Source organism: Nycticebus coucang, chromosome 12 (genome assembly GCF_027406575.1).
Source record: "Nycticebus coucang isolate mNycCou1 chromosome 12, mNycCou1.pri, whole genome shotgun sequence".
Taxonomy (NCBI): Eukaryota; Metazoa; Chordata; class Mammalia; order Primates; family Lorisidae; genus Nycticebus; species Nycticebus coucang.
Genome location: NC_069791.1, coordinates 106,274,554 through 106,418,732, shown reverse-complemented (window position 1 = coordinate 106,418,732; position 144,179 = coordinate 106,274,554).

The following is a 144,179-nucleotide window of genomic DNA, read 5'->3' as shown; positions in this document are numbered from 1 at the left end:
AATGATCCCTCCAAGAGAGGAATGTGGGAGGGAGTGTCCATTCACTTTCAAAATGTATAGGGAAATTTGTGAGAGAAATCAGACCTTTTTGTTGCAGGAAACAGAACAAAAACTGAACTCAAACCATTCTAAAGGGAATGGAATTTATTGGCTCACTTGATTTTGAAAGGATACCGAGGGAATGTATACAACTGAAAGAATGATTACAGTAATGATGTCCCCAAGCAATGGACCTGGGTCTTGACACTAAAAAAAAAAAAAAAAAAAAAACCTCTCTCTATTTCTCTCTCTCTCTGTCCGCCTGCCCACTCCTCCTCCCTCCCTTACTAGCACTCCTTCTCTCTCTCTCCCCACCTCCATCAATTTCTCACCTCCCTTTTCTCTTCTTGACTTCATACCTTCCACTATAAATAGGTCTTTTCTACATAACAGGAAAAGGATAACTGTCCATCTTTACATCTTCCTTTATATTTCTAGCCAAAAGCAAGACTATCTTTCCCACAGCATCTATATATCAATTACTGGGAAGAAAGATAATTGGCTCTGCTTAGGTCACATGTTCACCTACTGAGCCAATTACTGATGCCTGAGAAATACAGTTCAATGATTGGCCACAGCTGCTCCATAGGCTAACCTCATTGACCAGATCTGTTATTAGAAGAAGGGAAATGCAAAAATTTGAGAACCAAAATAACTGCCTTAAATATGCTTATCTGTACTCACAAGCTCCAAGAATATCAGATTATGAAAGCAAAGGCATGGGCATTTGATGAGAGTTGTCATGGGTAGCCGTCATTCTTTAAAGTAAATTTGGATTTTATTTTTAAAAGTGAAAAGTAAAAGGAAATAGGGTGGTGCCTGTGGCTAAGTGGGTAGGGTGCAGCCCCCATATAGGAGGGTGGCAGGTTCAAACATGGGCATTGTGGTGGGTGCCTGTAGTCCCAGCTACTCAGGAGGCTGAGGCAAGAGAATCGCCTAAGCCCAGGAGTTGGAGGTTGCTGTGAGCTGTGATGCAATGGCACTCTGCCAAGGGCAATAAAATGAGACTCTATCTCTAAAAAAAAAAAAAGAAGAAGAAGAAGAAGGAAATATAACTAACTGATAAACATCAGGTGTCTACCTACCTTCTATTGATTCTAAACAGATATCCATAATTATGCCAGTTACCTGGAGATTTCACATGCCAGACGACAAATGTTTCTCTGCAATTACGTGATATTGCATTGCATAATTTTGACATTCAAGTTGCCGGGAAAGAGCACTTATCCATAAATATGAAACGATGTATGTGTATCATCCTGTTATAAGACAATCTGTAAATAGGGTATTTAAGAAAAATGCACAGTAATTACTAAGGGTTGCTATTTGGGGGCATACACATGTCACTTAACTGGATAATAAAATAGCTGAACATTAGTTTCTATTTAAATATCATTCATCTCCAGGTAGGAAAAAAATCTCTGCAGCTTTTAATTAAATCATAGAATATTTCAGCTTTACTGCATACTAGATGGAAGGTTCTCTTTTATAGTGGGATGAACTGAGGTTTACTTCTCTGGCACAGAACCTAGAAATAAGGGTTATAAAATTGTCAATAGAATTTTTCTTTCTTTTTTTTTTTTTTTGAGTTTGAGGGGCATTTTATTTTATTTTATTTTATTTTCCTTTTTTTTATTAAATCATAGCTGTGTACATCAATATGATCATGGGGCACCATACACTTGGTTCATCCCTTTAATATCTATCTTATATGCAACATGAAATAATTTCTGTAATAATTTCTGTGAACATAAAAATTTACTTATAGATGACTATACAGTGAGGATGGAAGAACAGAAAAAACAGAAACTAGTATCTGTTGAGTGCCTACTATGTGCTGGGTATTGTGCAAAGCACCTTCTGTGTGTTACCTCATTATAACCACCTACCTTTTATAGATAATGAAACCAAGGCTTAGAGGCTGACATTGCATGTCCGAGGTCACTCAGTTCATGAGTGGCAGAGTTGGAATTGGAAATAGAGCCAGACCCCAAGGTGCACATTCTGGCCACCATCACATGGGCTCAGAAGCTGGCAGCTAAATGGCATGAATGCCAACATTTCCTTCTAACTGTCAGGTTCCATGATGCCAATTTTTATAGCTCTACTCATCAATGACACAAAAATAGCATCTGGTGAATCAGGGCTTGGGGGAACCAAATTCTGCTGGATAGTTCTCTCATCTGTTGTATTTTGCCAGGCAAAACCTGTAGGAGATATCTCATTCGCTGTAGACATTACACCTTCCCTTGGGGATGCCCATCCAGTAGAGCTTAGCAAGTAGACCGGAGTATACACAGTACAAATTTTGTACTCTGGGTTCAAATACAAACTCCACTATTTCCCAGCTAAGGATATAGGCAAGCAATTTACTTCCTCTAAGTTCCAGGATCCCCACCTATAAAATGGGACTGAACATATTACCCATCTCGTGTTACTACTCACCTGAATTATATTTAAATGTACTAATACTTTGACTAGAGCACATAAATTCAATGTTTCTGCTTTCTTCATACTTAGTTCTAAGGGTTGAAATGGCTTCATTCATCCATTAAACAAGTATTTATAGAGTGCCAGCTACCTGCTAGATACTTTACTAATATACCAATAGCAATATACCATATAGAGGCAGTCTTGCCTTCAGGAAGTCTATAATCTTCAGGGAAAAATGTATTGGTTAGAAATATATTACAGTGTTTGACTGTAATCCAACACTGTCATAAGCCATAAGTACATTGTGCCTTACAAAATAAGAAATCCATAACAGTAGACAGATTTGGTTTAGCAACTCAGTAATAGCATGAGAGTTGAGGATCTGAGGTCTCACCTCATGGTCACAAGACAGCTGCCACAACTCCAAACAACACATTTCCATGTGGCAGCCTTTCAAAGGAAAGAATTTCTTTTTTAATAAGGGAGGAAAATATTTGCCAGAAACTCCTAGAAGACTTCTCCTTGGATGTCACTGGCCAAAATTGAGTCACATGCCTACTCCTAAACCAATTCTAGGCAAAATGAAATGGAATTTCCACAACTTGGACCAATTATGATGCATTCCCTGTGACTAGACACACTGGCTCTTCCCTTAGGGGAAAAAAAAAAAAACAGATGAGAGATGTTCGTTGGCCAAAAACCAACTATGCCTGCCACAATAGGCAGATGAAAACTATCAGATATAGTCAGAAACATGAGAGGCACCGTTGTGAGATGAGCCTGGGTTGGCTCTAAAGAAATTACCAGGAGATGCTGAGAAACAGCCTTGCTGGGGTGCCAAATACCCAGTGAGGAAAGGAGTTTAGAGCATGCATGTGTCATAAAAGCAGGGGAGTGACACAGGGGCTCTCAGAACAAACGTCTACAAGGGCCAGGTAGCCAATAAAAATGGGCAAAGCCATCTGGACAGCAGTCAAGACAAACAGAAGGGGGATGCCCTCTCTGTCCAAAGGGGGACAGCAGCTACTACAGAGGAGCCAAGAATTGCCAGTGGGAATTCTGACCCAGGGCTGCCGGGGCTTCTGGATTTTCAAAAGAAACCAGGAATCTACATTTCTAAAGTAATCTTCCAATTTGTAAGTGCTGAAAGCAAATTTGAAATAACGTTAATAAAATAGTAGCCAAAAAAAAATACCTACAGCCCATCTTCTGTGCATGGAGCTCCAGTTGGCAGCCTCTGGAGCAATCTTATCTAAGCCGGAAGCTCTCTCGCAGCAAAGCCAAGTAGGGGTGCCTTGGCTCCTCCCTCCTTGCAACTTACATACACCATCATGTTCTTGGCCTCTAACAAGGCTTCTGATGTGGTATGTTTCCACGCTTTCTAGCACCTTCCAGACCTAGATCTATCCCCTCCAGTCTCAGGTCATCCTTATCCTGGCATTCAAAAGAATCAAGAGAAAGGCTCCAGAGGCCAATCATGACTCACTCTTCATAAACACTGTGTGTTAATCATTCCCTTAGGAAATATTTAAGTGGTGCCTCCTGCGAATTAAGGACCGTCCCAAGAGCTAGAGATATGGTGGAACCAAGACAGACAGGAGGGGTTTCCTTCCCTGGGAGGGGTCTCTTTGGGGTCCCCATGGCTCCACTGTCTGCACCATCTTTTCCAGAGTGATACGGCACTCACCCCGAACACCCTAGCACCTTGCTCTGACCCTCTCCTTGCTAGCTCAACACCACCTCCTTCACCTGGTTTCCTAGAGGAGTTCTTACCTGGTGGACCACCCTTCTTTGCATCTCCTAACTGGAAAAAGGATACCAAGCCTCACTCCTGGTGACCCTGAGTCATGGGACCATCGTTGTTCTTAGAAGGTCCCCAGCAGGGCTCTGGGTGGGGTGTGCCCACCCTCTGTACTAGCACTACAGCAGCTCGCTGAGAGGTGTGACACCAGCCATCTGAGCACAATTCAGTGGAGTGCAGCTGCCAGTGTATTGGCAGTTTGCCAGGGGTTTCTCAAAGTCAGCAAAGACTGAACCCTGTGCATCCCAACCCTGACTACATTGGAATTCATGATCGGTGCCCCCACCCTTCCACACCTAAATCAGAACACCTGTAGGTGGGGCCTGGGCGTCAGCATTGAATGTAAGCTCCCCTGTTGGTTGAGAACCAGCTTGCAAACCCACAGGGCTGAACCTGTCATGAAGTCTGCACCTCACACGTGAAGAAAAAAGGCTGTGGACGGGGAGCTGCCCCTCACCAAGAGTAGCCATAGCATCTCAGCTCAGCCCTAGACTAGTCTGTACAAACAGTTAACCTCCCTAGACTCAGTTTTCCCATCTGTAAAATGGGAATAGTAACAAATAATACCTGTCTTGCATGCTTAAAAGAGACAATGAATGGAAAGGCCTTGACTCATGCTGAGAGCTATTATTAATTCACTGATTTTATTTTCTTACTCCCCCATAGGGATCACCTGCCCAGCAAGACCTGTCTTAACTCCCAAGTGGTGTGGGTGTGAGTTCCAAGTTCTGTGAGTTTGTGTGAATCTGCATATTTGTCTTTTATTTCTATCTCCCTTCCTGACCCTTGTCAACCAAAATATAATCAGGTCCTCTGTCACAGGGAAAGGCTCCAATAACTTGGAGGGTGCTTAGGATCTGATGTGGCTGCTGGGATCCATGGCAGTATTAGCAATGTCTTTTTCCCTCTGTTCGCAAAACTTTCTAGAATATGATTATGTTGTCTTTAAAGGGAAATGAAAAAAATGGCAGCTCAGTTATTTTTAGTCACAACTACTGTCTAGAGAGACTCTGAAAGGCTCTGTCACCTCCAAGCAGAACTGAGAGAAACAGCCCTCTCCTGGAGCAGCCGTGTAGCTGGCGCTGACAGTTCCTGCCACTCAGGTATCTACAAGTGTGTACGGGGCAAGCACGGCTAGGGGAGAATGCCATTACTCAGGGCCTGGTAAAAAGACTTTCCAAAAAGAAAAGCAATACTAGAAAATAAAAAAAGAGGAAAGGCAAAGTTAATGTACAAGCTTTCTGCACTTCCCACCGCCTCTAAATGTCACCTCTCTGAAGACTTAGTTTGGTGGAAAAAAATAGCATTTGAAGTTGCAGTGCTGGAATCCCTACAATCTAATGGCAGGAAGATACACATTCTGGAGGACTGAACAGGGTGGTGAGAGGCAAAGAGACATCAACCTCGGAGACAGACACACGTGGGTTCCTATCTCAGCTCCACCGTGGTCTAAGGCAACCGAATGACTTCCCCACACTTCGTTTTCCCTTCTGTAAAATGGAGTTAGTATTAAAGTATACTTACCTTGCTGGGTCAGATGAGATGATGAATGTAAAGGTCTTGCCTACTATGAGTTGATCATTACCGAGGGCTAGCTCTACTCAGCATTCTCCCAGAGGCTACAGCTTAGAGCCAGGAGCAACACACAGTCGGGGGAGGGGGTGTGAAGGATTTAGCAGGTATGTGTGACCAGAGGACACTTCCCTGAGAGGGTGAGGACCAGTCAGGAGGCCAGAGTGTCCAGAGCAGAGTGAGTGGGGAGGAGACAGCAAGAGGCAGGGCAGAGAGATACTAGGCAGGGGTCTTCTCAAGGCCGGTTGGACCCCTCTGAGGGCTTTGAGTGCTACTCTGAGCTGGGACCCTGGCAGAGGCTGAGCAGAGCAGCAGCAGGATCTGGTCACATGCTTGTCCTGTCCCTGCAGCAGCTTGTGGAGACAAGACTTGAGCCCAGAGTGGAAGCTGGGGAGGAGGACTGAGGCCGCCCCAGAGATCACCCAGATGGGGACTGCGGGGGCTTGACCCCAGAGGCAGCAGCCAGGTGGTAGGGGGTGGACACGTTCTGGGTACATGTTGAGGATAGAGCTGATAGACAAAATATGGGGTATAAAAAATAGAGAAGCCAAAGATGATGTCAAGCTTTGGGCCTGTCCAGGTTGTTCTTTAAAAATGTGTTGTAAGCCCGAGTTAGAGGTTGCTGTGGGCCGTGTGACGTCATGACACTCTACCCGAGGATGGTACAGTGAGACTCTCTCTACAAAAAAAAAAAAAAAAAAAAAAGTGTTATGCAGAAAGAGCGTAACTTCAAAATAAACAATAGTCCTTCCCAAAAGAAAGTCGGTGGCTTTATGCTGGCATCCACCCGTCTCTTCGTCTCTTCATATACGTATGTGTCTGTCTCCTTACTCATCCATCCACCCTTCTATCTACATAACAAAACTCTTATTTTTTTTTTTTTTAGTGTAATCACAAACTTCCTAAAAACCAACATTAACAAACTAGCTTTTAATAATCCAACCTTAGTCAGCAGAGCAGTCTCCCTCCTAACGTAACACAAAGCCTTTGCCTCAGCAATAATGTTCTGGGTGGAAGAGTTGGGTAACAGAGTTGGGTCTGTTCTCTGCTCTAAGGGCGACTTTCCCAAAGTGCCCTGCAGGGAAGTCAGAGTTCCCTATTATGGCAGTGGTGCCTTCAGCATCCCAATTAAATGGCTTTGACTAGAAGAAAGAGCAGCTGGGAAGGCAGCAGAGCCCCAACATGGCCAATATTCACCACCCAGTCCTTAGTCAAATCACTCAACCTCGTGCCTCAGTGCCCTCATGGGCAAAGAGGGACCAGTGATGGAGTCCTTCATCATGCTGGAAAGGTAGCCAGCCCCAAAGATGGCCCCAATCATCTCTTGTCTCTGGATCCAGCCCTATGTAACCTGCTCCCACGCTGATTAGGCTGACTTGTATAACAAAAGGCTAGTGCAGAAATGACTGACTTCTGGCATTAGGACAAAAAAGATGTTGCAGCTTCTGCTTTGCTGTCTCTTGGATCTCTGGGGGAAGTCAAACACCACGTCACGAGGACACCCAAGCAGGCCTTGGGAAGGTCCACATGGTGAGAAACATCCAGCCACCAGCAGGCACTACTTTGCCAGCCATGTGAGCAACGTACCTTGGAGGTGGCTCTTCCAGCCCCTGCCAACCACATGACTGCAACCTCACGCGAGACCCTGAGCCAAAACCACCCAACTGAGTCATTCCCAAATTCCAGACACACAAAAACCATGGGATAGTAAAGGTTTATTGATACTTGAAACTGCTAAGTTTGGGGGTAATTTGTTACACTGTGATAATTTTTGCTTGATTCAGAAGCCTCACCCTGATTCAGCCTCTGCCTCCTTCTCTGGCCTCATCTCCCATCCACTCGCCACTCCATTCCCAGACAGGATACCTACACTCTGCTTCACACCAACCAGACCCTCGTAAAGTCTCCAGATCACAGATAAGCGGCTCTCACAGGTGAGAACTTCTGTACCTTGCTAAATGCTATTCCCCCCTCTCTCTGCAACATCCTTCCGCAGGCTGTGCGGTATCTATCTATCTATTTCTCTCTCCCGCCCAGAGTCAGGAAGGATGTTGCAGAGAGAGGATGAATAGCATCTGGAAAGGTAAAGAGGTTCAGGCAGAACAGAGGACCAGGACAGAACTCCACCTGTCCCTTAACAACTGGATCAAATGACCTCCTCCCCATGAAGCCTCCCTCATGAAAATGTGCATCTCTGCGTACCCACAGCACTCCGAACACCTGTCGCTGAGTACTGGGATGAAGTGTGTACCGCAGCCCTCTGCACATGACACCATGTCTCATGCAGCTTAGCATTTCTCCTGGCACATAGTAGGCTCTCAGAAAATTTATGGAGATGGAAGATAGTCAGCTACCACTTGCCAAGCTCCTGCCGAGTCTTTCACCACCACCCATTATCTCCACTCCATCAACACCCTGAGGTAAGAACTCTGCAGACAAGGAAACTGGCCTAGAGAGGCTAGTGCTCTGCTCAGGAACTCAGAGCTGCCCAGTGTTGTACCAAGGACTGAAACCCAGAGAAAAACAGAATGAATTTTCCCAAAGCACTTTTAGGGCTTTTCCCTGATTCATGTCCCATCACCACCACACTGCAGGTAGCTGGCAATCAAATGAGAGAAATGTAGGCACAAAATGCTTGCAATAACAAATCCTCACAGATGCAGGGGGTGGCCACTGCCCTTGGCAATTCCAGCCTCCTACCTATGGATCCAGAAGCCAGGATCCAAATTCCCCTGTCCCTTTTGTTTCCAAAAGTCTTCAAGCCCCCGTCAGATTCTATGCCACTGCAGTGACTCGTTACAACAAGGCGCTCTGACATTTCAACAGCAGCCCCTTGGGGTTGAGCCCCCTGACCCCACAACACCTGCAGACAGGCGACAGTGCCAGAGGGCTGCATCCCGCCAGGTGAGCGCAGTTTGAATAACACTGTAATTTACTGTCCTGCTGCTGCAGCTGCATTTGGTAGTCACTGTGATCCTGTCTGTCCTCATAAATTCATCTGGTAATCATGTGGCTGTCATGTGCACTTACACTCCACCTTGGGTAGCGTTTCACCAGCAGAGCTGTGACATGGCTGGGCCACGAACCCGGCCAACTTTAGAAGGAGGTTCCTTTCTTCAGTTTTTTCCCATTTTTTTTTTCAAATGGCTCAGGCGCTACTTCTGCTGAGTAGCTAAACATTTGCCTCCCTGACCCCTAACCATTTTTATTTTCATCTTTGAACACGAGGTCTCAATGCCCACCCATTGGTCCACAGAGATTATACCTCTGGCACCTCCTTCTGTTAACAGCGCCATTTCATAATCTCACAGGACGTTTGGTGGTGATGGGAATGTCCATAGCTGTGCTGTGCACAGTGATGCCACACACGGTTACTGATCACTTCAAATACGGCTTCTGTGGCCGGGGAACTAACTCCTAAAATGCATTTCATTTTAATTAGTTTTAATTTAAATAGCCACACCCACCTGTCATGGTGGACAGCACAGCTGCAAAAACTAGAACTATATTAGGTCAGAGCTTCTCAAACTTAATGTTCATGCACATCACCCAGGGATCTTGTTAAAATGTAGATTTCAATTCAATGGGTAAGGTCTGGGGTGGAGCCTAAAAGCCTGTGTTTCTAACAAGCTCCCAAATGATACTGCTGGGCCTCAGGCCATAAATTGAGTAGCAAATTATCTGGGTAGTGATTACATCCGTGTTTGCGTAAATAAAAATGTATTAAGCTGTGCACCTAAAATTCACGTCCTTTCCTATTTTATATTGTACCTCAGCCTTTCTGAGGTCCCAGCAGGATCTTTTTAACCTAAGTTCAGTGGTTCTCAACACTGGTTGCACATAGCTTTGACAAAAATATTTTCCAAATATTTTTATTATAAGTTGACAAATCACAGCTGTGTATATTAATGTTTATGAGGTACAAAGTGAGTTATGATTTCTGAATACAATGTGGAATAATTAAATGAAGGTAATTAACATATCTATCATTTTAAATGTTTATCATTTTTTGTGGTGAGAACACTTGACATTTATTTTCTTATCAGTTTTGAAATGCACAATGCACTATTATTAACTATATTCACCACACCATGCAATAGATCTTTCTCTCTCTCTCTCACACACACAAACACACACACACACACACACACACACACGTATCAATTTATTCCTCCTTTCCAATTGAGGCTTTTACCAAAGGCTGGGGGGTGAGGGAGAAGAGGAGATAATATCCCAAACATTGCATGGGACATACTTATACTAAAAAATAGTTGTTTATCTGAAATTCAAATTTAACTGGGCTTGTCATTCCTGCTGCTATTAATTTTTCCTAAATTGAGCAACCTAACTTGCGCCCTAAAAAGTACCTGAGGAAATTTCTTTCTGTTACGATCAAGACCCAAGCCCCACCCCATCTCCTCGATTCTGACTGGTTTGAGCATGTTTTCTAAGCTCCTCAGGTGTTTACAGTTTGCACTGGGGCTGTGAAAGATTGGGCTGAGGCCGTGGACCTCAGACTTCAGCAAAACTCAATCTCTGCCGATGGGCTTTGTAACATGCAGATTGCAGGGCCCCACGCCCAGAGCCAGTAGGTCTTAGATGGAGCCTGAGAAATTGCATTTCTAACAAATTCCCAGGGGACAATGATGCCGATGGTCCAGGCACCATACTCTGAAAATCCATAGGCTACTTCACACCAGCAACCCACTCCCTAATACCTGATTAGTCAGCAGGTACAAAAGCAAGAGTCCAATAAAAACTGAACTGCTTGCACGGCACGGGTGTGAATCCCCCACGGGGCTCACTCTGCTTCAACCTCAGTGGTGGTGAGGAGTGATGGGAAGCAAAATTATTGTAGGGTCACATGGACCTGGTCCCACCACCTACTAACCACGGGACCTTGAGAAATGCACAGCCCCTCTCACAGTCTCATTTATACAGTGGGTAGCCTCTCCCTATTCACACTTCATGAGAAGGTGAAATGGAATAGGTCACAACATGAGGGAGTAGGCATCCGGTCTGTGCTGTCACTAGGAAGAAAACTCAACTCTTAGGCAGTTCCAGACAGAACTGAAGGGACCATCTACCCTCCTAAATCTATGGCTGAAAGATAACAAGCTTGGCTAGACCTGAATTTTAATCCAGCCCAAGGTGGTGCGACTCTGGCAGGTCTGGGAGACTTTTTCAAGTGCTGACGCCAGATGCCACACTCCGAATTCTGTGCCAATTGTTCTGAGGCAGGAAGTGGCCATCAGTGTCTTTGAAATTTCTCAGACATTTTTCATGGGCAGAAAAGGCTGAAACCATTGCTGCTGAGCCAGCTTTAATCCGGTCTTCAGGCAAATTGCGTGACCACCCTCTGTCCCAGTTTCGCAGTCCATTTCCACAGCATAGAAACAAACCTTCTTTCTTTTACCAGATGAGGGGAAAAAAGATGCTGAGCTGAGACATCAAAAGAAGAGGTGGAATCACCTGTTCAGACCCCTCATTTCACAGGCGATGAAGCTGAGACCAGGAGAGAATGAGAAACTGGCCCAAGGTCATTCGGCTGGATGGTTAACTCACTTCTCCACGACATGACCCAGCTGGGATTCAAAATCTATTTATTTTTATTGAACAAACACTTGGAGGCTTACTATGTTCCCGACCTTCTTCTAAATGCTCTACAAATACTACACCTGATCTTCATAATGCTTCTAAGAAGTAGATGGATGATATTTTTGGCTGTATTCCCACTTCACAGACTGACCAACTGAGGCCTGAGGAAGTTAAATAACTTGCCTGAAGTCAGGCAGTATCTGGGAAGCACTCTGGTAATTCAGTCCAGTAGAACACGGAAGTAGGGGGATATTTTATGACCCACATTTACTGGGATTCCTACCTTCACACTCTTACTGCCAAAGGACAGAGATTTTTAGAAGACAGGATTATTGTATCACTCTATCTTCGTCAATAAAACCAACTATAAGATAACTAAAAAGAATTCCCCTAACTCTTACAAGGAAAGGAATGCCTGCCTTCCCACCTCAAAGATTCTAAATGCCCTTTTAAGGAAACGAATTGTAAATACTTTTTTATTCCAAGAAGGCTTTGGCAGTGGAGGAAATGAGCATAGAACCCTGTTGAGTCCTGCTCTGATGTTCTTTCTTCCTCAGCCCAGGATTCTAGAAGTCTGAAGGTCTCCTGGGTGAGTCTTAACACACGCGCACACACACACACACACAGGTACTGTGGCTGTCTGCAGGGGACGGGAGACCTTGGTCAGAAGCTCTGCAGCTTTCCTGAGACCCTCACTTGCTGCTGGGAATTGAGAACCTTGATCCAAGGCACCATTATTCCACTTGGAACTCACCTTTGTATAATTCAAACCCACCTATGTCTCATCTGCACCAAAAGCTCCTCAGTTTCTCCCCGCTGCCTCACGAGGAAGCTGCTCTGCAAGACCCAATCACGTTCGTGACCTGCTCCAGCCGTATCTACTCGTACATAACCCCAGGCTCAAACGTGGCTGCTTCGCACCACTCTCTGCCGTTGCTCAGTCTGTTCCCTCTGCCTAAAACACTTTTCCACCCTTCTATGCCCACATTTTGATCCCTAATTATCCTTCAAAATCTAAATTCCAAATCCTTTCTTGATCTCCCCCACCAAATTTTTTTTTGCAGTTTTTTTGTTTGTTTGTTTTTTATGTTTGTTTGTTTGTTTGTTTGTTTATGGCTGGGGCTGGGTTTGAACCTACCACCTCCGGTATATAGGGCCGGCGCCCTACTCCTTTGAGCCACAGGCACCACCCATCCCCCACCACATTTTCCACTGCCCAGAGAGAGTTAATTCTTCACCATTCACATTGTGCCTGTTTTTTGCTGTTTGCATCAACACATACGGTAACTGTTGGAGCAGGCTTTGGGGTCAAGAAAGCCCTCACATTCAAACCCTGGCTCTTCTCCTTACTCGCCATATGGTCTTAAGTTGGTTTCTTTAAACTTCCTGGGCCCCATTTCCCCATCCATAAAATGGAAATAATAATAAAAACAAGAAGTTCTCTTAATATTAACCAGGAGAACTCGATGAGAAAGTGTTTCTGTTGATGATTTATTTAGCTACTTCATTACATTCCACTCATATTATTTCATAAAACGTGGCTGAAAACAGAAATGTCAAAGCACTAATGTTAACAGGAAAGGCTCAAACTCAGCTGAGATTGAAATTAGCAAGCATGCCACGTGTGGTGAGTCTCTAACTTCATTGAATTTAAGGCATTTAATTACACCTTCAGTGGTGAAGGGAAAAGACAAAATTAAAGTATGTATTGATGCTGCAAATATTGCTTCTGGGGGTGTCTAATGGGTGGATTGCAAAAACACTGTGCTAAGAGAAACCAGGCACAAAAACCACATGTAATCTGATTTCATTGCATGCAATGTGCAGAAAAGGGAAATCTATGGAGGCAGAGAGCAGATTAGTGGTTGCCTGAGGTTGGGGATAGGAATGGACACAAGATTTCTTTCTGAAAATTATTTAAAATGAGATTGTGGTTGGTGGCAGCTGTGGCTCAGTGGGTAGGGCGCCGGCCACATACACCAAGAGTGGCAGGTTCAAACCCGGCCCTGGCCAGTTAAAAAACAACAATGATAACTGCAACAACAACAAAAAAAAGGTAACTGGGCATTGTGGCAGGTGCCTGTAATCCCAGCTACTTGGGAGGCTGAGGCAAGAGAATCGCTTAAGCCCAAGAGTTTGAGGTTGCTGTGAGCTGTGATGCTACGGCACTCTACTGGGGGCAACAAATTAAGACTCTCTCTCAAAAATAAATAAATAAATAATAAGATTGTGGTGATGGTTGTGCAACTGTAAATAGTCATTGAATTATACATTTAAAATGGGTAAATTCTATGGTATGTGAATGATACCTAAATATAGCTTAAAGAAACCAAGGGAAACAAAAGCAAAAAGAAAAAACAGCAAGGAGTAACTAAACACCTCGCCGTATTTGTCATCCTACACACACACACACACACGAGTCTTATATCAGGTAAGTCTACTGTTTAATTTCCATGTAGCTGGTATGTGTAAGGGTTGTGTATTTACATTATCTTGAGTTATAAATTTCTAGAAAGCAAGAATCTGCTTTTTCAACTCTGTAGCCCCAGCCCACAACCAGCACTCAGTAAGTGTTGCTAAACTGAAGACAAATGAACCCTTTCAAACTATGGAGAACCGCTGGAGAGTCTGCAAACCAAGGAACAGAGTGTGAGGTGTGCCCAAACGTGGCTCTCATCCCACTGCAAATGGTCTGCTCTTTAAGAAAAAAAAAAAAGAAATCCTTACCCTGGGAAAAGATTTTATGAAGAAGAACCCATTGGCAATTGCAGCAACACCAAAAATAAATGAATGGGACCTGATCCAGCTAAAAGGGCACAGGTAACCTTCAGAATCAGAGGAGATATTTGCATGTTATGAATCTGACGAAGTCTAATGACCAGAATCTACAAAGAACCCAAACTAATCGAAAAGAGCCAACAACCCCATTCATTATTGGGCAAGAGACATGAACAGAACTTTCTCCCAAGAAGACAGATGAATGACTAATAAATGCCTGAAAAAATAATCATTACCCCTAATCATCCAAGAAATGCAAATCAAAACCATCTTGAGATATCACCTAACCCCAGTGAGAATAGTGCACATCACTATGTCCTAAAACTGGCATGGGTGCAGGGAGAAGGGAACACTTTTATACTATTGACAGGATTGCAAACTAGGAGAGCCTTTTTGGAAAGGCGTATAAAGAATCCTTCAAGAGCTAAAAATAGGCCTTCTATTTGATCCCACAATCCCATTACTAGGTATCTACCCAGGAGAAAGAAAAAAATCATTTTACCACAAGGACATTCGCACTCAAAAGCTCCTAGCAGCTCAATTCACAATTGACAAGAAATGGAAACATCCAGGGTGGCGCCTGTGGCTCAATCAGTAAGGCGCCTGCCCCATATACTGAGGGTGGCGGGTTCAAACCCGGTCCCAGCTGAAATGCAACCAAAAAATAGCTGGGCGTTGTGGCAGGCACCTGTAGTCCCAGCTACTCGGGAGGCTGAGGCAAGAGAATTGCTTAAGCCCAGGAGTTGGAGGTTGCTGTGAGCTGTGTGATGCCATGGCACTCTACCAAGGGCCATAAAGTGAAACTCTGTCTCTACAAAAAAAAAAAAAAAAAGAAAGAAAGAAAAGAAATGGAAACATCAAAGTGCCCCTTAGCCCATGAGTGGACTAATAAACCGTGATATATGTATACTGTGGAATACTATTCAGCCATAAAAAAGATGGCGACCTCACATCTTTTATATTTACCTGGAAGGATTTGGAGAACATCCTCCTAAGTCAAGGGTCACAAGAATAGGAAAGCAAGTATCCAGTGTACTCAATACGAACATGAAACTAGCAGATGAACAACTACACACCCACGGAAGAGAAAAACACATTTAAATTCAAGCATGGGGGAAGAGGGAGGTGTTGTGGTGTGGCCTCACCTAACGAGTACAAGGTAGGGGTCTGTGGCATGCCTCCTGGGTGAAGGGCTCAACTGCAACGTGGACTTTACCTAACACAAACAACATAACCAAATCGTATGTACCCTTATTTTGATCTGAAATTTAAACAGAAGAAAAAAAAGGAAAAAAGGCCAGTAATGAGTGGGTTTGATCTGGACTTTGCAGATTACTGGGCTTTTTATGTCCTGCCAAATGTGATCATCTAATGGACAAAGACATTTGCCTACAGGTTTTTTCATAAATGGTGGGTTTGCAAACACAGGCTTCTGCATCATTTTGTGACTACATCCTCTTTCTCCATGGTTCTTGTAACTGCGGTGGGTTTGGAGGAGCCTGTAAAATGCCAAGTTGTCTTACAAGAGCACACAAGCTCCTCCTTGCCAAGCCAGACATCCCAATCTTCTTTATAGCCCTAACAAGCCCATCCACAGCCACACGGTTCCCATTAAATGGTGACTGATGAGGAAAGGACCCGGCTTAATTTTCTACATGGTGCACGAGGAATTACAGTCAGAACATGCGGCAAAGTAGCACACTTGCATGCTAACGGGGGCTTCTGGGACTGACTCTGCAGGAGTTACTCTTAACAGAGTATTGTCTTTAAGAGGTTGACATGGCGAAGAACAGGTTGGTATCAAGGAAGAGTGCAGGATTTATACCGAGGATTTACAAACGTGAGCTCAGTGTGATAAAGAGCCCTTTAAACAGACAGACCTGCCCCAAAAGGAAGAGATACAGTTCAAGGACCAGGCCCCCAAGACGTGTGATTTCACCATGAATTACCACCTGTAATTTTACCCCTCACCAGCCAGGTGCTATGGGGCTGGTCAGTTCACACGCTGAGGCCCTGTCCCCTCCTCCTTAGAATACAGACCATGTTGTGGCTTGGATACCTCTTCATTCCTTTGTTCAAGGTGGGACCATGTGTTTACCAAAACAGATGCTCCTCTTGGAGGATCAGCAGGAGATTAAGAGCCCAGCGATTTATAAATGTCACAGCTCACTATGCCCAGCAGGGAAGAACTTGGGGCTGAAGCATTCATCTATGGACACCGTATAGGGTCCATCCTACACACCTGTGCAAGCGAGGACTTCAAGGGGTGGGTGACGGTAAGAACGTCTGGCTCAAAATTTGGTGATTAAGTAGCTTATTTGAAATAAACAATTACAATAAAAACTAACATTGACTATGCTGCTTGTACATGCTAAGTCCTGAGAACTTCTTAAGCATTATAGTGTTCACTGGACCAATATTTATGGAGGACTTGGCATGGAGATACAGCAGAAACCCAGCAGATACATACTGTTGCCTTCCTAGAGGTTACATTCTACTGGTATGTGTCAGAAAGGACAAGAAGAGGTGGAGGGAACACATAATAAACATAATGACTAACACTACTTTAACTATATAAAACATGTCAGATTGTTACCTTGACTGAAGAAAAATGTATTGTGAGAGGGCTTGGTAGAGAGAACGTGTGATTAAACAGGGTGGTCCAGAAAAGCCTCATCACACGCAGTTAAGCAAAGACCCTGGGTGTCTGCAAATATCTAGGGGAAGAAGGCTCCTGGCAGAGGAACCTTCATACATCACATTTTCACTAAGTTGCACAGCCATCACCACAATCAATTTTAGAACATTTTCATCACCTAAAAAGGAAACATCCCCCATTCGCAGTCATTTCCTTCCCTGTCCCTGGCAACCGCTAATCTGTTTTCCATCTTTTTGAAAGGCTTCTGTATTTGAAGGCTGACTCTGGCTGATCTGTACAGAAGAGATTACCAAGAGCTCAAGGTAAAAGCAAGGGGACAAGTTGCAAGGCTGTTGTCTTAAATAAATCAGGCAGTACTACTAAAAGCCTGTGAGACGGATACTATTTATTATTTTGTTTATTTACAGATGAGGAAACTGAGGCTCAAGTTCCCTGAAGTCTCACAGCTATGTAGAGGCAATGCAAGGACTTGGGACCCAGTGTGTCAACACCAGGCAACTCGCCCTTATTCCTCCTGCCTGGAAGGCTACAGAAGGTTGGATCTATACTCCCAGGGCCCCCTCCCTCCTGAAGGAATCATACTTTTTCACACACACGTGTGCGCGCACATACACACACACACACACACACTGTCACCTTGCTGTGCAATGCCCTGCATTAAAGTGGTGGAGCACATTTTCCTGCCTATTGAAGTTGGATTCTGCCTCCTGACTGGCTTTGGACAACGGAAGGTTAGACCCTTAAAATGTTCCTGTGGCTGGCTTGCCCTCTTACACTCCTGCTATCACCACAAGAGTAAAATTCTGGGTAGCCACTGGCCCCAGGAGAACAAGGTGACACTCAAGAGAAAACCTGGATCGGACATCTAGTTCGGAGGCAGACCCAGGGGAATCCAGACTAGATCTGCCAAACTCCAATCACGTGAATGAGAAAAAAACAGTTTGAGGTGTTAAGCCACCAAGGTTTTGGGCATAGTTGTTACATGTTGTTATTTCAATGGATACTGATGAATCTAAGAATAAGCCTCAAGTCTTTGCAGCTTTCTGAATGATAAGACAGCCTGCTAAGTACTGGTGTTTTGGTTTTCAGTGCTCTTTTGGGCCGCTATTCTTACAGAGCCTTCACAGAAAACCTATGAGCTGGATGCTGCTCCTCTGTGTAGAACAGGATGTAAGGCTCCGGGGCCAAAGTGCTTGGTTCCATCTGTACAGGTCGAATGAGTAATCCAGGGCTCTGACCAGAGACCTTCCAAAGACTGCTCTCTTTCAGTACCCCTCCCGTCCCCTGAAGTGTTCACTATCATTATGTCATAACTGGGTAGCAAACACACCAGAGGAACCCGGCAGAAAGGTCTGATGGCTCAGAACTTAAAACAGCTCCCGCTAAACTCCGTCACTAAGTGCCAGACTGACCCTCGGAGCTCCCACCGCTCCCCTCAGGGTTTTCACAGCCCGGCTGTCATCAAGCTGAATTTCAGTGTCTCAGCTTTCCCGGCAGTCTCTCCCAGTGCAGGGGGAGCTTTCCAAAAAACAAGGGTCAGTGCTCTTCACCTCCAATATCCAGTGCTTTTTATAGGATCTGACCCAGAGAAAGACTCAAGTAGGATTTTTCAATAGATTCAAAGGTAGCAATTGGTTTTTCAATATTCAATTCAACTTGATATGCATTTGATTAAGTACCAGCTGTAAATGGAGAAATTTATACCCTGAAGAGGTGTGCTAAGCATGCTATTTGATCCTGCAATTTTTATTCCACTGGTCTTACACCAGGGACATTTCACTCTACCCTGCATTAAAGAGTTCAGCCATCAATAAGGCTGTGTGTGTGCATGTGTACATGTGTGTTCATGTGTTTACATGTGTGTCTGCATGTGTGTTTGTTTATTTGTATGCTTGTGCACATGTGGGCTCTGTGCACATACACTTGTGCATATGTGTATATGTAGCTGCATGCAGGTACTTGTGTCTCTGAGGGGACATGTCCATATGTGCATCCTGTGGGTGTTTGTGTACGTGTGTGGCTGTGTGCATGTATGTGCATGCGCATATGTGTCTTCATATGTATACATGGGCATATGTGTGTTTCCACATGTGTGGCTATGTGTTGCATTCATGTGTGTGCATGTATGTGCATGCAGGCATGTGAATGTCTGCATGGGCACAGATGTGTTTGTTTATATTTGTAACTCAGTTGCTGGTGTGTGCACCTGTATATGTGTGTTTTTGTGTAAGTACATGTGTACATGTGTGTTAGTGTGCCTGCCCGTGAATGGCTGTGTATACACATGTGCACATGTGTGTGTGTGCATGTCCACACGTGTACATATATGCCTGCATGCGTGTGTTAGTGTGTCTGCCCGTGAATGTCTGTGTATACACATGTGCACGTGTGTGTGCATGTCTGCACGTGTGCATATATGCCTGTGTGCATGTATGTTAGTGTGTCTGCCTGTGCATGTCTGTGTATACACATGTGCACATGTGTGTGTGTGCATGTCCGCACGTGCGCATATATGCCTGTGTGCATGTATGTTAGTGTGTCTGCCCGGGCATGTCTGTGTATACACATGTGCACATGTGTGTGCATGTCCACACGTGTGCATATATGCCTGTGTGCGTGTGTTAGTATGTCTGCACGTGCATGTCTGTGTATACACATGTGCACATGCGTTTGTGTATGTGCATGTCCGCACGTGTGCATATATGCCTGTGTGCGTGTGTTAGTGTGTCTGCCTGCGCATGTCTGTGTATACACATGTGCACATGTGTATGTGTGCATGTCCACATGTGTGCATATATGCCTGTATGCATGTGTTAGTATGTCTACCCATGCATGTCTGTGTATACACATGTGCACATGTGTGTGTGCATGTCCGCACATGTGCATATATGCCTGTGTGCATGTGTTAGTGTGTCTACCCGTGCATGCTTGTGTATACACATGTGCACGTGTGTGTGTGCATGTCTGCACATGTGCATATATGCCTGTGTACGTGTGTTAGTGTGTCTGCACGTGCATGTCTGTGTATACACATGTGCACATGTGTTTGTGTGAGTGCATGTCTGCACGTGTGCATATATGCCTGTGTGCATGTGTTAGTGTGTCTGCCTGCGCATGTCTGTGTATACACATGTGCACATGTGTGTGTGCATGTCACATGTGTGCATATATGCCTGTGTGCGTGAGCCTTCTCCATCTTCTCTCTTTTCATCCACTTTCTCTTCTATTTCCACTTATCTCTGTCTCTTTAAGTTCTTCACAATTTTCTTATCAAATTGACCCAGACAAACCATTAGTCTTTGATTCAATCATTACCAGGCAGTTTTCTAGGTCTCAAGGATAAGGCAGCAAAAATAAATAAATGCAGACAGAAATCCTGCCTTTCAGAGCCTGCATTGTGGTGATCACTTCTACTATAAGTTACTGGTAAAAATCCTCAGCAACCAGTAAAACCAAGAGGGCTGAAATGACTAGAATGGATAATGGGCTGAAAATTAACAGTAAACATAATAAAAGTATTACTGACAAAATTTAGATCTGCAAAATTTGATCCAGGAGATTTATACCTGATAGAAACAATGGCCATGAAAGAATCAAATACACAAAACAAGCAAACTCCTCAAAATAGCAGAAGTTATAATCAGCAAGAAGTTGGGATAAGAAAAAGAGATTGATGAGTCAAGTGTTTGTTGTAAAGTCTAAAAGGAAAATAATTGATCCCATGAAAATAATTGTATGACAAATAAACATTTTAATGGAAAAATGGAAATGGTTTAGTTGAGCTGTATAGAAAATTAAACCCCAGATTAAAATGGCTTAATGCAATTTGCTCCACAAAACATGTTGTTACAGAAAATTAATGTCACAAGAATTCTCACATTGATGTTTGCATTAAAGATGTCCACGAGGTTGAAACAATGGGGTAAAAATGGAGGAGGGAACATAATATTCTTCATCTGTGTCACGTAATTCATAAACACAGCTCTAAGCTAGTCAGCGTGGATACAAGAGCGTGGCACCCTGGCAGCATCGAATGGGAGTGTGATTAGTGGCTGCTCACTTTGCTTCTCGGCCCTACACTCCTCAAACGTAATAATACATTCAAGTCATCCAAAAACTATGTTAAAATGCGGATTCTGCTGCAGCAGACTTGGGCTCTCAGAAGTTTCTGCAATTCTAACCAGCTCCAGGTGAATCAGATGCTGCTGTCTGCAGACCACACTTTGAGGCCTCCACGGACTCTCTGTGCTGGATGGCAGATATCCCTCACCCCTTCCAGCACTCTGATCAACTATCTGCCTTGTGTGGCCTCTCCCTGGAACAGTGGCTGATGTGGGCCTGCACACTTTCAAGGTCTGCAATGCAGCTGAGCCCAGGTACTAGGCCCTGATGAGTGAGCCTTAGTATGGTATTCGTTTGACTCCCATTTCCCAGTCGGAGAACTTTCAGGGATTTGTGAATCATACCCTCCTTATGATTTCCTGGGAAGAGAGCAGGACTTGACCCAAAGAAAGAAATCTCCATGAGTAGAAGCAATCTGGTGAGGTGGAACAGGTCTAGACTTTGAAAGCCGGAAGCTTGAATGCTGACTTCTTCACTTACTGGTCTCTGGCAAGTCAAGTATCCCCTTTGGGCCTCAGTTTTCTCATCTGTATGGAAGTATTAGAATGGAATGGGAAATTCTGTGTAGGACACACAGCACCTACAAGGTGTGATGTACAGTGCATTCTGGTTCCCACCTGCAGGAAAGATGACTTCAGACATGCGAAGGTGAGTTACTTAGAAGGCTGGAGTTTTCCAGGCATACACAAGCAGATGCCAATGACTGAATCCCAAGTCTAGCTGGGATAGATGTCCAAAGGTCAACACTGCAGAAAAATGGAGCACAAAAAGGCTTTTTAAAGTGGGACTCGCACAGGGCACGGTGGCTCATGCCTGTAATCCCAGCATTGTGGGAGGCCAAGGAAGGAGAATTGCTTGAGCTCAGGAGTTCGAGACCTGCCTGAGTGAGACTGAGACTCTGACTCCTAAAAAAAATGGAAAAACCCAGCCAGGCGCTATGGTGAGCACCTGTCATCCCAGCGGCTTCCAGAGGCTGAGGCAGCAGGATGCCCACAGCCCAAGTCTGAGGTTGCAGTGAGCTATGATGCCATAGCACTCTGCTCAGGGGCACAGGGTGGGACTCCGTTTCCACAACAAGAACAAAAAATCAAAGAAATAAAAATAAAAAATAAGCAAGGAAAAAAATAAATAAATACATAAATAAATAAAATGGGACTTGCTTCCTCTTTACAAGGACAAAATAGCACCAGCCTCAGCAGACATCAGCAGTCAACTCCTGTCTCCAGACCGGAACTGACTGGTCCAGGGGCCTTGGGCTTACTACCAAATCAACCTTGGAGTCTCTTTAAGAAAAGAAAAATAACAGAGCAAGTCAAGCACATTTTTCCTTTTCTCAGCTGCCAATGAATCTCAAACGAGTTTCAGAGTATTTAGAATTCACAAGGGTGGGAGCCTCTGAGCCCTTGGCCATGGTCCTGAATCTGCAATTTTAGAACATCAGTTCCTGGGGGCAGAGCCAAGCCGTAGGTGTAGAACAGAGTCAATGCTCACCTGTAACACCCTTGGTGAAGGGTCTTCCATCACCCACAGCACAAACTGGAATCCACTGGGCTCCAATGGGGACATGGGTTCTAGACAAGAGAGCCCAGTCAGGCAATGCCTTTGAATTTAGGCTGATCAGAGCTCCCACCCAACCCTGCCATTCCCTGAGTGTGACCTAGGCTGAATCATTTCACCTGTCTGAGCCTCTATTTCCACATCTGTAAAATGGAGATAAGAACACCTTCCTCCTGGACTGTTATGAGGATCGGATGAGTTAGTATGCATAAAATGCTTAGGATCTAGTCTAGAAAAGGGAATTGCCTTAGTTAGCTAGACAGAAAATAAATGCTAAGACAAGAGCTTTTGTCAGGCAAATTGCTTGGGGAAGTGATCCCAGGGGACAAGCATGAGGGACAAGGACTAGAGTGGTGATTTTCAACCCTTTTTATCTCACAGCACACTTGAATCATAGTTAAACTTCCGCGGCACACTTAAATGATGCTGATAAAAGAGTAAAAAAGAATATACTTACTGTGATTCAAACTTCTTTCAAAAATAAGTTAGTTAATGATCTTAAACTTTTTCACAGCACACCTGAGATCCTCTCACAGCACATCAGCATGCCTTGGCAAGCCGGTTCAAAATCACTGGACTGGAGAGATTAAAGATGGCGGCCAAGTAACAGCTTCCCTGCAACTGGGAACAGCGAGTCTGGAGAGACAAGACTCCAGGCATCTCTGGCCAGTGGGATCTGCCTATAATCATCCCTTTGAGGATACAGGGAGCCAGCAAGGGACTTCTGGACCCCAAGAGGAGGACAAAACAGTGGAAAACTGGCAAGTGGTTGCATGTGTTTGATCAACCTAATCACGCCGGCAACCATAAGTACAAGCAGCAGTGAGACTGCAAACCAGAAAGACCTTACCTGTGAACTGTTTCGGTGTTCTTCGACTTGGCACTCAGTTGAACTGCCTTGGGGAGAGCTTGAGCAGGAGTGTGGAGAACTTTGGGCATTGTCTGGGGCCCCAGACTGAGCCACTGAGCTGGGCGCAGGAGGCCATTGTGAAAGAACTGCCCCAGCAAGCTCCACTCTCAGGGTCTCAGAGCAAGGATTGGGCTGGTCAAAGTAACCTACTGACTGAGCAGCCTAAAGGCAAGGACTGAGCTGCCTTACAGCCTTAATCCTTAGGGGCAGAGTGAGACGGTTTTGGCACACTAGAGCCTTGGGCTGTTGCCCTGGGTAGAGTGCTGTGACGTCACAGCTTATAGCAACCTCAAACTCCTGGGCTTAGCACTGCCAGAAATCCATAAGAGTTGTGCAGTGACCCCCAACCAGTGACCAGCACCCACCTGGCCTCCGCATTCCCTGACCAGGAACTGTGGGAGCCACACAACCCTGCGTCCTCCCTCCTGTGTCCCCCCAGCTTCCACACTAGCCCATTCATCTGGACAGGGACTCTGGTAGCTGTGTGCCCTTTGGAGCCCTCCCTGACTCTATGCAGAGCTCTTCTCCAGGCCAGAGACTGTTGGAGCCTTGGGCTCTCTGTGCCAAAGTCACTGGGCACCTGGCACTCCCAGAACTGTGTGCACCACCCCCAGCCCTGTTGCTAGATCCAGGTGTGTCACAAACCGGAGCTGCTTCCACAACCAGAACTCCCTAGCTAGAGCAGCCCCAGAGGAACTACACAGTGTCACTCCCTACAAAGATCCAGCAACAATAGAGTGATCCTGCTGGGGTCTAATCTTGGAGAGACACCTCCTCAACTCTGAGGACAGCCAGAGGCAATTGTGAAAAACAATCATGAGGCGAAACCAACAGAAAAACTCTGGCAATATGAATAATCAGAATAGACCAACTCCCCCAAGGATCAACGGGGCAGAAACAGCACAAGACCCCATGCACAAACAAATAGAGGAGATGTCAGAAATTGAATTCAGGATCTGGGTAGCAAATAAGATTGAATTAGAATTCCAAAAGTTATCTCAAGAATTCAACGGATTCAAAGACCAAATGACCAAACATTTCGACACATTGAGACAAGAAGTTGCATTCCTCAAAAATCTGAGAAACACAGTAGAATCCCTCAGGAACAGAATGGAGCAAGCAGAAGAAAGGGTTTCTGACATTGAAGACAAAGCTTTTGAATGCTCCCAAACCCTCAAAGAAGAAGAGAAATGGAGAGCAAAAACAGACCACTCTCTCAGAGAGCTCTCGGATAATTTGAAGAAAACCAATATGCGTCTCATAGGGATCCCCGAAAGTGACAAAGTGGCTTCACAAGGCACAGAGTCTCTTCTCCATGAGATTATGAAGGAGAACTTTCCAGACATGCCAAGAGATTCCAAAATTCAGGAGATACCAGACAGTTTCAGAACTCCAGCATGACTCAACCCAAATAAGACATCCCCCAGACACATCATAATCAATTTCACTAAAGTTAATATGAAGGAGAAAATTCTGAAAGCTGCCAGACAAAAGAAAAGCATTACCTACAAGGGGAAGAATATCAGAATAACTGCAGATCTCTCTGCTGAAACCTTTCAAACTAGAAGAGGATGGTCATCGACTTTTAATTTCCTAAAACAAAATAACTTTCAACCCAGGATCCTGTACCCAGCTAAACTGAGCTTCATTTATGATGGAGAAATTAAATACTTCAACAACATTCACATGTTGAAGAAATTTGCTGCAACTAAACCAGCTCTCCAGGACATTCTTAGACCTATTCTCCATTAACACCAGCATAATTCTCCACCACAAAAGTAAACCCACCCAAAAAATTTTTGATCAAATTCCAACTTCCACAGTCGCAAAAGGATTAAAAATGTCCACCGGTCTCTCGAAAGACTTATCAATACTCTCAATTAATGTGAATGGTTTAAATTGTCCTCTAAAGAGGCATAGGTTGGCGGACTGGATAGAAAAACTCAAGCCAGATATCTGCTGCATCCAAAAATTGCATCTTACATTAAAAGACAGATATAGACGCAAGGTGAAGGGATGGTCATCTATATTCCAGGCAAATGGACAGCAGAAAAAAGCAGGCATTGCAATCCTGTTCGCAGATGCAATAGGCTTTAAACCAACCAAAATAATTAAGGATAAGGTTAGACACTTCATATTTGTTAACGGTAATACTCAATATGATGAGATCTCAATTATTAACATTTATGCACCCAACCACAACGCACCTCAATTTATAAGAGAAACTCTAACAGACATGAGCAACTTGATTTCCTCCACTTTCATAGTAGTTGGAGATTTTAACACCCCTTTAGCAGTCCTGGATAGATCCTCCAAAAAGAAGCTAAGCAAAGAAATTTTAGATTTAAACTCAACCATTCAACATCTGGACTTAACAGACATCTATAGAACATTTCATCCCAACAAAACTGAATACACATTCTTCTCATCAGCCTACAGAACATACTCCGAAATCAACCACATCCTAGGCCACAAATCTAACCTCAGCAAATTTAAAAAAATAGAAATTATTCCTTGCATCTTCTCAGACCATCATGGAATAAAAGTTGAACTAAATAACAACAGGAACCTGCATACCCATACAAAAACATGGAAGCTAAACAATCTTACGCTGAAGGATACATGGGTTATAGACGAGATTAAAAAAGAAATCACCATATTTTTTGAACAAAACAACAATCAAGACACGAATTACCAGAACCTCTGGGATACTGCAAAGGCAGTCATAAGAGGGAAATTTATAGCACTGCAAGCCTTCCTCAAGAAAACGGAAAGAGAGGAAGTCAATAACTTAACGGAACATCTCAAGCAACTGGAGAAAGAAGAACACTTCAACCCCAAACGCACCAGAAGAAAAGTAATAACCAAAATTAGAGCAGAATTAAATGAAATTGAAAACAAAAGAATTATACAACAGATCAATAAATCCAAAAGCTGGTTTTTTGAAAAGATCAATAAAATAGATAAACCTTTGGCCAACCTAACCAGGAAAAAAAGAGTAAAATCTTTAATTTCATCAATCAGAAATGGTAATGATGAAATAACAACAGACCCCTCAGAAATTCAAAAAATCCTTAATGAATACTACAAGAAACCCTACTCTCACAAATATGAAAATCTGAAAGAAATCGACCAATACCTGGAAGCATGCCACCTACCAAGACTTAGCCAGAATGAAGTGGAAATGTTGAACAGGCCTATATCAAGTTCTGAAATAGCATCAACTATACAAAATCTCTCTAAAAAGAAAAGCCCAGGACCTGATGGCTTTACGTCAGAATTCTACCAAACCTTTAAAGAAGAACTAGTACCTATAGTACTAAACCTCTTCCAAAATATACAAAAAGAAGGAATATTACCCAGCACATTCTATGAAGCAAACATCATCTTGATCCCCAAACCAGGGAAAGACACAACAAGAAAAGAAAATTATAGACCAATATCACTAATGAATATAGATTTTAAAATACTCAATAAGATCCTAACAAACAGAATCCAACAACACATCAAAAAAATTACACACCATGACCAAGTCGGATTTATCCCAGGGTCTCAAGGCTGGTTCAATATATGTAAATCTATAAATGTAATTCAACACATAAAAAAACTTAAAAATAAAGACCATATGATTCTTTCGATTGATGCAGAAAAAGTTTTGATAATATCCAGCATCCCTTCAAGATCAGAGCACTTAAGAAAATTGGTATAGAAGGGACATTTCTTAAACTAATAGAAGCCATCTACAGCAAACCCACAGCCAATATCGTATTGAATGGAGTTAAATTGAAATCATTTCCACTTAGATCAGGAACCAGGCAAGGTTGTCTCCATTGCTCTTTAACATTGTAATGGAAGTTTTAGCCATTGCAATTAGGGAAGAAAAGGCGATCAAGGGTATCCGCATAGGGTCAGAAGAGATCAAACTTTCACTCTTCACAGATATGATCGTATATCTGGAAAACACTAGGGATTCTACTACAAAACTTTTAGAAGTGATCAAGGAATATAGCAATGTCTCAGGCTACTAAATCAACACCCATAAATCTGTAGCTTTTATATATACCAACAATAACCAAGCCGAACAAACAGTCAAGGACTCCATTCTTTTCACAGTAGTGCCAAAGAAGATGAAATATTTGGGAGTATACCTAACAAAAGATGTGAAAGATCTCTACAAAGAGAACTATGAAACTCTAAGAAAAGAAATAGCTGAAGATGTTAACAGATGGAAAAACATACCATGCTCATGGCTGGGAAGAATCAACATTGTTAAAATGTCCATACTGCCCAAAGCAATATATAACTTTAATGCAATTCCTATTGAAGCTCCATTGTCATACTTTAAAGATCTTGAAAAAATAATAATTCATTTTATATGGAATCAGAAAAAACCTCGAATAGCCAAAACATTACTGAGCAATAAAAACAAAGCAGGAGGAATCACGCTACCAGACCTCAGACTGTACTATAAATCCATAGTGATCAAAACAGCATGGTACTGGCACAAAAGCAGAGAGGTAGATGTCTGGAACAGAATAGAGAACCAAGAGATGGATCCAGCTACTTACCATTATTTAATCTTTGACAAGCCAATTAAAAACATTCAGTGGGGAAAAGATTTCCTATTTAACAAATGGTGCTGGGTAAACTGGCTGGCAACCTGTAGAAGACTGAAACTGGACCCACACCTTTCACCATTAACTAAGATAGACTCTCACTGGATAAAATATTTAAACGTAAGACATGAAACTATAAAAATACTTGAAGAAAGTGCAGGGAAAACTCTTGAAGGAATCGGCCTGGGTGAACATTTTATGAGGAGGACTCCCCAGGCAATTGAAGCAGTATCAAAAATACACTACTGGGACCTGATCAAACTAAAAAGCTTCTGCCCAGCCAAGAACATAGTGAGGAAAGCAAGCAGACAGCCCTCAGAATGGGAGAAAATATTTGTAGGTTATACCTCCGATAAAGGTCTAATAACCAGAATCCACAGAGAACTCAAATGTATTAACAAGAAAAGAACACGTGACCCCATCTCAGGGTGGGCAAGGGACTAAAGAGAAACTTTTCTAAAGAAGACCAATGCAAAATCTACAAACACATGAAAAAAAGCTCATCATCCTTAATCATCAGAGAAATGCAAATCAAAACTACTCTGAGATATCACCTAACCCCAGTAAGAGTAGCCCACATAACAAAACCCCAAAACCAGAAATGTTGGCATGGATGTGTAGGAAAGGGCACACTTCTACACTGCTGGTGGGAATGCACACTAATATGTTCCTTCTGGAAGGATGTTTGGAGAATACTTAGAAACCTAAAAATAGATCTGCCATTCGATCCTATAATTCCTTTACTAGGTTTATACCCAGAAGACCAAAAGTCACAATATAACAAAGACATTTGTAGCAGAATGTTTATTGCAGCCCAATTCATAATTGCTAAGTCATGGAAGAAGCCCAAGTGCCCATCAACCCACGAATGGACTAGCAAATTGTGGTACATGTATACCATGGAATATTATGCAGCCTTAAAGAAAGATGGAGACTTTACCTCTTTCATGTTTACATGGATGGAGCTGGAACACATTTTTCTTAGCAAAGTATCTCAGGAATGGAAGAAAAAGTATCCAATGTACTCAGCCCTACTATGAAGCTAAATTATAGCTTTCACATGAAGACTATAACCCAACTATAGCACAGGAATATGGGGAAAGGGCCAAGGAAGGGGAAAGGAGGGGGGAGGTTTTGGTGGAGGGAGGGTAATGGGTGGGGCCACATCTATGGTGCATCTTAGAATGGGTACAGGCGATTGCACTAATGTACACAGCTATGATTTAACAATTAAAAAAAAACAAAATCACTGGACTAGGGGAACAGGGAAGGAGAGAAATTCATAAAGGGTATGTCCTCAGGCCAACCAGCACAATGACAAGAAGGGTTCAGTATGACCAGAATTTTCAGAGGAGCCATCTGTCCCAGACACTGAAGAAAGGGTTGCTGATACAGTCCTGTTTGGGGAAGAGAGCCTCAGTCTCCCTCACATTCAGACTACTGGAAGGATTCTAATGGGCATCCTACAAGACAGGTCAGAGAGGACCTGGGGCAGAAAGCCAGAGGAGATATATACCTAGTAGAGGAATTGCAGCATCAAATGGCAGGTCTACTTTTAGTTCCCTAAGTTCTCCAAACTTCTTTCCAGAAGGGACATGTTAGTTTGCATTCCCACCAGCAGTGCAGAAGTGTTCCCTTCTCTCCACATCCACACCAACATCTGTAGTTTGGGGATATTGTGATGTGGGCTAATCTTATTGGAGTTAGACGATATCTCAAAGTGGTTTTGATTTGCATTTCTCTGATGATTAAGGATGATGAGCATTTTTTCATGTGTCTGAAGGCCATGCGCTGATCTAATAAAAAAAATAAAAGAAAGAAAGACAGAGGAGAATTACTGTGAGGTTCCACACAGACAATGGCTGGAGAAGCAGGGGAGCCACAGAGATGGGACAGAGCATAGTAAGTATTTAATATGGAATTCAAAACGATTGGTGGACAACAAAGATGATGGTGACAATGACAATGATGAAAAGTGTGTCAAGGGGACCCCTTATCTCCCTGAATCCCTTTTGTTCAACTGATCACCTGGTGAGGTTAGAATTTGGGATTCTACCCAGAAGACTAAAAATCACATCATAACAAAGATATTTGTACCAGAATGTTTATTGCAGCCCAATTCATAATTGCTAAGTCATGGAAAAAGCCCAAGTGCCCATTGATCCACGAATGGATTAATAAATTGTGGTATATGTACACCATAGAATATTATGCAGCCTTAAAGAAAGACGGAGACTTTACCTCTTTCATGTTTACATGGATGGAGCTGGAACATATTCTTCTTAGTAAAGTATCTCAAGAAGGGAAGAAAAAGTATCCAATGTACTCAGCCCTACTATGAAACTAATGTATGGCTTTCACATGAAAGCTATAACCCAGTTATAACCTAAGAATAGGGGGACGGGGAAGAGGGAGGGAAGGGAGGGGAGGGAGGGAGGGTGATTGGTGGGATTACACCTGCAGTGCCCTTTACAAGGGTACATGTGAAACTTAGTAAATGTAGAATGTAAATGTCTTAACACAATAACTAAGAAAATGCCAGGAAGGCTATGTTAACCAGTGTGATGAAAATGTGTCAAACAGTCTATAAAACCAGTGTATGGTGCCCCATGATCGCATTAATGTACACAGCTATGATTTAATAAAAAAAAAAATGGAATTTGGGATTCTAAAGGCCTGTCCCACTTGCTGTGTGACTTAAAACAATTAAGTATCTGTGCCTCCCTGGCATTCTACTGAAGAATTGAAGTTGTTACGTGTCTCTCTCCGTCCTATCTTCCCATCCTTGGTCTCTGAAGGCCAGGACAGCTCCCTGTGCTGCTGGCAGCCAGTTAAACCTCCATCCATGGATACAATTTCCAGTTTCCAGCCCGTATAGCTTCCCTCACACCCTTGATGTCACTATCTACTCACCTCCAACAAAGATAACAAAGAACACAAACAAATTCACATGCCAATGTGCCAAGCACTTTATGTATTTAGTAAAACTCTATTGGTGTGTAGTAACAGACATATGTCTAATGCCCCCCCCCCCTTTAAATTCCTGTTGATCCTTCCACCAGCCTGGCCTGTGAGGGCTTTCTGTGTTCCCTGCTTCAGGAAAGAACGTTACAGTGGAAACTCAAGAAGGAAGAAGAGTCAGTTCTCTGCGAGTTCCAAGACAAGCTTTTGAAACTCGTGGCAGAAACAAGAGTTGGAGAGAATAGTTTTCTGAGTTTCTTTTTTTTTTTTTTTTTTTTTTTTGTAGAGACAGAGTCTCACTTTTATGGCCCTCAGTAGAGTGCCGTGGCATCACACAGCTCACAGCAACCTCCAACTCCTGGGCTTAAGCGATTCTCTTGCCTCAGCCTCCCGAGTAGCTGGGACTACAGGCGCCCGCCACAACGCCCGGCTATTTTTTGGTTGCAGTTCAGCAGGGGCCAGGTTTGAACCCGCCACCCTCGGTATATGGGGTCGGCGCCTTACTGACTGAGCCACAGGCGCCGCCCATTTTCTGAGTTTCAAAATCCTAGGTTTCAAGCATCAGAAGTTAGGGGCCTAAAAGACTCTAGGCACAGAAATGGTACCATTAATAATAGATTTGGGAGAATTTAGAATCAATCAGAGTTTTACTGCCTTCAAGGAGTCAGAGATTGCAAGGCTTGAGCAGAGAGGTAGAAGAGCAAAGAAGGTTGTATGTTGCTCTATCTCTGAGAAGGGGTCTTGAAACCTGCCCCATACTTGCCCAGGTCAAGTCCCAGGGGAATATGACCAAAGGAAAGAGGACAGAGTTGGGGAATTACTGAGAGCAGACACCTGCTCCTGTTCCCAGGTGGAAGTCAAAGGAAGCAAATCCTAAAATGACCTCAAACAATTTTTGCCTCCTTAAGAACAGAGTATAGCAGAAGCAGTGGGATGTCTCTTCCAATATCAGGTTGTAGGAAATCAGTTGTTTCTATCATGGGTTGGCACACTCGCGCTCTCTCTCTCCCTCTCAGCTCCAGAGGGAGCTGGCTGCCGTGTTGTGAGCTGCCCTCTGGAGGCATCAGTGTTGCAAGGAATTGATGTCTCTGACCAATAGCTAGTGAGGGCCAGAGGGTCTCAACCCAACCCATGAGTAAGTTTGGAAGCAGAGGCTTCTGCAGCCCCAGCTGACATGCTGATTGTAGCTTCTTGGGAATCCCTGAGCCAAAGACACTCAGCTAAGCTGCATGGAGATTCCTGACATACATAAATTGTAAGATAATAAATATTTGGGTTTTTTAAGTTGTGAAGCTTTGGGCAATATTTCATGCAGCAGTAGGTAACTAATACAGCCTGGAAGGTGTACAGTAAAGGCTGTAGGACAGCCTTCAAGTCCCCACCCATCGCAGGTTGACTCTGTAATTTCTTTTGGGATGAGATCAGCTTAAACTTATCAACAAGAGTAAGACACATGGAGAGGCTCTGGTGTCAGTGTAAGACATATGAGATGGAGACGAAATTGTGATACAGAGAGGGAAACGGTTACATTTATTGCAGTGGGTCAATTTGTGGTGTCAGATTTCTACTTACCACAAATATGTCATCTCTTTTAATACCCACAACAGTCCAATGAGGTCAGTTTTATCATCTTGACTTTTTTCTCCTAACTCTGCCCAGAGAGGTAAAGCACCTGGCCTCAGATCACACAGCTAGGAAATGGGGAGCTGTGATTCATGCTGAAGTCATTCTAATTCTACTCTGAACTTGAGCTTGGAATCGTTCTCAAGAATGAGATTCAAATCTGGCGTTCCTTGTTCTGATCTTCAGAGTGATTTGTGAGTGCACAAGGTGTGGTTATCAGCTTACCCTGGAGACTCCAATCCTAGCTCTTATTTTCTGGGAATATATATTAGCCAGCTACTTTGTCACTGGTCATCAAAATGATCCTCCTTTTCAGAAAGGAAAAATAACCAGCTCCCCAGGCACCTAGAAATAAAGCAAGAATGGTAATGATCTGTAAACTCATTAGCAGGAGACAGGCCAAAACAATCTATTGGAATGGCAGTGTCTCTTGGAGAACTCCCTTGGTCCCTTCCTCCAGTTCCTTTCTTGCTCCTTTATCGGAAGGCCCCTTGTCTAATTTTAGCAGTTCGCTAATGGAAAGTGGTGCTGGGTTATTGAAACATTTTAAAGCTGTTCTTGCTTCAGCTTGAAAAATGCCTCAGAGTGGGGTTCATGGCTTTCAAGTTCATCAGACAAGAGCCAGTAAATAGCATCATGCCTCTGTCAGTCAGGGTAGGTGAGGTTTTGCTGCAGTAACAAACAGCCCTAGATCTCTGTGGTTTTACCCAACAAATTTATATTTCCCAATCACGCCACATGTCCTAGTGGGTTGGCAGGGCACTCTGCTCCACACAGTCACTCAGGCACCCAAGCCCTAGGGGAACCCATTGGCTTGTAGCTATACCATCTGGAATATGCAGTCTCCTCATTTGCTACATCTGGGAAAAAGAGAGAGAAAGAGAGAAACATGCTCCATCTCTAAAGTACCTCAGCCCCAAAATAATATGCATTCCCAGTCGAAAGGAGTGTCATGACCCCACCTAATTCCAAGGGGTCTGGTAAATGCGGCCTTTCAAGAGTACAGAAAAGAAAAGGAGAACCTATTATTGGTGAGAACTAGCTATGTTCTGCCTGAATGTCTCCATCATCTAAACCAGACATGTAACTCTGTCTCTCAAGGTGGACACTGAGCAGGGAAGCATTAATAAAATCTGGTGTCACCCTGAAGACCTTCTCTTTTCATTTTTTTCTTCATCAAAGAACAAAATATTTCCTATCCTCATAGAACCATGGAGTCTCCATCTCAATGGGTCTCCTCCAGTGATGCTGAGAAACAAGAGGCTTGGTTTCATTTGGCACAGTGAAAAGTCAGAGAATGTTAGACCTTAGGAGGATCCTTGGGGGTTATCATCAAGTCTTATTTGGGGGCAGTTGAGGATATAAACCCCCTGAGAGGGATGGGAAATGTCCTTTTATTCATTCCTTTAACAAACACTCTTGAGCACCTGCTACATCCTAGGGACTAAATTTAAAGAAATAAAGATAGAGAAAAATACAAGTTACTGGCCTTGTCTTCCAAAGGTCCATGGAAGCCTAATAGGGAGACTGACATTGAAGCTAACAGATGAGTAGCTGTGTGTGTGTGTGTGTGTGTGTGTGTGTGTGTGTGTGTGTGTGTGTGTGTGTGAGAGAGAGAGAGAGAGAGCTTCAAGGTCCCAGAAGGGAACAGAGAAGAAAGTAGAGGGAGCTCAAATCTCTCATCCCATCCAGGGGAATGAGATGATGCCAAGTGAAGTTCTAATGACATGTTCCCTGGGACCTCTGGAGGGAAGCTACTTTTCCCTTTAAATAGCAGGGTGTTGTTCTTACTGCTTTGTCTCTGCTGTCCTGAGGAAAGTGGATAAAGCAGACTTTCTAGTATACTCCTGGCACCAAGGGAATGACTGGGTTTGTTTGTTGTTGTTTTGTTCATCTCTGATGAGGCTCATTGATGAAATCTGATAAAAATCATTGACGAAAACTATTTTGCTTTCCCTGAACTTTAGCAACTTTAAAATACTTTTTCTGGCCAACCAGACTAAATGGAATTGATTTAGAATTTTTCCCTATCTGTATCATAACCATGTACTTTTTAAACAACACACTCTGTATTTAATTGCAACCTACACAGTTACAGAAGCCTTAACACACAAGCAGAGGTGAAGGTAGATTAATCACCTCTCACGGGGAGGAAAACACATTAGTGCTCTGTGCTGAGTGTTGGAAATGGGGCCTCTGGGAATGGGGAGCTTCCCTCCAGGTGCTGTGATGTGCCTACACCAGCACTTTGGGCCTCTCCTTCCTCTGGTCCCACCTGCCCAGAACACTTGAGGAAGCACTTCGTGGTACAGGGAGATTTCAAGATGCTTATCTAGCCATTACACAAGATTCGCTCATCAGTATCTTCCAGATAAACATGAGCTGTGGGGATACATGTGTCCGGTTCAACATGCATTGATTAAACACCTATTATATTTCACACACTATGTTAGGTGCTGGGATGTAAGGGAGAGCATATCAAATGTAATATATAAGAGACCTGAATGTAATAATTGAATCTGAAAATTGCCTTTGCCCAGGCCTGGAATGCCTGCCCCACCCCACCTGGCCTATCAATTGCTACCTGGTGTCAAATGAGTCAACAGAAACAAGAGCACCACGTTTAGCAGGTGTGCAGACATGCATACTGTGCACACTGTGCTCTAATAAAAGAAGTGGGTAAATTGAACACCAAGCCCTGGTGGTTTCTCCCTCTGTCTTCCTCCCAGGAGCCCCCAGACTGGGAGCTTCTGGGAGTAACACAGCAATCCTCCCCTGTTCCTTACTGTTTCCTACATTTCACGTCCCTGTTCCTTACACTTGAGGATCCCTTTATCTGGGCGTCTCTCTTGCTTTTTCCTTTGCTGCTGAGCTTTATAATTCAGCTCAGGCACTGTCTCCTCCTTCAGGAAATCTATTCTGATCTTCAGGCTGTAATGCGTACCTTCTTCTGTGTTCTCATCCCACACGTTAGAGCGACGTGACTTTTTCACAGCTCAATTTCCCTGTCTAGACGATGCACTCCCTGACAGCAGGGATTGGATCTTACATATCTTGTGGTGCAACAGCCCTGACCAGTGCTGAATGCAGGTAGATGCCTGACGAAGAGCTGTTGAATGAATAAAAGTTATTCTTTTCCCAAGGTCTATTTCCATAATTTTAAAATCTCCCTTCCTCTTTTCTCCCTCTCTTTTCCTATTAAAATCAATCTAAAATTACTCTTTGTTGTGAAATCTGAATTTGAGAGGCCTTCTTCATATCTTGGGGCTCCAGTCACTTGGGAAGCTGGGGACCTTGTTTCTTTCACAGGCTCGGTTTGTTCCATAAAATGCTCTTTGTTCAGACTGATTTTAACAAGGCCCTTCTCACCAGCCAATGATTCCCACTCGGGAGGCTCCTCAAGCTCTGCAATTATTTTCCGGCATTTTTCTAATCAGCCTGGGGCCCATGAGGGCTCATAAATGACACTTGTCTTTGTGTTGCTATTTTCCCTGAATTTTACAGAATTAAGCTCCTCCTGGAGCTCCAGGCCCTCATTGGGGAGAGATTACCTTCCATTCAGTGAGACAATAAAGGTTAATTGGTAAGTGGTCTTTATGAATTAAGAAGATACCCGCAGTGAAAAAGAAAACAGAACCCACAACACAGACAGCACATTTCTAGACTTACAAACTCCTGCACAGGTGAGCCTCAGAGAAAAATAGTGATGTTGGAAGTCGGTAAATGAAAGGGTGAAGGAGGAATTGTCTACCGTGTGCTTCACCAAGTGACAAGCTTACTGACATGGCTCTATCTGGTTATGTTAGCCAGCCTCCACGATTGCCCCAGGGATTCTATCTTCCTGCTACTTATATGACTTTCTAGTCCACTCCCATATGGAATAGGCTGGCCCGTGAAGCTAATAGGATATTTCAGAGGTAATATGGTGTGACTTCTGAGGCTGGAGTATGAAGGACATCATGGCTTCTCTTCTTGCTTTCTGTTGAATAACTTGCTCTGGAGGAAATCAGCTGCCACATCGTGAGGACACTTGTTTAGGGATGGAAGGAGGTTAAAGGGTTTTTAGGGAGATGGGAGAGAATTATGGCCTTCTGGACAAGAAAGTTAGAAAGGGCCCTGAAGCCAAACAAGAAATTTTGGATGAGTACGACCTAGTTAACTACGTATGTGTTGATCCTATAAAATACAACTTCTAGCCTGTGACACCTGACCTCTAGCCCATGAATGATCCCCCCATAAAACAAAGATAAGGATCCTGGCACAGAACGATGCACACCATGGTTGTTGCCACAAACACCACAAGACTAACAGACACCATACCATCACTATAAAATAACAGTTAATAATTATTGATACAAAATAATGATAATAATAATTATTGTTACAGAGTAAAGAAAATTGGATTTATGTGACAACTAAGGTAATCTACAACCCATGAAACCAGGACAGCATGGCTGAAGGCCTAAGAGGAACTGATGGAAATTCTTACAGATGAATGCAGGAGGGATGAAGGTCTTCATGTTGGTGTATTCTGGGTGGGGTCTCCTCTCATTCACTAGGCAATCTTTTCCACTCTCTGGGAAAGCCTATGCCTATCTCTGCTTTCCTTTACTCATTTCATTCACTTTAAATAAAAACTTTGCTTCTGTTCTCCTGTAATGGAGTCCCAGCTGCCTCATTTTCCACTTTCCAGTTTCTTGCTCTCCCTTTGACTCAGCTGAACTTGCTAGTTCTTCTGGATGAACTGAAGCAAGTCCACTGAACGGCTCAGAGGTGAACTTTCACCTCTACCAACCCTCCAGCCGCCCGATGGCCAGGTGCATGTGGCCGGAAAGTGAGGTCTCCTGGCAACATGTAAGTGTATAAGCCTCCTTGGAGTGGATCCTCCAGCCTCAGTTAAGCCTTCAGATGGATGATGCCTGCGGCCTGACTTAATGTCTTGACTACAACCTCAAAACAGACCAGGAGGACAGCACCTGGTGGCTCAAAGGAGTAGGACGCTGGCCCCATATGCCGGAGGTGGTGGGTTCAAACCCAACCCTGGCTAAAAGCTCCAAAAAAAAACAGACCAGGAGCCAGAGCTGCTAGTTAAACCATTTCCAAATTTCTTCTGCCACAGAATCTATGACATAATAAAAGCTTATTATTTTAGGCTTCTAAGTTTGAGGGTAACCTGTTGTGCATCAACTGATAACTAATGTTACTAGTCAATCCAGCATGGCAGATGTGGATTGCTTATATTTCATTATAAGCAATGGAAATGTGCAGTTTACATCTTATGTTCTTTACACCCAATACCACTATGTTTTGGCCATTTAAAATAAGGCCAGGAAGTGAAGAGGAGATGCGAGTATGTGGAGAAGGAAAGTGAAAAGCCTGGTCGAGGCATCACACTTTCCATTGCCCTTCATCCTCGAAACAATCTTATCCCCACATCCATTCTATAGATGAGTAAACTAAAACTCAGAAAAGTTAAAGAATCCACCTGTGTGTGAAACAGTTGGTAGAAATAACAGCGGCTATCAGACATCCAACCCGTAAGAGAGTCAAGGCACCAGTTACTCTCTAAATACAGTGTATTATACTTTTTAATCCATCCAATATTGAGAGGTAGGTATTATTACATTCATTTCTTTATTTCAAAGAAACTAAGGCTCAGAAGGGCAAAGTAATTTTTACCTAATTACATAACAGTAAGTATCAAACCTGTGATCCCTTTTCCTTTGGAATAAGAATTTCCCTGCTCCTATGGGGGCAAGACATGATTGCAAGAGGGACTTTACCTAACAATTGCTATCAGTGTAACCTGGCTTATTGTACCCTCAATGAATCCCCAACAATAAAAAAATAAAAAATAAAAAATAAAAAAAGAATTTCCCTGCTCCTTTAGGGGTGAATTATCACCCCCTGGGTTAGATTATAGCTGCTCTTGCCACAGAGGGGAAAAATGGGTGAGATGATGGATATGTATATTAGATGTTGTATACTGTTAATATACAGGGTGAAAAGAGATGGTACTCAAGCCAGTAAGTAGGGGAAAGGAGGTGACTTCAGGCGCAACTGGGCCCAGAGAGCAAACCAGGTCAAAATGCCCATGGCTTGCTTCATCTGACAACTTCCCAATGTATGTGCCTCTGGGTGGAGGATTTGTTCTCTCTTCCCATGGACAGGATTTTCCCACGGGGTGGGAAATAGGCTGCCAGAACTAAATCCCCGTCACTCCAGTTCTGGGACCTCAGAGGCAAGCATCTTTGCCAGCTCCACATCAGAAACTCCCAGGGAAGGTCTTTAGGCCAGAATGTAAAACGTGTTCACCTGCTCACTCAACGCTAATCCCTGTCAGCAGGAAAATGGTTTACTGGGATGGGCTCAGCTTAAGTCACCCCACCATCTCTATGGTACTGGGAGCAAGGTCTGATTGACAGCCTCACCAGAGCCACCTGATGGGATGAGAAAGAGAAGAAATGCGATATGGGGATCATAACAGCAGGTATTAACTATACCTTCCAAGAAATCCCTTTCTTTCATGTTTGTTTTCTTGTATTTTTTGTCTTGCTTAAGCTCCATTGGGTCGACTTCATTCTTTGCAATTGAAATACTTAAACTGGGTATGGCTGTAGAAGGAAAAGAGGAAGAATCTTGGTGAATTCTGTGTCTTGACCACATCAGTTTTAATATTCTGGTTGTGATATTGTCCTTTGTTTCACACGGGGTTACCATCGGAGGAGACCAGGTAAAGGCTAACTTCTGTCTCTTTGCACTAGTTCTTTTTTTTTTTAATTTATTTATTTTTATTGTTAAATCATAGCTGTGTACATTAATATGCACCGTAGATGTGGCCCCACCCATTACCCTCCCTCCACCAAAACCTCCCCCCTCCCTTCCCCTTCCTTGGCCCTTTCCCCATAGCCTTGTGCTATAGTTGGGTTATAGTCTTCATGTAAAAGCTGTAATTTAGCTTCATAGTAGGGCTGAGTACATTGGATACTTTTTCTTCCACTCCTGAGATACTTTGCTAAGAAGAATATGTTCCAGCTCCATCCATGTAAACATGAAAGAGGTAAAGTCTCCGTCTTTCTTTAAGGCTGCATAGTATTCCATGGTATACATGTACCACAATTTGCTAGTCCATTTGTGGGTCGATGGGCACTTGGGCTTCTTCCATGACTTAGCAATTATGAATTGGGCTGCAGTAAACATTCTGGTACAGATGTCTTTGTTATATTGACTTTGCACTAGTTCTTACAACTGACTGGAGATCTAAAATGATGTAAAAATATTTTAATTTAAAAATATCTAGAAAACAAAATGAAACCAAATCTTAACTAACAATGACCCTGCCACTCAAATTAAATCTAGGCAGAGGTCAGCCACTCAATAGGAAATAGAAGACCAGCAATTAGTTATTCAGCCAACATCTTCAGAAAAGCCAGATCCATTTTTCCTCAATCTTTTATTAAAAATGACAAAAAAAGAATTGAAGTCCTGACAGGTTCCTTGAATAGCAGCATTGTTCACATCCACGTGGCGATAATTAGAAGGAAAAGTTCAAAAATGTCCCCAAGGCCACGGTTCACATACTATAAGACATGCCAGAATCTGATAATCATCTCAGAATTAGCACTAATTCTTCACAGTTTCTAAGCACATCAAATATTAAAATATAATTAAGCACTATGTAAGTACCTAAAAGTTTTGGAATTAACTTTCCTTTTAACTGGGTCAAGGAACCAACTAACAGAGAAAAGTTAAATGTTGGTCATGAAAGGTCCTTCTGAAATGTGGGGCAAGGGTGAGTGATAATCTATCATCATGCAAAGACTATGAAACCAGACAGTCCCAGATTGTAAATCTCAGCTCTCCTTTGGGCAAGTCTCTTCTAAGAATCTCACCTATAAAACAGAAATCATCATCATCACCATTACCATCTCCATCGATTGTGAGTGTATTGTGAGTGTGTAAAGCAGTTAATAGGCAGAAAGCACCTGGCACACAGTAGGGCCTCAATGAATGTTCATTTCCTTCCCACTGAGAAACAGCACCAAAAAGCTTTTGGTGTGATGGATGTGTTTTATGAGAACATAAAACTGGGATTGCACTTTTTATTTAATTAGGGAGAAAAGTAACGTGTTCCTATGGCAGATATTCAAGTCTATGACATGAAATATTATGATAGCATTTTGGTCTTCTCCTCTTGAAAAGGAATGAAGGAAAATGTGCCACTTAGAAAAATTAAGAGACTGTAAATCCTTCCAAATCCTGACATAGCCATACAATTGGCCAGTAGGAAGGTTCTTAAATTAATGTCTCCTTAAGAAATTAAATGGTTGACTGATGATGCAGGTACCTCTGTGACTGACTTATTTACAGCAGAAATAGTCACAGATAGGACTTCTACTTGCCTTGCCCCCAAATTTACAGTTTTTGGCCAGGGCTGGGTTTGAACCCACCACCTCCAGCATATGGGGCTGGCACCCTACCCCTTTGAGCCACAGACACCACCCATGTCCCAAAATTTAATTTGAAACACTGCAACAGAAGCAATGGGAGTCCATGGGAGTTGAATTACTATCTCTCTACCCTAAATTAGTGAGGAAAAACAAAAGAAAAAGGGAGATGTCATCTACAAATCATTTTCGATGCCTTATAGTTTTGTCCTGTAAGAGATATAATAAAGCAACAGGACAGAAATGGCTTAATGCAATATCCATTTTCCCCTTCTTCCTCACTAACAGGGCCACAGCTTTGTTAAGATCCGCCACCTGCCTCATGTGAAACTACATTTCCCAGCCTCCCTTGAGAGTAGATTGACCATGTGACACATTCTAGCCAATAAGAAGTAAGCAGAAGTTCGTGTGAGTGTGTTAGTTATCAATTGCTGTGTAACAGATTATCCTCAAAACTTAGCAGCTTGAAACAAACATTTATTGTCTCATACTTTCTGTGAGTCAGGAATCTGGGAGAGGAAGAAGGGGGAGGAAAGAGAAGGCTGGGGCCATTCTGCTCCATGTATACCCTGTTTCCCCAAAAATAAAACAGTGTCTTATTTTAAGGTGTGCTCCCAAAGATGCACTAGGTCTTATTTTCAGGGGACGTCTTATCTTTCCTGTAAGTAGGTGTTATTTTCAGAGGGTGTCTTATTTTCGGAGAAACAGGGTATTAATACTAGGCCAAAGGGCCAGTAGCAACCCAGAGGAAACTTTTCTCCAGGCAGTAACAGGAGGATGAAGAGAGACAACTGAGCCTCCTAGGGCCCAGAGTTGGAACTGGCAAGTGTTACTTCTTCCATGTGCTGTTGACCACTACAAGTCACACAGCCACGATTGAAGCCAAGGTATAGACTGTAAACTCCACACCCGATGAGATCATATTTGGAGGAGGAATTAAAAGCTGGCAGCCAACAGCTCAATCTACCCTACACCCCTAAGCTCATGAATATAGATAAATAAGTCCCAAATGTTTTCAAGGTTGCCCTCTAATTATCTTTTAACGACCTGCTTTTTGTACTTCCACTGCCACCATTAGGGTCCCCACATTTATCATCTCTTTCTAGGGTCATTACAATTTTCCCACATCCATCCCTGCCTCACTTATAACTCATTCTCCACATGGTCAGAGTGCCCTTTAGAGAGAAAATGAAATCATGACCTTTGTCCCAAAACAACAAGAAAAACTCCTAAAGGCATTTAGAAAATGGACTAAATCCCATTTGGAGGTCCTGCCTGACGTGACCCTCGACTTTCCCTCCACCCTCACCCACTTGGTGCTGTCTCCTGCCTCCATCTCAGAGTCTCATCTTTTCATTTCCCTGATGCCTGAGTCTTCTGTCTGCTTTACTCAGGGAATTTCTGATGCCAGAAAAGCCCTTCCTTTCCTTTACTCGATAACTTCTACTCCTGTTTCCACTGCAATTTGCTCCCCTGTCCACCTACAACCACTTTTAGTCACTTTGAGGCAAGATGCTTTGGATGCCTGGACTGTGCACAGCTCTTAACATTTTATTCCTTCTCTTAGTCACCAATAGTTCAAGGTGTCCCTGTGAACCCCTCTTATCCAACCAACTTTAGGTTTGCACCACCCTAAGGGGAACTCAATTAGACAACTTGTGATGCTCAAAGACAAGAGGCAGAGCATGGTTCTGGGAAGCCTGAGATGGCAGAGAAACATCTAGAGGTCTGCTCACCCCAGGAACTACAGGAAAGCAACAGCTCAGGCAAAGATGGCTCAAGAGCCTCCCTCTATTCAACATCATGGACAAAGGGTTGTTCTGATCTGGACATACTGAGAGAACGTCAAAATGCTCTTCTTTATTTACACACAGAGGATAACATTTATGGTAAACTGGCTTTGTCTAAATAACCTGTAACTAGAAGCCACAGTTTCTGGTGCAAAGAGTTTCAGAGCTGTGCCTCACGCACAGAGGTATGGCCCTGAGTCATGAAACTGTGGAGAGGGAAAAATCTAGAGGGTTCTGAGACTGTATAACTAACAAGGAGACCCAATCCTCCATTGTAAGAGGTGGGACAAGGCTTTTAGGAGGAGGTGATTCCCAACTAAGATCAGAACACCAAATGGGACGTGAAGGATATTCACAGTACAAAGCCCAAGTTGCTAGCAAGAGAGATGCGAATGAAAATCCACTATTTTTGGCTTGGTGCCCATAGCTTAGTGGGTAGGGCACCGGCCACATGTACCAAGGCTGGCGGGTTCAAACCTGGCCCAGCCCAGCTAAACAACAAGGACAACTGCAATAAAAAAAAAAAATAGCCAGGTGTTGTGGCGGGCACCTGTAGTCCCAGCTACTTCAGAGGCTGAGGCAAGAGAATCACTTAAGCCCAATAGTTTGAGGTTGCTGTGAGCTGTGACACCATGGCACTCTCCAGAGGGCAACATAATAAGACTCTGTATCAAAAAAAAGAAAAAAAAAAAAAGAAAGAAAGAAAAGAAAAGAAAAACCACTGTTATTCTACTTGTAACACTCTGACACTAGATGAATGTGGTTGGTTGGTTGGTAGGGGGTGGTTTCCCCAGCGCCAACCAGTTCTCCAACTCTCTAGAAAACAACTATTTGTCCTACAATTCAATTCAATTCTATCACCAGCAACTCAGGGTTAGTGCAGATACGACAGGTTAAGGGCTTAGTCCTACAACCCTGCCCCCAATTCAGACGCCAATCTCAAAGTCCTGGGCCATTCGTCCTTCTCACAAATGGGTTATAAATAGGGAACTCCCACTACCCACTCATTCTTCAGGTTCAATAATTTGCTGGAATCCTTTACAGAACCCAGGAAAATACTTTCTTTAGTATTACTGGCTTATGATAAAGAATACAGATGAATAGCCACACCTCCAGCACATGGATGTTTTTACCAACCCAGAAGCTCTCTGAACCGCACTGCTTAGGGATTTTATGGAAGTTCCATTATGTGGGCTTGATTGATTAAATCATGGGCCATTGATGATTAAATTCAATCTCCAGTCCCTTCCCATCATGAGCTCCAGGCATGGGGCTGAAAGTTCCAACTCTGAAAATTCAGGGTTGGTTCGTTCCCTGAAGCTATCCAGGGGCTCCCAGCCATTGATCATTTCATTAACATGCAAAAAGGCACTGCTGTTACTCTGGAGATTCCAAAAATTGTATAGTTCTAATGTTAGGAACCAGGTACTAAGACCAAGTGTTGTAACAAAAAATATAACAGGGCTTTGGAACCTCTGTCCCAGAAACCAGGGGCAGCAACCAAATATATATTTCTTATTATGTCACATGTGATTGCATGTTTTAACCTGTAACCTTTGGTAAGGCTGATGCCAGGAGTTGGGGGAGGTTTAGGAGAAGGGAACTTGGTGGGGAGTCAGCTTTGGAAGAGAAGGTATATTGTCCAGGAGTCTGGACTTTATCCAGGGGCCCCTGAGAAGCCTGCTTGACAGACATTCGCAGATGCATTTTAGAAAGCTAGCTCTGGACATCATTTACAGGGAGATGAAGGGAGGCTGGAAGCCCCTACAGTGACCCAGGGAAGTCTAGTACCCCTTGGGACATGGCCTGGAAACCTCAGAAGCAGTCTCTGCATGTGATAGATTCTGTTAAAGGTTTGTTGCTCCCACTTTTGACACTCTTGACAAACTTCTGCTTTTACCAGAGGAAGCCTGCCTGCCCCAGAGAGAGAGGGAGAGGGCACGCACAGGGCCAGCACAGCCCTTCCTGGGAGAAAATAAAAGCTGATGAGAATATTTCAGATTGTGTATGAAACTAGCACATTGTACCCCTTGCTTGCACTAATGTACACAGCTATGATTTAAAAAATAATAAATAAAGAAAGAAAAAAGAAAGAAAAAAAAAGAAAATCTTGAGATACCTTTACATATCCACATGAACTTGGCTTGACCAAAGAACCTGCTATGGAACTTCTCACCTAGGGTGGCACCTTCCCATTTGCCAGTGCTGTCCTTGGTGAATCTTAGATCCCTCAAATACAGGTCTTCAACCAGCTATGGTCTGCAGGTCAGCCCTGGGATGGGAAATAGCACTTGGCAGGCCTCGAACCCACCCTGTTGCATTGCTCAGCTGTGCAGGTGGCAGTCATCTTGTCAATATCCTCCTAGGTAAACATCCTACACTTAGCAGCTACTCATCTTCCCCAATTGCCTTTAGTGAGGACATAGTGGTATTTGACTCTCTCTGTGACTTTTGGCACAATCTCAGTTTAAGTGTACCAGCTTAAAGGAACATTCTTCCGTTCAAGTTCTTTACCTACACCTGTTTTTCCATTTGGTTGTCGCCCTCCACTCTTCTGTATCTTAATACTGTCAGAAGCAAAGACCAATAAATCGTAAATTTTAGTTCAGAGCAGTTAATATCAATGCTTCCTCTAGTTGTGAAGTTTGGATTGTTAACTTAAAACTGTGAGAGTTAACTATATGCAGTTTTGTTTTTCGGTGGAGGAGCCTAACGTTAACATGAATCTTCCCAAGCACCCACCCCACTGCCTGTTAAAGGTTTGTTGCTCCCACTTTTGACACTCTCGACAAACTTCTGCTTTTTCTACTTTCTGATTTAGATACAGCATTGTAGAAACAATGACCGAACTGACATGATTTAGATACGGCATTGTAGAAACAATGACGTAAACGGCACACCTGGGGTAAGTTTTATTATTTCTGTCTTATCACGTGAGCAAACTGGAACTCAGATGACCTAGCCACCCAGAGCCCCACTGCTCAGTAGGAGACCGGGAGGGAGACGCAGGGCCATGCCAGCCAGGGTTCAGTTTGAGTCCCTATCTGCTGGGCACATGACACTCGATCCAGAGAGCTGACACCACAGGAAGGGATGGTCCCTCAGCATACAGACAGGGAGATGCTCCAGCCTGCATCTCATTGCCAGCATCCTAAACACTTACTGCCCTGTGATGGTTATCCGTCCTGCTTCCTCTCTCAAACCCCTCGCCCAGAGCATGAGCCCCTGGAGGTCAGGAAACTATGATTGTTTCCATCCTGAATCTCCTGAGATCTGATGCAGGGTAGGGAATAAATCAACATTACAGGCTTGAGTTGAAACAATTTCCTCCGAGCGAGAGCGGCGCCAACAACCGCAGCCATCCGTCAAGCCAGGAGATAGTTACCAAGTGCCAATTGTGTGCCCGGCCACAGTGGACCCAGGGACAGAGCAGCACGGGGGAGACAGAACAGACATAATGTCCCTCCCCAGGGAGCTCAGTGGAGTGATCCACGGGGAGGGGGACCTGATGGGGAGCATTTGCTAAGTTCCATGGAGTAAATATTCCTACCATGACTATTTTAAGCTACTCACCACTGAAGTGGAGTCAGGAAGAGATGCTGGTTACAGCACATCCCTGATTCGTTGGGAAGGTGGATAATAAACAAGCAAGTGAGGAAAGTACATTAGATTAAATAATAAGAGATTGGTCCTATGCAGGAAATAAAAGGGGCCATATTTAAGCTAAGAACAAAGCATACAATTCTTTACTTTTCAAAGAGGGTTTTTCAGTCCAAATCAAGCTCTGGTATTTATCACAGAAACTTACTGGATCTGACAAATCCCTCCTCTACCCTCTCCTCCTGCCCCCCTCACCCCCCACCCCCAGGAGGGGGCTGTCACTGAGGACCTGCTACCTCTCTCCCGGTGGGTCTCTCTCCGGGAGAAGGGACGGTCCTTCCCCCAAAGGACTCGGCTGCTGAGGAAGGTTAAACTGATTACTCCTCCTGCTTTTCCCCTCTCCCGCCGCTCCCCCGATAACGTCTTCCTCCCTGATGGCGGCTGTCATGGGGCTAGCAGTGAATCAAATCAATAGTGTCACCTATTACGCTGATGTCAAACCCTATAGGAGACGGGTTTTCTTCTTCTGCTTTTAACAGGTATTAAGTAGCTATTGGGTTTCAGAGAGACTCCTTATATTATTTAATTTTATTTATTTACTGGCATTGAGCAGTGTCTCCCATTGGCCTTATTCTGTTTAGATTAATCCAAAATAAAGACTCAGAGGAAAGCAATGGAAACTTTTAATTCTTTTTATGTCACCAGGAGATGAATTTAATTCTTTTTATGTCATCCCGTGGATGAATGGCATCAGATTTTCTGGGATATTTTACTGTTTCACTCTCTGCTTGCTGTATAACCATGAGTCATCCTTTTATTTCTGAATGCCTTGTCTTACTCTTCTATAAGATGGGATAATAAAATCCACCCCATAGCATTGTTGTAAAGATTCAGTTAACACATACAAAGCCCTTGACCGAATGCTGGCCGTATGTGGCATGATTATTAACACCCATTCTTTCATTTGGTTTCTTGGATACCTACTGTTGCTTTAAATTGATATGTTGCTCATCCCGGATCTTTGTGCATTAATTTTGACATGTTAAAAGATTTCATTGAGATATTATTGATCTTGATTGCTGAGTTTGAAGGTACCCCCTGATAGAATTACCCCCAAGGCAAGTGCCTTACTCGACTTGCCCTAGACTCCACCTCAGTGGTGCCCAATAAATGCAGGGGTTTACTCTGAGCCTCAGCCTCCCCCCCGCCCACTCTCTGCAGTCAGCTCCCTTCAAAGCCTCTTCCCCCAGTTCCTCAGAGCCCAGTGTGCCTTGGGCTTAGTCTCCCTTCTTCCTAGACAAGCCTGCTCTACAATTCCAGTATATCAACCCCAAGGTCAATTTTGCATGATAGGAGAATCACTGGATGATTGCAGGGGAAGAGACAGAAGGCTGTAGCTGACACAGCAGCCAAGACTGGCTGGTGGCAAAGAGAATGAAGAAGAAGGGACAGTCTCTGGAAACGTTTCTGGAGCAACTATGGTAGGACCTGATGGCCACTTAGATCTCAATAGTCGGGGGAAGGAGGAGCAGAAGGTGACTGGGAGGCAGGTGGGTCCAGGTACAAGGGAGGGATGGTCCTGTCCATGGAGGCGAGAAGATGGGAGCCTGACAGGCGAGACAGGGCACCCTGTGCTGTGCCATCATAGGCCAACTTGGTTCTGCCTGGGGCTCTGTTCTCTACCTATGCCTCTCTGTTAAGCCCAGCTAACTCCACTTGGGGTAAAGATCATGGGCTGTGGAATCACACAGATCTGGGTGTTGAGATACAATTTTAATAATCACACCGAGCTCTAGTATGAAAATAGAATCAGCAGTGAAATTAGAGGGGGCAGAAAATGTTCATCCTTGGTTCCCTACTCCCAATTTGTTGCTAGGAGCTTCAAGATAAGGTGACTTTGGAGAAACAATCCCTGGATGATGGCTTCCATGTGCTCTGACAGACACAGCTGTCGCCCAGCCCTCCCTAAATGGAGGTGTACGCAGAAGCCACAGACATCTCTTTTCCAGTTGCATTGTCTGAATGTTTGTGTCCCTACCCCCCACAAAATCCACTCGCTGAAACCTAATCTCCAACATGATGGTGTTAGTAGGTAGGGCCTCTGGGAGGTGATCAGGACATAAAGGCTCTGCCCTTGTCAATGGGATTAGTGCCCTTATTACAAGGACCCCAGAAAGCCAGCTAGCCCCTTCTGCCATGTGAGGGGACAGCCGGGAGCTGCCATCTATGAGCCCTGAGCCTCCCAATGCCTTGAACTTGGGCTTCTCAGCCTCCAGAATTGCAAATGATGAATTTCTGTTGTATGTGAGCCACCTGGTTTATGGTCTTTTTGTTATAGACACAGATGTCCGTGGCATGAGGCAGATATCACAGACTATTTGGAATGTCAGATTTCTTGGCAAAGAAAGAGAGGATCATAGCCAACAGTGGGAGTTCCTTCATCCCTTGCTTCCTTGTCTGTTCCTCCATGGAGTGTAGGCTCCATAAGATAGAGACTTGCTCTGTTCTCTCCTATGCTGTCTCCCCAGCCCCCATATGGCAAGTAGCACAGAGCAGAAGCCCAAATGTTTTCTGAGCCAATGTTGAGTGAATCTGCTGAGCAATAAATAGAGTGACAGAATTAAACAAGGGCTAGACCATACGGGACCACATAGGTATGGTGTGGGTGTTCCCTTAACATACCCACCACATGTCTCCTCCCAGGCTCATCATCAGGGTGTTGTGTGGGGAAGGGTATGGAATGGGGGGAGAGGACTTGGGAAATGATTGTAATTTAAAAACGTATAGTCTTTGGGCAACCTCCCCCACTCTGTGTGTGGTTTAGTCTGGGCACTGTTTTGATTCCCTGTGTGAGAGAGTCAACATGTAACAACCAAAAGCTCCTAGAAGTCCACCAGCAAAATAATCTGATGTTGTTTTTGAGACTATAAGGTTTTGGAAGCAGAGCCATAGGCAGGATGGACGCTGGTGGCTGCAACTCTAGGTGGGCATCACAGATGATTTTGCCCATCTTTAAATGGGATGAGCTGTTGAGATGAGCACTGGTTTTAACATGTGTGGGTGCAGGGGGCCTGGTTCTGGCCTGTATGATCAATGGGGCTTCCCTGTCCACACTCTCATGTACCCTGAGTACCATCATGCAGGGGGTGCTTAGTGGATACTTGTGTGTTGAATTGTGTTACTCCAAAAAGATATGCTGAAGCTCTAAGCTCCAGGACCTGGGAACATGATCTCATTTGGAAATAGGGTCTTTGCAAACATGATTAACTTCAGATGAGGTCATTAAGGATAGCATTAATCTATTGTACCCTCAATGAATCCCCAACAATAAAAAAAAAAAAAAGGATAGCATTAATCTGATATGACTGGTGTCCCAGCAAAAAGGAAATTTAGACGCAGACGCAAACACACAATGATGTCAGGTGATGGTGGAGGCAGAGAACTCTAGGTGCCAAAGAATACCAAGGAACTAAGAGAAAGACACAGAACAGATTCTCCCCATGAGCCTTCACAAAGAACATGGCCCTGCCCACCTCCTGTTTTGGACTTATAGCCTCCAGAGCTGTGAGACGATAAGTTTCTGTTGATGAAGCCAGACAGTTTGTAATAATTTGTGAGGGCAGACTAGGAACGAACAGTACTATCTCATTGTCACGATTCGTGTGTGAGCACACCTCTGCTCTGCAGATGACCCACACAGATGCCAGAACATAAACATTCACTCGCCTGACCTCCCTCTCAATCTCCCCCACTACCTTGAAACTTACATTCCTGACACTAAAGTTAATGTTACCTTTCAACCCGCATGAAGCTATTTTTATTCCAATCTCCAATCCCAATTTTGTTGAGTTCCAATTAATGAGGTGGCTGAACTCTTCCGGAAAGTCTCCATATAACTGCTTAATTAGTCTCCTATGTCAGCTTGAAGCCGGAATTAAACAGAGGGGGGACTGTGGTTCCAGACAATACTCTAGTCCAATGTTCCTCAACAGGAGGCTGGGGACCATTTACATCAACAGCATCGGGGGTGCTGGTCAGAACCGGAAAGCACCATTTGGACAGCTTGATCCAGTGTCTAAAGGGAGAATTCAGACAACTGGTTTCCCAGGAGATTCTGGTGCTATGATGAACTCTTTTTTCTTTTTTTTTATTTCAGTTTAATATGAGAGTAGATAATTAGGTTACATTGTTTGTGTTTGTTAGGTAAAGTCCTTGTTGTAGTTGTGCCCCTCACCCAGGAGGTGTCCCATCTACCCCTTACATTGTGCCCATTCAGCGGGAACACACCTATTCCCCTCCCTCCTCCCTTCTCTTTCTTTTTCCTCCCCCCTCCTCCCATCTTAAACTGAATTGAATTTTTCTGTTGTGTGGGTGTATATTAGATCATCTTCTGGCTTCATATTAGTATTGAGTACATTGGATACTTGTGGAACTTTACTAAGAATATGTTTCAATTCCATCTAAGTTAATACCAAAAAAGTAAAATCTCCATCTTTTTATGGCTGAATAGTAAGTACTCCATGGTATACATACAACACAGTTGGTTAATCCATTCATGGGTTGATGGGCACTTTGGTTGATTCCACATCTTGGTGATTGTAAATTGAGCTGTGACAAACAATTCAGTGCAGATGTCCTTATGATAAAATGATTTTTTTTTTCTTCTGGGTAGATACCTCATAATGGGATTGCAGGATCAAATGGAAGGTCTACTTTGAGTTCCTTGAGAATTCTCCATACTTCTGTCCAAAGAGGCTGTTTTAGTTTACAAATCCCATCAACAGTGTAAAAGTGTTCCCTTCTCTCCACATCTGCACCAGAATCTGCAGCTTTAGCACTCTGTGATATGGGCTGTTCTCACTGAAGTTAGGTGGTATCTCAAGGTGGGTTTTTTTGTTATTGTTGTTGTTGGGGATTCATTGAGGGTACAATAAGCCAGGTTACACTGATTGCATTTGTTAGGTAAAGTCCCTCTTGCAATCGTGTCTTGCCCCCAAAAGGTGTAGCAAACACCAAGGCCCCACCCCCCTCCCTCCTTCCCTCTCTCTGCTCTTCCTTTCCCCACCCCTCCCTCCTTCTTTCTCTCTCTACTCTCCCCTTCCCCCACCCCCACCATGACCTTAATTGTCATTAATTGTCCTCCTATCAAAATTGAGTACATAGGATTCATGCTTCTCCATTCTTGTGATGCTTTACTAAGAATAATGTCTTCCACTTCCATCCAGGTTAATACAAAGGATGTAAAGTCTCCATTTTTTTTAATAGCTGAATAGTATTCCACGGTATACATATACCACATCTTGTTAATCCATTCCTGGGTTGGTGGGCATTTAGGCTGTTTCCACATTTTGGCAATTGTAAATTGAGCTGCAATAAACAGTCTAGTACAAGTGTCCTTATGATAAAAGGGTTTTTTTCCCTTCTGGGTAGATGCCCAGTAATGGGATTGCAGGATCAAATGGAAGGTCTACTTTGAGTTCCTTGAAAATTCTCCATACTTCTGTCCAAAGAGGCTGTTTTAGTTTACAAATCCCATCAACAGTGTAAAAATGTTCCCTTTTCTTCACATCTGCACCAGAATCTGCAGCTTTAGGACTCTATGATACGGGCTGTTCTCACTGGAGTTAGGTGGTATCTCAAGGTGGTTTTGATTTACATTTCTCTGAGCATTTTTTTCATGTATTGGTTGGCGATCTGTCTGTCTCCTTTAGAGAAGGTTCTGTTCTTATCTTTTGCCCAGTGATAAATAGGGTTGTTTGTTCTTTTTGTTGTTGTTGTTGATTAGTTTGAAATGCCTGTAGATTCTGGTGCTATGATAAACTCTTTATGCACAGAGCTCAGGCCTGGGGCTCTGGGTTCCAGCCACAGCTAACAGAACTGAGGAAAGAGAGTCTCCCTATAGTTTTTTCCATCTTCCTATGGTACTGGAGTGCTCTGGGATCAGCTATTCTGGGATGTGTCAGCCCAGTGTACACTGGAGAGCTGCAGGGTATTCAGTAGACGTGGTGGGCGTTGTAACCACCCTGTAAGACTACATTCTGGCTGATTATTTGATTGGATTTCCCAGCATTTGTTTTCCTTTTTGCTTTTGTTCTGGTGCCGTGTCAACATAGACAATGTCTGTCTGGGGCAGGAGAACCCACCCCATAAATCCATTCAACTATCAAATATTTAGGGAGGATGAATCTGTGTGAGGGGCTGAGGTAAATACTATGGATACAGGAGTGAATAAGACAAGCCTAAGTTGATGGGACCTTTGCTTCAGGAGGAAAGAAAGACAGTGAACCAGTCAATGGTGTGAGATCACATGGTTTGACTTCAGAGAGAGATCAAGGCTGAGGATGGGGGTGAAGAGTCAGGGAAGGGCCATTTTAGATAAGCTGGCCAGGAAGGTCTCTCCAAGAAGGTGACACACACCAGAGACCTGAATGAATTGAGAGACAGGGCCAAGTGACCACCTGCTCAAAGAGAATGCCAGCACCAGAGAGCAGCCAATATGGGGGGCCCAAGCAGTTAGGGTGCTGGGCATGTGTGGGCACCAGCAAGGAAGCCAATAAGGCTGGTGTGGAGGGGGCACCACGCTCCAGCAAGGGCAACAGAGAGAGACCCTATCTCAAAAAAAATAATGAAATTCTGTCATTTGTGCCAACAGGGGAAGTAGAGGACATTATGTTAAGTGAAATCAGCCAAAGACAGAAAGTATGTTCTCTACTCATACCTGGAAGCTAAAAGAAGTTGATCTTGAAGAAGTAAAAGGCAGAACAGAGGCTACTAGAGGCTGGGAAGGACGGGGGCAGGGAGAGGGAGCAAAGGAGAGACTTGAAGGATTCACAATTGCAGCTGGAGAGGACTTAGTTCTAGCACTGTGGGGTGACTAAGTTCACAATAATATATTACATAGTTTGAAACAGCTGGAAGGAGGACACTGGATGTTCCAAACACACACAAATAATGATAAATGTTTGAGATAATGGGCAAGCTCATTACCCTGATCTGATTACCATACATTATCTGTATCAAAACATTGCAATGGGGCGGCGCCTGTGGCTCAAAGGGGTAGGGCGCCGGCCCCATATGCCGAAGTTGGCGGGTTCAAACCCAGCCCCGGCCAAAAACTGAAAAAAAAACATTGCAATGTATTGCATAGATATGTACAATCATGATGTACCAAAGTTTAAAAATAAAATTAAATGTTTAAAACTCCAGGCTTTGGTCCCAGACCTGAGACTACAGAGGGTCACAGGCCTCCCCCACTCTCCTCAGAAGCTTGGCTATCACCTCCCCCCTCTAACCCCATTCTCAGAGGCTTCTTTATCCACAACCTCCATCATAAGCTGACCCTAGAACCAGTTATGTAATTTGTGGGACCTAGTGCAAAGTGAAAATGCAGGACTCTTGCTGGAAAATTCCTAAGGATTTCAAGATGGTGCTAGCCAAATCTTCAACAGAGCCAGGGTCCTTCTGCCCTGTCCAATGACACCAGCCCTGCCCTAGCCTCTGAGGACTGAAGAAATTATTCATAGGTGCCCATCTAAGAAGTACTGGCACCCCTGGCCACCACGATTGAGACACTTCTTTCCTCCAGCCTTTATTTAATGAGCATACATTACAGGTGCATCATGCTGGCGAAGCGTCTGCAGCAGGGTTTCCCAACCCCAGTAACATTCATAACCAGGTGCCAGATCATTACTGGCACCCCTGGCCACCACGATTGAGTGACTTCTTTCCTCCAGCCTTTATTTAATTAGCATACGTTACAGGTGCATCATGCTGGGGAAGCGTCTGCAGCAGGGTTTCCCAACCCCAGTAACATTCATAACCAGGTGCCAGATCATGCCCTGCACCCCTGGCCTCCTCCCATCAGATCCCAGGAGCACTTTCCACCCAGTGGTGACAAGCAAAAATATCTCCAGATGTTGTCAAATATTCCCAGGGGGCCAAAATCACCCCTACTGAGGGCCAGTGGGTTGCAGTGATAAAAAGCATTTGGGAGCACTCATGGTAAACTTTTCCTTTGTAGAACTTACTACACCTATATTTTTAATTACTTGGTACTTATTTAGTGCCAATTCCTCCAAACAGACCTCGGTTTCTAAGAAAACACTGACGACCCACCACCATATCTATTTTGTTCCCTGTTGCACCTCTGGCCCCCAGCACAGTACACAGGATGTGGTAGGAGCTCAACAAATATTTGTGAAGGAATAAATGTTGGAGGAGACTGCAAATGTCAGACAGAAACCATGGAGTGTCTCAACACAGAAAAAGAAAAAGCACGGAAGCTGTGCAAGGAAGGCCCCATCACTCAGCAGGGAGTGACTAACTACCGGAGAGGGGAGGCCCCGGGAAGTGTGCACAAAGACTCAGAAAACTTTTAAAGAACAATAAGGGATCTGTCTGGCAGATGGCAGGGATGTACATTCAGACAGCAGGAGCCCTTCTGCAAAAGCATAGGGATGAGAACAAACAATGGTTTCAGGAACGCAATCATGAAAGTGCAGAGTGAGCTGGAGAGGGAGGGTGCGTCCAGCCCAGGCCTGGATGCTGTGCACAGGTGCAGCTCTCCACTCTGCAGGTGCTGAGCATCTGGCAACAGGGTTTGGTGGACCCTGTGTTTGTAGTGAAATCCCTCCAACAGTCGTGGGAAGAATAGATTGGAGAAGATGACCAGTAAGCAAACAGGCAGCCTTAAAACACAATTTCACCAGGTATCAGAGTAGGGAACCTCTGTCTTTGCCTCTCTCTGAGGCCACAGGTGTGTCACTGCCCTGTCATTAACCAATCCCCTGTGGTCATTCATCTGTGTTACCAGTTGTCCCAGCCAGCTCGGGCTGCCATAACAAAATACCACAGACTGTTTGCTTAAGTAGCAAACATTTATTTCTCTCTTTCTGTGAAGGCTCAGATCAGCATGAATGCGTTCTAATGAGGGCTCTCTCCCTGGCTTGCAGACAGCTGCCACCTTGCTGTGTCCTCATGTGATGGAGAAAGAGAAAAGTTCTGGTCTCTCTTCCTCTTCTCATGAAGACACTGATCCCCCTATGGGGGCTCCACCCTCATGACCTCACATAACCTAATCACCTTCCAAACACCCCACATCTTAACACCATCACATAGGGCGGGGAGGGGGTAGGACTTGAACATGTAAATCTGGAGAGGACATGAACATTCAGTCCACAGTGGCAGGACTCCTTAAATTCCCAAGGCCCGAAAACCCAAAAATGGCTTAAGAATTACTAGTTTTGTCACTGACTGTCTTCCTGTATGTTTCCTGTTTGAAAATCAGAGCTGACAGGAACTCACACACAGAGGCTCTGAGAAGACAGCAAGGCTCCAGGGGGCCCTGCAGACAGACCACCTCAGAGCACACTCCAGTCTGTGGCTGCAGGCAAGCGATTTTACAGCCCTCAGTTCACTTTCCTCACTCAAAGATTAGGAGAATCGTACCTGCATTGTAAGAGTGATGTGAAGGTCAAAGTTAAGAGAGTTGACCTACAGAACACCACTCAGCAGTGTCCCAGCCACAGATTATCAATAACCAGACCATTCTGTGGTCCTTTTGTCCCCCACTGCCCCACCCTGCTCAGAACCCAATCATTCCAAATTAGAGAATGTGATGTGAAAATTCCACACTGAGAGCCAGAGAAGCGAGTATAATATTCACCATGTTAAAGGCTCGGGACTGATACAATTCTGTGTTGAAACTTGACAGTCAGAAAGAGTTCCCTCAAGGGCAACAGCTCCTAACTGTGGGTGATTCTGGCAACATCTGAACATCTGGCAATGTCTGGAGGCATTTTGGGTTGTCACAACTGAGAGGCATCTAGTAAGCAGACGCTATGGAAGCTTTCTTGATCAACATTCTATAATGCGCAGAAAACCACACACAACAAAGAACTGTCCAGCCCAAAATGTCAATAGTGCCCACACTGAGAAATCCTGATCTAGACACTGCAACATGTTAGTAGGATGAACACAAAATTTGGAGTCAAGCAGACCTAGATTTAAATTCTATTTATGCCACTTACTAGTTTGTGGCCCTAGGAAAATCACTTAACATCTCTAAGAGGACATCTTCCCAGACTATATTGCTCAGGATTAGAAGAGAAAAGATGTCAGCACCTAGAATAATGGCTGGCATGTGCCTGCCCAACACGATCTTCCCACTGCCTCCCTGCTTCAGACATTGACCTGAGAGATGTGATGATGGAGCAGCAGCACCTGTATTGGCTCCATGAGGCCCAAGACAAAAACTGCAGAGAGGAGCTGATACAGAGTCCAGGCAATGTAGAACCAAACCTGAATCCAGCTTCTCTTGGATTTCTGTTATAAGGAAAATAATTTGTTACTCAATAAGCCACTTTCGGCTGGTATCTCCTACTTAACACCCTCACTCATCTAAATTACTACTATAAAATCTCAATAAACATTTACAGATCACAGAATGGATTTACATGTCTGGCACATAAGCAGGTACTTTAACCAGCAGTTGAGATATGCTAGCCCAGCAAGAAAGAAGTTTCTGTTGCCTACCAACAGTTGGCATCAGATGTTAGAGAAATTTCAGGATCCTTCTGATCCAATGAACAAGTACAGGAAACAGGTTCAGGGTGACCTGGAATGCCATGGAGAAGGAAAGGTTTTCAGACTACAGTTTTCCATGGATAGCTTTTCTTCCCTGCTCACATCCAACAAGCCATGGTGACCATTCTGTGTCTTCACAAACAGCACTTTGGAGAATAGTCTGTTATTTGGGGAGGCAAGGGTCCAACTCTCCCTTTCCCTGTAGTGGATGTGATAATGCAGCCCAAATGCCGGTTTAGGTGGTGATCTGTCATTGTAGGTCATGGAAGACGCCCTGCGAGGACCGGCTCATACACTATCCTCTCCCATCTGGCACAGAGACCAGGAAGAAAGTCTGGAAGTCTGTGATGGAGGCGTGTCAGGCAGTAGTGTGAAGGCTTGCTTTTTCTCTCCAGAAAGCTATTGTCATGCAAAGCTTTGCTCTGCCCTGAAACATGATAACTACACCAAGTCAGACCTGCTGGGGGAAGTGCTTCTTGCTTGGAGCAACCCATCTGAGAAAGCTGGCAGGGGGTGGAAAAGGGACCACAGGGATTTGACTGGCCCTTTCCTTATATATGTCTGTCCAACCATTACCCACCCAGGCAAGAGAAAAACTCAATTCAGTTGGGGGGAGGTGTGGAGGGAGGGAGGAGAAAAAAGGCGGGACAGGGCCACTGGTGTGTTCCCACCTAATGGGCACAATGTACTGGGTGGGGGACACAATTACAACAGGTACTTTACTTAACAAATGCAAACATTGTAACCTGCTCATTTGTACCCTCATATTAATCTGAAATTTAAAAATATGTGTGTATATATATGTGTGTGTGTACAGAAATCAAAAACCAAGGTGTTGGCAATGTTGGTTCCTTGTAAGGGCCATGAGGGAGCGTCTGTTCCTGGCTTCTCTCCTGGCTGGTGGACAGCAGTCCTCTCTCCAGCCTCTTCACACCATCTTCGCTCTCTGTGTGTCTCTGTGTGCAAATGTTCGCGTCTTCTAAGGACGCCACATGTACTGGATGACAGCCCACTCGGATGACTTCATCTCACCTTGATGAGCTCTGTGAAGGCTCAGAAGCTCTTTACCAGTCTCCTAGTAAAGTCACATTCCTGGGCCCTGGAGATTAAGACTTCAACAAGGAATTCTGAGAGGACACAATTCAGCATCCTCTTATTTAATGCTTATAACGGTGGCAAAAGAAAACACCAATCCAAATCGCTTAAAGAAGAGGAAACTGAGGCTTAGAGAGGTTGTGACGCTGGCCCCATATCAGGCCAGTGCTTCTTACCCATTTTCATCCTATATATTCTACTTACTTATTTCACCATGTGCTGCACACCCACACCCCACTGGAATGTAAACCCCAGGAGGTAAGGATCTTATCCATCGGTAACTGACGTTCTTTAAGTGAGGAGACATGAACACAAGTGGTTTTGAGAGCCACGCGGCTGATATAAATACATAAAGAGGACCAGGGCTGAGACAAGGTGGAGGAGTGGGGATTAGGGCAAACTAGAAAGACAAGTTCCAAAGAAAAAAAGAGGTAGCTGCATTTTTGAGAGGAACATACAGCCTTCTCCTGTAACTCTAACTCATAGGTTATTTGATGAAGCATGGAGCAAAAGGCTTAGAACTCCAGCAGACACGTATTAGTCTAAGGGTTTTCCAATGATGTCCCTTCCATTTCCTACTCCAGGCAGCATTAAGTAATAAGCAGATTTTTTTTTCTTTTTCTTTTTTTTTTTTTTGCTACACTGGGTTCTCAGCCTTCTGCCACGAAATCTTCCTCCCTACCACATTTTAGAGGTATGAGACAAATAGGTGAGCCCCACTCCACTCCTCCCTCATCCTAGGGGGGTATGCAAAAGGAGGCGTCACTGTGGTAGGTAGAACAATGTTCCCCAAAGTCATCTACTCCCTGGTCCCCAGAACCCATCAACGGGCACCTGGACACAGCAGATCTTTGCCTTACATGGCAAAGAGGCTTTGCAGATATGGTTAAGAGTCCTGCGATGGGGGAAACAATCCTGGATTATCCAGTGGGCCTCATGTAATCTTGGGGTCTTTACAATGGCAAGTGGAGGAAAGAGGGATAGTGTCAGAGTAAGAAGGACAGAACCTCCATTGCTGGCCTTGAAGATGGAAAGATAGCCAAGGGGGAGGCAGCCTCTAGAAGTCAGAAAAGGCAAAGAAACAGGCTTTTCCCTGCAGCCTCCAGAAGGTCCACAGCCCTGCAGACACCTTGACTTAACCCAGTGAAACCCGTTTCCGATGTTTCACCCCCAGAGCTCCAGGATACCAAGTCTGTGCTGTGACACTGTGGTTACTTGTTACAGCAGCGACAGGAAACTGACAGAGTCTGGAATGAAGACCCAGAACACATCTCCCTCTGTAATACCAGCTGTCAGCGATACTGTCCCACACCGCTGCTTTCTTGTCTCCAGATTCCTCAGTCCCCCTCACGCCCCATCGACCCTCCCCATGGCCTTCTTTGCCGGCTGGTCCTCCCTTGCCCAGTTATTCAAGCCAAAACCTTGCAGTCAGCCTCAATTCTTCTCTCCCTCGTACCCCGATCCAACACACCATCAAATCAGAATCCGGAATGCAGCCACATTTCCCCAAGGCCACCCTCCATCCCAGGTCCGGGCCCCAGCACCTCTTACCCCAACAGGCCGAGGTGGCCTCCCCTCCCATCTTTCCCTTCCATGCCTGTCTCTGCATCATTTTATACATAGAATACAGAGTGGGCCTTCATGTCCCTCTACTGCCCAACCTGTCCTCCACCCTGAGGACTTCACATCAAACGTCATGTCCAAACTCCTCATCATAACCTGCCAGCTGCTACCCAAAGTGGCCGCTGACCTCTCCTCACACCTCAAGTCTCAACACTGACCATCCCTCACCATGCTCCTCATCAAGGCCCCTCACTGCCTTACAAATGCAAATGCACCAGGAGCAGGCTGATCTTGGGGCCTTTGCACTTGCTGTCTAGACATTCTGATTCAGTCCCTCCAGTGATCAGGTTGGTTTCTAGTCAAAAGCCACATTCCCTGACCTCATCTCTGACTAGCGCCACCCCCCACCCCGCCCCACCTCTGCTTTCCTTCCCCTTTCCCTGTTTTCTGTTCCTTCCTGGCCCTTCTCTCTCCCTAACTCTATAGCATATATTATATTTAATATATTTGTTTATCATGTCTGCCCTTCTACTTTCTACCAGAACATACTTATTACTACAAAGTAAAAAGCTTGCAAAATTTCTTATAATAAAGTGCAAGATGCTAACCCTCCAGTACGTCCCAGACTGAGCCCCTCCCTTTGTTATAATGTGCATAAATTATGTCAGGGAACACGGCATCTGAGCCCTGCAGCACCAGCCTCTCCTGGGGACCATTGGACCTGCCCTGTTTGTTCAGCATTGTCACATGGGAGGTGGCCCTGAGCCCTCTTGGTCGCTTCTGCATGATAGCCAAAGGGTCTCTGGCAGCCACAATTCAGCCCCAGCCATGCTAGGTTATGAACACAAAGTTATCAGATCACTGGATTTTTTTTTTTTAAACAAGTTTGGATTTTTACGTAAGAGCCTCTAATATTTAACACTGAGCCTCCACCTTGCATAGCAACAACCTGCTGTTTCAGAGAGCTGCTGCCCACTATGAAAAGGGCATGAACTCTTCATGTCACAACAAGCCTCACCCAGAAGGTGAAGCTTTGCTTATTTGCCTTACCTGTCTGGCCTCTGACAGTGTTTGACTTTCCAGTCCCTGATTTAAGGATTTTCATCAATGTTAAACTAAACATGAACTAACAGTATAAAGGAGCTACCACCAAAAAAAACTAAAAATAAAAAATTCCAAAAGACTAATGTCATCTTAGGTTGCATCACTAGAGGTATGTTGTTCAGGAGAAAGGAAGTGATATTCCAAGTCTGCTGTAGTCAAGGCCACCATTTCAAAAGAGATAAAGACCATTGGAATTTGTTGGTAGGTGGGCAGACAGAAAGGTTGAGCAACTGTCTTTTTTCTTGTAGCTTAAACAAACAAACAAAAAAAGACTGTTAGGGATTTGTGCATTCTCCCCAAATGTCTAGGGGGTACTCATGTAGAAGAGAGATAAGATGCACATGGTGGGGCCTCTGGGGAGCACAGCTGGAGCCAGCAGGCAGGAGCTACAGGGAAGTAAGTTCATCTCACTGGGAGAACTGAACTGAAATGGAACGAGGAGGGACTTCCCTGCGGTATCCACAGTGAGGCTGGACCCCACTCAATGAGTCCACTGTAGAGGTGATTCCGGCTTCAGAAATAAGGTTGGGTGGGGTAAGAAGGAAAGGAAAAGGAAAGAAAGGAATGGAGGGAGGGGAGAGATGGCTGGATTTATCAAGTGCCTACTCTGTGCCTGGAATTCTGTCCAGAGCTACATAATCTTTCATTCCCCTTTCATCATTTAGACTTGGGATCAGACTGTTTCCTATTTAACTGCAATTAACTTCAAATCTTGGACAAAAGTGTATCCCTCATATCCCATCAAACCACAGATGCAGATTTATACACAAATCCCAGAGGTGTTGCAGGGAGAAGGTTTCTTTCTGAAAGGGCAATAGGAACCAGAACGGGAGGCAGATACAAAAGGTCACCTCTGCCTCACTCCCTACGCCCACCTCTGTCTCCTACAACAACCGGGAGATTATTGCTCACTTGAAAGCCCGGCTGGCAGAAACACCACCAGGATGCTTTGCTACCACGGCAGGAGCTCCTCCACTCTCCTCAGTCCTGAGCTACAGTATTGGGGGTGGGAGGGAGAATTGTCTTGTTTTATAAGACAAGCTTGACAGCTCTTCATTGTCTGTCAGCGAGGGGAGGTAATGAGAATTACTCAGCAATTGGGTGTTCACTAAGAGAGCCTCAAGCATAACAAGAGGTCCCCAAGATTCATGGGGAGAAAATTGCATCTTGCCAAGTCTACTGTGCGTCTCACTCCTCCCCACTGGAGTCCTTGGCCTCGGATCATGAATTATAAAAAGGAGGACCAGTGCAGTCTGTCTCCCTGTAACTGCTGAAAAATGAGCATCAGACATCATTCCCTGCTCAAATCCTTCCTGTGGTTTCCCATGACACCAAGGTTAAATCCAAACTCATTGTCCTTTACAGGGCCTTCCTGACGTGGCTCCTGCCACCAACCTCACCCTCAGCCCCTCTCCACCAGGCCTCTGTGGGCTCAAACAGCACCTGTCTCAATTTAGATTCCCCAAAGGCAGAGCCTGAGACAAACATCTGGACACAGCAGTTAATTTAGACGGTGATCCCAGGAAGCCATGTCGGGGAGTGGAGATCAGCAAGGGAGAAGAGAGAAGAGCCAGCTCAGGGCGCACCAAGGAGCAGGTCACCCTGTGGGCAGCTGGAATCCTGCCAGAGACTATGGGAAACATGCCTCAGAGCCGTCTCATCAGGGAGAAGGAAGCTGGGATTCTTACCCAACCACCATATTAGTTTCCCGGGGCTGCCATAACCAAGGGCCACCAACGGGGGGCTTGACTCAGGTATTCACTCACCATCCTGAAGGCTGGAAGCCCAAAGTCAAGGTGTTGGCAGGGCCATGCTGCCTCTGGAGACTTTAGAGAAAAAAATCCTTCCTTCATATTCCCAGCCACTAATGGCTGCTGGAAGTCCCTGGTGCTCCCTGGATGACAGGTGCATGGTCCTTCTCCCTACATCTTGCTGTGTCCTTGTGTGGCCTTCATATACTGACAACAGTCTCTGGATCTAGGACCCACCCAGTATACTATGACCTTATCTGAAGTAATTACACATGCAAAGACTCTATTTCCAAATAGGATCACACACTGAGGTTCTGGGGCAGAACCTATATTAATTTTTTGGTGGGGGGACATTATCCAATCCAGTGAGGTCTAGGTCACACACCCACACCTCAGACTAGAGACAAACCATACCCAGTCCATGCAGAATGGATTGCCCCAAAAGAAACAGGGCTCTGTTCTCAGAGAAAGGAGTAATAGGGGAGCAAAACAGCAGGTGCCAACTAAATGGTTTCCACTCGTAAGGTAGGTCTTCAGAGAGTCCTTCCCTTATCTCCCACCCAAATTAGCCCTACAGTAGTCTCCTTCATGAACCCAATTCTTTTTGCTCATTGTTTATTATGTGTAGGCAAGAGTCCCTCAGTAAACAGGGGATTGGTCCCAGGACTCCCCAGAAATACAAAAATTGGTTGACGCTCAAGTCTCGCATTTAAGATGGCATAGTATTTGCATACAACACACACACATTCTCCAGCATACTTTAAATCATCTATAGGAGCTCGGGGCCTGTAGCACAGTGGTTACGGTGCCAGCCACATGCATCGAGGGTGCTGGGTTCGAACCCGGCCTGGGCCTGCTAAACAACAATGACAACTGCAACAAAAAATAGGCAGGCATTGTGGCGGGCACCTGTAGACCCAGCTACTTGGGAGGCTGAGGCAAGAGAATTGCTTAAGTCCAAGAGTTTGAGGTTGCTGTGAGCTGTGACGCCACATACTCTACTGAGGACAACATAGTGAGATTCTGTCTAAATAAATAAATAAATCATCTATAGGTTGCTTCTAATACCTAATGCAGTGCAAATACTATGTAAGTAGTTGTTATACTGTACTGTTTGGGAAATAATGACACCAAAAAAGTTTGTACATGTTCAGTATGAGGGTGCTTTAACTTCCCGCATCTTTTCAGTCCAAGGTTGGTTGAATCCACCGATGTGGAGGTCTGGTTGTATTATTTCCTTAATACTCTTTGAGTGCAGAAATGATGTGTGACTTGTTCACACTGGGACACACCCCTGCACCCACTCACAGTGTTGGCTTTGTCCACAGCAAGTGCTCAGTACGTGCCACACACAGAGCAGCTCTATAAAGGACCGCAGAGACTATTCATTCCAATGAGTCACACATCATTCATTCCAATGAGTGCTGGGAGGAGCACCCAGGTATCCTGAGTCCCAGCCCAGTGCCTGGCAATTTTCAGAAACCCAGCCCTTTTCAACCTGGCTATGGTCAGCACTATGGGAGTCAGAGCCCCCCTTCAGCCCACCTGTCCCTCTTGAAGTTTTCCCTCCAACATGTGCCTCTCCTCTCATTGCCCAGCCCAAGTCAGTTCAGCTTAGGTCTGAGCAGTGCTCAGCAGCCATCATACTCAGGTGCAAATCACAATTCTACTGCTTAACACTTCCGGGGGTGCAGGAATGGCTTTGAAACTCACTGAGACATATTTCCATGCTGCTTTTTAAAGACTATTTTTCTCTACCTTTACCTTTTGTGACCATGATGTATTTTACGAATCCTTCTAAAGCCTTCTATAAACCATCCTGGAACATGGCGGAGTACAAATAAAAGGTATCTGCAAAACAGAGATAATATTTACCGTGCAGGACTGCTGGGAGGATTAGAGATGAGGTAGGCCAGGCGCCTGGCAGTGAGTAGCTGCTATTGTCATCATTATCATTATTTTTGGTGAGGCTGAATCTCAACAAATACCTCCTAGGACATCAAGCAAGAAACCAATTTCCTTGAAAATAAATGTCACAGATATAAAAGGCTTATCCAGAAATAAATGAATAATTTTTAATAAGGACAAAATCCAAGCATATGGTCAGGACATGGGAGAGGCCCTATGCTGACCTAATTTGACCCCCCAGAATGGTAAGAAAGATAGAGGTGAAGGTGAAACCTTACTGACCCAGCACTCTGCCTCTGTGTGACCTGGCCAGAAAGACTGCTGGACCAGAGGCGAGTCAGGTGGAAAAGGAGGGCTCGACACTGCCCAGTGACTGCACAAAGAACTTGGGATTGAAGCAGTTTTGCTGTGAGCCACTGCAACCACAAAATATGATGGAGAAATGTGCCAAAATGCAAAAAATAAAAATAAAATAGATTTTTGCATGAGAGAGTTAAAACAAATCAAAGCTGAAGATGGGCCCAGCTCCTCAGTAAGTGGACTGGGTGGATTCAATATTTATAATTAATTAGAAAATAAGAGCATGAGACCTACTCCCCAAAAGAGTGAGGAGAAGAGGACTAGAACATGATGAAAAGGTCCATTCTTTTAAAAGAGCAATTGCAAGAGGACTGTACCAAGGAAACAGGAGATGAGTTCTCCATAACCACAAAGAAATAATAGGCATTTAAATCACAAACAAAAGAAGAAAAGATCAAAGAAAAGTTTATGGATCAGCGAAAGAAAGAAAAAGAAATAAAGGATCAGGAAGAATTCAGACCAAACTGGGAGACAAAATATCACAGTGACAAAGGCCACTTCAGGAAAAAAAAGGTAAAGTGATGTGACTGAAAATGGAATCTAGGATGTAAAGGAACTTTGACAGGACAAAGGAGAGAAATCTCCCAAACTTTTAAAAGCTGAGTGTAGGCAAGCACAGGGATTGGAATATGTTGGAGGGAGCCAGATGTAGAGCTACCCCTCTCCCACCCCGTGGACATTTTCCAAGTAAGGAGTGGAGAGCTGGAGTGGGGGTCTCGGCTGGAGAGCAGAAGTGGGCCTTGCAGTCTTACAGTTCTTAAATCACAATCACAACTATCTTCAGGAGAGAAAGGCCTGATCTCACCTTCAAGACATGAAGCCAGATATATGCTTGGGCGGGTGATCACCCCTGTAATCCTACCACTCTGGGAGGCTTAGGTGGGAGGATCACTTGAGCTCACGAGTTCAAGAAAAGTCTGAGCAATGTAGTAAGACCCCCTCTACAAAAAATAGAAAAATTAGCCAAGCTTGTTGGCATGCATCTATAGTCCCAGCTGCTAGGAAACAAAAATAGCTTGAGACCAGGAGTTTGAAGTTACAGTAACTTATGATGATGCCACTGCACTTTGTGGACAACAGAGCAAGATCCTGTCTCAAAAAATGACCAGATGTGAACCAAAACTAATTAAAATATTGAACCAACCCCACCCAGCTTAACTTCTGATTGGACTGAAGAGACTAGCCCCTTATAGTAGTTCCCTGAAAGAGAAAAATTTGAGCCATTTCTGGGGAAAAATATTATCAACTTTGGTCTCCCAGTTCTTATATTCAAATTCTGGCACATAATAAAAAAAAGAAGAAGTCAGGAAAATGTGAAAGAAAATCAAAGAAAAACAGGTGACTAGATAAAGAATAGGAGATGACGCAGATAATTAGTACACAGGATTTTAAAATAACTTTAAAAAAGAATTTGGAGAAAAATACTAACAATATGGGTGAAAATACTTTTTTTAATTAAATCATAGCTGTGTACATTAATGCAAACATGGGGTACAATGTGCTGGTTTTATATACAATTTGAAATATTTTCATTGAACTGGTTAACATAGCCTTCATGGCATTTTCTTAGTTTTTGTGTTCAGACATTTATAGTCTGCATTTAGTAAGTTTCACATGTACCCTTCTAAGATGTACCATAGGTGTGGTCCCACCAATCACCCTCCCTCCGCCCATCCTCCCTCCTCCCCTCCCTTGGCCCTTTCCCCAAATTCTTATGCTATAGTTACATGAAAGCTATAACTTAATTTCATAGTAGGGCTGAGTACATTGGATACTTTTTCTTCCATTCTTGAGATACTTTGCTAAGAAGAATATTTTCCAGTAAACATGAAAGAGATAAAGTCTCCATCTTTCTTTCTTTAAGGCTGCATAATATTCCATGGTGTACATATACCACAATTTATTGATCCATTCGTGGTCAATGGGCACTTGGGCTTCTTCCATGACTTAGCAATTATGAATTGGGCTGCAATAAACACTCTGTTACAAATATCTTTGTTATAATGTGATTTTTGGTCTTCTGGATATATACATATACCTAGTAGAGGAATTGTAGGATTGAATGGCAGGTCTTTTTAATTCAAAAGATTAATGTAAACTATAAAATAAGAATTAAATGGAAACTCTAGAACTGAAAAATACAATATGGAAAATTGAAATAGAAAATTAACTGGATGGGTTTAATAGACTGGACAGTAGAGTGAAGGAAAGGATTAATGAATTTTAAGACAAGTCAATAGGAATTATCCAGACCAAAGCAAAAAGAAAAGAAATTTCTGTAACAGAATGTTATGGAGCTATACGATGATACTGATTATCTAGCATGCTTTAACTGGAGTCTCAGAAGAGAAGGAGTTAGAAATGGTATAGAAGAAAATATTAGGAGAAATAATGTCTGACTCAAAATAGACCTTCCGGAAAGATCAGAGGGAACAGTACCTGGTGATCGCACAGGCCCAGGAATATCCATCACCCAACAAGGTAAAATTCACAATGCCTGGCACACAAATTATATGCTGCCCATGAGAAATAGATTTTAAATAGAAAAGTAAAAGAATCAAAAAAAAAAAAAAATACCACACTAACACTGGTGAAAAAAAGCTGGCATGACGCTATTAATATCATATATATCATATAATATGCAGGGTGTCCCAAATCTGCCCCTAAAGTTGCTATACATAGGGGAAATGGGAAATTGTAGCTAAATGTGACTTTATTTACAAAATATTCGTTACAAAATTTTATGAAGAGGTAGCCAACACATATGGAATATTTTATAAATATTTTATAAAATGTTGTAATAAATATATTATGAATAAAAGTACATCTAGCTACAATTTTCCATTTTGCCTATGCAACTTGGGGCAACTTTTGGTCACACTCTGTATTTCAGAGCAGAACACATTACCAGGAATAAAGAACTTTATCTCTTAAAGACAGGGGATCAATTTATCAAGAGGACATAAACCAATATTTACAGAGAACTCAAAACATATGAACAGTAATGAGAAGCAGACAAATCCACAATTATCATAGAGATTTTCTTTATAATTAATATGACAAAGAAAATTAATATGACAGGAAATAAGCAAGCATATAAAGGACTTCACAATGCCATCAACCAACTTGATTTAATTGACGTTAACAGAAAATATTCAGTAGTCATATGCAAAAATAATAATAAAGTTTGATTTATACCCCACACCCTTGTACAAAAATTAACTTAACATGGATCACAGACTTAAGTGTAAAGCTTTAAACTATAAAATTTCTAGAAGAAAATGCAAGATAAAATCTTTGTGACTTTGAGTTGACTAAACAGTTCTTAGGACATGAAAAGTATAATTTATAGGGTGGCTCAAAGGAGTAGAGCGCTGGCCCTATAGGCTGGAGGTGGCAGGTTCAAACCCAGCCCAGGACAAAAACTACAAAAAAAAAAAAAGTGTGATTTATAAAAGAAAAAATTGATAAATTGCACTTTGTCAAATCTTAAAATACTGTCTCTTCAGAAGACACTGTTAGACAACATAAAAACCAAAGTTACAGACTGGAAGCAGGAATCTGATCAAGGACTTGTGTTCAGGTTACTTTACAGAAAGAAAGCTCAAAACACCAAACTGGGCAAATGTACAACACGCTTTCAGAAATAAATAAAACATTTGAACAGATCCTTCAGTGAAGAGGACGACGTGGAAACACAGCCCCTCCTGAAAAGCAGCTCCATGTCCCTAGTCGTTACAGAAATGCGAGTCGGAATGGGGACATACGACTACACTTCCGTTAGAATAGCTAACGCTAAAAAGCCTGACCATACCAAGTTCTGGCAAGAATGCAGAGGAAATGGACCCTTCGTACAGTGCTGGTAAGAGTTTAAAATGCTACAATTTTGAAAAATAGTTTGTCGGTTTCTTTAAAAATCAGACATGCGGGCGGCGCCTGTGGCTCAGTTGGTAAGGCGCCAGCCCCATATACCGAGGGTGGCGGGTTCAAACCCGGCCCCGGCCGAACTGCAACCAAAAAATAGCCGGGCGTTGTGGCGGGCGCCTGTAGTCCCAGCTACCCGGGAGGCTGAGGCAAGAGGATCGCTTAAGCCCAGGAGTTGGAGGTTGCTGTGAGCTGTATGAGGCCACGGCACTGTACCGAGGGCCATAAAGTGAGACTCTGTCTCTACAAAAAAAAAAAAAAAATCAGACATGCACCTGTGATTCAGTCACTCCAGTCTTAGGTATTTACCCAGGAGAAATGAAAGCATATGTCTGTACAAATACTCGTACGCACATGTTAATAGCAGTTTGATTTGCAGTAGCCAAACACTACAAACAACCTACATTTCCATCAACAGGTGAAGTGATAAATCGTGGTGACAGAGCCATAGGATGGAATACTATTCAGCAATAACGAGGAGTGGACAATTGATGCCGGCTACAGCACAGAAGGATCTCAGAGTAATTATGCTAGTGAAAGAACCAAAACAGTACTTACCCTACAGTTCCACTTTCATAAAACTCTAGAAAATATAACGGAAGAAAATAAATTAGCAAATTAGGGACTGAGGGGTAGTAAGAAGGTGAACAAGAAAGGAATTACCGGGGGACAAGGAAGCCCTGAGGGTGACGAATGGGCTCACTGTCTTGATGCAGTGATGATCCCATGGTGTAAATGTATGTCAGAATTTATCACATGGTATAATTTGTAGAGTTTCTGTATGTCAATTATACTTCGATAAAGCAGTTTGGTAAAAATCCCTCCCCCCAAAAGTTATACACTTAGGACTTGTACATTATATGTACTAAAATTACATTCCAATAAAGAACTGTTTTAAAAAGTCATGCACAAAACCCCCTACACAGGCAAAAACTCAAAGGAAACAGCACACCTGGGTTCCTCTTGAAGAAATACTTGACAATGAAATGTTTTCAATTGAGAATGAATCAGAGGAACTCGAGAAAAGAGAAGGCTGAGACTAAGCATTGAGTCATTTAAATATAAAACTAAGTAAGTGTGGGAATTATCGTTACAGAACCTGGTTTCAATGTCATAACCTTGAAAATATAAACTCATAGTTTACAGTTAAAACCAGGTATTGGGAATGACAGACAAGAGGGATGTGAACGGGTCGTTTTTTCACATTTTAAAGAAGAGCATTCAATCAAGTGAAGGCCAAAATTTGAAAAAAAATTGCTAAAACCCAAAAATTCTAACCTCTAACTGGTCCCATAATTTTCCCTTTAACTTGAAAAGAATAGGTTTGGAATGAGAATTATTTCTGGTAAATAATTTCTTCAAATTTCAGTTCTCATTGATATTCTTCAGCCAAAATTTAAATTCATTATTATATTAAGAATAATATGAAGAGTGCACTTGCACTTAGTAAAATAATTTTCATTAATCTTTATACTGACTTCTCCTTTCTTATGCCTCTATACATGTATATGCAGAAAGATGTCTAGGATAATATTAACTAAATATTTTTTTTCCTTTTTTTTTTTAATTGTTGGGGATTCATTGAGGGTACAATAAGCCAGGTTACACTGATTGCAATTGTTAGGTACAGTCCCTCTTGCAATCATGTCTTGCCCCCATAAAGTGTGACACACACCAAGGCCCCACCACCCTCCCTCCTTCCCTCTTTCTGTTCCCCCCCCCATAACCATAATTGTCATTAATTGTCCTCATATCAAAATTGAGTACATAGGATTCCTGCTTCTCCATTCTTGTGATGCTTTACTAAGAATAATGTCTTCCACGTCCATCCAGGTTAATACGAAGGATGTAAAGTCTCCATTTTTTTTACTGGCTGAATAGTATTCCATGGTATACATATACCACAGCTTGTTAATCCATTCCTGGGTTGGTGGGCATTTAGGCTGTTTCCACATTTTGGCGATTGTAAATTGAGCTGCAATAAACAGTCTAGTACAAGTGTCCTTATGATAAAAGGATTTCTTTCCTTCTGGGTAGATGCCCAGTAATGAGATTGCAGGATCAAATGGGAGGTCTAGCTTGAGTGCTTTGAGGTTTCTCCATACTTCCTTCCAGAAAGGTTGTACTAGTTTGCAGTCCCACCAGCAGTGTAAAAGTGTTCCCTTCTCTCCACATCCACGCCAGCATCTGCAGTTTTGAGATTTTGTGATGTGGGCCATTCTCACTGGGGTTAGATGATATCTCAGGGTTGTTTTGATTTGCATTTCTCTAATATATAGAGATGATGAACATTTTTTCATGTGTTTGTTAGCCATTTGTCTGTCGTCTTTAGAGAAAGGTCTATTCATGTCTCTTGCCCATTGATATAAGGGATTGTTGGCTTTTTTCATGTGGATTAATTTGAGTTCTCTATAGATCCTAGTTATCAAGCTTTTGTCTGATTGAAAATATGCAAATATCCTTTCCCATTGTGTAGGTTGTCTCTTTGCTTTGGTTATTGTCTCCTTAGCTGTACAGAAGCTTTTCAGTTTAATGAAGTCCCATTTGTTTATTTCTGTTGTTGTTGCAATTGCCATGGCAGTCTTCTTCATGAAGTCTTTCCCCAGGCCAATATCTTCCAGTCTTTTTCCTATGCTTTCTTGGAGGATTTTTATTGTTTCATGCCTTAAATTTAAGTCCTTTATCCATCTTGAATCAATTTTTGTGAGTGGGGAAAGGTGTGGGTCCAGTTTCAGTCTTTTACATGTAGACATCCAGTTCTCCCAACACCATTTATTGAATAGGGAGTCTTTCCCCCAAGGTATGTTCTTGTTTGGCTTATCAAAGATTAGGTGGTTTTAAAATGTTAGTTTCATTTCTTGGTTTTCAATTCGATTCCAAGTGTTTATGTCTCTGTTTTTGTGCCAGTACCATGCTGTCTTGACCACTATGGCTTTGTAGTACAGACTAAAATCTGGTATGCTCATGCCCCCAGCTTTATTTTTGTTACAGAGAACTGCCTTAGCTATACGGGGTTTTTTCCGGTTCCATACAAAACGCAGAATCATTTTTTCCAAATCTTGAAAGTACGATGTTGGTATTTTGAGAGGAATGGCATTGAATAGGTAGATTGCTTTGGGAAGTATAGACATTTTAACAATGTTGATTCTTCCCATCCATGAGCATGGTATGTTCTTCCATTTGTTAATATCCTCTGCTATTTCCTTTCTGAGGAGTTCATAGTTTTCTTTATAGAGGTCCTTCACCTCCTTCGTTAGGTATATTCCTAGGTATTTCATTTTCTTTGAGACTATGGTGAAAGGAGTTGTGTCCTTAATTAGCTTCTCATCTTGACTGTTATTGGTGTACACAAAGGCTACTGACTTGTGGACATTGATTTTATATCCCGAAACATTACTGTATTTTTTGATGACTTGTAGGAGTCTTGTGGTTGAGTCTTTGGGGTTCTCTAAGTATAAGATCATGTCGTCAGCAAAGAGGGAGAGTTTGACCTCCTCTGCTCCCATTTGGATTCCCTTTATTTCCTTGTCTTCCCTAATTGTATTGGCTAGAACTTCCAGCACTACGTTGAATAGTAAAGGTGACAGAGGACAACCTTGTCTGGTTCCAGTTCTAAGAGGAAAAGCTTTCAGTTTTACTCCATTCAGTAAAATATTGGCTGTGGGTTTGTCATAGATAGCTTCAATCAGTTTTAGAAATGTGCCACCTATGCCTATACTCTTCAGTGTTCTAATCAGAAAAGGATTCTGGATTTTATCAAATACTTTTTCTGCATCTATTGAGAGGATCATGTGATCTTTATTTTTGCCTCTGTTCATATGGTGGATAACGTTTATAGACTTGCACATGTTAAACCAGCCTTGCATCCCTGGGATGAAGCCTACTTGATCATGATGAATGACTTTTTTGATGATAAGCTGTAATCCATTGGCTAGGATTTTGTTGAGAATTTTTGCGTCCATATTCATGAGTGAGATTGGTCTGAAATTCTCCTTTTTGTTTCGGTCTTTTCCTGGTTTTGGTATCAGGGTGATCTTTGCTTCAGAGAATGTGTTGGGGAAGATTCCTTCTTCCTCAATTTTTTGGAATAATTTCTGCAGTACAGGAATAAGCTCTTCCTTGAAGGTTTGATAGAATTCTGGAGTGAAGCCATCTGGACCAGGGCATTTTTTGGTTGAAAGCTTTTTTATTGTTTCTTTGATCTCAGTGCTTGAAATTGGTCTGTTCAGAAGCTCTATTTCTTCCTGGCTGAGTCTAGGGAGAGGGTGTGATTCCAAATATTGATCCATTTCTTTCACATTGTCAAATTTCTGGGCATAGAGTTTCTGGTAGTATTCAGAGATGATCTCTTGTATCTCTGTGGGATCAGTTGTTATTTCCCCTTTATCATCTCTGATTGAGGTTACTAGAGATTTTACTTTTCTATTCCTCATTAGTCTGGCCAATGGTTGATCTATTTTATTTATTTTTTCAAAAAACCAACTCCTTGTTTCATTAATTTTCTGAATGATTCTTTTGTTTTCAATGTCATTGATCTCTGATTTGATTTTGGATATTTCTTTTCTTCTAATGAGTTTAGGCTTAGATTGTTCTTCTTTTTCCAATTCCATAAGATCTCTTGTGAGATTGTTGATGTGCTCTCTTTCTGTTTTTCGAATGTAGGCATCTAAAGCGATGAATTTTCCTCTCAAAACTGCTTTTGCAGTATCCCACAGGTTTTGGTAGCTTGTGTCTTCATTGTTGTTATGCTCAAGGAAGTTAATGATTTCCTGTTTTATTTCTTCCTTCACCCATCTGTTATTCAACAGAAGATTGTTTAGTTTCCATGCCTTTGTGTGGGGTCGAGCATTTTTGTTAGAGTTGAGTTCCACCTTTAGTGCCTTATGGTCTGAGAAGATAGAAGGTAAAATTTCAATTCTTTTGATTCTGTTGATATTTGTTTTGTGTCCCAGGATATGATCAATTTTGGAGAATGTTCCATGGGGTGATGAGAAGAATGTATATTCTTTATCTTTGGGATGGAGTGTTCTATATGCATCTATCAAGCACAGTTGTTCTAGGGTCTCATTTAAGTCTCTTATATCCTTGTTTAATTTCTGTTTAGAGGATCTGTCCAGCTCTGTAAGAGGAGTGTTAAGGTCCCCTGTTATTATGGTATTATCAGATATCATATTGCTCAGACTGAGTAAGGTCTGTTTCAAGAATCTGGGAGCATTTAAATTGGGTGCATAGATATTTAGAATTGAAATATCTTCTTGTTGTATTTTTCCCTTGACCAATATAAAGTGACCATCTTTGTCTTTTTTGACTTTAGTTGCTTTAAATCCACATGTATCTGAAAATAAGATTGCAACTCCTCTTTTCTTCTGAATTCCATTTGCCTGAAAAATTGTCTTCCAACCCTTGACTCGGAGCTTTAATTTGTCTTTTGAAGCCAGGTGTGTTTCTTGCAGACAGCAAATGGATGGCTTGTGTTTTTTAATCCAGTCAACCAATCTATGTCTCTTCAGTGGGGAATTCAAGCCATTAACATTTATTGAGATAATTGATAAGTGTGGTAGTATTCTATTCATCTTATTTTGTGAGAGTCCATTGCTTAGTTTTATCTTTTGCATCAGTGTGGAGGTTTGGTTCTGTCCTTTAATTTCTGAGTACTTACTTTGCTGCTGATCCATTGTGGTGGTCAGTGTGCAGAACATGTTGAAGTATTTCCTGTAGAGCTGGTCTTGTTGTGGCGAATTTCCTCAATGTTTGTATATCCGTAAATGATTTGATTTCTCCATCAATTTTGAAGCTTAGCTTAGCAGGGTACAGAATTCTGGGCTGGAAATTGTTCTGTTTAAGTAGATTAAAGGTAGATGACCATTGTCTTCTTGCTTGGAAAGTTTCATTAGAGAAGTCTGCGGTCACTCTGATGGATTTGCCCCTGTAGGTCAACTGGCGCTTATCCTGGCAGCTTGCAGAATCTTTTCTTTTGTCTTAACTTTGGACAGGTTCATCACAATGTGTCTTGGAGAAGCTCGGTTAGAGTTGAGGCGACCTGGGGTCCGATAGCCCTCTGAAAGCAGTGTGTCAGAATCTTTGGTGATATTTGGGAAATTTTCTTTTATAATATTCTCTAGTATGGCTTCCATTCCTCTGGGGCATTCTTCTTCCCCTTCTGGAATTCCTATAACTCATATGTTGGAATGCTTCATAAAGTCCCCTAATTCTGACAGTGAATGTTCTGCTTTCTCTCTCTTCTTTTCTGCCTCTTTTACTATCTGAGTTATCTCAAAAACTTTGTCTTCTACCTCTGAAATTCTTTCTTCTGCATGGTCTAACCTGTTGCTGATACTTTCCATTGCATCTTTAAGTTCCCTGATTGACTGTTTCATTTCCTTCAGCTCTGCTATATCCTTTTTATATTCTTCATATCGTTCATCTCTTATTTGATTCTGTTTTTGGATTTCCTGTTGGTTATTTTCCACTTTATTAGCAGTTTCCTTCATTGTTTCCATCATTTCTTTCATTGTTTTCAACATGTGTATTCTAAATTCCCTTTCTCTCATTCCTAACATTTATTTATAGGTCGAATCCTCTGCAGTAGCTACCTCATGGTCCCTTGGCGGGGTTGTTCTGGACTGGTTCTTCATGTTGCCTGGAGTTTTCTGCTGATTCTTCCTCATGGGTGATTTCTTTTATCTGTTTCCTTGCCCTAATTTTCCTTTCACTTCCTCTTGCTCTTTAAGTTCTCGTGCCTGTGGACTAAGGGTTACAGGACCAGAAGGGTGAGAAGGTTGAAGAGCAAAAAAGGGATGAAAGAGAGGAGGACCGAGTGATAAGGAAAAAAAAAGAAAAATAGAGAAAGGAGAGGGGGTGGGTAAAAGGAATATTGACAAAAAGGAGAGAGGCACAGAAACAGGGAGACAGAGCAATACAGGTGTACAGTAGGGTATTTTTATACAACCTTAAAAAAAAACCCACCTTCTGGGGGTGCCCAGTTGGGTGGTTCCCTTGAGGTCAGCAGCTCTTTGCTAACCTGATCAGACACAGTACCCCACCTCCACCAAGTAGAGAGGAAAGACAAAAATGCTATAAATTAAACCAAAACAAACAAACAGAAAACTTTACGGGATAAAATTTGCTGGAAAAAACAAATAATAGTGATAGAAACACTAACAAAAATGAAGTTCTAATTATTGAAATAGGCAGCAATGGGAAATTATAATTAAACTAGAAAAATTGAGAAAGAAAAAGGATCTGTATGGAAAAGGTTGAACTTAAAAAACAAAACAACAATCCACAACATCAAAATAAACAAAAAAAAACAACCAAACCAAAAAAAAAAAAAAAAAAAAAAAACACAACCAAAAACAAAGCAGTATGTATATGTTATTGAATATTGTCTGGGCAACACGTGGTCTTCTGGGGTATGAGATGTTAATCAGAGTTCTGATATGACTGGAGGCTACTAGTTTCTCAAACCCCAGCAGGTAGACACCCTAAATCTCTCTTCAGCCCACTTAAAAGGCACTTTGAACTTGTTCACTTACTGAGCAGAAGCTTTCTCAGGGAAGTGCTTGTCGCTGGAATCACTGCTGAAGTGGCTATCCACTTACCCTGTGTGTCAAAACTGGTCTCCCTCTGCCCCCGAGGATTAGGGCTGCAAGGCGGCTCAGACCCCGCCCTTAGGCTACTTGGTCGCTGGGTTACCAGCTCCCACCCAATTCCAGCTCTGCGACCCTGAGGGCGGAGCTTGCCAGGGCAGATCGCTCACAATGTCTGCCTGTGACCCAGAGCCAAACACTATTAGCTCCGTCTGGCTCAGCGGCTCAGACTGGGGCCCTAGGCAAAGGCCAAAGCTCTCCGCACTCCCGCTCAGGCTCTCCCCAAGGCAGTTCAGCTGAGTGCCAAGTCCAAAGACACCAAAACAGTTCACAGGTAAGGCCTTTCTGGTTTGCAGTCTCGCTGCTACTGAACTTACATTTGCGGGTGGGTTTAGACGGATTGAACACACGCGACCACTTGCCGGTTTTCCACTGTTTTAGTCCTCCTCTTGGGGTCCAGAAGTCTCTCGCTGACTCCCTGTATCCTCTCAGGGGTAATGATAGGCAGATCCCACCAGCCAGAGATGCCTGGAGTCCTATATCCCCAGACTCACGGTGCCCAGATGCAAGGAAGCTGTTACTCGGCTGCCATCTTGCTCCGCCTCAATATTAACTAAATACTAATTGTGGTTTTCTGGAGAGTGTGAAATGAGGTAGATTATTTTCCTTTTTTTTTTTTTTTTTTCAGTTTTTGGCCAGGGCTGAGTTTGAACCCACCACCTCTGGTATATGGGGCCCAGCACCCTACTCCTTTGAGCCACAGGCACCGCCGGATTATTTTCCATTCTTTTGTGTCCTTCTTTGGTGGCTTCAATTTATTTTTATTTACTTATTTATTTATTTATCTATTTATTTATATTTTTGAAACAAGAGTCTCACCGTGTTGCCCAAGCTAGAGTACCGTGGCATCAGCCTAGCTCACAGCAACCTCAGATTCCCGGGTTGGCGTGATCCTCCTGCTTCAGCCTCCTGAGCAGCTGAGAATACAGGCCTGCACCAGCACGTCTGGCTAATTTTTCTATTTTAGTAGAGACTGAGTCTTGCTTTTTGCTCAGGCTGGTCTCAAACATCTGAGCTCAAGCAATCGACCCACCTTGGCTTCCCAGAGTGGCAGGATTAGACATGTGAGCCACTGCACTTGGCCTGAACTTTTTATAATATGCATGTATCACTTTTGCAAAAACAATGAAGCTACTATTCCTATTTAAAAATGAAAAAAATCATACATGTTTTAAAGTCAAACTGAAATGAGTTCCAATACCACCTGCACCACTAGTTCACGGTGTGAACAGAGGAATTTATAATCTCTTGGTGCCTCAGTTTTCTCATCTGTAAAGCAGAATAACACAAGTACCCAATCCTTTGGGTTGAGGTGGATTTAGATGTGATAGTGTATAAGTTGCTAAGTGTAAGCACATTATGTGAGTAGTAAACAGCCCACTGGCCAGTGGCATTCTAGCTCAAAATGATGTGAAAAATCCAGTGATGCTCTTTAGCTCACAATACACACAACATCGCCAAATTGTATTTGGACATTTTTTTTTTTTTTTTTTTTTTTTTTTTTTTGTAGAGACAGAGTCTCACTGTACCGCCCTCGGTAGAGTGCCGTGGCGTCACACGGCTCACAGCAACCTCTAACTTGGGCTTACGCGATTCTCTTGCCTCAGCCTCCCGAGTAGCTGGGACTACAGGCGCCCGCCACAACGCCCGGCTATTTTTTTTGTTGTTGTTGCAGTTTGGCCGGGGCTGGCTTTGAACCCGCCACCCTCGGCATATGGGGCCGGCGCCCTACTCACTGAGCCACAGGCGCCGCCCTGGACATTTTTTTTTACAGGAGCTTTTGGAACCTACAGAGATCTCCAATCTTCAGAACTGCATCCCTGCCACTTGGGGGCGCCAGAAATAAATGTCTCCGTTTCCTTTTGGGTTCTTATTTCTTGGACCACTAGTAGTAGAATTCCATTTGTCACGTCCTTGGGTGTTATTGAAGGGAAGTCTGATAAGTCTCCAATGCAGGTGACTGGCCTTAGCACCTGGAGGAATTTTTCGTGGTTGATCTCCAAACACAACCAGATGTTTCCTCGATGTTGACAATGGGTTGTCTTCTTGCTGTGGCTCCTTGTATGCACTCTGAGTCTTCAGAACAGCTTGCAGAAGAAAGGACAATCAAAAGATACCACTTCACACAATTTCAATAATTTTCACTTTGGAGTAACTGATTTTTATTTATTTCTGAATAGGCATCTTGTTGCTTTAGCAAGCAGATATATTTCAGGAAAGTGATCTGAAAGTAAATTCAACTTCTTCATCGACTCTTTTATAAAATTGCAGATGGGTTTGCCCTGGAGGGGAAAAAAAAAGCAAGAAATCAAATTCAACACTTTTTAAAATGCCATGGGTGGCCAGGTTCAAGGCTTTTTGATGGTGGATGATTTTTAAAGACTTCAGAGCTTTGCAGCATTTTACATGAATTCTAAGTTCCCCTTTCTCTCTTGCCAGGCAAGAATTATCTTCTTCTGGCAACAGAATTATCTTTCAGATTACATAATCTCCTGACACTCCATTTTCAAATTTTAAAGTTCAGTTCTATTTTTTCATTTAATATAAAAATAGTCAGTACTACTAAAGGTGGGCTGCAATGTTACATTTGCCAGTAGTGACCACCTTGTAAAAATGTGCTCCAGTCTCAAGAATACTTTACTGTGTGTGTAAAAAGAGTTCTGGGGCCTATTGCATCGATTCCTTAGGATCAAACTTTCATGAAACCAGAGTGCTTAAAATTAGCAATATATATCCCTGAAAATGTCAGTAAGAAACCAAGTAAGTAACACAAGCTTAGTGGAGTCAAAGACAGTAATACTGGGCATCCAGGGATCTGCCATAGCCCAGGGCTGAGCATGCCAAGAAAAGCCTCAAGCAGAAACTCCCCAAGAAGGAAAGAGAACACAATAGCTTCTTAGGCCCCTCTTATACTGCAAACAAATAATAGGAGCTCTTTGGGCTCATCAATGGCAGACAGAATAGGAAGGAGATGAAAGCTCATGAATGAATGGACAAGAAAGGATGGAGAAAATAAACTCACCGGTGAGGGGAAGCTAAAGATGGTCTGGATTGATGATACCAACTTCCAATGGAGCTGAATTACAAGAATAGGCAACTGCTATGGGGTATGATTTAAAGGAAGACTTCATGGTCCCGAGCATATCCCCCTCCTGGGGGCCAACTCATTAGAATTCCACTATTGAGGAGACCGAGGCATTTAACAGCACGGAAGATCTCAGGGAGCAAAGCAAAGGGAGGTAACAGAGGGAAAAGTAACTATTAGACACTGCTGTACCTCCTACATTGTTCCTGCATCCAGTCCCATTTGAAACAGTCTCCGTTTCTTTCTCCGGCTGAGGCAGTCTTTTAAGAAAACATGCTTCCTCCAAAATGCACGCAGGTGCCACATAGAAGCAGCCTCACCTGTGTGCTCCTTTAATGCTGTGGTCCCCAACCCTGGGGCCTCAGACCAGTACCAGTCCGTGGCCTGTTGGGAACCAGACCACACAGAAGTTCTTGAGCCATGGGCAGGCCAGTGAAGCTGCATCTGTATTCACAGCTGCTCCTCATTGCAGGCATCACTGCCCAAGCCCCGCCTCCTGTCAGATCAGATTCTCACAGGAGCAGGAACCCTACTTTAAGCCACAGATGTGAAGGATCTAGGTACCTGCTCCTTAAGAGAATCTAATGCCTGCCCCCCTACCAAAACAGGTCCCTGGTGCCAAAAAGGTTGGAAACCACTGCTGTAGTGGGTCAATTCAATTGCTGACTCACTCATCAGACTCCCTCCAATTCCTTGAGCTCTCTGTTGCCTGCGTGAGCCATGCTGTCCAGCTGGGCCCTGGGTCGGCATCACTTCCTACACTGGTCCTCCGCGGCCATGTTTCTACCCTGACCCATAGAAGTGCAATCCTCAGGTTCCAAGCCTTGCACACTCCCTCCAGTATTGCACTTTCCATCCTGTGTTAGGTTGCCCAGTTGGGTTGCTGGAGTCTCCACCAGAGCCCAGTGAATGGATCTCACTTGCTGTTCTATTCGCCACTGCCTGGCCTGCTGGAAGTGTTTAATCATTTCGTGTCGAATACACAATCAAGACACACATGACCCCAGTGTTGCTGTAGGAATTCCCCTTCTTACCCCACACCCACCCTATAGACCTTCTCCTTCAGTCCTAACTCTGTAACAGCAACTTCTAGATGGAATTATCCCTGCCTGGGAGAATCTAGGCCAAGTATGTGTTTTCGGAGAATTGCAGCTTTTTCTTTCTTTCTTTCTTCCTTTTTTTTTCCTTTTTAGCTGAGATGTAAATATTATGGTGAAATTATCCGCTAAAATTCAAGAGGGCCCTAGCTCAAAAAGCCAAGTTGGGCCTTCTGCATTTTAATAGTCCCTGAGAAGTCTGGATGTGGGGGAGACTAAAGGCAGGTATAACTACATCTTGTGGCTGTGAACAAGGGGAGCTTCCCTGCAGTCCTCCCAGCCACAGCCTAGAGCTTTCCAAGGTTCAAAACACCTGAGAGGTATGGCACTAGAACAGATGTGAGCCGGCTGGGTGGACAGTGTGGGGAGCTTGGGCTGAGCTGAACCACAAGCCTGGGCTCAGACCAGACAGTGGGGAGGAGGGCAGGAGAGACCAGAGGGGAGCAGAAATAGGTAGGCATTAGAACAGGAGGAGGAAGAGATAAACAAAACAGAGAAAAACGTGGAAAAGGAAACTGGAAAGATTGGTTTACTCGGTATTTCCTAATTTTAAAATATTATATGTTTATTGTAGAAAAACTTAAAAATACAATAAAGTCAGAAAAGATAAATTCACTCATAATCCTTTACACATTTGTCTGAAGTTCTTTCTCACCTTTCTATTGGCATGGAAGAGCCTGTGTATGAATCGGTGTCTGCATGTGGCTTTGTAATCCATCTGTAATTTATTTTATATACAATGGGACACAGCTCTGAACATTTTTTCAGCCAATTAATCAAATGTCCCATACTATTTGAATGGAGTCTCTTTCTCCTTTTACTTTTTCATGTCCCCCTAACCATCATCAGCTGTGTTTTTGTAGGTCAATACTGTGTTTCTGGTCTACTTGGTAGCCTGGCAGTGAAGGGATAACTCTGGAACCCACAAGCCAAGATTGGAAATCCAACCCTTATACTAACTCTGCCGCCTTGGGCGTGTCCTGTAAAATCTCTGAGACTGTTTCAATATCTGTAAAATAGGAGTGGTGATAATACTTTATAGATTTGTTGATGATAAAGCATTTTTCCCAATCCTTAGCACATACTGGGAATTCAATAAATACGAGTTATTATTACCCATTGTTCTGTTCTCATCACTCCTTTAAAAAAGTGTCTTTGAAGACCTACCACATACCAAAGTCTGTGCCCAGCCCCAGGGGGACAGACCAGAAGGTGCCCCTCGCCCGCAGCTTGGTGTCTGTTATCATCATACTACTTTAGAACCGCCACCGCCCCTCAGTGATTCCGCTTCCCACTGGGATTCAGCTGGCGTGCTTGCTATAGGGTGTCCCAGATGTTTCCAAAAGAAGTGGGGGGTTCTGTTGCCAATCCCTAGGGACACAGCATCCGTAAGAGACAGGGGCAGCAGCAGTCGCTTCAGAACCCTGCTATTGTCATTACCCACTGTGCAAGGTGCAGAATTTCTGATGCAGAGGCACGAAAACAACTCCCTCCCCTTCCACAACTTTCTTCCACCCCAAGAAAGCACCTTCTCCCACAAAGATTCCACTTCCAGGCTCTTAAACTAAAAGAAAGGGTACAAAACAAGCGCGATTTTCACTCCCCTATTTCAAAGACCTGCCTGAATCCCTTTTGCCTACAACCTTGGAGATCAAGAACTTACCTCTGGATCTCAGAAAAGATAACTTTTCATCCCAGCAAGGCCCCCATAGTCACACAAACGACATGGATTCTCCCCCTCCTTCCTTCTTTTCTCTCCTTTAGGAGGAAAGACACATGCCCTGTTCTCTCCATACCATGCTTTCCCAGGATGGAGAGTCCCGGCGTCAGTACCCACCATCTGCCATAAACGGAAGCTTACAGTCAGTCCATAGGTGGCCTCCAATCAGTGTAACCTGGCTTATTGTACCCTCAATGAATCCCCAACAATAAAACAAAAAACAAAAAACAAAGGTGGCCTCTTTCTCATGCCCCCTCTCCCTGGGCTCTCCTGAAGCTTGGGGCTAATTCTCTTCTCTCCTCCAAGAAACTCTTGTTTATAAATTAAAATAGCTGGGAAGACAGTACATTTCCTCAGAAGGAAACTCCCGATGTTCTTGTCTGTATTCACCAAGTAGCCAAATGGAATAGGCCCAAACTTGGTGTAGAAAGAATTGACCCAAGCCCACATACCTGGCTGGGAGATGAAAGGCCACCCATGCTTATGATCCCCCCCAGCCCAAAGGCACAAAGGCCTGGAGAATTTGGTTCTGGGGCAAATTCAGTCCCATTTTGCATACACAAGAAATACACAATTGAAAAAAATGAATGGAGCGCCTTCTGCTTTTCCATTATAGCTTTTCACATTACAACTCATGTAGAAAAGTACCAGGTATAAACTTCACCAGATTGCCTGGCAGCCTGAAAGGGGAAAGGATTGACACCTTGGGTGAGGTCGAAGATTCTCTGCAACTCCTGACTAAAGGCTCTGAATGCAGCAAGAAGGAACTCACAGAGGAAAAAGACCCAGCTACCGCTCAGCCTCTGCCCTCAGCCACCTCAAAGAAGGCATTGTATTTGATTTCTCATTTATTTCTTTACTTACAAACCTTTAAAACCTTCCCAAAGTGAGGAAGTGAGGTTCAAAGAGGTTAAATGACTTGCCCTTTCTGTCCCCCGCTGGGGTACCTGAAAACTTCTACTGGTCTTTGAAGACTCAGTTCAGCTGCCCCTTCCCTGATTTCCATGCACCTGGGAGTCCTCCAGCCTTATCCACACCTTTACAATAGCTTCAGTTCCATGGGGGCTGACTGCCTGGGTCAGAATCCCAGCCTCACACTTTCCAAGATGTGCCCTAAAGTTAGTACTTAAACTGCATGTCTCATTCCTTAACTATGAAGTGGGAATGACATTGGTAATTCTTGAAAGATGTAAGCGGTGGTGCCCAGAGACCAGACCTGAGCCAGATTTATTGTTCAGGCCAGGTTTATTGAAAGGGTAGGGTGACCTGCCTGGGCTGCGCAAAGGTGGTGCCTGCACCCAGGGGGCTGTTAGAGACCTTTTATACGGGGCTTTAAGGGATGGGCAAATTCCACAACTTGCCTGGAAAGTTGGGGTCTTTGGTGCAAACTTCTGGGGGGTGGGCTAGCCAGTTCCTTTGTGTCTTTGTCTTAGGAGAGGTGGAGGAGGAGGGGAAAGGATTCAGGTGTGTCTGTGTTAGGCGCCCCCCACAACATTCCTTATCTCACTGATTACTTATGAGGGTTAGTTGAGTTAATGCATGAAAAGCACTTAAGACTGTGCCTGATGAATGGCTGTGATGAGGCACTCCTTATGCTGGGTTTCCTAAGGACAGAAACAGTGTCTTATGCATGAAGACAGGACCTCATCAGTCTCATTACATGCATCCAAATGCCATGATGTAATAAATCATAAATAAACAAACCCATGTTTTTGTTTTTTGCAGTGGCTGGGTTTGAACCCTCCACCTCTGACATATGGGGCTGGCACCATACTCCTTTGAGCTACAGGTGCCACCTGCAAACCCAAGTTGTTTTTAGCCCCCAAATACTCTATACAACTCCACACTTTTTTTTTATTAAATCATAGCTGTGTACATTAATGCAATCATGGGGTACAATGTGCTGGTTTTATACACAATTTGAAATATTTTCATCGAACTGGTTAACATAGCCTTCATGGCATTTTCTTAGATATTGTGTTCAGACATTTATACTCTGCACTTAGTAAGTTTCACATGTACCCTTCTAAGATGCACCATAGGTGTGGTCCCACTAATTACCCTCCCTCCACCCATTCTCCCCCCTCCCCTCCCCTCCCCTCTCTTGTCCCTTTCCCCATATTCTTGTGCTGTAGCTTTCTATAGCTTTCATATAAAAGCTATAACACACTTTTTGCTAGAAGGCGCAGGCCCTTATCTCCTGATAAAGTGCTTAACAGGAATAACACCCAGGTGTGTGAAGATTTCCAGAGATACAGTCATGAACAGCGACCCTCACATTAATAAGCCCCCTGAGTCCAGCTGGAGTGAAGGACCGAAGCTAATTTGGCCATCTCCGCCTTCTGATACACTTTCAATAAGAATAAAAAGCAACTTTGATTTCCCCAGGGGCCATAAATAATTCAGTCCCATTTGTGTGTCATTGACTATCTTTTAGCAGGAACCATACAAAGGTCAGGGCCAAATAAATGTCTCTTCAATGTTTGTGCATAATGTCAAAGAGTATTTTTAGGGCAAATGGTTTTCAGAGAAGAGCTGAAGAGAAACGGTGAGGTAATTGCGTTCAAGTGCAGATATTCCCGAACGGATTAGCGTGGGTTTTCCCGACAGCCCCCAGAGCCAGACAGCTCTCAACTGCGTTGCTACCCGGAGGAGTGTTGATGAGGACTTCACTGCCCCCAAAATGGCGTGGTGCAGCTCCAGCTTCTCCCAAACCTAGAAGTGGTGCCAGAACAGTTTCGTCCTAGTTTCTTAAGCCTACAGATTCCAGCAGGATTAAAAAGAAAAAAGAACAGGCTTCTTTCTGCATATGAATTAAATGCAGCAATTAACTACGGATAGCACAGAGAACAAGACGGCAGGCTCTGAAGCCAGGCTACCCAACATCTTGACTAAATCATGCTCTGGTTGTGTGATCTTGGGCAAAGTACCTCAACCCACTGAGCCTCAGTTTCTCTACCCATGAAATGGGAGTAATAGCAAAACCTGTTAGTGTGAGAATTATGGTAGGCGATGCAATTTAACACCAGGCCTGGTACAAAGTGCTCCTTAAAATTCCATATCCTTCTAATATGTTTTAGGCTGTGGTTTCCAATGGCTCTTTCTCCAAATACATGATCTGGTTTTGATCTGTTAGGAATCCCTCAAGAATTCTGGTCTGTTGATGTGATTCTTCTTATTTTTTCCAGTCCACTGCGTTTATATTCTCCTTATATTCTCTGTCTCTCTGCCCCTCTCTTTTGTCATTCCATGGGATTCGGGGAGAGAGGGCAGGCAGAAAGTTGTGTTCAGTCCTCTGGTCTAATCCTTGAGAGCCATTACCCAGAGGATCGAGGCCTCACAAAATGTACTCCTTTTAGGATAACCAAAACCCATGCTTAGAAAAAACATCAGGGTTGGCTCTGTACCTGTGCTCAGCGGTTAGGGCGCCAGCCACATACACAGAGGCGGTGGGTTCGAATCCAGCCCAGGCCTGCCAAACAACAATGACAACTGCACCAAAGAAAATAGCCAGGCGTTGTGGCAGGCACCTGTAGTCCCAGCTACTTGGGAGGCTGAGGCAAGAGAATCACTTAAGCCCAGGAGTTTGAGGTTGCTGTAAGCTGTGATGCCACAGCACTCCACCGAGGGCAAAATAGCAAGACTCTGTCTCAAAAAAAAAAAGCATCGGGGTAACCCATTTTCCAAATGAGGACATCGAGGCCCAGAGAAAGGATGTGATTTCTTCAAGAAAATCTAGCCAGTGCTGAGGTTCTTCATCTGGGGTGTGCAGTCCCCCAAAGGGTCCCAGGCATATGGAAGGAGTCCATAAATTCCAATGGGAAAAAATTAAAGGAAGATTTTCAATAACCTGTAGCTGAAAGTTTTCCTTTCCTTCAACTGAATATAGACACCCAAGCACAGTGCTACATACTTTATTATGACTTTATCACCAAAAGAAATCACAGTTATTTTGCCATCACATAATTATTGTAGACATTGCAAAATATTATTCATGCTTAGACAACTTTGAAATGTTAATAGTGATTGGACCAACCAATAGTTCCAGTTGTTCAAGGCACTATTAAAGAAGTGGGCATGTTATTCTATCATCAATTTGTGATTTTTAATACTTTTGCCAATAATTCTAATTACTTTATTTTATGAAATTTTTTTTTGAGACAGTCTCATTCTGTACTCCTGGATAGAGTGCCATGCTGTCATCACAGCTCACAGCAACCTCAAACTCCTGGGTTCAAGCAATCCTCCTGCCTCAGCCTCCTAAGTAGCTGGGATCACAGGCCTGCACCAACCACAACAAGTGAGTTTTTTTTTGTTTTTAGTAGAGACGTAGTCTCCCTCTTTCTCAGGCTAGTCTCAAACTCTTAAACTCAAGTAAACTACCCACATCAGCCTCCCAGACTGCTTGAATTACAGGTGTGAGCCCCAGTCCTATTTAATGAATTTTTTTTTTAAAATTTTCTTTTGAAGCAAGCTCTATGTATTCACCCAACTTCCCTTAGAGTCATGTTCCCCCAAATGTTAGAGAGCTACTGAATGGCAAAGCTGCTATCCGAATGTGTCTCCCAGAAACTTCGAACACATGGCCCCTCCTCAGAACAGGATAGAGCTCTCAGCCTCCCAGCCCAGCCTGTGTTGTTCATGCTGCACCTACAATCTCCCACCCTTCCTCCCTGTCATTATCCAAGCCAGTGGGGAAGAGAAGGGAAGAAAGGAGAAGGGAAAGGAGATGAACAACCCCCACCCTGATGGCAAGACTTACTATAGGCCTGGTTCTTCTGTATGCCTTAGCTCCCAACAGAGGAAGCATGAGAGAGGCCCGGAGCTGTGTTCAAGGCCGTGCAGCTGGAACAGACTAGGTCCAGAACCCAAGCATGGTGTGGGAATGCTAGCCCACTTCTCTGTATTGCCCCCATGAGGTCTTGTGACTCAAAGCCATCCCGAAACTCCTCTTGTCCCCTTCCCTTAGCAAACACCATCCTAACATGTCATCACTCCTAAATTGCCCTATCTTTCTCTTTATCCAAGATACTTTATAATTCTCATTATCTTAAAACCAGTAGAAGTTTCATGAAGAAGTCTTTGTGGTCAAGAGGATCATGTCTGAAAGACGTGGACAAAATAGCTCCCTTGTACCCAAGGAGTGTATCAGTGAGTCAGGATAGACCAGGTTATGCAGCAATAACAAGTGACCCCCCAAAGCAAATTACTTGACAGTAACAAATCATGTTTCTCCTGACTGCTTGTCTCTCTGGGTTAGCTTGAGCTCTGCTTCCTCTCTCCTCTTCCTGGGACCCAGGCTGCTGGAGCAGGCACAATCTGGGACATCACTTTGGCAAAGGGAAAGGAGAACTTGGCTCTTAAATCTTTTGCTTGGAAGTGACTCATGTCACTTCCGTTCGCATTTCATTGGCCAAAACAAGTCAAAAGCATGACATCATTATTCTTCTCCAAGGAGGGAGGGGGAGTGAGTCTTCCAATGAATAATTTAGCTTACATGGGGAAAAGCCCATAAAAAGGTGCTGCTGATTTATTGCAATCTCTAAATGTCTTCAGATTTGACCTCTGATGCATTCATCACATATTTACAAGACTGGCCCTTGCTTTGTCTAATTTGTATTCATCATAGTCTTCATTATTATAAGAAATGGCCTCTTAAAATTATTGAAAAGGTACCAGTTTTATAGGGTAAGTTTATAGGAGAAAACTCCTGTTCTCTTCTCCCTGCAGTGCTGGCAGTGCCTCCAAGACTCGGACACCACTTGGTCACATTCCCTGTCATTCCGAGCACAGCCAAGGGCACCAGGTGGGCATTCACCATCAACATGGCCACTGGCTCTGAAATGCTGCTAAGGAGGGAAAGTTGTGTGTGCTCAACCAACGCAGAAAGCAGCCCTTCATTAGAAGCAACCCTGTCTTCTAATGAAGAGACTGCTCTAGGCTAATCTTTGTCCCCTCTGAATTTAAATGCTGTGTGGAAAGAGAGCATTTTCGATGTGGTGAGATGGATTAGCAGAAGGGGCTAAGGAGCCATGTCACCAAAATGGTTTTTGTCTTTCCCCTTGATGAATGAGAAGGAGGCCAGTCTGCGCCTTTACCTCAGACAGATCCTGGCGGAGAAGTGTTAATGATGTCATCAGGTGATGGATTTTCTCAATCCTCCACTCACTAAACCATGCCCCATCTATCAAGCACTTAGGTGAGGTGAATGGAAGAACAAAGAGCTTAGAGCTTCAGGGATGTTCCCCTGATAGTCAGCTTGCTGAGATGACACATGCAGTGGGGTGGTGGGGAAGTATGATGGGACAGAGCAAAAGTCAAACATTCTTGAAAATCAGTGCCCAGGAAAACCAGACTCCACCCCCACAGGTGTGTGTGCACACATCCATTAAGCTCATACACCATTTGGGTTTTTTTTTCTTTTTGCCTTGCTAATTTTTCCCAATGTGTTATTATAAAAATTTTCAAACACATGGCAACATTGACTCATTAACATCTTACTAAATTGGATGTGTCCCATATCGAACCGTCTGTCCCTTCCTCTACCCATTCATTAGTCCACCTTATTTTGGGTTCCTTTCAAAGTATATTGAAGACATCCATATACTTCCTCCCAAATAATTCAGCATGATTTTCAATCAACTGAACTTCAATATTTGTTTACAGATTTTTTTGTATAGAATTTACATAGATTGAAATATATACATTTTAAGTATATATTTGCTGAGTTTTGACAAATGTACATATCAATTGTAACCCAAACCCCTGTCATGATGTAGAATATCACCACCACTCTGCAAATGCCCTCATCCCCTTCCAGTTGGTCAAGTCCTCATCATAGGTTAATTTTTGTTGCTGTAGAACTTCAAATAAATGGATGCCTGCCACTTCCGATCTTTTGCATCTGGCTTCTTTGGCTCAGCATTGTGCCTCTGAGATTCATTTGTGTTTTGTGTAAGCATCAAGAATTCCTTCCTTTCCATTGCTGGGTCATACTCAGTTGAATAAATATCCATTTGCTTTAATGCACTATCTACAAGGAAACTTTCAGAGTTGAGGCTCAAGTTTTAAACAACATACATTGATTGCTTTCATAGCTTGCTAGTGTCTAAAAGTTGGAAAATTTCACATGAAAATCTGGATATCTGGTGTCTCTTAAGAAACTCAAGATTGGGCAACAGAAGTCTCTCCCTACCCCACAGCAGCAATGGGCTGGGTCAGCTGGAGACAGGAAATGTGTTCAACACTCGCCAAGGGAAAGTCCTCCACAGTTCCTTCTCCATATCCCACCTGAGCAACTTTACTCATTTATGTTACCTACCTCTCCCTGAAGGAATATAATTTTCTGACTCCTGTCCACAATTACCAAACACTCCAAAGTGGTTATGGAATGAATTAATGAAGAACAAGATATGACTACATCGGCTCTACCGTGCCAACGGTCCTGCACTGCAGAGTAAGTGTCTTAAATTTAGAACTGGTTACACCTGGTCCTAAATCCCTTCTCTATCTTGTATCACTCCACTTCCTACTTATATAATACGGGGATAAAAAACTTAGTTGACATAAGGATCAGTGAAGCAACGTATTCAAATTGCTTAGCTATACCTGGATGGTAGTTTATGATTGTCCAGGTTATTAATATCATGAGCTGGTTCTGTTCAAGATGGGAGTCAACTTGTGTTTCATTTTTCATTCTGACTCCCCAGTGTGGCAATTTGAAACCTCTGAATCCTGAGACAGAACATAGATTGTGACTAATGGTACAAAGAAATTTTCTAACCCCCACATCCCTCTTTATAATTAGTCACTGTCTCGAGCATGAATTCAGTCCCAAAGAGAAACCATTCAAAGAGTCTAGAATCCATCAACTGAGCAGGAACTTCCTTCCTCATTTCTTGGAGGATTTAGGACAAAGATCATTAGAGATCTTCAAAAACCAAATGAGACTCGAAAAGGTAGGAAATCACAAAATAGAAAAATCTAAAATAGATCTACATATATAAAGTGATATTAGTACGTAATGGCATCGTATTCATATCTGGAGGAGAAAGACAGATTACTCCATAAATGGTAACAACTGGGAAACCATCTGGAAAGACATAAAATTGAATCCTTAGAGCACTAAAACAAATTCCAGATGGATCAAAGATTTAAACATAAAATAATTAAACCATTAAAATACTAAAAGAAAAGATTTAAAGCTTTTTTTAATAAAACCTTAATGAAGAGAAAACATTAGAAACTACTTAAAATTCCAAATCCATATATAAAGGGAGTATGTTTAAACAAAATAAGCAATTTCTGCCATTAAAATTGCAAATGAAGCTTTTAAAAGATATAAAAGACTGGGGGGAAATAAAAGAGTGCAAACCAGAGGAGAGGTCATTCCTAAAAGAAAAAAAAAATTCTATATATCAATAAAAGAAAGACCAACAATTGCAATAGAAAAATGACCAATTCTTTTTATTTAAAAAGAATATTTAAGCATGCTATGTTCACCCACCCTTAATTATAAGATAAATGATGATGAAAACATCAACAACGTATTTTTAACTTCTATTTGGCAAAAATCAAAGTGTTTGATAACAAACTTTGGCATTAAGATTGTGGGGAAACAGTTACTCTCAAAATTGCTGGTGAGAATATAAATTGATAAATCTCTTTGAAGAGCAATTTGGCACAGACTTTTAAAATTAAAAATATGCATACTACGTGACCCAGCAGTTCCACTGGGAAAAGTTATCCTGTAGCTGTTGTTGAACTTGTGTGAAATGCTGAGTATCCAAAGGCTGTTTGCAGCAGTATAAATGTAAAACAGTGAGGAGAACCTAGCTATAGATAAGAGATCGGTAAAATAGATCATGGTGCGTCCATCAATGGAACACCACTCTTTGCAGAAATATAGAGCAGTATCCAAAATATATGATTAGAGGGGGCAGGGAAAATGCAAGATGGTGAAAACCGTGAACTACTTACCTTTGGGATGAATGGACTCAAGTGCATAGACCCTGAGTGCATAAATTTCCGAAAGGATACAGAAGAAACCAACACCGATAGTTGGCTCTGAAGAGCGAAAACTGTGTGGTTGAGGCTGATACCCTTCTAAATTTTGTACCGTGTGCATGTATTACCTATTGAGAAAAAAAAAATTTTTTTTTTTACTTAAAATATAATGAATCTCCTATCTCTGTGACTTTTAAAGGGGGATGCCTATTTTAGCAGGCTATTTTGAACAGTACACAAGCATCATTAGAATGGTCCAAATAGATTCCCATATACCACGGGAATTCCAGGAAATTTCTTGAAATATATCAAGACTAGCTAATTTCATTGCACTCAGGATGACAAGGGTATTTCTATTAGGCTTATAGTCTCACAACATGCTTTTGGATTTCAGGACTCCAAGTCTGCAAGCATATGGCAGGAGACCCTTTGGGTCACCTAGCCTCCTGTCAGCCTCCCTCAACAGGTAGGTCTTGCTTCCACAGAGCATGTGCTGACCACCCAACTCTGAGGAGCCATCACATATAGGAACGGTGAACAGAATGCTTCTTGACAAAAATGGGATTTAGAGCTATTTTCAAACGTAGAACACATTTATACCGTAATGCAAAGGCATTTTTAGCTTCCAAATGGTAACTGACATTTGAGGGCTTACTATCTGCCAAACCTTCACACACATTATCTTTTCTAATCCTCACCATAACTATGTGAGGGGAGCAGCCTGCATTTCCCCCGTTTACAGGAGAAGAAACTGAGGCTCAGAGCTGTATGTCCAAGGTCACGACGGGAGGATTCAAAGCCAGGCAGTCTGCACCAGGAAGCCTCTCCTCTTAGCACCACCTCCCTCCACCAGCTGTTCAAACCACAAAGCCTGGCTTCTCACCTGCCACTCCTCCTCTCTGGGTTATATTTATTTTGTGGTACTTTCTTCTAGAGCATTAGATAGTATGGTAGGCTGAGTAGTCACCTCACAAAGATATCCACATTGTAACACCCAGAACCTGAATGAATATGTTGTATTACATGGCCATGGGGATTCAGATGGAATTAAGGTTGCTAATCAACTAACTTTAAAAAAGAGATTAAAGCCAGCACAGTGGCTCACACCTGTAATCCCAGCACTCTGGGAGGCTAAGGTGGGTGGATTGCTTGAGTTCACAGGTTTGAGACCAGCCTGAGCAAGAGTGAGACCTCATCTCTAAATATAGCCAGGTGTTGTGGCGGGCGCTATAGTCCTGGCTACGTGGGAGGGTGAGGCAAGAGAATCTCTTGAGCCCAAGAGTTTGAGGTTGCTGTGAGCTATGATGCCATAGCACTCTACTGAGGGCGACATAGACTCTGTCTGAAAAAATAAAAAAAAAGACACAGATTATCTGGATTGTGGTGGGCTCACTGAAATCACTAGAGCCCTTAAATGTGAAAGAGGGACAAAGGAGAAAAGGTCAAAGAGATGCTATGTGAGATGGACTTGACCACCCATGGATGACTTTCAAGATGGGGGAAGGGGCTGCAAGCCAAGGAATGTGGGCTCCCTCGAGAAGCTGGAAAACCAAGGGAACAGATTACTCCACAGTTAGCAAAAAAGATTACAAATACCATGGGGGAAGAAATGAATTGACTTAAATTCTCCATTAACAGGGAAGCATAGAGCTGGCAAAAACTTAGAGGCTATTCAGTGATTTTTAATCTTGCTGCATGTTAGAATCCGCTAACAAGCTTATAAAAATTTGCTGATCAAAGTGGAATCTCTGGGCCTGGTCCCTGGTGTCAGTATTTTTAATGCTCCCAGGTGATTCAAATGTGAAGGCAGCATGTGAGGACCACTGATGGGCCTGTCATGTCCTCTTTTCTTCTTTTCTTTTTTTTTTTATAAACCATTTTAAAGTGAGCATTTCAATGGCAGTTAGTACATTACTAACTAGTTTCAAGACATCATGATTACTCCAGAAGGAAACACTGTGCCCATTAAGTGGACATGTCCATTCCCCTCTCTGTATGCCCGAACTTCCAACATTAACAGGGGCAAAAGAGAACAGCCTCAGAGCAGGTAAGGCCCCGGTTCCCGCCTTGAATTCCAAAGCCATGTACCCATTCCAACACAGCTTCCTTCTGCACCTCATCTCTGAGCTTGTCTCTAAGAGGAATGGACTCTTCATGGCCGTAATTCTTTCGCCCACATCCACAAATCAATGCCAATCTCAGCTAAGTGTTCTGACATGCCCAGGCTCCTCACTCTCCCCACAGAAACTCGGAAAGTTAATTCAGGGCAGATGGTCCGGTCAGCCTTCAGCCATTTTCAATCTTGGGAATCTCCAAAAATAGCTAAACTCTAATGCATATTTCAGGTTAGACTTGTTTATTTTCCCTCTGTCCGTGCCAGCAAGCTGATTTCCCCAGAGGGGGCAGAAAAGCAAAGGCTGCTGCCAGAAAACAGAAAATCAGCTCTAGCTTCTCCCTTGATTGCCCACAAGGAAATGCCCCCAGAGCCCCACGGCCCGGTGCTCACACAGAGACCAGAGAGCAGAGACTTTCTTTCCCAGAGGCAAGCTGGCCAGATACTCCCAGCACACTGAAGCCCAGTGAATGCTGGACTCTGGACAGGGACTTCCAGCCCTACTCAGTTTGCAAGGAAGAAGCAGGAAGCAGAGGCTGGATCCACTCTAATCACCATGCAGGAAAAATAAGAAAGAAAGGATGTCAGCCATTTAAATTCCAAAATGAGGAAAAAGACCTGGTGTCTGCACGGTTAAGGCCAAGAACAGGGTGGTGATGCGTTTACCTTGGGCACAGTAATAGTAGAAAAATCTACAACATATATGCATTACTACACAGAAGCCTGACTCTATTCAATCAGAATGGAGAGTGGTAAAAACATATGTAGGAACCCTTGAATTCTCTACTTACTCACTGCTACTGATTTGTGAATCACCTGAGGACAAAAAGAGCTGTAAGCCCAGACATATCCACAAGTGTATAGGTTGACTTTGCTAACAGAGCTACTTGAGTAAGGACTGCCCTGATAACTCCCCAGATCTTTCCTGCCTGAAGGAAAACTCATTCCCCCCTGAGACTGTACAGGTCGCATGACTCAAAACCTTTAACATTAAGATGCAGATTCACATATACCCTTGTAAGATGCACCGAATCCTAGTAAATGTGGAATGTAAAGGTCTTAGCAAAATAACTAAGAAAATGCTACGAAAGCTATGTTAACTAGTGTGATGAAAATGTGTCAAACGATCTATGAACCAAGTGTATGGTGCCCCATGATCATACTAATGTACACAGCTATGATTTAATAAAAATAAATAAATAAATAAATAAATAAAAAACATTAAGATGCAGAACTCAGCTCCTGAAACAATAAGATGGTCAGAAAGTATCTGGCAGTGATTCTCAACTTGAAGCTTCATAAAGACCTTGCTTGGCAAGGAGAATCCCTTTGTCCCTCTCCCATCTGAAAAAACGAAGATTGAACTCCAGCATCCAAGATGTTCACAAAGAAGGGGTTTCATTAATGAACATGGCCCAGCCACGTAACCTCCTTGCCATGGGCCTGAAACCACCATACACTTTTTCCTGCAGAGTCTTTTAAATTCACAGGGGTGATGAAATGATCAAAATCACCAAAATCTGGAGCCTTTTTCTAGAGACATCATGGAAGGAGGATTCCAGAACCTTAAGGGGTAGTCGGAAAAGAGGGGGCCAACACCAGGGCAGGCTGAATTTAAATGGATAATTTCTTTCCTAATTCATGTTCTTTTCTTCTTATTCATCTCAGAAGTGTTTATTTAACACTTACTAAGTGCCCAGGCAAACATTTTAAAGGTAAAAGACAATACACAGTGTGGGACAAAAGCATTCCACTTTGTATATCAAGTCATCATATTGTACCCCACAAAAGTATAGAGTTGTGATTTAATTAAAAATTAAATTTAAAAAAAGAAATTGCAATGAATTCATATTCTTGAACAGGTGCTATGTGCCTAATACTGCACTAGTTTTAGCCACACATGCTGATTCCATACAAGAAGCATTAATATTTCACTTTTAGCAAAATCTTGTGAGTTAAATGGGTTTCGTATTTTTAGTCTTAATTTACACACATGAAAAAAGAAGACTCAGAAAGTTCAAATGGCCCATCCAAGGTTATTTAAGTAATTCATGGCAGTCAGCATTTGGATAACTCCAGAGTTGGGTGAACTCTTCCTATGACACGGCTCTGGAAGAAGCATAAATTCCAAGGGAAGTCACAGTTTGTGATGTGGTTCCACAAAGCAATTTCTTTCATGGTGCTACTATCCATCACCCAGTGCCAAAAGGAGACATTGGCTTTTCTCTATCTGGTCACTCCTCTGCCTGAAAACCTCATTTGCTTTCAGTCTCAAACAATGCTCTCAGCTCATCCTCTTAGGAAACAGTGAAGGATGGAGAAGCCAGTTTTTTCTGGAGCCTGCCAATGTTCAAATCAAAAATTTTCCTCCAGTATGTCCAGTCAGGATGGATCGTGTCCAATTCTCTCTTACTTCTAGGACCACCAGTGTCAGTTTTAAGGCCCTGTTTTTCTAAACAACTTTCTTCTGGAGAAAGGATGGTACATATATATGGATACTGTTTCCTCCCCTCCTCAACCCATGGCAGACATTGCTAATCAATCTTGGCATTCTATCTCACCAATAGCACCCTCAGCCTTAACTTTTCTATTTACTAGTTAAATCCCAGGCATTCACTACCAATCCAAAGAAATCTCTTTCCCATTCTTTTCCTATTAACTCCGTCTAACTGAGCTTCCAGACTATCCTTTCACATTGAGAGAATGATACCTCCCCTCCCCATGTCGTCACTGAGTGCATAAAAACCCACTTTCACTCTAGAATTCCAGCGTGGGGTACACTGCTAAACCATTCAGCCTGGAAATTATTAACTAAATATGAACAAATTTTGTCCCAGTGTGATTTAATGACAAGTTCACTCCATGTGACTTCACCTAAATGATGTGGGCACTTTGTTAATTAAAGCAAATGAAACTGAATTTCCCTTGGAAATCTGAAGAGACATTTACAACATTTCATGAGATAAAAGGCCATTCTCAAGGGCACTTTGAAATCAAGTGTACAAATTATGGGCTAAACTAAAAGTGGGAATCTGAATCCTCCCACCACGCAGGTCTGCACTGAACACCAGTAAGTTCTGTGATGCAGCAAATTCTACACGAGCTCCAAACTCAAGGGCAGAGGTAGCTGCATTATTTATAGTTTGTGTTCACCGGTCCTCACAGCCCATGCACACATTCACTGTGACCCAAGCAGGTGCTCCCTCCTCCCTCTCCATCTGCACTAAGTTAAGAAAACAAAATTCCAACAATCATGACTTGTCAGTACTGCTTAGATGAGACCAAGAAGCTAGAGCTCCTGGTGGTAGAAATCAAAGACTCAGAAAAGTTTACAAGACTGAACATCATGAAAGCCCACACACACACAGAGGTCACCATGACCAAAAGATGAAAGCCCCAGGTTCCTCTACCGTGTGTCTCCCACTCAGTGAATTGCTAATTTTTCTCTTCCTTGTGCCTAGAGATTTATAATCAAGCTATAATTTTATATGCTGCCTGAGTTTGCCACATATGTTCAAATGAAAGATAAACTCTCTTCAAGGGGAAATCAGCCCTCTCAAAAGTGAACGCCTACTTGAAATGTAGATGTGGTTTTAGTCCTGACTGAGAGAATTCTTCTGACTCATATTTGGAATTCAGTCTGTTCCTCCAGGTGGTATGTGCACCAACACCCTCCGCTCCTATACCCCAAGCAGACATCACTAATCAATCATTTGACAAAATCAGCCCATGCTAGAAACATAACAATGATGATTAAACTTTTAGTTTTTCCAAATAATCTTCACATGCACAATGTCAGCTGATAAGCAAATAATCTTGGGAGTGATGTGGGGGAAAGTATTTATATATATATATATATATATTTTTTTTTTTTTTAATTGTTGGGGATTCCTTGAGGGTACAAGAAACCAGGTTACACTGATTGCATTTATTAGGTAAAGTCACTCGGGGGCAAGCATTTTAAGACCATGAGGTTTGTTATCAAACTAAAATGGGTCTAAACCTTGGCTATATCATTTACACACTCCAGCACAGTGGTTTTCAACCTTTCTAATGACACGACCCTTTAATACAGTTCCTCATGTTGTGGTGGCCCCCAACCATAAAATTATTTTCATTGCTACTTTATGAAGCAACTTCATGAAGCTACTTCAAGTAGCAACTTCATTTCTTCACCTGAGCCATATTGCGCTCATCTGGAGATAGCATCAGTACATACCCCTCAGAGCTGTTGTGAAGAGTTTCTTTTTTTAAGAACAGAGTCTCACTCTGTTGCCCAAGCTAGATCACTGTGGCATCAGCCTAGACCATTGCAATCTCAAACTCCTGGGCTCAAGTGATCCTCCTGCCTCAGCCTCCCACGTAGGTGGGGCTACAGAAGCCTGCTACAATGCCCAGCTAATTTTTTTTTTTTTGGCAGTTTTGGCTGGGGCTGGGTTTGAACCTGCCACCTCCAGCATATGGGGCTGGTGCCCTACTCCTTTGAGCCACAAGCACTGCCCCTAATTTTTCTATTTTTAGTAGAGACTGAAATAGGTCTAAACCTTGGCTAGGGTCTTGCTCTAGCTCAGGCTGGTTTTGCACTCCCGGCATCAAGCCGTCCTCCTGCCTCAGTCCCAGAGTGCTAGGATTACAGGTGTGAGCCGCTGCACCCACCTGTCGTGAAGATCAAAGGAGAGGTACACAAGCTGCTTACCACAGCATCAGGTGATCAGAACACATGGCTGCAGTTGTTTTTATTTAACAGAGGTAGTAGTTAGATTTGGTTTCCTAGAAGACCTTCAGATAAGGATTTGAATGCAAACAATGTATTTGTGAGTAGATTCCAGAAAGCACCAAGAAGGGATGTAAGGAAGTGAGACAGGGAGGGGAAGGAAACCAATGCAGAGTGTATTGTTAACAAATCACCACTTAGAGCTGCCAGGGCTCCGTCTCCCACTCACTGTTGCTTGAGAGGTCCTCCTGGGCCGTTACCTTCTCAGCATTTCTAGCCTGCCCTGTGCACCTGCTCCCAAGGCCAGGGCGAGGCCTTGGGTGGAGTCACAGGCTTCCTGCAAACAGAAGCTGTTGGCAGAAACAGTGAGTTGGGGGTGAGGAGGAGGAGATATGAGCAGAGCATCAAAGCCTCTTTCACAGATTCAGATGGTAGAGTCCAGGGGGTTAGGTGAACAAACCCAAGCTCACACAAACACCAGCTGCCAGTGTGGACAGAAAGAAAAAGAACTGTGCTCGGTTCAAATTGCAATTGCATGCCTCTCGCTCATCTGGAAAATGAAAATTATTTTTTATTAAATCATAGCTGTGTACATTAATGCAGTCATGGGGTACAATTTGAAATATTTTCATCAAACTGGTTAGCATAGCCTTCATGGCATTTTCTTAGTTATTGTGTTAAGACATTTATATTTTACATTTAGTTAGTTTCACATGTACCCTTGTAAGATGCACCATAGGTGTGATATTGATTCCCAATTGGTAAAGTTTTATGAGGAGTGAATTGTGTAATGTAAGTAAAGCCTCACACAAATTGGATGTTCAAGAAATGTTGGGTGCATACGTGCTCGGTGACCCTCCTCTTTCCTTCTGACCCCAGCACGCTCCCATGAGGACTGTAGCCTCCCTGACAAGGAGGGATATTTGTTTTCTCCATCCAAACATCTGCTGAATGGCTACTGAATACCCCCTAGACACCAGGCACTACATAGGAGGTAGAGATGCAGGGATGAGTAGACATGACCTTGGCCCTTCTTTCAGACACAGATAAGCAATCAACTGAGTGCAATGCAGGAAAATGGAAAAGCAATTCCTACAGCAGTGCTTCTGTGAGTGTGCCTGTTAATGACCCAGGAATTATCACTAAAATACAGATTCTGACCCAAGGTCTGGGATAGGACTTCCGAGTCTATGCTTCCAGTAAATCCCAAGCTGATTCTAATGCTGTATAGTTTGAGCAGAGGGAGTCTATAGGATTCACGGTGGACACGACAGAGGAATTAATTCACTCTTGGGGGAATATACCTGCTTACTCATCAGGTTACCTAGACATTGGTCCTTTTTTTTTTTCTGGAAATAAGAGGTAATTATCAAGTCTTTAAACTGGAAAGGATCATTCAAGATGATCTGACCTAAAAGTATGGGAAGGTGACTCTCTCACCATCCCCAAAAGAAAGCCATCCAAGGTCTTCCTGAAGACATGAATAGAGAGACATCACCTTGCACTCTCTTGACAATGAATGAACACTTGAATGGTTAACAAATTTTCCATAGTCCCAGGTCTTGCATGGGAGGGAGTAGAGGACACTACAAAATCAACATGTGTCCTGTAACAGTGGAAAGGTCTTTCCTTGCACTGTGGGACTGAAATCAGAATACAAGCTCAGGCCAAGGGGGTTGTGCTGTTGAGGTTACAGCCACTGGGCATCTAAGCTGTGTGCTGAGCCAAGTTCACCATCCAGCTTTATGATTCATCCCTCCTTTTTTTCTCCTGAGAAACTTTTCATTCTGTTCGCTTTTCTTGAACACATACACCTAATTAAGCCCAGATGAGCTATCTGGAAATGCATGCAAATGGGATTAGATTTTACCTGAAGCTCCTTAAACTCAGATATAATATCAGTACCAGAACGTTCACTTAAGAAGACAAATGTGAGCTACCAAATGGGCTGCAGAGGCCTCGAGTGCCAACCCACACACACAATACGCAATGTGTGTGTTGTTATTAAACATCTTGTCACAGATAATGATGCTACAATTTGTGGGAGAAAAAACAGTGGAATAGATTATCTTAGATCCTTAGAAGAAATCCTCCTTCCTTCCTCGTTTGCCCAAACTGTCATCTGTTTCTATTACCTGCAACTGAAAGACTCTTGATCTAAAACACAGGTTTTTAGATGGCCCGAGCCAGCCAGTGTTTCAGCTCAATGAATGTTTGTTTTTGAATAAATGAGCAATACTTTAACCCAAAAGAAGGTAATTGTGTGGAATCTGGGGTATAAGCAAGATATGAAGGAGACGAGACCTTTTCTTTGTGTGCAATTTTATTGTTTTATTATTTTATTTCAATTTAATATAAGGGTACAAATGTTTAGGTTACATTGTTTTTGATTCTAAGTTCAAGTTCAAGTTGTAGTTGAGCCCTTCACCCAGCAGGCGTGCTGAACACCCTGACATTGTGCACATTAGGTGAGATCCCACTAGTCTGTACTTGTGTTTTTCTTTCGCGTGGAAATGTACTTGTTTATATATTGGTTTCATAATAGTATTGAGTATATTGGATATATTTTTTCCATTCTTGAGATACTTTACTAAGAAGAATGTGTTTCAACTCCATCCATGTTTTCTTATGGCTGAGTAGTACTCCATGGTATACATATACCACAGTTTGTTAATCCATTCCGGGGTTGATGGACATTTAGGTTGCTTCCTTGACTTGGCAATTGCAAATTGAGCTGCAATAAACACTCTGGTGCAAGAGGAGACCTTCTCTTACCCCTAATACCTTACTCTGTTGATAGCTGCCTGGACTCTGACAAAAGCATCACAAATTCACCTCTGGCAAGGTGGGAGGAGGATTCAATGTCTGGAGAGAGCTGTGAGTACAGCAGAAACTGGAACCCAGACCAGTCTCTGCTCCGCTACTGAAGAGCTCAATCATCTTTGATAAATCACTTTATCCTCAGTTGTTCCTACCCCAAGGTGAGCTTTTAGCATTTGTGTGCTGGCGGCCTACATACACACATCCCTGCTTCCTCTCCCTACAGCACCAATACACTTTAGGAGAAACCCCTGCAGCCTGAGTGATTTCTCACTGGCTTAAACCTATCAATGTCCTCCAGTCCCTCAGGCAGTCTCTAGCTCAGGCCAGGGCATGTGACCAATGCAGGTACAACCGAGGTGAATGTCCAGTCCCCTGCTCAGAATGTGGGGACACAAGTGTTCTTTCTGGCCTTGAACATGAGGGAGAAAGCATCAAGCATCTTTTATTGTAACCATGTTACAATCATGAAAGGAAATAGCTTAAAAATGAATCTGACTTGCAAAATAATGAGGAGTAACTGAAAAAAGAATTGCAAGGAAATTAAGCCCTAGGAATGACCATGCTGCACCTCCAGCTGGTAGTTCCTCTGGACATTTCAATTACATAAGTTCCCTTTAACTTATGTCCATTACAGCTGAGTTTTCTGTTATTTAAAGATGCCTGCAACCACGGATGCCAGGTTTTAGAATTGTCCTGTATACATCACAGCACACTTTGTAATGCTTGGACTGAAGCCAAGGGATTTGCATGAAAGTACTCTGTAAATCCTAAAATCCTGTAGAAAGATAAGGGTATATTGGTTGCCCTGAAAAGATCCGGAAGTCAAAGAGTTAATCTTTCTCCTGAACCTCAAAAGACAATTTAGTTAAAATATAATAAAGAGGCAGAATGAAGAGTTCATTCTGATAACAATTGGCTTCGAGAAGCAAAAGCCAATTATTCAAAGCTTCCTGCGTATTTGTTTGGTCCTGTTTGAGAGCGCCCATCGGCAGAAACAGACTCACCTTAACTGGATTGGCTCAGAGAGAGCTGTGAAGCGGTAAATTTGCTCTCGGGGAAAGGCAGATGAAGAGTTGACTCTCCCAAGAGTCCCCCTCCCCTTGCAGCGCCAATGGTCTACGCTGCTAAGGGAAGCTCTGGTCTGAGCATGAGGCAGAAAGGACAGTGAAAGATGAGCTTCCTGTGAGTGGCAAGGACTGGAGTCTGCTCCCATCACTAAAACTACACAATTCTGAGCCTCTCTGAGCCTCAGTTTCTTTGTCTGCAGAATTGGCATGGTAGCACTTGCTCTGCCTAGCCATAATCATGGATGTGTTGGCTGGAAATGGGTGTGACTTTGTTCTTCTGCAGGAAAGAAAAGAGAGAGCATTCACAGGGAGGTGGGGGGGGCTGTGTGAGGGGGAAGGGAAGCATGCCAGGGACAGCTTCATGGATTCAACAGTATACCTTGGCAGTATTCAAACTGCCACATCCTCCTATTTTGTCACATAGGCATTTGACAATCATTGGACAAAAATCCCACTGAGTGCCTTCGGGGTACCAGGCACTGAGTATAGACAAAAAACAGGACAAAGTCCCTTCCTTATAGCTCTTACTCTGTGATGGGGGGATGTGGGGAAGAGAATCAACAATCAATATGTAAATAAATTTAAAAGATTATTTTATGTAGTGAAATTGTCCTTACTCAAATCTCATCTCCTAAAGAGACCTACCCCAGCTACCCCATCTAATACACAATCCTGCCTCACCCTACTGGTATGCATAGTACCCTAAAATGGCCCTACTTTTATTTTCCATAACTCATAACTCTTTCTAACCTAGTAGGTAGTTTATTCATATGGATAGCATATGTTTTCTGTCTCTCCTATGAGAATATAAACTCCACGAAGGCAAGAATCATTGTTTTGCTCACTAATGTAGCCCAAGTACCTAGAACAATGGCTGGCACATAGTAGGTGCTCAATAAATATTTGTTGACTTGGCTTATTTAGTGAAAAACCCTACAGGAAATTAAATCACAGTAATGGGATGGGGAGTGCTGTGGTTTGCATGTTTGTGTGTGTCCCCCAAATTCATATGTTGAAAATCCAATCCCCAATATGATGATATCAGGAGGTAGGGCCTTTGGGAGGTGACAAGGTCATGAGGGTGAAGCCCTCGCAAATGGGTTTAGTGCCCATTTAACAGAGACCCTAGAGAGCTCCCTCTTGCCTTCTGCCATGTGAGAACTAAGAAAAAAGACACTGTCTACTAACTGGGAGGCAGGCCCTCACCAGACACCAAACCTTCTAGGACCTTGATCTGAAACTTCCCAGGCTCCAGAACTTTGACAAATAAATTTCTGTTGTTTATAAGCCACCAAATTTTTGGTATTTTGTTGCAGCTGGAATGTACTAAGACCAAGAGTACTGGGGTAGAAGTAGGATTGATAGTTTAACATGATGTGGCTGTCACTTGAGTTAAGAGCTGTGTAGTGAGAAACAGCAGCAGATGCAAAGATCTTGGGAAATCATCCTAGGCAGTGAGGATGGCACATGCAAAGGCCCGGAGGCAGAAAAGACTTTAGTATGTTGGAAGGATAAAAATTTAAGGATGTTGAAGAAGGTGGGTAGAGGGAGAGCAGTGGCAGACTGGACTGGAAAGGTTTGGTGTGAACATGAATTGTGAACCCTGCTAACTGAATACTTTACAATTTCCCTGCTTTATTACAAAGTGTCATAAGCCATAATGATTCTTATTACTATGCCTAGAATGTAAAGAGGGAACCTATGATAAATGTTCGATAGGTTCACAGGACTCTCCTTTTCCCATGGACAGTTTCTGAAGAATCAGAAAATATTTAGCCTTTCAAAGAAATTACCTAGGGCAGAGACAAGATGGCTGACTGAAACCAGCTTTCCACAGAGGCTTCTGTCCAGAAGGAGAGTTAAAGGACAGAAATTTAGCAAGTAACCTGGTGGATTAGAGCTGCACCAAGAGAGAAGGTTGAAGAATGCACAGCAACCCCGCTGAGGCGAGCCGTAACCCCAAGGATACAAACGAAAGGTACAAAATCCATCACCAACTGGACAGGAGTCCCCTCCCCCATGAGAATGGATCAGAGTGCCCCACAAACAAACGAGCAGAGTTTAAAGGTCCTCACACTACACTCCACAGGAGAGACCCTCCAAAAACGGGACCTACCTCCCCTACTAGGGTGCCACAGCATTCTCCTGCCAGGCATAAAACTGTATAAAACTGTATATATTCTCTACCTGCAATTCTGAGCTCCCAGTACTCCCCTCCACTCTCACTCTGAGGTCTGGAGGCCTGTCCCCCAGGAGTCCAGATTCTTGGGTGATTTCTCGAAGAGTGTGGACAGGGCCTAAACTGCAGCTGGTCAGTGCTGATTCTGCAGCATGGGAGTGAGGAGAGGATGGTCGGCTGGGAGGGAACCACACTGGAGCAGTGGTGCCCCGAGGCACAGAGCAGAAGCCATTTTTGGCAACAATAGGGCCCACTCCCAGATATTGCGAAGCCACACCCCCTCCCTCCCTGGGCAACCAGAGGAGGCCAGGCATCTTCTCAGGTGGCAACCACCACGGAACAGGTCTGGGATGGAAACGCAGGCCCCGTGAGTAAAGGTTTCCCTGAGGCAGTACCAGCATGGTTGGAGCACGGGAACTAGAAAAACATGCACAGAACAAGGAAATTCCAAGGGCAGGGCTGACCCAGAGGACCGCTTTACTGAGTCTAAGATGCACCCAGCCCTCAGGGGATCGTCAGCCTATAGACAAAGAAAGGCAGGAGGCTACAGCTGACCATGCTACGAATACAAACCTGCAGGAGCAAACACACGGCCAGAGGTGGAGGCTCTGGGAACTGAAAACAGCTTCTCTTCTGCATGGGAATTTAGCAGGGATAGAAACAAATTCCCGCAAAGTTGTTCTGTTCTATTCTGTCAGTAACATCAATCAGGGGCGGGGCTGGAACTAAGTGAACAACCCCCAGCCTCCATCAAGCGCCCGAGGTTGTCAGGCCTCATCTCCCCCTGCTGGAAAGAGACAGAGCGCAGCAGCCTGGCTGAGCAGATATAGATTTCCTTGTGATTCAGGCAGGAGCAACCCCCTGAAGTATCTGATCACTAGAGACAACTGGGTCGCAGCCCTGCGGGGCTATCAGTGACTGGGTGTGACAGAGGTGCAAGGTGGGGAAGGAGGCATCAACCTTCCCAGACTAATCTATTTGCTGGGTGGGTCCTGCTGACTTCACAGAGCACCGGACCAAGTCATATTTGAGTTGTCAGCAGATCCCTGTGATCTAGTTGCCAGAGACCTTTTAAACTCTCCCATCTGAGACAGGTGCTGACTGAGACAATTGATTTGGACATTTTGAACTAAGCCAATTGCCCGAGGACTATTCAAGTGGTGCCCGGGGTGTGTGGTTGTAGGAAGGTTTGATTTTCCTTTTCCAATTGTTGCCTGTGGGGGGTGGGGAGACTTAATTGCTGGTATTTCTCCACAGCTGAGACTTCAACCCAGAGTAACTGTTTCACTAGGGTCAGACAGAGACCAGCTGAAAACAAGACAGAACCACTTAGCCCCACCACACCAAACAGGTCCCCAGTTTCTCAGGCCACAGAACTGTATGGGTCCTCGACAAAGCTCCACAGGAAAAGTCAAATGGTGTAAAATAATCATGGGGTGGAATCAGCAGAAAAACTCTGGTAACATGAATAACCAGAATAGATCAATGCCCCCAAGGAAAGATATGGCAGATGTAACTGAAGATCACATTCATAAACACCTGGCCGAGATGTCAGAAATTGAATTGAGATTTTGGATTGCAAACAAGGTTAATAGAATGGAGAAAAATTTGGAACTAGAAATTCGAGGAGAAATTCAAACATTGTCTCAAGAATTTAACAATTTAAAGACAAAACCACCAAAAATTTTGACCCACTGAAGCAAGAACTTGCAGCCCTCAAAGATCTGAAAAATACAGTAGAATCCCTCAGTAACAGAGTGGAGCAAGCAGAAGAAAGGATTTATGACATTGAAGACAAAGCCTTTGAACACATGCAAACTCTCAAAGAGGAAGATAAATGGCGAGCAAAAACAGATCATTCTCTCAGAGAGCTCTGGGATAATTTGAAGAAGGTTAATATCCGTCTCATTGGAATGTCTGAAAGTGATGAATTGGCCTTGCAAGGCACAGAGGCCCTTCTCCATGATATTATGAAAGAGAATTTTCCAGATATGCCAAGATATTCTGAAATTCAGATAGCAGACAGTTTCAGAACCCAAACATGAATCAATCTGAATAAGACATCTCCCAGTCATATCATAGTTAATTTCACTAAAGTTAACATGAAGGAGAAAATTCTGAAAGCAGCCAGACGTAAGAAAACCATTACCTACACAGGGAAGAATATTAGAATGACTGCAGATATCTCTCCTGAAACTTTACAAGCCAGAAGAGGGTGGTCATTGACTTTTAATCTCCTAAAACAAAATCACTTTCAACCCTGGATCCTGTATCCAGCTAAACTGAGTTTCATTTATGATGGAGAAATTAAATGCTTCAATGACATTCACATATTGAAGTAATTTGCCATAACTAAACCAGCTCTCCAGGATATTCTTAGACCTATCCTCCACAAAGACCAGCATAATCCTCCGCCACACAAGTAAACCCACCGAGAAAATTTTCATCAAATTCCAACTTCCACAGTCGCAAAAGGATTAAAAATGTCCACCAGACTCTCAAAAGGCTTATCAATAGTCTCAATTAATGTGAATGGTTTAAATTGTCCTCTAAAAAGACACAGATTGGCTGACTAAATACAGACACTGAAGCCAGATATCTGTTGCATGCAAGAATAGCATCTTATATTAAAAGACAAATATAGAATCAAGGTGAAGGGATGGTCATCTATATTCCAGGCAAATGGAAAGCAGAAAAAAGGAGTTGCTGCAATCCTATTGGCAGATGCAATAGGCATTAAACCAACTGAAATAAGAAAGGATAAGGATGGACACTTCATATTTGTTAAAGGTAATACTCAATATGATGAGATTTCAATTATTAATATTTATGCTCCCAACCACAACGCACCTCAATTTATAAGAGAAACTCTAACAGACATGAGCAACTTGATTTCCTCCAGTTCCATAGTAGTTAAAGATTTTAACACCCCTTTAGCGGTGCTGGATAGATCCTCCAAAAGGAAGCTAAGCAAAGAAATTTTAGATTTAAACTTAACCATTCAACATCTGGACATAACAGACATCTACAGAACATTTCATCCCAACAAAACTGAATACACATTCTTCTCATCAGCCCACAGAACATACTCCAAAATCGACCACATCCTAGGCCACAAATCTAACCTCAGCAAATTTTTAAAAATAGAAATTATTCTTTGCATTTTCTCAGACCAACATGGAATAAAAGTTGAACTCAATAAAAACAGGAACCTGCATACCCATACCAAAACATAGAAGCTAAATAACCTTATGCTGAAGGATAGATGGGTTATAGATGATATTAAGAAGGAAATCACCAAATTTTTGGAACAAAACAACAATCAGCACACAAATTGCCAGAATCTCTGGGATACTCCAAAGGCAGTTCTAAGAGGGAAATTTATAGCACTGCAATCCTTCCACAAGAAAACAGAAAAAGAGGAAGTTAATAATTTAGTGGGACATCTCAAGCAATGGGAAAAGGAAGAACACTCCAACCCCAAACCCAGAAGAAGAAAAGAAATAACCAAAATCAGAGCAGAATTAAATGAAATTGAAAACAAAAGAATTATACAACAGTTCAACAAATCCAAAAGGTGGTTTTTTGAAAAGATAAACCTTTGACCAAACTAACCAGGACAAAAAAAGAGTAAAATCTCTAATTTCATCAATCAGAAATGGTAACAACGAAATAACAACAGACCCCTCAGAAATTCAAAAAATCCTTAACGAATACTACAAGAAACTCTACTCTCAGAAATATGAAAATCTGAAAGAAATCAACCAATACCTGGAATCACGCCACCTACTAAGACTTAGCTAGAATGAAGTGGAAATGTTGAACAGGCCTATATCAAGATCTGAAATAGCATCAACTAAACAAAAATCTCCCTAAGCCCAGGACCAGATGGCTTTATGTCAGAATTCTACCAAACTTTTAAAGAAGAACTAGCACCTATATTACTAAACCTCTTCCAAAATATAGAAAAAGAAGGAATATTACCGAACACATTCTACGAAGCAAACATCACCTTGATCCCCAAACCAGGGAAAGACACAACAAGAAAACAAAATTATAGACCAATATCACTAATGAACATTGATGCTAAAATACTCAATAAGATCCTAACAAACAGAATCCAACAACACATCAAAAAAATTATACACCATGACCAAGTCGGATTTATTCCAAGGTCTCAAGTCTGGTTCAACATACATAAATCTATAAATGTAATTCAGCACATAAACAAACTAAAAAACAAGGACCATATGATTCTTTCAATTGATACAAAGAAAGCTTTTGATAATATCCAGCATCACTTCATGATCAGAACACCTAAGAAAATTTGTATAGAAGGGACATTTCTTAAACTAATAGAGGCCATCTACAGCAAACCCACAGCCAATATCGTATTGAATGGAGTTAAATTGAAATCATTTCCACTTAAATCAGGAACCAGGCATGGTTGCCCATTGTCTCCATTGCTCTTTAACACTTTAATGGTAGTTTCAGCCATTGCAATTAGGGAAGAAAAGGCAATCAAAGGTATCCACATAGGGCCAGAAGAGATCAAACTATTACTCTTCGCAGATGACATGATCGTATATCTGGAAAACACTGGGGATTCTACTACTAAACTGTTAGAAGTGATCAAGGAATACAGCAATGTCTCAGGCTACAAACTCAACACCCATAAATATGTAGCCTTTATATATACCAACAATAATCAAGCAGAAAAAACAGTCAAGGACTGTATTACTTTCACAGTAGTGCTAAAGAAGATGAAATATTTGGGAATTTATCTAACAAAGGACGTGAAAGATCTCTACAAAGAGAACTATGAAACTTTAAGAAAAGAAATAGCTGAAGATGTTAACAAATGGAAAAACATACCATGCTCATGGCTGGGAAGAATCAACATTGTTAAAATGTCTAAACTACCCAAAGCAATATATAATTTTAATGCAATTCCCATTAAAGCTCCATTGTCATATTTCAAAGATCTTAAAAAAAATAATACTTCGTTTAATATGGAATCAGAAAAAACCTCGAATAGCCAAAACATTACTCAGCAATCAAAACAAAGCAGAAGGAATCACGCTACCAGACCTAAGACTGTACTATACATGGATAGTGATCAAAACAACATGGTACTGGCACAAAAACAGAGAATTAAATGTCTGGAACAGAATGGAGAACCAAGAGATGAATCCAGGTACTTACCATTATTTGATCTTTGACAAGCCAACTAAAAACATTCAGTGGGGAAAAGATTCCCTATTTAACAAATGGTGCTGGGTGAACTGGCTGGCAACCTGTAGAAGATTGAAACTGGACCCAACCTTTCACCATTAACTAAGATAGACTCTCACTGGACAAAAGATTTAAACTTAAGACATGAAACTATAAAAATACTAGAAGAATATGATTGCAAGAGGGACTTTGCCTAACAATTGCAATCAGTGTAACTGGCTTATTGTACCCTCAATGAATCCCCAACAATAAAAAGAAAAAAAAAATACTAGAAGAAAGGGCAGGGAAAATTCTTGAAGGAATCGGTCTGGGTGAATATTTTATGAGGAGGACTTACTAGGCAATTGTAGCAGTATCAAAAATACACTACTGGGACCTGATCAAACTAAAAAGCTTCTGCACAGTCAAGAACATAGTAAGTAAAACAAGCAGACAGCCTCAGAATGGGAGAAAATATTTGTGGGTTATACCTCCAATAAAGGTCTAATAACCAGAATCCACAGAGAACTCAAATGTATTAGCAAAAAAAAAAAAAAAAAAAAAAAAACACGTGATCCCATCTCAGGGTGGGCAAAGGACTTGAAGAGAAACTTCTCTGAAGAAGACAGACGCATGATCTACAAACACATGAAAAAAATCTCATCATCCTTAATCATCAGAGAAATGCAAATCAAAACTACTTTGAGATATCACCTAACCCCAGTAAGAGTAGCCCACATAACAAAATCCCAAAACCAGAGATGTTGGCATGGATGTGGAGAAAAGGGCACACTTCTACACTGCTGGTGGGAATGCACACTAATACGTGTGCACACTAAATAGACCTGCCATTCGATCCTATAATTCCTTTACTAGGTTTATATCCAGAAGATCAAAAATCACAATATAACAAAGACATCTGTACCAGAATGTTTATTGCAGCCCAATTTATAATTGCTAAGTCATGGAAGAAGCCCAAGTGTCCATCGACCCATGAATGGACTAGCAAATTGTGGTACATGTATACCATGGAATATTATGCAGCCTTAAAGAAAGATGGAGACTTTACCTCTTTCATGTTTACATGGATGGAGCTGGAACACATTCTTCTTAGCAAAGTATCTCAGGAATGGAAGAAAAAGTATCCAATGTACTCAGCCCTACTATGAAGCTAATTTATAGCTTTCACATGAAGGCTATAACCCAACTATAGCACAAGACTAAGAGGAAAGGGCCAAGGAAGGGGAAAGGAGGGGGGAGGTTAGGGTGGAAGGAGGATGATGGGTGGGGCCACACCTCTATGGTGCATCTTTGAATGGGTACAGGCAAAACTTACTAAGGGCAGAATACAAATGTCTACATACAATAACTAGGAAAACACCAAGAAGGCTGCATTGAACAGTTTGATGGGAATGTTTCAGATTGTATATGAAATCAGCACATTGTACACCTTGATTGCACTAATGTACAAAGCTATGATTTAACAATAAAAAAAGGAAGGAAGGAAGACTACTCAACACATTCTATGAAGTGAACATCAACCTGATCCCCAAACCAGGAAAAGACCCAACAAGAAAGGAAAATATAGACCATTATCACTAATGAATATCGATGCAAAAATATTCAACAAGATCCTAACAAACAGAATCCAGCAACACATCAAACAAATTATACATCATGACCAAGTTGGTTTTATCCCGGGGTCTCAAGGCTGGTTCAATATACGTAAAGCTATAAATATAATTCAGCACATAAACAAATTTAAAAGCAAAGACCATACGATTCTTTCAATTGATGCAGAAAAAGCTTTTGATAGTATCCAGCATCCCTTCATGATCAGAACACTCAAGAAAATTGGTCTAGAAGGGAGATTTCTTTTTTTTTTTTTTTTTTTTTGTGGTTTTTTTTTTTGGCCGGGCTGGGTTTGAAACCGCCACCTCCGGCATATGGGACCGGCGCCCTACTCCTTGAGCCACAGGCGCCGCCCGAAGGGAGATTTCTTAAACTGATAGAGGCCATCTACAGCAAACCCACAGCCAATATCGTATTGAATAGAGTTAAATTGAAATCATTTCCACTCAGATCAGGAACCAGACAAGGCTGCCCATTGTCTCCACTGCTCTTTAACATTGTAATGGAAGTTTTAGCCACCTCAATTAGGGAAGAAAAGGCGATCAAGGGTATCCATATAGGGTCAGAAGAGATCAAACTTTTGCTCTTCGCATATGATATGATTGTATATCTGGAAAACACAAGGGATTCTACTACAAAACTCTTAGAATTGATCAAAGAATACAGCAGCAACTCAGGTTACAAAATCAACATTCATAAATCGGTAGCCTTTATGTATACCAAAAATAGTGAAGCTGAAAAAACAGCTAAGGACTCTATTCCATTCACAGTAGTGCCAAAGAAGATGAAATATTTGGGAGTTTATCTAACAAAGGACGTGACGGATCTCTATAAAGAGAACTATGAAACTCTAAGAAAAGAAATAGCTGAAAATGTTAACAAATGGAAAAACATACCATGCTCATGGCTGGGAAGAATCAACATTGTTAAAATGTTCATACTACCCAAAGCAACATACAATTTTAATGCAATCCCTATTAAAGCTCCACTGTCATACTTTAAAGATCTTGAAAAAATAATACTTCGTTTTATATGGAATCAGAAAAAGACTTGAATAGCCAAGACATTACTCAGAAATAAAAACAAAGCAGGAGGAATCACGCTACCAGACCTCAGACTATACAATAAATCGATAGTGATCTAAACAGCATGGTACTGGCACAAAAACAGAGAAGTAGATGTCTGGAACAGAATAGAGAACCAAGAGACGAACTCAGGTACTTACCATTATTTGATCTTTGACAAGCCAATTAAAACTTTCAGTGGGGAAAAGATTCCCTATTTAACAAATGGTGCTGGGTGAACTGGCTGGCAACCTGCAGAAGACTGAAACTGGACCCACACCTTTCACCATTAACGAAGATAGACTCTCACTGGATTAAAGATTTAAACTTAAGACATGAAACTATAAAAATACAAGAGAGTGCAGGGAAAACTCTTGAAGAAATCTGTCTGGGCAAGTATTTTATGAGGAGGACCCCCCAGGCAATTGAAGCAGCTTCAAAAATACACTACGGGGACCTGATCAAACTAAAAACTTCTGCACAGCCAAGAACACAGTAAGTAAAGCAAGCAAACAGCCCTCAGAATGGGAGAAGATATTTGCAGGTTATGTCTCCAACAAAGGTTTAATAACCAGAATCCACAGAGAACTCAAACATATAAGCAAGAAAAGAACAAGTGATCCCATCGAGGCTGGGCAAGGGACTTGAAGAGAAACTTCTCTGAAGAAGACAGGTGCACGGCCTACAGACATATGAAAAAATACTCATCATCTTTAATCATCAGAGAAATGCAGATCAAAACTACTTTGAGATATCATCTAACTCCAGTAAGATTAGCCCATATCACAAAATCCCAAGAACAGAGATGTTGGTGTGGATGTAAAGAAAAGGGAACACTTCTACACTGCTGGTGGGAATGCAAATTAATACATTCCTTTTGGAAAGATGTTTGGAGAACACTTGGAGATCTAAAAATAGATCTGCCGTTCAATCCTATAATTCCTCTACTAGGTATATACCCAGAAGACCAAAAATCACATTATAACAAAGATATTTGTACCAGAATGTTTATTGCAGCCCAATTCATAATTGCTAAGTCATGGAAAAAGCCCAAGTACCCATCGATCCATGAATGGATTAATAAATTGTGGTATATGTACCATGGAATATTATGCAGCCTTAAAGAAAGATGGAGACTTTACCTCTTTCATGTTTACATGGATGGAGCTAGAACATATTCTTAGTAAAGTATCTCAAGAATGGAAGAAAAAGTATCCAATGTACTCAGCCCTAGTATGAAACTAATTTATGGCTTTCACATGAAAGCTATAACCCAGTTATAACCTAAGAATAGGGGGAAGGGGGAGAGGAAGGGGAGGGAAGAGGGAGGATGGGCGGAGGGACAGTGATTGGTGGGATTACACCTGCGGTGCATCTTACAAGGGTACATGTGAAACTTAGTAAATGTAGAATATAAATGTCTTAACAATAACTAAGAAAATGCCAGGAAGGCTATGTTAACCAGTGTGATGAAAATGTGTCAAACGGTCTATAAAACCAGTGTATGGTGCCCCACGATCGCATTAATGTACACAGCTACGATTTAATAATAAAATAAAATAAAAACAAAGAAATGACCCACGTGGACTTCAACAATCTCCATCTTCACATAACTAAAGTACTCTTGTACAGAAAGGGAACAGACTTGTTCCACATGAAAACTGCCATGTGTCAATGGGTAGAAACCGCAGAGAAAGATATTTCAGCCTGATGTGAGACGCATCTCCTCACACTCAAACTCCACAAAGGTGGAAATGGGAGTATGAGTTTCCCATCACAGGAAGAGTTCAAGCCAATGTTGAACTTGCACATGGTCCATTGGTAGAAGGAGCCCAAGCACTGAGTAGACTAATCTGTGGTCCCCAACCCCCAGTCCACGGCCTGTTAGCAATTGGGCCAGGCGACAGAAGGTGAGCAGCCAGCCAGTGAGTGAAGCTTCTTCTGTATTTACAGCTGCTCCCCATCCCTCACATCACCACTGGAGCCCCACCTCCTGTCACATCAGCAGCAGCTTTAGATTCTCGCAGGAGCTGGAATCTTACTTGTAAACTTCACATGCATGAGATCTAGGTTGTGAGCTCCTTACAATGCCCCACCTTCATTCATGCAAAAATTGTCTTCTATGAACTCAGTCCCTGATGCCAAAAAGGTTAGGGACCACTGGACTAGATGACCTCTCAGGCATGCAATCTGATGACACCGTGATAATCTCTTAATCACACCATCTCAACACCTTAGTGTTTGATATCTGCCTTTGTTTACAAATCCCACCAGTAAAATCCTCACAGAATGCATCTGCTAATAAGGTAGCAAAGACTGGAATGCATAATAAGGAATGAATGTACCCATCCTTTGTTCAATAATACAATATTTTTCTTGAATAATGCATGAGCTGCTTTTTCATTTCGGAAACGAGAGAGCCTATAATCCCACTGTGCGTCAAGTGAATATTTTTAAACATTTATAAGCGGAAGCCAAAGACAGCAGTAAGAAGCTTAGTGACAACAGAAACATGCTTGGCTTGGGACTGGGATAGGCAGGGATGCTCTGTGAGCCTCACAGAGGGATGGAGGGAAACTGAAGGGCCACCATTTGTGCCCGGTCCCTACAAGTGCCCAAGGTCACACTGGGCAAAGCAAAGGTGAAACTCCAGGTAAAGATGCCCTCTATGAGGGGCTTTCCCCCAACCCATGCTAATTTCTAGTCTCCAAAGAAGACTGGAAGAGGAAAGCTGGGCATCAGCACTTAAGGTCAGTGCTTTGCTCTAAAATTATCTTAGCTCTCTCCCCAGCCTTCACTACAGCTTTGGCCATCTGTGTGGTGGGTAAACTCACAGGAGAATGGTGTGGACACCAGGGCCTCTTTTTTTGCTAATACAGGAATCGACATTTTCCTCTCAGCTAAAAAATGGCATTTCCCAGACCAATTAAGATGTGAACAGATACAGGTCAGAAAGGAGGAAAGAAGGACGTCCAGGAAGGCTCTTTAAAAGGAGTTGACTCCACTGAGAAGGGTCCCCTTTTTCTTGTCCACCCTTTGCATCTCCAGGAATGGACAGCTCTGATTAAGCCCATCTCAGTAAGCTGGAGATGAGGCCAATTTCACTCTCACCCCATGAGGAGAGTGGGTAATCGGTGAACAAGGCCATTGTAACAGATGTCCCGTATGTGTGGGGAGGCCAGGGAAGACACAAAGAATGTAAGAGGGTGTCTACTTGGATTTACGAATGCAGAGATAAGGAAAGGCTTTCCTGAGGGCAGCCACATGGTCAAATGCATGTCACTGGCAACAGGTGAAGCTTATACACAATTGCCTGTGTGCCTGTAAATAGGAGCCGAGGAAAAAGAGGCCAGGGGACAAGAAAGGGCCAGATCATGGAAGCTCTCACACACCAAGCCAAGGAGATTGGCATCTATTCTTTGCTAGTTTCTCATACTAGTGATACCTGCCATCCCACCCGAAAGAGTTGGCCCACTTGAATCTTCTTTACTGAATGAGAATGGTGTCACCCAAAGCAAATGGAGAACCATGCATTTTGCTTTGAATGCCTGGTTAGTGAGCTGTTTGAGTTCCATCTCAGACATCATGCCACCTGTGAGTTTGTCAAGATGGGCAAAGTAACGGTGAGAAATAGTGTTTCTTTGTTTAAAAAAAAAAAAAAGACTTAACAGCAGCCCTAATATGCAGGCCCTGAGCTAAGCGCTTATGACAATACAGTAGGGAAGACAGGACTATCCTACCCAATTTCATCACTGAGAAAATGGGCTCTAAGAGGTAGCTTTTATTAACTGAGATTTACACAGATGAGTTTGGAGAACTGGGAGGCAAATTCAGTTCTGCCTGGCTCTAAAGCCAATTCCTCTAGCAACATGCTAGACCTCTAACTTCTGTGCACAATCAGAATAGCTGAGTAAAAAGAAAAACAAGAAGAAAAATGTTGAGTTAGCAGGAGAGAGGACCACTCATCACCCATGAGCCAAGAGCTAGAGGAACTCTAACATGTAAGGGCAGCAGAAAGCATGGTTCTTGCTGCCCAGCTACACTTAAGCCACACAAACAAGTGTGGTACAAAGTGAAAAAATATCTGCTCTGTGCATGCAGCATCATTCAGTCCTGCTCACTGAAAAATATGACTCATGTTCAGGCACCACAAGGCCTGAAATTCCACCAGGTTGTTTGGTGGCCCAGCAGGGAAAGGATGTATCATAATGTGAGACAAGAGAGTAACTAACCAATAATATTCCCCAACAGAAAAACCTGCTCTATAGTCATCAAGTTGTCCTATAATCCTTGCAGTGGTCCACATCTCCAAAAACCATGTTCTGAAACCTAATCTTCAATGTGAAGTTATTTGGAAGTAAGGCTTTGGAGAGATTATTAGGTTACAAAGGTGGAGCCCTCATGAATGGGGTTAGTGCCCTTATAAGAGAAATGCCATGAAGAACCCTTTCCCCTTCCACTATGTGAAAGCAGAGCAAGATGGTGCCACCTGTGAGTCAGAAAGCAGGCCCTCACCAAATCTGCCTCGATCTTGGACTTCCCGTCCTCGAGAACCATGAGAAATAAATGTCAGTTATTTATAAACTACCCAGCCTATAGTTTCTGTTATAGCAGCCCAGATAGACTGACAAACCCTGTCCAAAGTAATAATACTATTATTAATAAACAACCAACCATTGAGTAATACAGGCCCTTTGAATACTCATTTCATCCTTCTGAAACCCTAGCATGTTGGGTATTATTATCTTTTACTTTTTTTTTTTTTTTTTTTTTTTTGTGGTTTTTGGCCGGGGCTGGGTTTGAACCTGCCACCTCCGGCATATGGGACCGGCGCCCTACTCACTGAGCCACAGGCGCCGCCCGGGTATTATTATCTTAATTTAATGAGTGAGGAAAATAAGGCTGAGGGAGGTTAACAGCCATGGCTAAAGTCACACAGTCAATGGGTTGAGCAAGTGATTCTAATCTGACACTGAAGCAGCTTCTTCCACAGAGCCATGGCACCTTCTAGAGCTAACATCTCAAAGTAAGTAGAAACGAGAATTTGAATCTAGATGAAAGGCAAAAAAATGAATGAGCCCTTGAACATCTATTCTCAGCCAAGGCCGTCTCCCCTTCAATTTGGCAAAGCCCAAAATCAGCAGTGCACCATTTCCGGGCTCATTCAATGGGTTTCATCCTTTCAGCAGCAAGGTTGCCTTTTTGATCCAAGTTAGCATTTTAATTAACATGATTTTTATCGTGTGTGAAGTCTGCAGCAAGGATAGTCCAGGAATCCCAAGCACAAAGAGAAAAAAAGAAAAGAAGAAAGGATCAATAACATGATTGATGCTCATTTTTAAAAGCCAAATCTCAACTCTCCTTCCTTTTGGCTCTTGACCTAATTAATTCAGCAAATGCTGCAGGAAGGCCTGAGCTCTGGTCTCATCTACCTACCTGGTTCTAAGGATTTGTCTCTTGTGGCCATAGCTACAGATCTGAGAACAAGGAGGTTGAGGAAGATGGTCTACAATGCTCCTTCCAGCCCAAACCCTAAGACATCCATCAGTGAGAATGGAAAGTTACAGGTGTCAGTTCACCAAAAATCACATATTTGCTTTTTTTTTTTGACATGAAACTGTTTTATTTTTAATACAGATTCTGTGCTTGAAATAAAAACAGTTCTAGCCACTGCATCACATGGTTCAATAAAAGCATTTTCCCAGCATTGCAGTTAAAAAAATACCAAAAGGAGCACAACTAAATCTTTTTTTCCATATGAAGATAAGTTAGTAAAAAGACATAACAATTAATAAAGAATTGTGACTTCCAGATTATGGAAACTTTGGACTTTTTGCTGTCCAAAAAATCACATATTTGGATAAGGAGTGAAATCATACTAGATTCCATAATGTAGAAATTCTAGAATTTCACCCTCCCACCGCCCTTATTTTTCCTTGGAGGCAGGAAATCTGCCGCTAGCCAGCACTGAGCTTATAGCTTCTTTAGTTCTTACGTCAAAGACTTCTGGTCATCTTTGGTCCTCTGAACCTTAATTTCTTGAAACATGGAGACCAATTTCTCTAGATGGTGCCAAGCCTGTAGGGGCAGGGTGGGACTGCAGAAAGACAGAGGCTTTGGAAGCAAGACCGTTCTGCCTTCTGCAGCACTGTGAGGTTCTCAGTTCTCGGTCAATAGAACTGTCAGGCTATCTGGGCTGCTGGATGGTTTATAAATAACTGACATTTATTTCTGATGGTTCTCAAGGATGGGAAGTTCAAGATCGAGGCAGATTTGGTGAGGGCCTGCTTTCTGGCTCACAGGTGGCACACCTCAGGTGCCTCAGGGTGAAATGTTCCACATAAGCTTATTTCCCAGGTTCCCTCGCTTCATTTGTTAGGTACCTAGCCCTGTGCCTTGCACACAGTAGCTGCCCAATTATTCATAGGTATTATTATTAATTTTCTTGCATATGATCCCTCCTTTCTCTTTGCTTCCAAGCTGGCTTGGCTTAGAAAACATGGTTATAAATAAAACTACATGTGGAAAAGGGGTTTGTAAACTGTACAGCAGTGTACAGTGTACCCACATAACATGAACAGGGGAAGTAAGATTCCCATCAGACCAGCAGGGATGGAACAAGCCTCTGATACAGACCCCAAGGTTTGCATCATGTGTTGGAGTCACTGATGTGACTCTGTCACTGCATATACATATACTGGGTATGTGCTCTGCTTGAGGTAAGTTGAATTGAGCTGAGCTGAGTTGACTTCAGCTGAGCTGAGTTGAGCTGAGTTGGAGATGACATCTCTTAGGGCTGCAATCCTGGGGCCAGCATGGACCTGTAGACATTGGACAGGGAATGGACATGGAAAGCAAGGTCAGGAGCCCAGACTGCCGTCCTGAGCAGCTGTCTGGTGCAGCAGTGAAGAGCAAGGACCTGGGAACCAGACGAGCTGATTCATAATCCTGCCCCACCATTCAACAGCTGCATAAACTTGGGGAAGTTGCTTCTTGTGACTCAACTCCCTCATCTATACAATAAGAATAACAATGATGGACACCTCGGATACCAAGAAATTTAGTGAATTGACATTTATAAAGTGCTTAGAACAATGCCTGGCACAGCTCTTGGCTATTATTATTAGTTTTCCAGTGAGCGAGGGTGAGTGAGGACAAGGGAACTTGCCTCAGCTGACGCTGCGGGCTCACTGAGTGACGGGCTGTATATATCTCAGCTAATCCTCTAAACGACTCCTGAAATGCCAGTTCAACTCTTGGTGTTTTTGCTTTTTCGTCCTTGTCCCAGTGCATGGAAAGAATAAAGTAACAACTCCATGAAGAAGACAAGCATTCGTTGTTTGCATGCACAGGCTGAGACTTTACACATGTCATTTCATTTTAATCTGCGTAGTAACTCTATGAGGTCTTGGTCCCATCTTTATCCCCCTTTTCATAGAAAATCAACCCACAGTTCAGAGAGATGAAGTCATTTTTCTCAGGAGGGCACAGCTTACAAGTGGCTGAGCAGAAATCCAAATTCAGATTTTCTGAGCTCTGCCCTCTACTGTGCTGCTTCTCTGAACCAGGTTTGTGCCCATTTTGCTGATGAGAAAGCTGAAGCCAGATGGCTTTAAGCCCCCTCCCGGTCCACATTTCTTTCCCCTGCCGCCTAGTTGCTCTGCATGCTGGCCTAATGCACTCTCACCCAACTCCAGGAGAAATAGGTAATGTGTATAATCCTCTGCCTGGGGGCAGGGGGATGCTGAGGGTACTACAGAGGTCAGGTACCTAGAGCCAAGGCACACCCATAGCGGTCAGTCTGTGGCTGGTGACACATCTGTGCTGGGGGAGGAGCCCTGACAGCTTTATTAGTCATGAGTTGCTGCAATGCGCAGCACACTCCGGGAACCCGGGCCTCCTTAGCATTGGGAGGCTGTAGCCGCTGCCTCACAGACTGGCTGCAGGGAAAGCTGGTTTCTGCAGCTGTCCTTTGTTCTGCCTGCGCTGGCCACAACCTTGCTGTCTCAATGCTTTTTCTCTTCCCTGCTGGAAAGACTGACAGGACCCTAGAAAATTTCCCCCCACCTACAACACAGCATGCCATCAGGACTGGAGAAATAATATGATGTCTTCCAAATGTGGAGCTCCTCGCGAGGCCCCCAGACTATCTTAGACACATGCAGGAAAGAGAAATGTAGTTTAGAGAGTTGAGCTCTGCAGGAGGGGAGTCACTGGGAGCATTGGCATCCACTGAGCATATCTTTCAGCCATTAAGGGAATACGCAGACACAGTGGGTTCTTTGCATCCATCATGTTACTGAACCCTCTCAGCCCATCCTAGGGTTCGTGACATCATCCATTTATTAGATGGGGAGAAAGAGCCAAGACAGGTGAGGTGCCTTGCTTACAATCACAGAATTATGATATTTGATAAAAATGTCCTAGATAGTAAGCCCAGGGGACTCAGACAGACAGTCACCCAAAAGGTGCCTTTTCCTATATTTGTGGCCTCATCAAGCAGTGGTTCCACTCTAGCCACACCCACCACCCCCATGTTAGACCCTGGGGAAAACAGATCAGACGGCAACAGAGCCTGTAGCTGGGCTTTCAAACTCCCAAGAGTAGCCTTCTAGGGTTCAAATCCTGAGTGTGCCCATTCCGGCTGTGTGCCCTCGGGCATATTACTTAACCTCTCTGAGCTTCCGTTTCCTCCATTGCAAACTAAGGCAGTTTAATGGCACTAGTGCTCGTGAGGATGTGCTAACTCACGTGTTCCAGGCAAAGCTCTGAGCCCAGTGCTGGGCACATAAGGAGGGAGCCACTCTAATGCCCATCATGATCCTCTCTGAACCTCACATGATTGTGCAGGGAAGGCAGGAGTAAGCTCACTTTACAGGTGAGAAGACTGAGGCTCCTTGAATGAGGCCTGAAACCTGCATCTGTCTGACTCAGGGACTTCAGAGACTACCAGCCTCAGTGCAGAGGCCGCTGGCTGCTGGAAGGACTGGGGGGTGGCTAATGAGACTAGCTGGGTGTGGGCTTTGCCTCCCTGCAGCCCCTTCTGCTGACTTGGGAGGAAGAGCCTGCACAGTCCCTGCAGAGACAGATGACCCCATCCTCAGCCAAGGGTATGAGAGTTGAAGGCTGCCTCAGATATATTATTGCCCCTTCTTTAAGCCCTGACCTGAGGAGGTCAGGCTCATGGTGGGGTAGGGACACTCACGCAGTGAGTACCCAGGACACCTGCTGAAGGAATGGCCACCACGTGCCGGGTGCCGGGCCAGCCACCTCACATTCTTCACCTTGCCTAACCTCTCTGCCCACCTGTGATGACAACATCACCCCTCATGTAATGGATAGGGAAACTGAGGCCAAGAAGGGGAAGCTGACTTGTCTATGATCACACATCCACAAAAGAGCAGAGCCAGGACCCCAGCGTAGGTCCTTCCGGGCTGACACCCTTGCTCCCTCCAGAAGTATTAGCGATCTACAGTCCAGATTATATCTGAGATCCTACTATACCACTGGGTACTTTCAAGCCACTCCATAAGCATTACCTGGCTGAGCAGCTGATAAAATGTCCACATTTGTGTTTTCCATGCAAAACGCCTTAAAACAGTATGATAACTTTCAGTTCCCAAACTGCTTTCATGTTCCTTCAAACCTAGCTACTCAAAGTAAGGGTCAGATCAGGGAGCAGAAGCGTGGGCATCACCTGGTACTTGTTTGTTAGAAAGGCAGAGTCTCGGCAGGAAGTGGCAGCTCACACCTATAATCTTAGCCCTTGACAAGCTGAGGAGGGAGGATTGCTTGAGGTCAGGAGTTTGAGACCAACCTGAGCAAAAATGAGACCCCCGACTTTACAAAAAAAAAAAAAATAGAAAAATTAGCTGGACATTGTGGTGGGCACCTATAGTCCCAGCTACTTGGGAGGCTGAAGCAGGAGGATCCTTTGAGCCCAGCAGATTGAGGTTGCAGTGAGCTATGATTACACCACTGCACTCGACCCTGGGCAACAGAGCAAGATCCTGCCTAAAAAAGAAAAAAAGAAAGAAAGAAACACAGAATCTCAGGCCCCACCCCAGATGAAGACCAACTAACTGCAAGTCTTGCAAATTAATAAGATGACCCTGGTGAGATGTATGTGCCCATTAGAGCTACAAAGGCACAAACTTGGATGCCTTCATCAAACCATCTAAGGAGACAGCCTTCACCGTAACCAGAGCAATTGAATAACTGCCTTGTCTAAAGCCACACAGAGAAAGAGCGAGTGCCGTGGCATTTGAACACCCAGCCCTTGGCCCTCACCACCCCTCACAGCCCTCCTAAGGTCCCTTTCATTGAGAAACCAGCTCCACAACTTGAAGCCAAGCTCCTGCTCACATCTTCTAAGTAGAAAGAAGCTAAATTATGGGGAACAATTAGCCTCATTACGCACAAAAGATACAAAACAAAAGGTGACACTTAGCAGTGCACAGTGACCAAAACTTTTCCTACAAAACAGGCAGGAAACTGGGTAATTAAAGACCCAGCATCCATATTTCAGGACCTAATTGTACATAATACTTTGCATCTTCATAGTAACACAGAGATGGGCTGTGTCAGCATTTGTCTGTCAACCTGCTTTTTCCAGAGATTCCAATGAATCTGGCAAGTGGCAAAAAGCAAAACCATCCTGTCCTTCATATAAGGTTGTTCCTGAGGTTGGACTACTTATGGATGTTTATCTGCAGAGTTTGGGTAAGTAGCTTTTTTTTTTTTCCATTTTATCCTTTTCTTCTATTTGCAAAAGGAAAAATATACCTCAGGGAAAAATTTAAGTGAAATGAGAAGTCAAGTATGTAGCTTAGAGTTCTGCTGCTGCTTGGAAATCAGTCTGAGCATTTTCAGGGTGTATGATGCTGATTTGACTGTGGGTTAAGTCACCCATTTGCAAAACACACCAGCAATGGGTCTCACACTTCATTTTCATTCATTAATATTTGATCTTCCCAATAATGCCCCCCTTTCTTCAGATGAACAAACTGAGGGTCAAAGAGGATGAACAATTTTTCTCAGGGCCACACAGCCAATGAACCAGAATACCAGCCCAGGTCAGCGTGCTTCTAAAGCCCAAGTATTCTCCTCCACACCAAACTGCCTTATGCTTCCCTGGTACAATTAATTGTTACATGTGTCCAGCGAGTGTCAGTGCATGAAGAGCAAGGGACGACCTTTATCTTCTTGCACAGTTGTAATACATACCATTGACTGTCCTCTTGGTGCCCAGCCCCTGAAGGGACCTTTGCATATAACCCCATAAATCCAGGGATAAAAAGTCTCAGCACATATGTGCCATCTCTCCCCAGCCACCTGTAGGAGGCAGCCATGATGGATGAAGTCACTCTGCCTCTGTTTCCAGACCCAGCCTTAGAATCTTTCTCAACATCATGCTCCAGAAAGCTAGTGACTAACCAAGTAGAGGTCGGAGAAGAGGTTTAAGGGAATGTGGTGGAGCCAGCACCCAGCTGTACACAAGGAGAGATGAGCTGTATCTCTTCCCAAATCTGTGTTCAGTAATGTGACATCGGTGGTTTGGAATTGACCTTGGTGGGGGTGTTTACACCTTGGAAATTGGCAACTGCTACGTTTTTGTTTCAAGAGATTTGGTTTAACAGCACACTACTGCCCAAATGCCTCTTCTAATCTAAACCTTACTTTTTACAACAATCCATGGGATGAACATTACTAACCCCCTCCCTTTATAAATAAGAAAAATGAGGTTCCAAGAGGCAAAGAGATTTAGCCAAGTCAGATAACCAGCCAGAGCAGAGCTATAATATAAACTCCATCATGTGATGGCTGTGTGGAGCAAGAGAGAGTGGAAATGAGAAAAAGAAAAGCCCTGTGCAAACAGGAGCGATTATTATGCCCATCACTGCCATCCCTGCAAAGCAGATGGAACTAATGAACCTGGACTTCTGCAGGTTGACTGGCTTCAGAGTAGAGTTCCCAGGCCTGACCTCCTTCCATATCACCAGCTAAGACCTTTTATTAGCTTAAAGTCTGAGTCCAGAATCTCAGTCTGCCCAGAAAGCTGTAACAGGATTTCCTCAGTAGCAGCAGAATCTACTTACACGAAGCTCAGAAGTTGGCTTAGGGTTGGGATTTTTTGCTGAGGTTAGCAGCCAATTCCACAAAATGCAGCTACTGAATATCTCTTCTGTATCATAATCTTTCTTTCCACAAACACTTATGAACACCTCCTAAGAAATCCAGAAATGCCCTTTGAGATCCAGGGCCTAACAGATGTGACAGGACAGTGGTAGGAGAGAGGTCAGAGAAAACCTAATAATAGGTAACACTCATGGGTTAGCTAGTATGTACCAAGTACCACTCCACACACTGTTACTTACTATCTCACTTAATCCTCACAACAACACTGTGAGTGAAATACTTTCAACAACACCACCACCACTACCAATTCCCCCACCCCTTTTTGTTTTAAGACAGGGGCTTGCTCTATTGCCCTGGCTAGAGTGCAGTAGCTCACTGCAATCCCAAACTCCTAGGCTCAAGCGATTCCCCTGCCTCAGTCTCCTGAGTAGCTGAGACTACAGGTGAACACCACCACATCCAGCTAATTTTTCTATTTTTAGTGGAGGTAGAATCTTGCACTTTCTCAGGCTGGTCTTAAACTCCTGACTTCAAGCAATTCTCTTGCCTTGGCCTCCCAGAGTGCTAAGATTATCAGCATGAACCACTCATGCCAGGCCCACTATCCCATTTTTTTTTTTTTAGACAGAGCCTCAAGCTGTCACCCTGGGTACAATGCTGTGGCATCACAGCTCACAGCAACCTCCCACTCCTGAGCTTAAGCAATTCTCTTGCCTCAGCCTCCCAAGTAGCTGGCACTACAGGTACCCACCACAAGGCCGGGCTATTTTTTGGTTGTAGTTGCCATTGCTGTTTAGCAGGCTCGGGCTGAATTCAAACCTGCCAGCTCTGGTGTATGTGGCTGGCACCTTAACCTCTTGAGCTACAGAGCCCACTATCCCATTTTTTTAAAGGGAAACTGATGAATAGATAAGTAAAGGAACACATATCAAGTAAGAGGCAGAGGTGGATACAAGTATATGCATCTGGATTCAGGATTTATACTATTAACTGCCTGGAAGAAAATGGTTTGCCTGAATAGGGTTTGGAGGGTTGTGTAGGAGTTTATCTGACTGCAAAAAGGCGCCAGATAAACTGGACTTCTGGGCTCAGAGGCAGGTAAGTACATGTCTGGGGACATTCCTGGTAGTTGAGACAAAGGAGAGAATTATGGATAATCCTTAACTGGTACCTGCCCCATAGTAAACGTGTTACTGGCCCTTCTTGTTTAATGCAGATGGACCAGAGACTACTCCTGATAGAGCCAAGGCTAGGGAAAGGAGCCAAGCACTCAGGGGGGGGAGACATCCATGCTGTCTGATGGATTTGGAGTTCCTCCCCAGGACAGCAGTTCTCACAACACTCTGAATCCCAGGGAGTGAGGGAGCACATCAGCAAAGCCCCAGAGTGCAATTTGGGGAAGTATCGGGTTTTTGTTAAGGAGTCATGTGAATAACTAAGAAAATGCCAGGAAAGCTATGTTAACCAGTGTGATGAAAATATGTCAAATTGCATATAAAACCAGTGTATGGTGCCCCATGATCACATTAATGTACACAGCTATGATTTAATAAAAAAAAAAAAAGAAGTCATGTGAATGTTGCCTTCTTTAATATATTGACACTTGCTATGATAGAAATATGATGTTTTAAATGTCATACCAGTGAGCAAAACTGACACCACAAAAAGACGCCTCCCCTCTTCTCCCCGCATGGGGATACAGAGCCTCATCATTCCTCATGGTGGGGGGCTGCACTCCGCATCCTAGGACGCCTAGCAGCCTCCCCGGCCAGTAGCAAACACCACCCTCCCATCTGAGCTGTGACCACCAAAACTGTTTCCTGACATTGCCAATGTTCTCTGCAGGGAGAATCTCCTCCTGTTGAGAACCCAGTCATCTGGCCTCAGTACGGGCTCCAGTATAAGAAGCTCGGTGTGTCCAGCTAAAGAACTTTAATGCAGGAAGTGTCATAGGCAGAGGCCAGAAACTACTTCGGGGGACCACACCGGAATATTGATATTGTGATCTTTCTCATTCTGCCAATGATAAAATGTGCATAGAAGCTCAGAGGAGTTAGGAGCATCTCCCGTGAGTCTCACAGCCACAGGCAGGTTTGCAACCCATGTCTGTCGGACTCCAAACCTAACTCCATCCATCACTACATCGCACAGCTGCACTCAACTTCCCCCCAAACAGCCAGAGACCTCATTCTGTTCTCAGCACCTCCTGTGGACACCAGCACAACAAAGGCCTTAACAGGGAGCACAACCCAGCCTGTGATGGGGGAGCTACGCCTGAAGCCTTCCACAGAATCAAGACAGTAGACACTCCCGGCCTCCCCACCCTGCTCCACAGAGCATCCCACATGGCGACAAACATTTTCTGTAAAGGGCCAAGTGCAAATATTTTAGGCTTTGCAGGCCATAATGGCCACTTTTGCAACTACTCAATTCTGCCACTGTAGCACAAGGCAGCTCTGGACAGCATGTGGACGAAAGTGTGAAACCACGTTTCAACAAAATTTTATTGACAGTAACAGCCAGCCACCCGGTGGGCTGTAGTTTGCCAATCCCTGACCTAAGTCATTCGACAAATACATATCAATCCTTCCTGTATGCCAGGTCAAGTGCACAGTGCAGGGGACACCAGGAGAACCAGACTCAGGCCTTGTACTTACCATCATTAGCTCACAGTCATCTGGGACAGCAGGCAGCTACCAACAGAGCCGCCATCTCCAGTGAGGACCTGCTCCGTGTGCCCGAGGGCTAGAGCAGGAGGCAGAAATGGCTCTAGCAAGGTAAGGACTCTTGAGAGGGCTGTGGAGCTCTTGACCTGAGAGCTGATGAATGAGAAGGAAGGAGCCTGAGGGAGCTGCAGGGGAGCGTGCTGGGCGCAGGGCACAGGCCCTGTGAAGGCAGAGGTGGGAGAGCGTGTTCACATGTCCTGGAAGCCACATGGAAGCCCACCTGGCTCAAGCGGGGCAAAAATTGAAGGGAGGACACACATGGAGGTGAAGGCAGAGGCTGGCTCAGGTGGAACTTGGGAGACCAGGGGTAGGACATTCACAGAGGAGCAAATCGACCTCACCTCCAAACTAACTGGAGGAAGTAGCTTAGGAGCAAGAGCGTGTCTGGAACCCTCTGTGGGCCACCCTCAGCATTAGACCAACAAAGAGCACGCATAACCACCTTGACAGAAGGGACACGGGCTGGTCTGCACCTGGAGGAAAAGCTGTCCCTCACTGAGGGACTGCGGCCCAGCCCACTGCCAAGTGCTTAGAAGGAGCTGTCTCATTTGAGCCTCAAAAGTCTTCCTTGTCTTGTCTCTTTTTTCTTTTTTGAGACAGACTCTCACTCTGTCATCCTCAGTAGAGTGCCATGGAGTCATAGCTCACAGCAACCTCAAACTCTTGGGTTCCCACAATCCTCCTACCTCAGCCTCCTGAGTAGCTGGGACTACAGGCGTCCACCACAACACCCACCTAGTTTTGTTTTTCTGTTTGTTTGTTTTTTTAGTGGAGACAGGGTCTCGCTGTGGCTCAGGCTGGTCTCAAACTCATGAGCACAAGCGATCCTCCCTCCTCGGCCTCTCACAGTGCTGGGATCCCAGAGTGAGCCACCACGCCCAGCCTCCACATCGCCATTCTGCAGAGGAGGAAATAGAGGTTGAAGAGCTAGTAAGTGAAACATTCAGGAGAGGGAACCAGGAGCTCAAGCTCTGCAACCCACAGCCTCGCCCACTCTGCTCTCCTGCCCTGCCTGTCCAGGAGAGAGGAGACACCTGCCTCCCACACCACCCCATCTTCCACCTCGGCCCAGGGTGAGCCACTCCCACAATCTGGACATTGCCCCCTCTGGATAACCATGACTGGTGGCTGAGGCCATGTAGTGACCCATCCTGTACCATGATGGCTTGTGGGATCCAAGGAAAAAGCCTCCTCTGAGTGTAGATGTGATTACAAAGGGGTCTTGTTTTCACCTCGCCCCGTCGTCATTGCAGGCGGCCTCATCTGATGCTGGTTTTCTGTGCTATTGTTTATGCTCCACAGAACACCAAGGTCTAACGCCGAGTGCCAAGCCAGCAGCTAGTGACTCTGGGCCCTTGCTCATGGTAGCAGCCAGCTCCTGGGGGTCACGGCTGCTTTTCTCTTTCTCAGAACTAGACAAGGATCAAACAATTACCCAAAGTCACAAAGCACATGAAGTGGGGGAGCTAGAACGTAAGCCTCACAGTCCAGCTGTGCGTATGTGAGGGAGCAATATTGCAGGACCCCAAAAGTATTAAGGAAGAGGGGAAACATACATTTCCTGAGCACTCACTCTTGCCGAGCACTGAAATAGGTCCTCTGACCCTTTTTTTTTTTTTTTTTTTTATTAAATCATAACTGTATACAATGATATGATTATGGGGCATCATACACTCACTTCATAAACCATTTGACACATTTTTATCACAGTGGTTAACATAGCCTTTCCAGCATTATCTCAGTTACTGTGCCAAAACATTTACATTCTACTCTGACCCTTTAAAATCACCTGCCCTTGTATTAGTTTCCTGGAGCTACCATAACAAAGTGCCACAAACTGGGTATCTTAAAACAACAGATATTTACTCTTACAGTTCTGGTCGCTTAGAAGCCCTGGACCAGGTGTCAGCATAGCCATGCTCCCTCTAAAACAGCAATTCTCAACCTGTGGGTCACGACCCACAGGGACTGTATTAAAGGGTCACGGCATTAGGAAGGCTGAGAACCTCTACTCTAAAACCTGGAAGAGAGGACCCTTCCTTACCTCGTCCTGCTTCCAGTAAGCCCGGACATTCCTTGGCTGTGGCCGCATCATTGCAATCTCTTCCTCCATCTGCGCGCAGCCACCGCCTCTGTGTGTCTGGGCTCTTCTCCTCCAGTACAACTTCATCTTAATGTAATTACATCTGCCAAAGGAAAAAAAAAAATAAAAGCCTGTTTTCAAATAAAGTCACACTCACAGGTACCAAGGGTTAGGACTTGAACATATCTTTTTAGGTAAAACAATTCAACCAATAGCACACCTCTCCATTTTACCAGAACCAGGCATTGAGTCTCAGAGAGGTTTAGTAACTCCTAGAAGGTCACACAGCTGGAGCAAAGCAGAGCTGGAATTCTAGTTCCAGGACCTGAACCCCTCACCCACCACTTCAAAATCTCAGAGAACCATATCACTGGCAATCAGACAGGGCGGGGACAGAAGGCTCAGAGGTGCCACTTCCAACAACCAAAAATCTCAATTGTTTTTCTTTGTTTCTTGAAAGTGTCCCTGCAGGAGAACCATGTAGCCCAGAGGAAATGAGCCGGCACAGACACGCCACAGTGCAGAAGACTCACCAGCACAGCCACCAGAAGGAAGCAGGCTCGGCAACCCAATGTTGACAAACAGCCTGCCCATTTTCCCAAAGATTCCCAGGGCTCACATATTCCACACTGATGCGATTCAATTAGGAATCCCAAAATGTGTAAATCTTGGCATTTTTATTGCTCCATAAAGAAATGAGTATTAAATGCAGACACCCTCCCTTAAACATTGATGGTTGTGTCTCCATTGGCTCCAGATATCACTGCTGTTCTTTCATAACAATTGCTCTGAAGATCAGATACTGTCATCCCAGGCAGCTCCAGGGAGCCCATTGTGCTGGGCTTGGGGACAATGCAGGGATTCCAGGGAGAGGGCATGGAGAACCGGGGTAATTACAGTAACAATTGTTACTGTAACAATGACTTTCCTTTGTGGTGCCCCCTGTCGTTTATATGCCTCCTCAGCTCCCCACCTCCCTCCTCCCAGCCTGCTCACAGGTGCTGAGGACAAATTGTACAAAACCCCACTTCCTTCTTGTTTTGCTCTTGCCTATGGAGATGGATCCCGGTGGCCTCTCTCACTGAGAACTGATTCTTCATGAGAGAGATATTTTATCATCTTGGGCAAATCGTTCAGCCTCTTAGAGCTTCCGTTTCCCCATGTCCAGAAGGGCAGGACAGCACCTACCTTATGGAGCTAAATGAGATCTTTAGTGTAAAGAACGTGTACCTGGCACGCAGCCAACTCTCGCTGGGCACCTGCTCCCTTCCTTGACTGAACAAAAGCACAGGATCGTTCTTTCCAAGAAGCAAACACACTTGAAGGGCTATGTCCAAGTCCTGCCCCCCAGGTCCGTTTCATCCCCTGCCAAGGTGGATGGGGTTCAGTGGGACACAATCATGTTTCATGGCAGGAGCAGCCCAGGATTGGGTAGGATGGCCTGGCCTCTCCTAGACCCATCAACCTCTGTAAAGGGACAGAACACTAGGGTTACAAGGCAGGAAGCCCAGCACATCAGCAGTACTAGGTCGTAAACTTGTGCATTCGTGTGCCCCAACACCTCCATAGCTCCCATTTGGAATTGGATAGCAGTGAAGGAATCACCTGTACTCAAATCTCGCCTCTGCCACTTCCAAGCTACAGGACTGGTCTGTCAAATGAGGCTGAGAATAGTACATCCTTAAACTGTACTATTGAATACGGTAGCCACCAGTCAAGTGTGACTGTTTAAATTTTAATTTACTAAAAGGAAAGAAAGTTTAAAATCCCATTCTCCATTGCGTAAGCCGCCTGTCAAGTACTCAGGAGCCATGTGGCTAGTGGTGGCCAGAGAGAACACGGCAGCTACAGAATCTCTTCATCACTGCAGAAAGTTTTACTGGGCAACACTATGGCTGAAGGTTATTATGACGATGAAAGGAAATGATGTCTGTAATGTGTTTCTCACCATTCCTGAAGGATAGGAAGTGCTTGATACGATGTAGCTATTACATAATTCAATCCTCTGCACAGTGACAGCATTGCTCCCACTTTGCAGATGGGGAAGCTGAGGCTCAAAGAATTTGTTCAAATTCTCATAGCCAGTAACCAGAAGGATCTGGATTTAAGCCCTAATCTGTATGAATCCAAAACCAGATGTGTTTTCCCCAGGGCTAGTGATCTCCATGCAATGGGAAGAGAGGTCAGTGATGGAGAAGGGAGTGATGCAAAACGCAACAAAGGCTACAATTGTATTTTCAAAACCAAAGAGAGTTCAATCCGCTGGGCCACAGGAAATGAAAACTCGAAATCACCTCACCTCCCCTAAGGAAGTTTGGCCTCGGGCATAGAACAACAGGGATGCTCTCCCGCCATCTCCCAGCCTCAGTTTCTTCTTCTCTAAGGTGGGTTGCTTTGAGGATAAAGTGAGACAATGTACTTTCATGCACGATTAGGTACTCAGGAAATGTTATTTTATCTGAATTATGACCACCATAAGTACAACCTTTGGGTCTGGTCCCACCCAAGAGCGCTTACTTTCCTTCTTGGCTTTCTGTAAGAATCAGAAAGTTGTTGGACTCACACTCACACCCTCCAGGAAGCAGAAAAGCTCCTTGCCTCTCGCAGAATACATAATAGTCGAAGTGTGGCCCTTTAATTTGTTAATCTTTATGAATCATGATCCCAGAGCTTTGCAAAGACACAGAACCATTGGAACTTTATACAGAAACAATGAATTCCTTGATTAAAATCTGACAGCTTAATTAATTAGTACTTAATAGCTCGGCCTTAATTATACTCTACATCATCATTTGATAATATATTCATAAATTTTCCATGTGACTGGGCACACATGTCTTTTATCAAGTGATTACAAATACCTGAACTTTACCTCCTTACTTAGGAAAATGTCTCAAACACCAAAACGTGAAAGACTTCATTAACACCAGTGCTGACCTTGCCAAAGCCTACTCATAGGTAGGAATTTTCACGCGGCCTACAAACATACGAAAAAATGCTCATCATCTTTAATCATCAGAGAAATGCAAATCAAAACTACTTTGAGATATCATCTAACTCCAGTAAGATTAGCCTATATCACACAATCCGAAGACCAGAGATGTTGGCGTGGATGTGGAGAAAAGGGAACACTTCTACACTGCTGGTGGCAATGCAAATTAACACATTCCTTTTGGAAAGATGTTTGGAGAACACTTAGAGATCTAAAAATAGACCTGCCATTCAATCCTATAATTCCTCTACCAGGCATATACCCAGAAGACCAAAAATCACATCATAACAAAGATATTTGTACCAGAATGTTTATTGCAGCCCAATTCATAATTGCTAAGTCATGGAAAAAGCCCAAGTGCCCATCGATCCACAAATGGATTAATAAATTGTGATGTATGTACACCATGGAATATTATGCAGCCTTAAAGAAAGATGGAGACTTTACCTCTTTCATGTTTACATGGATGGAGCTGGAACATATTCTTCTTAGTAAAGTATCTCAAGAATGGAAGAAAAAGTATCCAATGTACTCAGCCCTACTATGAAACTAATTTATGGCTTTCACATGAAAGCTATAACCCAGTTATAACCCAAGAATAGGGGGAAGGGGGAAAGGGAGGGGAGGGAGGCGGGAGGGGGGCGGAGGGAGGGTGATTGGTGGGATTACACCTGTGGTGCATCTTACCAGGGTATATGTGAAACTTAGTAAATGTAGAATGTAAATATCTTAACACAATAACTAAGAAAATGCCAGGAAGGCTATGTTAACCAGTGTGATGAAAATGTGTCAAACGGTCTATAAAACCAGTGTATGATGCCCCATGATCACATTAATGTACACAGCTATGATTTAATAAAAAAATAAAATAAAATAAAATAAAAGTTTTTTGACGCCCACCAGAAAAAGTGTTGATTTGTGCAGTAAGTTTTCTGTACACCGTGAACAAACCTAAAATTTCAAAGCCCCCCCACTCCACCCCACATGCCTTATTTGCCAGCTATGAAAAGAAGTTGGACATGCCTAGGTAAGCCTCCTCCCTTTTGGAGATATTCTTTCTAAGATACTAAATAATTAATATGTCTAAGGGCATCCAAAACAAAGCTTAAACCACGCCTCAGACCATCAATTTCCTTAACAGATCACTTGAGTTTCAGTAAATATCTGATGGCTAGTCTCTACATACCAGACATCCTTATTACAATCTCAAGCCTTTAGCATTTTTTTCAACCAATTACAAATCAAAGAATCTTTAAACCCACCTTTACCCTATGATCTCCCACTTTGTGATGTTCTGTCTTTTCAGGCCAAACCAACGTACACCTTCCACATGTTGATTTGTGATTTTATGTGTAATCCCTGTCTCCCTAAAATGTATAAAAGCAAACTGCAACCCAACCACGCTGGGACCACCAGCTCAAGGCTTCTTGGGTGTGCCTCTCCTGGCCATGCTCAAACGCATCCAGCTCAGAATAAACCTCTTTAAATGATTTTTCAAAGTTTGAGTTATTTTCTGTTTTCCCCTTCAAACTTCAATATTTTTTAAATTTTTATAAAATATTAAGTAATGTTGCTGGAGCTTACTTTCATCTAAAAAAAAGTACCCACAGGTTGTTGGGTTTTAACCCGGGCAATGGATCAATTTCTAAGCTAGGTGAGAACTGCTGAAATTCTTAGTACAGAGGGAGAATAACGAGGGGCCCAATATAAGGAGAAAAAAGAATATGTGCCAGAAATACCTGAACTTGAATCTTTGTACTTCTGAGCTGTGTAATCCTTTTTGTTATTATTTTTTTATTTTGATAGATTTAGGGAATACATGTTAAATGCCATTGCATGCATATTTTATGGTGGTGAAGTCTGGGCTTTGGTGTACCATCATTCAACTAGTGTATATTGTGCCTGTAGGTAATTTCTTATCCCTTCCTCCTCTTACCCTCTCCCTCTGAGCCTTCCACATCCATTACATCATTCTGGGTGTCCTTGCATAACCGTAGATTAGGGTCCCACTTAGAAGTGAGAACATGCAGCATTTATTTTTCTATTCCTGAGCTATTTCACTTAAGATGACAGCCTCCCGTTCCATTCAAGCTTCTGCAAAAGACATTCTTTCATTCTTTTTTATCTCTGAGTAGTATTCCATGTCATAGATATACTCCACATTTTCTTCTTAATCCACTCATCAGTTGATGAGCGCTTAGGTTGATTCCCAGCTTTGCAATTGGGAACTGTGCTGAAATAAACATTCAAGTGCAGGAATATTTTTTATATAATGATTTATTTTCCTCTGGGTAGGTCCCCAGTTGTAGGTTTAATAAAAGATCTACTTTTAGTTCTTTGAGAAATCTCCATGAACTGTGCTCTTGATTCTTTTTTTTTAATTTATTTATTATTAAATCATAGTTGTGTACACTAGTGCAATCATGGGGCACCATACACTGGTTTTATAGACCATTTGACATATTTTCATCACACTGGTTAACATAGCCTTCCTGGCATTTTCTTAGTTATTGTGTTAAGACATTTATATTCTACATTTACTAAGTTTCACATGTACCCTTGTAAGATGCACCGTAGGTGTGGTCCCACCAATTACCCTTCCTCTACCCATCCTCCCCCTCCCCTCCCCTCCCTTTCCCCTTTCCCCATATTCTTAGGTTATAATTGGGTTATAGCTTTCATATGAAAGCTATAAATTAGTTTCATAGTAGGGCTGAGTATGTTGAATACTTTTTATTCCATTCTTTTTTTTTCTTTTTTTTTATTTTATTGTTAAATCATAGCTGTGTACATTAGTGCAATCGCCTGTACCCATTCTAAGATGCACCATAGATGTGGCCCCACCCATTACTCTTCCTCCACCAAAACCTCCCCCCTCCCTTCCCCTTCCTTGGCCCTTTCCCCATAGTGTTGTGCTATAGTTGGGTTATAGTCTTTATGTGAAAGCTATAATTTAGCTTCATAGTAGGGCTGAGTACATGGGATACTTTTTCTTCCATTCCTGAGATACTTTGCTAAGAAGAATATGTTCCAGCTCCATCCATGTAAACATGAAAGAGGTAAAGTCTCCATCTTTCTTTAAGGCTGCATAATATTCCATGGTGTACGTATACCACAATTTATTAATCCATTCGTGGATCCATGGGCACTTGGGCTTCTTCTATGACTTAGCAATTATGAATTGGGCTGCAATAAACATTCTGGTACAAACATCTTTGTTATAATGTGATTTTTGGTCTTCTGGGTAGATACCTAGTAGAGGAATTGTAGGATCCAGTGGCAGGTCTATTTTTAGATCTCCAAGTGTTCTCCAAACATCTTTCCAAAAGGAATGTATTAGTTTGCATTCCCACCAGCAGTGTAGAAGTGTCCCCTTTTCTCCACATGTTCTTGATTCTTGATTGAGTTTCTTCACCTCTTGAGCCTCAGTTTCTTTATTTGAAAAAAATGGGAATAGTAATTCCGAGTCTTCAGAACAGTGATGTGAAGTCCAGGTGGATGGGAAAGTGCCTGGCACATACTAGATGCTCTATAAACGTTACATGGTTAACCAAGGGCTGTGGTGGAACTGTGCTTTGTCCTTAGAGACCACTTAACTGAAGGGAGGGGTCACCGCTCTGCACCTGAGGAGCCAAGGAATCAGCCCGTGGAAGGGGTTGGTAACAGGGTCATGTCCTGCTGAAAAAAACAGATTCTCTGTGGCATCTTTTGGGTTTTGATGGGAAAGGAGAGAAATAAAACCTTCCCAGAAGTTTCTGGAACTGTCTTGTGAGCTGCTGTCTGGCCAAAAGAAAAGCCCTTACACTTAGGGTTGGATACCTAGCCGTTGGTTCTGGCTCTGTGTTGGGTGGCGGTAAGTAAGTCCCTTGCCTCCGGAACAATCAGTCTTCTTCTTTGTAAAAGACACTAGCCCCATTTTTCCAACTCCCTGCTCCTGTTGCTGCAGATCACCTATGAAATTTATATAAACAGAGACTTAATACATAGTAACAATCCCCTACACACAATCCGAAGATAATGACTATTTTGACATAGAGTTGTTTTTTTTTTTTTAATATATGTAATGATTTCTGGGCGTCATCTGATTCATTGGGTCTGATGTGATTTCTGAAAATCCCTTTTGTTTTATTCTCCCAGGAATTCTGATGGGCAGTGAAGTTGGGAAACGAACAGGATCGTTGGCTTCCAGTGTCGGCTTCCAACTGGAAAACTTTCCCGGGTCTTTGCCGCCTTGGCACATCAGCGACACCTCGTGGCTTGGAGGGGTAACTCCAGGTTGTCCCAACACGTGGTTTCAAATCCTCCATTGTGTGAGTGCCTGTAAGTCAGTAGTTGTGCGTAAGACTGAAAGAGGTTTTCCACTCTTCATCCCAAAATGCAGAGAATACAGTTCTCCATCCCATCATCCTTAATGGATGCAGCATCTCAGCCCCCAAGTCCATCTTCCAAGTTGACCATCTGATGTATATTCACCTTGGTCTACCACCATAGTACTTTTTTTTTCCTCCAAATTCTGATGGCACCAAACTCCAACCAGAAACTCCGCAGGACCTCACCATAGCCCGAGTCACACAGACACAGGGTGACTACTCAGATACCTAGACTGCACTGTGTCCGCAACAGGAGACACATAATAAAGATTTCTCTGCTTTCCCTCAATTCACAGAATCTGCCAAGAGAGTGAGATAAGAACACAAGCTGAGATGCTGAAAATGACATAAAATAATTTAATGACAATCTCCCACTCCCTGGGCTTTGTTACTAGACAACTCTTTTAAATTCCTATTGCCTATCCCAGTTACTATCAAGATTCATCATACTAATAATTGAAACTACAAAAAAATCTACCCAACACAATGGCCGTTTCCCAAAATTAGATTGCTCCCCGTCAGTGGGGGATTACATTTTTCTGCCTCTATTATTTGACACTAATTCTGAAAAACATTTTTACTGGATTTTTTCCATTATTTTCCCAGCATGGACCTAATAGAGACCAAGAAGTACTTTAAAAATCCCATTAACTTTATTGAATGGAAATTCTCACAATATCACAATTGCCAAAGGTCTTTTTTATTTGGGAGCTAACCTCAGGGAGCTTTTAGATGTTCTTTGGGGCATGCACAGAGGACTGAGGAAATCCTTCATTTCTGCATCCTTGGAGAGCTCAGCACACTTGGCTGAGTATGGAACTGCTCATTCCTCATTTGTTTCTCTGGGTGAATATTGATTTGACTTCTGTTGTATATCACAAATGCATGTTGACCTCCAGATATATGGAACAATGAGGATTTCTGTTTAATATTCAACATTGAGCAACTCAAGCACTCACACAATCTCTTTTTTGTTTTCAGTTTTTCCACCTGTTGCTCTCCCAGGTGTATAAGGTGAGAATGTTGTATTTATAAAAGTAATTGCCATGGCTGTTAAACAATTCAGGACCACTTCTCCTGTGCTCTATGGGTTATTCATAAGGTCCCATAAACGCCAAGCTTGAGGAGGTTTAAAAAGGTAGCCGATCATTTAGAACTGATACATTCAGTGATCGCACTGGTTATGCAGCAAACCCGTCTAGGTCTGCATTTCCAATACATTGTGCTTATGCACTGGTAAGTCCGCACTCAGGGACAGATGGCATTCCCTATAGTTATGAGATAGACATCTAGCCTGCATATCAGAGTGGACATGCATAGTTCTGAGTAGTACTTCTGGTGCCTAGACATTTGCAATCTCTTCATCTGCATGGAAATCTTTATTTTTTTTTATTCTGTTTAATGATTTAATTATATACTAATTTTTTTGTTTTTTTTATTAAATCATAGCTGTGTACATTGATATATTCATGGGGCATCATTCACTAGCTTCACAGACCGTTTACCAAGTTTCACATATATCCTTGTAAGATGCACCGCTGGTGTAATCCCACCAATCCCCCTCCCTCTACCCACTTCCCCCCTCCCTCCCCTCCCTTTCTCCCTTCTCCCTATTCTTAGTTGTAACTGGGTTATAGCTTTCATGTGAAAACCCTAAAATAGTTTCATAGTAGGGCTGAGTACATTGGGTACTTTTTCTTCCATTCTTGAGATACTTTACTAAGGAAATCTTTAAATAGTAATCACCAGGAGCTTTCTACTTATAGAACCCAAAGTGTTTAAAAATAAAATAACATCCTTAAGGACAAACCTGTTCAATTTGGGAGGAAGATCACTTGGATATTTGCTTCTCCCCTTTTTCCTGTTACCATTCCACTGCTCTTCATGATGATTGGGTGGGTTAGAGTGCTGGGAGGAATTTAAGGAAGACGTATCAATGAACAGAAGGCATTCCCTGTCCCCTGTGGTCCTGGGAGGCATTAAAAGGACAGCAAGCCAGATGGTACATCACCCAGGAACCCCAAGGAGGCCTCAGCTATTGGGGTAGGTGGTGGTGGAAGATCTCAGTGCCACTAGCAGCCTTCAGCACCATTTGCATTTTTAAAGGAGAACAAACCAGATATTGAAGACACACAAGACCACACAGGCAAGGAGCAAGCAATAAGACAGGTGTCAGGAATCAAAAAGGGAGTGGGTGATGTGGGGACTTCGGGAACTCTCCTTCTCTGATCAGGACACAGAAAGTGGGAAGACTCTTGGGTGCTGAGCTAGGCCTGGTAAGACCATTTATTGGGGTTCTTCACATGGAACACATGAGTTGAGGTAGAGTGGACAACCACTCCACTTTGTCCAGGACTAAATGATACCCCGAGGTGCAGGGCTTCCAGTTAAAAACCAAGAAAGCTCCCATAAAACTTGGATGAGTTGGTCACCCTAGGTTGGAGTGGCAGTTTAATAGAGTTTCTAAAGAATGAACTTTAAAGTCAGACAGACATGGGTTTGAATCCCAGCTGCACCAGCTAAATGACCTTGTGTCACCTCCTTTAATCTGTAATATGGAATGATGGTGCCTCCCACATAGGGTCTAGTAAGATAACATTAGGCAGTGTTGCCAGGATGCATTTTGATGCCTCCCAAGCTAGAAAGGAGGGAGCGAGCCTGGATATGAAAATGCAGCAGGAAAATGAAAAATGGTAAAACCAAAGACCGTGAATTAATGATTGAAATAGATGAGAAGGTTGGAGAGACCGATGCAGAGATGAAGCCAGGATAGAAAGAGGTGGTGATACATTAGGGAAAGAGTCAGATGCATCTCTCATTCTCTGCATTATGTCCTTCAAGCCGCCACAGTTCCACAGAGTGGGTGCTTCTTATTGAATGAAGAAGAAAGACCAAGAATCTGGAAGAAAGAAATGGATGACCCTGGAGATACCTTCGCCCCTGGGTGGATCACCCAATACTGCAGTCCTTTCCCACTCTCCTCTTTGCCCGTTCCAGGAACATTCCCTCAGGGCCTTGTGATAGTTCCCAAAGGACTGACATTCTAGCAGGGTCTTCTGCAGCCACAAGAAAAAAATCAGTCTGAAAAGAGGGAAGCAGCTGGAGAATTAGGTTGGAGCTGGGTGCATAGGGGTCTTTTAAATATGACAGTGCCCCAGTGCTGTAGTTCAACTTAAAGTTGGAAAGTTCCTGTGTTGGAAATGTAATCCCCAATGCAACAGTGTTGGGAGGTGAGACTTAAGAAGAGGTGATTAAGTCATGAGGACTCATTAATATGAATGGATTAATAGTATTGCGAGAATAAGTTAGTTATTGTAAGAGTGAGCTATTAGAAAAGCAAGTTTTCTCTCCCTTGTTTACTTGTTCTTGCCTTCTCTTGCCCTTCTGCCTTCCACCATGGGATGACACAGCAAATAAGTCCCTTGCCAAATGCCACGGCCATGCTCTTAGACTTCCCAGATTCAAGAACCATGCAGATTCCAGTGACATGCTCTTGGACTTCCCAGACTCCAGAACCATAAGCCAAATATACTTCTATTGTTTATAAATTGCCTAGTCTGTGGCATTCTTTTATAGCAATTGGAGACACCCAGTGTGAGAGAAATTTTAAAAATGATATTAAATTAGAAGTATGGGCCATCTCTTCCCTCTTCCTTTCTCACTCTCTTTTGGCCATTTAAAGAGAAAGAATTATTTCTTCCTGAATCAGTTCTTGGATTCTCCTTTGTGTGTTTGTTTAAAGGGCAAAGAAGAAGTGTATCTAAAGAAGCCAGAAAGGCTAAGTTAATCCACATAATAAGAACAAAGGTGGACATGAAGTAGAAGGAGACCGAAAAGTTGTTTGGTCTGAGTGTCAGGATTTAGGAAAGTAAGAGACAAGAAAGTCAAATGAGTTGGCCTTTTCCCACAAGACACTGTAGAAATTTAGACTGAGATTTGGCGTGAGAGAAATGAGCTAAAAAGATTTTTTTAAGGTGATTGAATGACTGAGTAAAGGTTTTAATGTCTTTCAACTAAATTTTCTCCTAGAATTCAACATCTTTTGATGCAAATTGGAGCTGATATTGGACCATAAAGTGATCATGGTGGCTTATACAGATTACACTAAGTATCATTAATTCATTAAATGCCTCCTAGGTTCCAGGCAGGTCAAGAAACACTATGTGCCTATTGAGGTGGGTATATTGCACTGGTTGCCCCAGTTAACAACCTCCCTGCTTTCCAATGTGAATTTGTAGTTTCTTCTCATCAAGATATTAGAGTCTATTTTCTACCATTTGGACCAGGGATGGCCTGATAACTTGATTCAGCAAACAACACAGTGGAATTAACAGTGTTCCAGCCCCAAGCCAAAGCCTTAAGAGGCTTTGCAGACTTCCACTGTCTTTCTTGGCCTGGCCTCCACCATGGGAACAACCCCAAGCTGGCCTTGTGGAGGATAAGAGACCATGTAGAAGAGAACAGAGAGAACACAGCTAACAGCAAACCAACCTTCAAAAGCAAAGCTACCAAATAAATCTTCAGCTGACCACAGATTCATGAAGGGGACCTTTTAGGAGTAGAAAAACTGCCGAACAAAACACTAGATTTCCAACACTCAGAATTATGAGCACAGAAAAAGAAGTTTATACTTTTTAAGCCCACTAAGTTGGGTGTTTGAAGTGTTTCCTTTGTTTGTTTTGTTTTTAGAGACAAGGTTTTGCTCTGATGCCCAGGCTAGAGTACAGTGGCATGTTCAGAGCTCATGGCAACCTCCAACTCCTGAGCTCAAGAGATCATCCTGCCTCAGCCTCCTGAGTAGCTAGGACTATAGGTGTGTGCCATCATCACACCCAGTGAATATTTTTTATATTTTTTGTAAAGACAGGATATCACTATGTTTCCCAGGCTAGTCTCAAACTCCTGGGCTCAAAGTATCCTTCCTCCTTCAAGTGCTGGGATCTCAGGCATGAGCCACCATGCCCTGCCAGCCACTATGTTTTGAAATGGTTTGTTACACAGCAACATCTACCTGATACACTGACTAAATAATCAATGTTTTGAATTTTTTTATCTTTTCAACTAAGAATTTATAATTCTCTTTGTTATATGAAGTTTCATGACAAAAAGGGAAAAAATGAGTTGCCTGGGGTCACGCATATGGTAGGCTCCAGAGCCAGATTTGAAAATAGCTCCATTTAATTCAAAACCCATTCTTTTATGCACCTCATGTCAAGCTGCCTAAGATAATGCCAAATTTGCCAATACCCAAGATCATCTCCGCATTTCAGGAGAGCTAATAGGACAGGTCTGGACACTGGTACTGAAGCCAGACTCCCCCGTATCCAGGCCAACAAAAGAGGATCACAGCCCAGTAGGAAATTAGCATCACAAGGAGGCTGGGGCAGAATATTAAATCTCATAAGAGACACTACAGTTCTGAGAACAATGAGAGATATGGGAATCAGCAGAGCTGGAGGTGCCAAAACGAGATTTGCAAAAGGTAAACAAACCCCATTTGATCAAATGGAAAAATGAAATTGCAGAGCAGTTTCAATAAGAGGTAAATAGACACACTCTAAAACCTGCTGAACGGCTTGGCAGGAAGTCAGTCAGGGGTGTCTATATACACATCTCCAAACTGTTGCAAGTCATTATATAAACACACATAAACACACCTAAGCACACAGGGCTGGAGGTGAGTGTACACCCAGAGACCTGCCCCTTTACACCACCCAGACAGCACACATGAACTCATTGACACATGCACACACACATACACAGAGGCTTAACAAAATGTACAACACAGCAACATATAAACACACTCAGAGAGCTAGGCATACTCCCTCAGGCAGAAGCACGGGAGTTACAGACACATTCAAACACATTCACTGTGGCATGCACACACACTAACCACATCAGCCTGAGATACAGAGGGAGGGAAATCTTTTTCTAGTCAGGGCTGAGTTTTTCCTTCCAAGATTTGTCCTCAGGGCTGGAGCACTTCACCATCCAGCCCATCCCACCAAGACAGAGTCTCTCCATTTGTCCTTTGATTAAACTAGAAAGCTCAGCCCTCCCTAGACCTTAGAGCCAGTCCTGACTTCAGCAAGAAGGGACTGTAAGAGCCCTAGGCCAACCAGTAGGGCAAAGAAGGAAGATGGCACTTTGGGGTCTCTGGGCTTCCTTTTGAGAAATTATGCCTGTCCCCTGTCCTTGGACTGAAGTGGAAGCAGGCTTTGATATCACAGAGATCATGACTCGAATCCTGCCTCTGCTGCTTCCCAGCTGTGTTAACTTGGGGCCCTTTACATAAATATGCTGAACTTCAAAGTCCTTGGTTATAGACAGTGGACAGTGATTCCTGCTAGACAGGGTTTCGTATGAATTAAAGGCAATCACATGTGTAAGTCCTTGGCTCAGTACCTGAAACATAGCAGGTGTCAGTAATTGCTGGGAGAAGAGAGGATATTCAAGGCCACATGCTCGACTCATCTGCAATCCACTAATCTTGAGTTTTCCTCTTCTTTTTTCATTTCTTTTTTCTCCAAGCATGACATAAACCCAGGCTACTTTGCATTTATATCCTATAGCTTTCATGCACCATATTTTACAATATGATCATTTTTTCCTTTAAATCTCTTCATGTAAATGTTTCTGGTAGGAACAAGGGCTAATTTCTTCTTCTATCCTTGGGCGTAATCTTTTCTGGGCACCATATATCTAGTTATAATCATTAAAACCATTCAGCAAATCGATTTTAATAAACCCAAATTCTCTTTATAGGCAATGTTCCAAGACTCAAAGCCTCCCGAGAAAAAGGGATTAAAAACGCTACTGTCTCAAAGTTGGAACCAGACATTACTCTTAAGAAGTCCATATTTAAAGATGGACCTTGAAAGAGCTGACTTTGAATTTTTATTTTAATATTCATCCAATACAACTAACATTTCTGAGCACAAGCTACGTGCAAGGCACATGGGCTGGCACCCACAGAGACACAGAGAATTCACTGCAGAAGCAAAGTACGTAAATAATCAAAATTCAAAATGGTCAGAGAAATGATTTTTAAACTATTAATGTTTTTAAAGGTACAAGGTGAAGACCACACAGAAGGGAGGTGTAATTAATTCTGCAGCAGAGGGTTAAGAAAAGCATGAAAGTGTGTGTCACACTTTATGGGGGCAAGACACGATTGCAAGAGGGACTTTACCTAACAATTGCAATCAGTGTAACCTGGCTTATTGTACCCTCAATGAATCCCCAACAATAAAAAAAAAAAAGAAAAGCATGAAAGGCATGTTTTGGGTTTGTTGTTGTTGTTGTTGTTTTCTCGCCATCACTTTCCCTATTCATTTGTAGCAGAATTCCAATTTCCTTTGGACAATTCTCCCTCCTGTGTTACACAGTCTTTGGAGCTGTTAATCAGATGGTTCTCCAGAGGTGAGTAATTGACCTGACCTCGGTCTCTCGTTCATGGGAATAAGAAACAATGGCTACAACTATCACAGGGATCGTTCCTAACACAGACATTGTAACCTCATCATTTCTACCCTCGTATTAATCTTAAATTTTAAAAAAGAAACAAGGTGATTAGGCAAAGTAATAGAAAAGCAATCAACAGTTGTAATGGGAAGACACTCACCTTTAAACCTTTTACTTAAATTCCACAGAGCAGAGCGTCCCTGGCTCTGTCCTTCTAGGTTTTCTGTCTTACAATAAATTCATTGTTT